This window comes from Carettochelys insculpta, chromosome 8, assembly GCF_033958435.1.
Source record: "Carettochelys insculpta isolate YL-2023 chromosome 8, ASM3395843v1, whole genome shotgun sequence".
Classification (NCBI taxonomy): domain Eukaryota; kingdom Metazoa; phylum Chordata; order Testudines; family Carettochelyidae; genus Carettochelys; species Carettochelys insculpta.
The window spans coordinates 68,332,593-68,476,771 of NC_134144.1; the positions used below are offsets into that span (position 1 = coordinate 68,332,593).

Here is a 144,179-nt window from a genome sequence, read left to right on the forward strand (position 1 = left end):
GCCAGCCCAGGCTCAATCCACCCGCCAAGTGGCCCCGGTTCAACCCCCCAGCCCCACTCACCACCTGCGCATGACTCTGGCTCACCACCCACCCGTGCCCCCCCGCCCAGCTTCAGGTCAACCTCCCCAGCTCCAGTTCACCCCACCGCACCGCCCCAGTTCAACCTCCCCCGATGGCCCAGCTCATCTCCTGAGCACGGCTGCAGCTCACCACCCCCACATGCAGCTATAGCTCAAGCCCCCCTGGCCTCAGTTCAACAGTCCTCCCCAGCATGCAGCTCTGGCTCAACTCCACCCCCTCCCCCTCTGCAACCCTAACCCACCACAGGCTTAACTCCCCCGACCCCCTCCTATGGCCCCAGCCCACTTCCAGGCTTAACCCTCCCCAACTGCCCCCCCACCCCTACCCCAGGACTTACCTTTCAAAAGGAGCTCCGGGTGCTCCTACTGCTTCCCCAGCTGCAGAACGTGCGTTCCATGGGGAAAAAAGCCGCCCCTTGACTTACGCGGAATTTGGGTTATGTGAGGGTATGTGGGAATGCAACCCTCGCGTAAATTGAGGCACTGCTGCATTTGGTTTTCTTTAATAATTATAATCTCTAGCTCATCTACACTGCCACGCTCCCTCAGCTTTTCTTACCAGCCTCCCGCTCATTACACTTCACAGGCATAGCTACATAATGAAAAATGACGATTTCCCACTAAGATACCAACAAACTTAAAACAAAGAAGTAAAAACCACCTTGCTTTTCCCATGCAATCTAATGGACAGAGCGTTTGTTCCCTGTCTTAATTTATCTACAGGCAGCAAGATGGCCGTTTCCAAGTTCTGAGTGAGCTGAACATGGAAGAGTTAACAGCACTCTTGACTTTTAGTCATAGCCTTGAACTGGGGATAACCAGACACAGCCTCACACCAGCTGGAATACCTGGAGACACTGTGCCTTACAGAGTAAGTGGAAAAGAAATCAAGCAGTCCTGTAGCACCTTGCAGACGAACAATTTTATTTGCGAGGTAATGGGTAAGACCCACTGTTCTTACCCTCAAAAGCCCATTACTTAATAAATACAATTGTTCGCCTGCAAGGTGCTACAGGACTGCTTGCTTTGTTTTGCAAAGATACACACTAATACACCTACGCCTCTGAGACTATCTGGCAAAGAATTGTAATTCATGAGCAGAACATGAGCAACTTACATTGTGTTGTCTAGGCTATTTTAAATGCCTCTGGATATGACAAAGCTCCCATCATTCCTTTGGGATGTACCATATGAGGAGTGGAATATAGGAAAAATATTCACCCCTCTTGAAATTAATGCCACGAAAATTCTCTGTGGGGTACTTCAACTCTTGCATTCTTTAGAAATTGTCTCAAAAGTACAGGCAAGTAAAGTACCAGCATTTCCAGAGCAGTGTCTGAAAAGTAACAACCCCGCAGTGGTCTTTAGGGCTTAAGACGCATATAGGCCACAGAACGCTTGAAATAGGTTTTTAATTTTTTAAGATACACGCATCCAGTGAATGAAAAATTAAACACTGTTTCCAGACTATATGCCAAAATAAAAAACAGAGCACGAAAGAAGTGGTGAGGGCGGCGGGGCCGCGGGGAGGGAGGAAGGCATCATAGTGGCATTGCATGTGAATACGTAAGTTTTACATCCGATCCCTCCCCTCCTGTGCCTGGGGCACTCTTAAAATTTTAATGATTGAGTCTCTCCTGGAGGTGTATGGAGTGTGTTTTAATCTGAACCCATACCTAGGCAAAAGATTACCGCTAGGGGCATAAATTTTCTCTCCTTGTTTGCCCAAAAGAGCACGGAGAGTCTGGTTGCGGGAGAGTATTTTGTTGTAGAATTCCACTCCACCTGTGGCGTAGTCTTTGGAAATGGTGGCTGCTTTTCTGTCCGACCTGTAGTCTAGTGCATGGCTCACAGCATCATAAGCGAGAAAGTAGCCAACCACTCCAACCACTGCAATGGTCATGTTATAAATGCCTCGAAACAACATGGGACCAGAATACAAACCCAGAAGCTGTTTTATAGCTACCCCAGACAGACAGGTGCCAGCTAAGCAAGCAGGTGGCACAGCTGCATAAACCACAGGGATGTTGCTTTGCAAGTACACAATCTCTCTGGCAATGGCGAACTTCTGAGCCTCTGGTGAAAACATCAGAGCTTCCTTCAAAGTTAATCCTTCTTTACTCTCCCAGTCCACTTCTCTGCCATTTATCACGATGACACGGTTAACAATTCCTTGTCTGTCCTCAGCTGTGCTATTGAAATTGGCAGGGATGCCCACCAGACAACCGGCAGGCAGCCATGGGATCCCAGCGCTCACAGGGTGGAAGCCAAAAGCTGCAAAGGGCTGGTAACAGTTCACAGAGTTCACGCCGACATCTTTGAGAACATCATGGAAGAGGCTGTGTAGCTTCTCTGAGAGTTCAGCTGGCTGCCCCTTAGTCCAGCACTGATAACACAGTCTGAATGTCTGCTCGGGAAACACATGGTAGGAAAGGTTAACCCCAAACAGTCCGGCACAGGAACCTACCAACAAACCAGTCCTGTGCTTCTGTACCCACGCAGCTGCCTTCCATAGGAACGGAACTGCCATAGCCAACTTCCAACCTATTCACAACATAGAAACAGTGAATTAAAAGATGCACGATGGAGTTACTTTTGTGTTTTAAGACAATTTTAAAGAAGCAGAGCTCAATATCTAAGAAATCACTGCACTGTATTTACACACACAGACAGAAATACAAGAACAAGTACAGTAAAACTACAAAGAAAATGCTGAATATATTTGTTGTACAAAGATTTAAAAGCTCTCATGCTTCACAATGCAAACTGGTTACTTCAAAGGTCCACCTTTCTCCTCCATTAAACCAGTTTATGTATTGTATACAGAAACGCAATAGTAACATCCTACCTCCATCTACTTGTATATGCCAAATGTAGTAGCCAATGTTCTTTATGCAATGTCCCTTATATGCTCCTCGCCAGAGCAGATTTCTGTGGCTCGAATAACTTCTGTTCCATCACAGTCACCTAGTTTAGCTATTAACCGCAGAAGGCATCTTTGTGGTCATCTTCTCTGACCGTCTTGTATAACACAGGCTGGTAAATTTCACACAAATATCCCATAGCAAGTGCCATAAATTGTGTTTGGCTTAAGCTTATCTTCCAGAAAGGCATCTAGTCTTGATCTGCATATATTAAGCACTGGAATCCATCTGTTCCCTCTGTCTTCTGTTCCAACTGTTTAAATTACCACCACAATTAAAAATGTTCACTTTATTTCTAATTTATGTTTGTTTGGCTTCAGTTTCCGGTCACCAGCCTTTCGCAGCTGGATCAGAGTGCCTTTAATATCTGGTATTTTCGTCCTATGAAGCTATTTAAATGCTGTTATCAAGTCACCTTTCAATCTTCTTTTTGATGCACTGAGCAGATTGAACTCTTTAAGACTCTCACTTCAACACATTTTCTCCAGTCCTCAAATCACTTTTGTAGTTCTTCTTTGCAGCCCTTCCAACTGTTCAACAACCATTGAAAACTGTAACAGCAGAAATGTAGCACTTAAAAGACTAACAAAATGATTTATTCGGTGATGAGCTTTTGTGGGACAGACCCACTTCATCTGAGTCTGTCCCATGAAAGCTCATCACCAACTAAATCATTTTGTTGGTCTTTAAAGTGCTAAGTTTCTGGCAGTTTGTTTTGTTGGAGTACAGACTAACACGGCTGCCTCCCTGTTACCATTCAAAAATGTAGACACCAGAACCATATGCAATAGTGAGATGGATACCAGATCAGTGCCATGCACACAGGAGTAAAATTACCTCCTTATTTCTACCAACAGCTCTCCCATATATACCTCAATGGATGGCATTCGCCCCTTTCCCCCAAAGAATCACATCAAAAGCTCATGTTGACTCACTTGCCCATTATGACCCCTAAATCTTTTTTGGAGTTCCTGCTTTCCAGGATTATATCTTCTATTCCGTAGGCATGGCCTGCATGCATTGTTCCTACATTTTTAACTTCATTTTATTTGGATGTACTGTATCAATAATCAGAATACTGTGCAATACTAGGTCAAATACCTCACTAAAGTTGAAGTATGTCAATATGCACAGTTGCTTTTATCAACCAATGGGTAATGTCCTCAAAGAATGCAATCAAGTTTTTTCAACAATACCTATTTTCCATAAAAGTACATTGATGGGCTCTAATTGTCAGAATAGGCTTTATGCTATATATTGCTTTCCACCAAAGAAAAGAGGGTTAAGATTTCATCAAGACTTGCCAACAAAGCAGATATAATTTCAAGCCAGAGTTCCAGTTTCAAAATTTGACTGGAAATAACTGGTTTCAATAAATGAAAACCAATGCATTTTGTTTTTCCGAACAGTCCCTGAAAATTTCAAAAATTAAAGTTTATTTGAAGATAAAAAACCACATTTTCAATAGTTCTGCCTCTGATGAGTCCAAAAGTGTCATGTCTAACAACAATTAAATCTAACAACCCAGGAAAGGATTACTAGCCACTCTTCTGCAGACAGAGGAAATGAAGACCAAGACAAGGGGAGTTATTTGCCTAAACACCTAAGGGAGATTAGTCACCACTAGGGAGCACAAATTGCCCATGTGAGTAGATTTCAGGAAAGCCACACCAGCTGCAGCTTCACGGTCCGTGGTTTCACTTATCCACAGTTCGCTGCGCCACGATTTGTCGCGCCACACTGTGCCACCCCATCCTGAGCACATGATTCCGTGTGTTCATGCTTCCTCACAACCACATTAAGGCACTAAAGGGACACCCAGCCTTAATGATGGCACCAAAAAGAAAAGTGAGTAATGCAGACAATGGTCAAATGGCTCTGAAGGGGAAAAAAGGTGAGGACAGTAAACCAGAAAAGCAATTTACCAGATGAGCAGGCAAGTGGTCACACAGCAGCCTCAGTAGCCAGACTCTATGGCATTAAGATGTCCGCTGTGTGATATATTTGAAGAAAAAAAAAAACAGGGTGTGGGGGGAGGGAACAAAACATAAGGGACAGTGTGGCTGCAATGCTATCACACCAGGGTATTTTAAAGGACTTAATGTTCCTTTGTGAATTCCTGTTAACTCTCCTTTCCCAGAGGAGCCATAAGATTCCCAGGCAGTGAGTTCAGTGAACAGTTTTGGGTGATTAAGGTTGAAGCTGAAGTTGATTGCATTATCTTTGCGTTCCAGTTTGGCTGTTAATTCACTGCTTTTAAGTTAAACTTACTTGGCGACTGTAAACAGCAGGCAATAAAACATTCTTTGCAGATGTGCTATTTCTGAGTCGCAACCCCCGCCCCCCATCGCCTGGTATATTCATGGCTATTGCCATTCGCAGCTTTCTCTGAAACATAACCCTTGTGAATGGCAAGGCCTTCCCCCACAATAGCACTGCGGAGAACTCTGGTGACTTGGAGTGTTTTGCTTCGGCGACAGCATCTCTCCCTTTATTCTCTCAGGAAGAACACCAAACCAAAAAAGAATATTTTCTTTTGGAAAGAATTAACTGGCCCAGTGAAGAGCTCCTGTGGAAAGAGTTGCTTTGTTAAAGAAGAGCAAAAATGGTAAACTAGTTATGGCCAGGGTAGGACCTGGAACAGAACAAGTTTCCACACAGGGAAACACTCCTCTGACTAAAGAGAAAGATGGAGGGATGGAAAAGCTTTTTAACTGGCCAAATCCTTTTGCTCAGGATTTTCTGCTTCTCTAAACATACGTGGTGGTATTAGTGATACCTGTGACTCCATGTCAGGCAGTTCATAGGCAAAGCAGAGCCCCATGCTCATGTGGAAGCCTGCGGCATCTGCCCACATGGACCCTAAAATCACACCACTTTAGTTGGAGACATAGAGGTGTTCGGTGCGGTAATTTTAGGGGGTGCACGAGGCAAGTGTCTCTGTCCTGCCTCCTCCCTATCCCTTTTCTGTCCATGCCCCTCCCCTTCCAACTCTGCTCCACCCATAGCCCACCACTGCCCTGCCCTCACCCTGCCCATCTCTTTCCATGGAAGTCCTTTGGAGCGGCACTGCCTAGGAGTGGCACTTTTACACATCAGAAGCAGTGAAGTGCTCATACTGAGGGTGTAGGGGGCAATGACGGGGGTACATGTGACCCCCTGTACGCCCTCATGTGTCGCCTGAAGGGGACACAAAGGTATAGAGGGGGAAATCAATACGCAAGTCTCATTTATGGTCAATTAGTAACCTAGCTCCTCTTTCTGCCTTTGAAAATCTCCAAGTGCCCAGTAGCTACAATGAGTATTAAATCAAAAAACTTAAAAGCAATCAAGTTAATTGGCTCTCTTTATTGGCTGATATTTCTTTTTCCTTCTCTTAGGATGGTTTTTCAGACTGTAAATTCTCTGATGCAAAGACTGTCTCGCTGCATGCCTTGTACACCACTGAGGACGGAATCGGTGCTAAATAAATAACATGCTTGTCTTCGCAACATAAATTAGGACAGAACACTGTCGAGAGAGGCGTTATACCTGAACAGGGAGAGGTAAAACACTGCCTGCGGATGCGCCGGGTTTTGCTGACAAACTGGATTTTGTGTGATGACGCTCCATGGTTTTGCCCAACAAAAGCCCAGTTTTGCTAGGAAAAGCCTCTCATGTAGACATAGCCCATGTGAGAAATAAGCAGAAGAACTAGGGGAATTTGGAAGAAATACTCATCCTGTTTTGACCATAACAGCCTATAGTAATAAAAACAAGGGACTGATTCTCAACAGCTTTTTCAAATTTTACCCAGTCTTTACACCAGACCTGCACCTGCTGAGAACACGATCCTCTAAGTGTACGATTATGAACAAAAAATACCCCTTAAACAACATGCTGATGAAGAAGGCAAAAGAAAACTAAGACTAAAGGGTGGTTTGTATGGCACAAGTGCTGCATTTTCTCACTTGTTTGATTAGTCCTCCCTGAAGTCACACAAGGCTTTACAACACTGGACCCTAATGAAAGTTGCAATGCTATGCTTCTATCACCCGGACTCAGCCTGCAGTTCTTAACTCAAGCAAGCAGACCTATGGAAACATATAAGGACTAGCGGAAGAGAATTGCAAGATCACAGCCCTTTATTTCTATAGGATTATTTTCCAGCTAAAATGATTTCTTAATGGAGGCCAGGCCAGGCCAAAGCTGTATTAGCAAACTTTTGCCCTTCAATTTTTCACAGCATTAACAATTTTTATACTGCAAATTGTTCTCCCAAATTAGTGTTGCCCTTGCTGTGCCCAGAGTCTAGTTTCACTGAGTGAACTCAATAAGGCTACATCTACACTACAGAGATCTTTCGAAAGAAACTCTTCTGGAAGATCTCTTCTGAAAGAACTTCTTTCAAAAGAGCGCGTCCACACACGAAAAAACGGGTCAAAAGAGGGATCTGCTCTTTCCAATGAGAGTGTCCACACAGACCCCACTCTTTTGAAAGAGCAGGCCAGGGATTGGAAAATCAGGCTGCATGAGGACTGCTCTTTCGAAAAAAAGGGCCTGCAGAGAGTCTGGACACGTTTTCTTTCGAAAGAAGCTTTTGAAAGGGGACACTCTTTCTGAAGCTGGAAAGGAAGAGCAATTTCGAAAGGAGCACAACATTCCTTTGATTTACTTTCAGAAGAACACTTTTTGGGTGTAGATGCTCTGTGGCATCTTTCGAAAGAGCCTCCTTCTTTTGAAAAATTTTTTGAAAGAACATGCTACTGTAGATGTAGCCTAAGAGATGTTATTTTACTTAACATTAAGTGTACCCAGTTCTTTTCTTCCCTCCACTTTATAGAGTCACACCCGAACAACATGGGCATTACACATTGCCAATATTCTAATCTAGTGAGACTTCCGTTCCTTTACCCAGGCAGCATGCTAATCCCAAACATTGGTGGTTTAAGTTTATGAGCCAGGGTCATATTTTTACAAGACCTTGTTTAAAAGTTATGAAGTTTTAATAAAAGCTTTTTCCTTACCTTCCTTTTCCTAATTTAAAGAGTTAATGATTTCAATCTCTTCTCCATAATCTTGAGTTTTAAACACAAGCACAGAAATTCTGACCTAATTCTATAACTCTAAGACCTGACCGTTAAGCAAAACAACAAATACCGTACCACATCACAACGTACTTGACAATATAGTGGAAGTCAGCTGAGACTCAGGCCCTTAAAAATCTTTTTCTACCCTTTCAGTGAAACTACCTGATTTCAATGGAAAGACACTAGCCTAAATAACTGCTATAATCATTCAGAATCAGGTTTTAATCTTCGTCTCATTGAAGGTCCTGGGAAGTTTATTGGTCACTTCGGTGGAAGCAGGATTGGGCCTAAAGGCAGAAGAAAGAGGATCTTTCTAATTGCTGTGAAAATTAAAATAAAGCCAAGGGAGTTCACAAGACTTGTGACAAAAGCTGGTGGGACAGAGCCCAACTCTTCTCTCCCTTCCCTGCATGCAGATCAGGGGTAAGCCCATGCAGCCAAAGGAAACGCCTGTAAACCACCGGCAGAAGAAAATCAAGGCCCCCACGCTTAAAACCTCAGCACAACGCAAGGTGCTCCCTCTGCCCTGCCTGCAAACTGCAGCCGCTCCAACTCCCCTTCGCAACGCAGGGCTGTTCTCTCTCGTGCAAAAGGCTCACCGAGGCTGTAGGCAGAGTCGGCGGCTGCACGCTTCGCCGTAGCCCGCCTGGAGCCTCACCTGCCTCCCCCGTCTGCAGCCGCTGGTGCAAGGGGAACTGTGAAGCTGATCGCTGGGGGAAAGCGCTTGCCGTAAAGCAGAGGGCGGTAGTGAAAAGAAACCGGAGGCTTGCTGCAAGGCACAGCGTAACCCGCACTCCCTGGGCCGTACTGCCGGGACTGGGGGCACTGAGGCTACTTGCAGAGAGAATAAGGCACCAGCTCTGCAGCCAGACTTTTAACCCATGTAAGTAGAGGGTCATGTGCTAAAACTCCAGGGGTCCCAGGTTTGATTCTGCCTGCAGACGGCTGGAGCCTGCTGGTGCAGCGCACCCCTTAAGGTTGTCTGGCTTCTTTTAGTGCATTTGTGCTGTATTTAAACTGCAAAAATCAACTTCGCTGGCTGGCAAGGACGGCAGCACACGTTAGATATCTGCAGGACAGCATGCAATTTACTCTGTGTTAACCCTTTAGTGTGTTCCCACAGAAACCAGTGCTATAGAAGTTGTATCCAGGCCTGGCTATCAAACAATCCCAATGATAGTAACAGAGAGGAAGCCGTGCCAGTCTATACACTAGCAAAACAAAAAGCAGTCAAGTAGCACTTTAAAGACTAGCAAAATAGTTTATTAGTTGAGCTTTCGTGGGACAGACCCACTTCTTCAGACCACATAGCCTACCAGAACAGACTCAATATTTAAGGCACAGAGAACCAAAAACAGTAAGCAAGGAGGACAAATAAAAAAAAAAATGATCAAGGTGAGCAAACTCTGATTTTCATCATACAAAACTTCCCCAAACATGCTGGCATCACAAGTCTTCTGTTAAAACATGTATGGTGTGTTGATAGTACCATACCTCTGGGGGAAGAAAAATCAGAAGCAGCTGCTGAATTGCTCATTGATGCCAATTGGAAACGTTGCCTGTCCACAAATGCTGTATATGGCTGTTCAAACTGTATCCAGGAGAGATGAAAAGACCAGGCAGTTATTTAAGGGGGGGGTGTGTGTGTGTCTGTTTGTCTCTGAAACAAATGCATTCTGGGAAGAAGAAACTCTGCGAACAGCTTGTCTCTCCTGTGTCACAAAGGAGAGCAAACAAGCTTGTTGGGAGAAGCTTAAATGTAAGAAAAGGGAAAAAAAAAGCTACTGTCACCACAAAATAACAACAAAATGTTATGAGAATAGCATACCACAATCAGGAGTGCGATCCCACAGTGTTTGCAGGAATTAATGTCTCCTGACCATTGAAATCAGGGTCTGTCAGACTGCAGCCTGAGGTTGAGCCTGAGTTTGCTGCAAGGAGCAATACAAAAACACTGCAGAGATGTGCATGATTGTTAAAAGAAAAGTTTGTGTACCGAGGAGCTAACAACTGAAGAGCCAGATCCTTTAACCTTTATTCATGTGATTATGGCCTTAAATGCATAGAAATCACATTGAAGCCAATGGGATCCTGCAGGTGGAGCCACTAGTGTGGCCTCACTTCCTTGGGGCTGTGCCTGCCACCAGGTAGCCTCAACTTTACAAGATGTGTAATGAAAAGAGTTCTTGCATCTTGGGAACGCTCTAGGGCTACGTCTACACTAGCCCCAAACTTCGAAATGGCCACGCAATTGGCCATTTCGAAGTTTACTAATGAAGCGCTGAAATGCATATTCAGCGCTTCATTAGCATGCGGGTGGCCGCGGCACTTCAAAATTGACGCGCCTCGCCACCGCGCGGCTCGTCCCGACAGGGCTCCTTTTCGAAAGGACCCAGCCTACTTCGAAGTCCCTCATGGGAATAAGGGGACTTCGAAGTAGGCGGGGTCCTTTCGAAAAGGAGGCCCGTCGGGACGAGCCGCGCGGCGGCGAGGCGCGTCAATTTCGAAGTGCTGCGGCCGTCCGCATGCTAATGAAGTGCTGAATATGCATTTCAGCGCTTCATTAGTAAACTTCGAAATGGCCAATTGTGTGGCCATTTTGAAGTTTGGGGCTAGTGTAGACACGGCCCAGGTATTTTGTCTTCAGGATGTGTGACATAAGTGTAACTCAAACTCCAGGAGACTACAAATTGGTTATGGTGTTTTTGGCTCAGAAAAAAAATGTATCTGTTATTCCAACTTCAATTAGTTCATGCCCCCCACCTGTGCTCCAATGCTTTCCAAATGCTTTCATGCAGAAGGTTCTGTGTGGGGTTTTATATACCCTTCATCACCTTAATATCTTACTAGCAATGCATTAAAATATGAGACTAACATCTACCATGTGTGGTCTTTTTCTTTGCCATCCTTCTCCCAGGCCCAGAGGGAGAACAGCATGTGCAGTGTGCAGAAGAGTAACAGAAAGATAGCTGTGCTAGTCTATATACTATCAAAACCAAAAAGCAGTCCAGTATGATGGCTATGATCAGAAGAAGTGGGTCTGTCCCACAAGAGCTCATCACCTAATAAATTATTTTGTTCGCCTTTAAAGTGCTACTGGACTGCTTTTGTGTTTTGATAGTGTGTAGAAGGTTATTTTACTTTGTTTTTGAAATAGTGGCTAACTGGAAAGGAAGGTGGTGAGGTTTGCAACGGCTCCTAGGTCCTGTGTGAACTCCTTTCACTCTCCCTCCAAAGAATCTGCCCTCCAAGAAACTTGGTGTCTTACACAGATAAGCTTTAGTCTTGCAGTAGTAGCAAGTTCCTTTATTCTAGTGGAGGAAAGTTGCCAATCACAATCTCCATCAGAAAGTTTTACGTAATCTTTTGGGTCCAGGCCATTGAGTATCTTAAAGATAAAGACCAAGACCTTGGAACTGACCTATGATTCTAGATGAAGCCATTGTATAACAAGGACAAGACTGATATACTTGTAGTGATCCACATTGCTATGGGGATACTCTGCCACTTTGTGTGCCAGCTGCAGTTTTCTAAGGCTAATGGCTTCCTATCCAAAGCCTCATGGGAATTAGTATAACCACCATGGTAGACATGAACCTGGGACCTCTGGAGCATAGTGCAGCAGCTGCTAGAGCTAGAGGCCAACTGGCTCTCAGCTAAGGCTGGAGGGGAGACTCATTTTTTCTCTGTGAGAGTGGTCTAAGTGCCACTACATGGGACAGGGACTCTCACCCAGTAGGTGTGTGGGTTACATTGACAGTCGTGTCACAGATTTTTCTTGACAATTTTGTAATAAATAGGATTTATTTGGAAGAAGTGGGGACCCAAACCTGAATGAGTTCCTTGTCTCCTACGCCACATTTCAATGTCTAATCCAAAACCTGACTGGATTCTGGTTTCAAGAGGCAATTAGTGATATGAAAGGACTGAACTATGCTGTTACTCTACTACATACACATAGAGATAAAACAAGAAACCCTGTGGCACCTTATAGACTAACAGATATTTTGGAGCATCAGCTGAATCAGATGACAAAGTGGATCTTTGCCCGCGAAAGCTTATGCAGGACTTCTTGTTTTTTTTGAAGATACAGACTAACCTGGCTACCTCTTTGATACATAGAGATAAGGCTCATAGATCACTTTTTAAATTAGCCTGCTAGGTGGTGCTGTAGGCCATGCTGTAAGCTATTCATTCCACAAGAAATTACATTTTCTCTTTCCTGTGTTACAGGAAAATAAATAGATTTCTATGTAACGTTCCCCCATCCTCAAATCTATAATTTTCTGGATACATCCTCACTCTCTCATACTACATCTCAGTAAAGTGTTGGTTCCTGTTACAGAATGAACTCTGAAAGTGTTTGACCATTTGCTCATTGACTTCAGTTTCTGGTGAAGCGTTTGTTGCCTTTTGCTTCTCTGACTGCGTGATCATGTAGGTAAGTATAGTTAGTTCAGGGATTCTTTATGGCTATGGTCACACTGCAAGTTTTGCCGACAAGACTGGTGGAACATCCACATACAAATTGTGTTTTATTGACAGTTTGTGGACAAAACTCAGTACTTTCCCGACAGCGCTCTCCTGATTTGCTTTTGTGTGCGGCTGCACTCTGTCAACAGAAGTTTTGTCGGGAAATCTCTTCCAACAGTGACTTCTGTCAACAGAGTGCTGTAGTGTTGTATGAGTTTGAAGTTGAGCCATGAAATTATCCAAAAAAGTTCCAAGCCTGATTCTCTGCTCTGTTATACGAGATGCATCCTTGGAGCTGGCCTGAACCAGAGCCTCAGAGCCATCCCTGTCCATAGAATGAACTGGGGCAGCCGGTCCCACTCTTCTGGAGGCCCCGTGGCAGCTGCCCCAACAGTCCTATGGATGGGAGGGACAGGGCATTACCTGGGGTGGAGGGCCAGGTATGGCAGAGGCAGCAGGGGTTGCCTCTCCTTCCTCCCACCACAAGCACTCACCACATGCTGCCTCCTGGCCCACTGCACCTTGCTTCTCTACAGCAGTGCAGCGGGCTGGGAGTGCAGCATGGTGCAGCAAGGTGTAGCAGGCTGCCATTCCCGCTGCCCGAGTGGGGAAGGGATGGGAGGCGACTTCTCCTGGCTCTTGGTCCCAGATAACCCCCATGCCCTGTTGCTTGGGGAGAGAAGGACTAAGGAAGCAGACAGTGCATAGAGACCTGCTGCCCCTTCCTGGCAAGGAGTGGGCAGAGACAGGCCAGTAGCAGAGCAGCAGCAAAATTAGAGGTGATAATAGAGGTTGAACCTCTCTAGTCCGGCACCCTCCTGACCTGACCGGTGTCGAATGAGAGAATTTGCCAAATCATGGGAGGTCAATATTGTCTAGCAGCATCACCAACACTTCCACAGCTCCCTGGGCACTTAGAAGACAACTGGAGTAAATCACAGCTAAATAACAGCACAGAACACTCAGAGCCAGGACTGGTTGTTGTAAACAAACTTGATGGGACAGTGAGAAACTTGGCCACACCCATGATAAATAACAGAGAGGTTGCCTTGTTAGTCTGTACTCCAACAAAACAAAGCAGCAGAAATGCAGCACTTTAATTAAAGAGTAACAAAATGATTTATTCAGTGATGGGCTTTTGTGGGACAGACCCACTTCTACAGATCAAGTTCATGTCCAGTACAGACTGAAGTTTATAAGTACAGAGGACCGAAAAGAAAGAAAATTGCAGTAAAAAGTGACAAATCAAATAGGGTTGAAGGAAGGGGGTGAGATAAGTGGTCATCCAGCTGCCTAAATCATGCCAGATTATGCATGTTGCCAGATGAGAGAGTTCCGGATTAGAGAGGTTCATCCTGTAGCTGTACCGTTCAAACGTATCAACTAAGGTGTTGTACCCCCCCTACCCTGCTTTAACCCAACCCACCACTGCTCCCACAGAGCCAGGCACCCACCTTCCCCTGCGCTATAACTCAGTGCCTGCCACTCACCAGATACATCGCCGCCGTCGTGTGTGTCTCCCACCAAGCAGTGGGGCATGTGTACAGAGCAGCAGATGGCACCCCCAGTGCCCGGCTCCGAGGCACACTAAGCTCCGCTTTGTGGCACAACAGTTGAGGAGTGCTGACCTAAACCACGGTGCTGGCCCCCTCACTCCCATGAACCCTCAGAGCTGTGCTAGCTGGTGCTCCGGTGGCAGTTCAAAGGAACCTGGGGCTCCAGCCATGGCTGCTGCCACAGTAGCCCCAACAACGTCCAGGAGCTCCAGGCCGCTTTGAATCACTGGGCCCCAGGACAGCTGTGTTGGAGCTGAAAGTTTTATTCTCTTTATATTCGTATTTTAGATTCAGTAGTGTAGCAATGTCAGGTAACATATGAACACATTTATCAATTTATTACTTTTATTAATTAAGTTCTTTGTTTGAATATACGCCTCTTTGATTTTAAAGTTTAGTAAGTAAAGAGACAGTTTTAATATTGTATCTACGTTAATGAGATTAGAGGAATGTTGGAGGCTGAAGTCTTAATTGCTTGGTTTACAATGCGCTTTGCTTTGCCCACTATGAGATACTGTGGTACAATGTTTTTCTTTGAAAGTCCTTGTAATGCTTTGCGTTCACATGGGAAAGTGGTAGGTCTGTGTCCAAATGAAGTTTGTGAAGGTTATCCTCAGAGCCAGCTGGCCGAGAAAGGAGGGGCGAAGCATGGGTGAAGACAGACTTAACAGTGTCAGGGAAGAATCGTCAGTACAAGAAGTGACCAGATGGGCAGATTGTCGACTCTAAACCATGGAACGGGCACCCCTAAAGGGGATTGATTACAGGATGAGCCTTTCGGAGATGTTTTGAGAACGACTGAGATCAAAAATACAACACACCGGTCGTGGACTGACACAGCAAAATCTGTAGACTTCTACAGAGAAAAAGGATTATAAAAGCAGCGTGCTTTGCCGTGGGACTTTGGGTTCGTCTTGCCACCAGCTCCAGGGAAGCATCAGATCGCGACTGACAAGGCCCTGCTCCCCCTCTGTGATCGATCTTGCTGGCCGCTAGATTGATCCAGACTCTGTCTTGGTAACTATAATATCGTCGGGTGGGACTGTATGTATGGTGTCTGTGTGTGTGAGCGACTGAAAAGCGTATGCTACTACTGTGTTCTCAATCAATGCGGCATACTGCCTTTTCCCCTATAAAAGATCTCGTGTGCTTCATTTAAGCATAATGTTTTTGGTGGAGAATGCGAAGGGGGAGAAGTGCTTTGTAATTATTGATAAATATTGCAGGGAAAAGGTGTGCACGCCCTGCTCAGCAGATACCGATCAATAAGAAGGAACTAGTTGTGATATTTATTGTTTGTATATGCACCCTCAGTTGTAGCAGGGCTGAATAACAGGAGAGAGGTTTAGTATGCCTCTCTCCACCCCAGAGTCCTGGAGGGGAAATTTGACTGCAGGGGGTGCCTGCCTATGGAAATATCCTGAGTTAGGTGTATATATCCCAGTCGTAGCATGGTCAGGCAGTAGGAAGAGGACTTAGTGATCCTAGCTGCAAATTGGAAAATATTAGGTGCATACACCTCGGTCGTAGTAAGGCTGAGCACAAGAGGAGAAGTTAGCGCTTATCTCTCTGACCCTGGAAGGGGTTTATATTGGACTGACTACGTGGGGATGTCTGCCTGGGGAAATACCCCGAGTCTACCTTTGGCGTGTGAACCCTCGGTGGTAGTAGTGCCGAGCAATACAGAGAAGACTTAGCCTCTCTCCCTCTGGCCCAGGGAGCGGGTTAAGTTCAGGAGCATGAGTGAGAAAAGGAGTTGTCCCCCTTTGCCTCCCTGCCCCCATCGGCAGGCATGTGAGGCCATAACTGGGTGTGTTGGATCAGGAGCCGGCTCCGCACCCCATCGCTCAAATCCCCACCAGTGTACATAACATTGGGACCTGACTGGCATAGGGGCCAATTAACTGAGCAGGGACACAGCAGAAGGGCTAACTGTGTGGACATAATGCCTACCCTTCACTGGGACTACGTAAGTAGACAAATGGGCAGTGCTAAGGAACTAGGGAAACTGAAAGAAGGTAGGACTAGTCAGGCCCAGCAGCTGCTCCTAATACTTTACCCTTCCCTAGAAACAAGTAGTGGAAGCTGACTATTGGCCACAAATATTACAGAAATAGCACTCCAGGCATGGTCAGCTGAAGGCGTAAATCAAGCACCATGATAGCTAAGAACACCAGGAGTTGAGGTCAGTCATGGAGGTTAGAAAAGACTTCAATAGACCCCACCCCACGACAAACTTGTAGAAAATGCAGATTAGGCTGCTGTAGTTTCAACCCATGTTAGCGGGTTGAGGTGAACCCTAATGTTCCCTTTACGTTGGGATTTTATTCTGGTTAGTTAATGAACAGGTTTAAAATACTCCTTACCTTCTTGAATATTAATTCTCTGCAATCCCATAATGTTACTTCAGCCCCGGTTTCCAGATGTAAGATCCTATGGAGATGAGATTCCTGTTCCTTAAATGAGCATTTCCCCCATGAGGGAAAGGATGTTTGTCATGTTTTCAGAGTGCTTGCAGCTTTACAGCTTTCTAAGGCGGCAGCTGCCTTGTTTGAAGAGTTTAGACAAATATCATAAAGGATGACAGTAAACAAAAGGGATGTGGAAGTGGGCCTGGGCTTACATTTCATCTCATGCAAATCTTCAAATGCCCGATCTCCAAAAGTTGATCAAAATGAAGTCTCTCATCTCTAATGTGTCATTACAATTTAGTTATCCAGGATAAATTAAATCAAACCTCAGCTTCAGGCTCTAAATTAATTGTGCAGATGGGCCTGTTGTGAAAGCTGGGCTTACAAATTTACTCTAATTTATAAACTCAACTGATGAAAAGTGAGTAAAGGGTCATGAATTGTCACAGTGACCTTTTAGGAGAACTGTTTAAGAAAAGATGTGGGGAAACAGAAAAACTGAATGAATTTAAGCAAAAAGGGGTTTCTGATACCACTCAGGGACAGAGTCAAGATAAAACCAGTAAAAAAGCAGCAGAAAAATGGAAAGCAAGGAACCCAAACCGGTGTGTTGGAAATGAGGCTGAAGAGGGGGACAGAATAATGAGAATGGTCTAGTTTGCTCATCATAGCTCATCTTGTCCTTAGAAAGAGACTTTGGGGGAGATCAGCAGTGGGACTGCAGTGGAATGAGTGTTCCCATGACACTAGACCTTGATATTCCAGCAGAGACATTTGACCTTCATCATTGCCCCAGCATGGATCCCAAGCTAATCCTGCTCTCTTTTCCCCTACTTCATGTACTCCTGTCTGCCCACTATCTTCTCCCTTTCTCTTGGCTTTTCACGGAAGCCTGAAATCAACTATGCTGCACAACACCAGCATGGTGAGATGTGATGGTCCATCCAACTCACTGAGAAGAATCAGCAAAGGAGTGGGACCTGACCCTACCAATCACATCACATGAGCACAGAGAGGCGAGCCAGCGTCCAGAGCAAGACTCATCATGGTGGCTCTGCATCTGTCCATGCAGCCCTGTATCCTGAGAACGTCAGCAAAAGCTGTATTCCCTTATCTTTACTATCCCCTCTCCTGTCTCTTTTCTGCATTTGTCCATTTTGTCTAAGGCAGGAAAGTGATGATCATTTCTGCATTCAAAATGAAATCCGCCTTCCCCCTCTCCCAGACCTTTTGACTGAATAAGAGACTTCAAATGTTCACTGTCTCCAGAAAGGACTTGGATAGGTTTTGATTAAGTTTGTTTTGCAAAAACAACCAATTACCTTTCTAATGTTGTTTACCTTGTTTTTTGTGTTTTCCTTTTGAGTGTTTCAGTTAATAAATTTCTAACCTTTTTCTGAGTTTTGTAATGTGTTTGCCCGGGTATTAAGCAGGCTCATGTCTCTGTGTCTCAAATCCCAAACCTTGTCTAACACTGTTTAATAATGGACAATTACTGGATTACGTTAACACCTTTAGCCCATATATTACATGTAAATTAATACAACAGGCTTGGAGGAGATTTTTCTCACCTCAACTGTAGTGACCAATAGGGAATAAGAAGAACATGAAGATGGTTAAATTCTTATCATTCCACTTTAGCTAGTACATCTTCAAATTCCGAGCCCAGTTCCACAAGTTGCTAAGCTTTCTTAATATTTACCAGCTTTCTGAGAGTTCAAAGTCCTCAGCTGGCTACAGAATCTGGCCTTCTCTAGAAATAATTAAAATTACCAATGGTTACATTGTTTTTCTTATACAGGATTATTGAATTAAAAAAATACTCACCACTAACTCGTCTTGGAATTTTAAACCAGATTAGGCGTGTACATATGACATAGAGCAACATCCTGCCACTAGGACAAATATGGCCATCAAAAAAGAGTCAGTATCTTTTCTGTGCCTTCTTAGCCAGTGCGTATTGGGCAGATTTACTTTACCATGGAAATAAGGACAACAGCATATTGTTTGCTACGAATACAGCCTTTATTTCGAGAGCTGCAGCTCCACAATTAAATAGCTCTTGTGAAAGGAAGCTAGCTATAATAAATTTAAATGCCATGCTTCCCCTTCAGAGTGAATTTGTACCATTTCCCTTCAGGATTAGAGACAGTCCAGTTTGAGAAAAGCTGGTCTTGATTAGAGGGAGTGCTATAATAAGTAGCAGATTTAATCTAAAAAAAATTGATAGCAGGGACCACAGGGTTTGCAATGTGGGAGGAAGCTCAGAGCTGGAGGTTGTGGTGGGGATGCAGGGTCTGGGTGTGAGTTAGAGTTTTGGAGCGTGGTTATGGCTGGGCCAGGGGCAAGAGTGCCTGCCCTGGGAGGGAGCTAGAGTGCAGAAGAGGGCTCAGGCTTACTCTGGAAGGTCCTTCCTCATCTTCTTCCCTTTAATTTTTCTCACCTTCTGTGAAATCACTCCTCGAAACACATACTGAAGGGAGCTCAAGTTAACCATTCTGTAATCCATACTCCGCTGAGGTAGGATGCAGCCCATCTTACGGCTGAAGTGAGGTGCTGTAATGAGTAGATTTTACCCAGTTAGGATGTGTGCAAAGACCAGATTCTGCCCTGTATTATGTGAGTGAGTTCTAAAGCTTTGGGCAGCTTCACTGGTAAGGTCAGTGCGGGGGGGGGTAAGACAGCAAAAGCAGCCCTGTGCCACATCTGACCTCTGTCATCTATGACCGGGGTGTGCAAAATGGGGGGCACGATATTTTGTAAGGGCAGGGAGCAGCACGATTGGCCTCCCCTCCTGCACAGTCTCTGCTACCTCTGCCTCCATCCCTCGCAGTCTCCGGCGCCACTGTCACTGAGGGAGTGCGGGTCGTCACTTCCAGGAAACCATCTCTTGCTTCCAGGGTTTGGATTACATTCGGCAGGTTGGGGGGCCCTGCTAATTGCAGAGATGAAAAGTGGGGCCCAATGTAAAAAGTTTGCTGGCCCCGAGCCATGGCATGTGAATGAAGCAACTTATCAGCCAGAGAAGTTTTCACTTCACTTCCCATTCGGGGCTTTGCCAGAAGAGCAGAAAGAAATGTCAGATGAAGCATTTGGCTGGAAAGCTCAGGACCTATTACATCTCTAAGGTGCCACAGGACTGCGTGTTGCTTTTGAAGTTACAGGCTACCACGGCTGCTCCTCTGAGACTTTTTCTCTCCAAAACTGACAATTAGTGGTCAGCAAGTTTCTCCCTTAAGGAACAATCATTTAGCTTTGGAAGCCCACACAGCTCCATCTCCTGGTCTTTTCCCCCATGTACTTGGTATGTGGTAAGAATCATTTCTACAGGGTGACTCCGCATCAGCTGTTTGATGTTCTTACAGTAAGAAAAATCCAATAACTGCTCTAATGCCCTCCCCAGCAATAACCACAGGGGGGCAGCACAGCCCTGAAGCGTGCCTCCTACCAACACAGAACATGCCTAAAAGGCTAACCCTAGCCCTTTAATTTCCATTTGTCCTGTGCTCTTAGCTGATGTTTTCCTCGAATTATATGATTTCACAGTGCTAGGCTGTCTGAGGTGAAGTGTTCATGACTGACTCCCCCCAAGCAGACCCACACGCAGCTCCCCTTGCCTTTGCTTTATCTATTTATGCCTCAAAAACACTCAGACAGAGGCTTTTAAAAATCCAGCAGCAGTCCTCCTCAGGGCCTCGATGATTAAGTTAAAATTAAAATTAAAAAAAAAATATAACAGACACCTTTCCTTGAGCCTTCAGCTGGGCACAGACCTAAGCTGCCATGGCGGCTATGTCTACACTGTAGGCTTTTTTTGGACAATACTTATTTCAATGTTCTAATGTCTAAATAAGTAATGTTGGAAAATCACATTCACACAGCCACAGCATTGGGAAATGGAGCATTCTCATTTACAGCCACAGTTCACAGCCACAGCACTGGACATAATCGCGGTTTTCAGGTATGTAAGAGGGTGGTCATAAGGAGGAGAGAGAAAACTTGTTCTCCTTGGCCTCTGAGGATAGAGCAAGAAGCAATGGGCTTAAACTGCAGCAAGGGAGGTTTAGGTTGTACATTAGGAAAAAGTTCTTAACTGTCAGGGTGGTCAAACACTGGAATAAATTGCCTAGGGAGGCTGTGGAATCTCCATCTCTGGAGATATTTAAGAACAGGGTAGATAAATGTGTATCAGGGATGGTCTAGACAGTATTTGGTCCTGCCATGAGGGCAGGGGGCTGGACTCAATGACCTCTTGAGGTCCCTTCCAGTCCTAGTCTTCTATGATTTTATGATGGCCAAAGGAGCCTTCTTCACAGGAGCTAACAGCTGTGCTTTGTTCACACACATTCCTTTTCCACCTCGAAAGCAGGGAAAGGGGTTGGGCAAAAGTCATTTGCAGAGCTGGAGTAATTATTGAGGGATAAGCCATCTTATCTCAAATTATCCCGCTTGGCTGCCTGAGTGCTTTGGGGTTTTTTTTGAAACAAAGGGGGTTTCCACACACCCCCTCCCCAACACTGTAGACAAGCCCAGAGTCTCCAGATCTTCCCTGTTTTGGTTTAAAAAGAAAAACCAACCAACACCAAAGCAGCAGAAATGTAGCACTTTAAAGACTAACTCCCACCCCTTCCTGGCTGCAGCAACTGCTTCCTAGCTTTGACAAACCCTTTCTCACTCTCCCCACAGTTTTCTGAGGTTTCCTGCTCCCTCTCCAGCTTCCTGCTGACTGCTTTCAGACAGTCAACACCTCCACCCCCAGCTGGTTCCAGTGAAGCCACACACCTTATCTCAGAAGGGCCAGGCAGGACTAACTGTGTAAGCCGGTTGTGAAGGAATGCATCCCTTGCAGCAAGGGTCAGCAACCTTTCCGCGGCAGAGTGCCGAAATTTGACCTTCTGACCTCTATGTACCGTCCAGGGGTCAGTGATACTCTATCAAGTCACTAAGGCTACGTCTACACGTGCACCCAACTTCGAAATAGCTTATTTCGATGTTGCGACATCGAAATAGGCTATTTCGATGAATAACGTCTACACGTCCTCCAGGGCTGGCAACGTCGATGTTCAACTTCGACGTTGCTCAGCCCAACATCGAAATAGGCACAACGAGGGAACGTCTACACGGCAAAGTAGCACACATCGAAATAAGGGAGCCAGGCACAGCTGCAGACAGGGTCACGGGGCGGACTCAACAGCAAGCCGCTCCCTTAAAGGGCCCCTCCCAGACACACTTTCATTAAACAGTGCAAGATACACAGAGCCAACAACTAGTTGCAGACCCTGTATATGAAGCACGGACCCCCAGCTGCAGCAGCAGCAGCCAGAAGCCCTGGGCTAAGGGCTGCTGCCCACGGTGACCACAGAGCCCCGCAAGGGCTGAAGAGAGAGTATCTCTCAACCCCCCAGCTGATGGCCGCCATGGAGGACCCCGCTATTTCGATGTTGCGGGACGCGGATCGTCTACACGTCCCTACTTCGATGTTGAACGTCGAAGTAGGGCGCTATTCCCATCCGCTCATGGGGTTAGCGACTTCGACGTCTCGCCGCCTAACGTCGATTTCAACTTCGAAATAGCGCCCAACACGTGTAGACGTGACGGGCGCTATTTCGAAGTTAGTGCCGCTACTTCGAAGTAGCGTGCACGTGTAGACGCAGCCTAACAGTCCTACTTATAACAGCCTCATTAAACAAATACAGATGCAGAGCTTTACCGTTTCGTGCAGGGGTCAGCAACCCCTGGCATGGGTGCTACATGCCAGGCAGGAACTCAGCTCCGCCCCTCCTCCCCCAGGCAGTAGGCAGCTTGTGCCACAGTTACTCCATTTCATGCTCACTCAGCCACACCACAGCCTGTCCCCAGGCCCACCCCGCCTCCTCATACTGCCCCAACAACCCCTCCAGGAGAGATGCCCCCCAGCTGCTACTCCATCAGCCTCACCTCCACAGCTACACTCCCCTCAGCCCGCCGCGGGTGAGAGAAACGGACCAGGCCACCACACTCAGAGAAAGCTCCTCACACATGCGCCTCAGCCGTCCGCGGCCCCCGCAGTGGCTTGTGCACAAAGAGTATCAGTCCGGTCATGTGGGCATGTGCGTGCGGCCTGAGGCTGCAGGCGGGGGTGGAGTGAGGGGGGAAAAGTTGGGGGAAGACGCCACAGTGTAGCACTGAGTTTTGCAGCTTTCAAAAAGGAGAGTCAGGCTCTGCTCACCTTCAAAACACGTAAAGGGGGAGCAGCCCCTCCTGGAGGTATTGTGAGGAGGGTTGGGGGGCAGCTCCTGCTGGAATGTTGAGGGAGGGGCTGGGGAGTGCATGCCAGCCCCAGATGTGCAGTAGCAGGCCCCCCCCAAGATTCTGTGGGAAGGGCAGGGGCTCCTCCAGGCTGGTCCCCAGGCTGCGCATCCCTAGGCTGGTCCCCATAACTCCCCTTCTGTCAGGCCCCCTCCCTGCCATAGGCAGCTCAGTCCCCCAGGCTCTCCCTCCCAGGATGCTCTCTCCTCCCGCACTAGGCTGTTCCACCTAGTTCCCCTGCCCCAGGCTGGTGCGTCCTCTCACTCCTGGGCCAGACCAACCCCCTTCCACTTCTCCCGGCCAGGCCTGCTGCCCCTGCCTCCTGTTCCTGTTGTGATGGGTACAACAGAAATCCAGCTGGCATAAGCATAGCATTTGGGCTCTTCAGGTGGCAGTGGGAAGGTGTTGCTTGACCCCTCTCTGCCCCAGGTCCTGGCCTTACTCCGTCCCTTCCCCAAGCTCCTGCCCCACCCCCACCCAAATCAATCACACCTGCTCCTGTGAGGTGCCATGCCCTCCTCTCCCTCTCCTCCAGCACTTCCTGCATGCTGCTAAGTACCCACTTTTTTTTTTTACATGGGTGCTCCAGCCCTGTTGTCAGAGCCTGTGCTGGCTGGGATTGAACGATTACAGGTGAAGAGATTAAGCCAAAGTCCAGTGAAATCTGTGGAGTCTTTCTATTGACTTCTGTGGGTTTTGGAGAATAGAGCTGTAACTATTAGAATTCACATGCCATTGTATTTCACCCTGCATAGTCAGAGGCAGCTGTCGTAATTATTTAGCTGTTAGAATGCTGTCAGTGATCTTACAAGATAAGGTAAAGAACAGCCCCTGTAAAACGTCAGAGAAAATCTGCATTGGCCTTAATGAATTTAATATCGGACACTTATTAAAGGATCAGTGCTGGACAAACGATGGGCAAACCTAGTCTCATACCAGAGTGTTCACTGAGAGTTCAGTGGCAGTCCAAGTGTGGCTCAGCTGCAGACAAAATGAGCAAGGTGGAGACAACAAGAAGTCCTGTGGCAGCTTATACACTAACAGATCAAGGTCAAGACAGGGATTCTGCTGTCTCTTCAACCCCACCGGGAATTTCACAATCTCAGAGTTAACATCAGAGGAATGGCATATTCAGCTTTCACTATTGGTCATGTAAATGACTTCCCCCTCCTTTTAAGAGAAGTTGGGCCTTAGTTCCCCTATCACAATGTTCATGATTTGTTCCATAGTATACTAGGTACCTTACACAACACACAGACACACTCCTAGCCCTGCAGAGTTTACAGTCTAATGATGGACGTGAGACATTGAGAGAGAGCTACAAACTGTACGTGCAAACATAAACAATTGAGAATTGGAGGGTTAGTACCTTGATTTGAGGAATCTTTGAGACTTATAGTTTTTTTTGGCTTGAGCTTTTGTGGATAAAATCCAGTTTATTGGATGCATTGGAGTGGAAATACAGAGGCAGGGACACACACATATCAAAAGAAAGAGATAACTGACCAAGTGTAGGCCCAGTGTTAAGGAGGCCAGTTTAGTCAGGGTGGATGTGGATTTCTCCCATCAGCTGATGGGGAGATGTAAATACCAAGAAAGGGGAAGGAGACTACAAAGAGAAACAGCTGAGCTGCAATTCATTTACAGATTTAACACAATTATATTAGAGGGGGAAAAAACCCCCAAGCAGTCCTGTAGCATCTTAAAGACTAACAATTTTATTTATTAAGTAATGAGTTTTTGCAGGTAAGACCCACTGCTCTTATCCATGCAAGCTCATTACCTAATAAATAAATGTGTTAGCCTTTCAGTTTCCACAGGACTGCTTGCTGTGGTTTTTTTTTAAATTTTTGTTTTGTTTTTTTGTGAAGCTGCACACTAATAGCGCTAGCCTTCTGAGAGGATTTACAATTACATTAGGATTAGGTAAAGAGTTAGAATGGTTATCTCACTACACAGGCAATTTCCTCTCTCATGGCAGTCACACCTCCCCATCAGCTGCTGGGAATAATCCACATCCACCCTCACTGAATTGGCCTCATTAACACTAGTTCTATGCTTGACTCCCTTCACGCGTGTATGTGTGTGCTCTCATCCCTGTCTGTGTCTGTCTGCCCCTTCCTCTGTGTTTCCACTGCAATGTACCTGAGGAAGTGGGTTTATCTACGAAAGCTTATGCCCAAACAAATTTGTCAGTGTTTAAGGTGCCACAGAATCCCTGTTGTTTTTGCAGACTAACAAGGCTACACCTCTGAGACTCTTTACCTTAATCTGAGTTACCCAGTGTCTGCTCATACAGCTTACTGGCATCCCCCATACCACGTTTTTTCACTAGCCCCCTCTCAGAAAATATTACTGTGAAAAGAGATGTCCCCCATTCCCTCCTTCCCTGAAAGACTGAGGTGTGCAAGCTCAAACTGGTTTAAATTCAATCCATTCTTGTCAATGTGATGTCCAAAGAATTGTTTATCTTAACAAGAACAACAAAAAAAAAGAAAATCCTGTGCCAAGGAAACTGAGAAGAAAGAGCAAACGGTTAGAACATATGGGGTTTGCCTTCTTGCCAGTGAAATAACACACACATTTTCATAATTAAAGGGTTTCATCATGTTTGGGGAGGGAAATGGAAGTGTATTGATTTTGACAGCTCCATAAAGTAGAGACACAGCTAGAGTTACTGGAGACTGTAGCAGAGAAAGAAAACAGACTGATGGTGTCATAAAAGCAAAAAGCAACAACTCTTGAGGAGCTTACATAATAGTTACAGTTTTTCAGTGCTGGGCTGGCGAAGAAAGGAGTGAGACAGGGTATGAGGCCTCCTTGTGTAAATAAACACTCGGGAATGTGAGTCACTTTTGTAAAGACAGGCATTTCAGAGGGGAGTCTCACAGCATGCTTCATGTAAGGAGAGAATGGGCCACCCAGACTCACATTGTAGAGCAGCAGTTCCCAAACTTTTTGCTCACATGACTCCACTTTTGGACTTTCTGCTTCCCATGATCCTCGGCAGCATGGAGGAGGCCATTTTGTAGAGCCAAGTGGCATCTTCCACCGGGGTGAAAGTGAATTCAAATGTCTTACTGGTACTGTCCTATTGCAAGCCAGGTCTCTGCCAGCTCCTTCAATAGCTCCTCTGTTGCAGAAGCTGGGCACCAGGGTGCACCCGCTTACTTTTACCTCTGTGGGACCTCTGCACAATGTGACCTGGCATGTGCCATACGTGTGCATTCGTGCTTCACAGAGGATGACCTACTGTAGAACGAAATGGTGTTGTCTGCCTCCTCAGGATCATGACCCCCATCCACTGACCGTGCAACCCGGAAGGGCTGTCTGCAGGACTGCACGGGGCAGCTGCCTGGGGCCCAGTGATTTAAAGGGGATTGAGGCTTGCCTGGCAGCAGCTGGAGCCCCAGGCCCTTTAAATCACTGGCTGGAACCCCAAAAGGTGTGCTCTGGGTGGTGCTGAAGGGCAGGTGGCGGGAAGCTAGTTCCAGCCCTGCCCCATGTGGGATCACGTAGCAGGCCTCCCCCACACCTTGTCCAGGGGCTCAGAAAATCAGTTGGCCACCCTGGGTGTCTTAGCGTTTGATCCTGTTCCTTTTAAGGCAGAAGGGTTGGTTCCATTGACTTGAATGGCAGCAGGATCAAGCTTTTATTCTGAAGTTAGTCCCATTGAAGAAGGTGGGATGAGGAGTGGATTAAGCAGCAGATCCCATGGTTTCTCGACATGGGCAACTGACCAGAACAGAGATCACAGAGCAGCTCCTCTTAGCTATGTCTACACGTGTATGCTACATCGAAATAGCTTAGTTTGATGTAGCGAAATCGAAATAAGCTATTTCGATGAATAGCATCTTAACGTCCTCCAGGGCTGGTGCCGTCGATGTTCAACGTCGACGTTGGGCAGCACCACATCAAAGTAGGTGCTGCAGGGGAGCGTCTACACGCCAAAGCGGCCCACATCGAAATAAGGGTGCCAGGAACAGCTGCAGACAGGGTCACAGGGTGGACTAGCACTTCCTGGGCAACAGCTAGCCACTGCCTTAAAGGGCCTCTCCCAGACACACTTGCACTAAAGAGCACAAGATCCACAGAGCCGACAACTGGTTGCAGACCCTGTGCATGCAGCATGGATCCCCAGCTGCAGCAGTGGCAGCCAGAAGCCCTGGGCTAAGGGCTGCTGCACACAGTGACCTTAGAGCCCCACAGGGGCTGGAGAGAGTGTCTCTCAACCCCTCAGCTGATGGCCGCCATGGCGGACCCCACTATTTCGATGTTGTGGGACGCGGCTCGCCTACACGTGCCCTACTTCGACGTTCAAAGTCGAAGTAGGGCGCTATTCCTATCTCCTGATGGGGATAGCGACTTCGATGTTTCGCCGCCTTACGTCGATTTCAACTTCGAAATAGCGCTCGCCACGTGTAGACGTGGCGGGCGCTATTTCGAAGTTGGCGCGGCTACTTTGAAGTAGCCGGCACGTGTAGATGCGGCTCTTGTGGACAGGCTAAAAATCTCCTTAGTCCAGAAGAATTAGTACATTTATATGGTATCGGACAAGCCCCAACTTGGACTGAAGCCAGATCAGCCATGCTGTGACCTGCAACTATCAAATTAAGAGCAATATATCACAGCATTTTAAAAATGTAGTTTAGGTTTCATTGTCTTTAATAACATTTCACAGTATATTAATAGAAGTGGTGTGGCATGTTTAAGCAACAATAATGAAACTGTAGCAATAAGTGGTCACTGTGACCTCAGACTGGTGTGAAGTTTTTGCTGAGAAATAGAGTAAGGTGAAGACGTTGCACTGAAAGTTACAGTGTTTGCTACGTAGAGGCGGTATGTGAAATTCTGCTTTGATCGTGCTACCAGATGCTAATGCAAAGGCAAATTACCATCTGAGATAAGTCATACATCAAGCATCAGATTTTGATATGTGTGGATCTCAAGCATGTCTTTTAAAATGCACATGCACTCCCAGTCCCTGCAACGTGCACATTAGTCCATAAAGAGTGGCTGTTTAAGTGGTTATTTGCATATGTACCTACCTGATGAGAATGTGTCATTGTGGCTTATTCTTGTGCGGGGATGTGCATACCATTTAGAGGCAATTTTTAGACACATTGTTCAAAGCACAGATCTAAGCACAGCCTGAAGATCGTTTTTATTGCTTTCTGCTATGCTAGTGATCTAACACATTGGGGTGAGGGTGGCAAGGGGTGTATTCTATAGCTTGGGAACTTATAAGGGTCTCTAATACCGGGGTATCCAAGCACCTCAGAAGCAATATGTTCACAACCCCCCTCTCCCTTCCCCCCCGCCATACAGGACAGTGCTATTATACCTATTGTACAGATGGGAAACTGAGGGACAGCGAGACTAATCAGATCTTCAAAGGTATTTGGGCTACTGGGTTCCAAGAAAAATCCAGGCAAATCCATTGCCTGGGGTCCATCACCCACAAAGCCTGTGACAACAGCAAATTGAATCTGGGTTTCTCAAGCACCAAGCTTGCACCTGAAGTGCTGCACCACCCGTCCACTATATAGACTAGGAGTGAGGATGGCTAGGAGTAGGAAAAGGACTAGTTTACATTTTATGTCAATGACCTACTGTTGAGCTGCTACTAAGTGCCCAGAAGGCAAAAATAAACCCTGCTTGCAGTGAATGTGATAAGCTGTTATCAGCATACCAGCAGGTGAACCAAGTGGCTTACATATTGTTTCAAGAGTTCCTGCAAAGACTTCATAGGAGCCACCCCCATCAAAAATTCTGCAGAGTCCCTCTCCCTGTCTCTCCCATCACCCCCTGTGTTTAGCTAGTTACTTACACTATGGCTCCCAGTACTCCGGTAACCAAGTTCTTTTCTGGAAAGGCTAGTGGAAAAATGTGTGAGAGCACGGCAGGTATTGTTTAATAATATCTTTTGGTGTCTTTGTGCCTGGTACTTTATTTACCTGGGCTAACTTCTACCCTCTTTTACATTAATTAAAGTGCCCCTGAAATCAGTGGAGGTGTGCTGGAGTTAAAATAGAATAACAATGGACTGAACCGTGTGGGAGAGAAATGTAACTGCAGGTTGAACCTCTCTAATCTGGCACCCTTGGGACCTGACTGATGCCAGATGAGAGAATTTGCCAAACCATGGGCAGTCAGTATTTTCTAGCAGCATTAGCAACACTACCACAGCTTACTGGGCTCTGAGAAGGGGTATATTACAGCTAAATAACAGCACAGAATACTGAGAGCTAATCTGGTGGCTGTCGTCAAACTGTGGGACCATGATCACATCATGAAAAGTGGTCATCCAGCTGACTGAAATCATACCCAATTACGGATGTTGTTGGACGAAAGAATGCTGGACTAGACAGGTTCAACCTGTAATATTTTTACCAACTGCAAAGAGTTGAGTGACCTCGCTTTTCTGTATGTGACACAGCAGAACAGGAGGCAGTGGGTTCAGCCTACGGCAGAGCAGATTCAGATGGAATCTCAAGAACAGCTGCAAGAAGAGTGGGACAATGGAGCAAACAGCCTGGATTGATTGTGGAAGCTCCTGCCTGGAGGTTTTCAAAAGGAGGCTCCTTCGCCATCTGTTTTGGCTGGGTTAGCGGCAACAAATCCTACAGCTTGGCAGGGGGTTGGATTAGCTGACCCTGGCAGTTCTTTCTAACCCTATGATTCTGTGACAGTATTGTAACTCTAAAGGCCTAATATCGGACCCACTGATGTGCAGCCCATCAGAAGCTGGGACTCTCTGGGCTGTGTAGTCCCCATTTTTAACCCTCAGGTACTGCAGGATGTAAGAACTGAATACAGGGCAGGTCTCCACTATGTCGATATAAGTTATGTCACTCGGGGATGTGAAAAACCCACCCCATTGAGTGCTACAATTACACTGACCCAGTGGGGCCCACAGCTACCATGGGCCCTGGGGCAAGGTGGGAGAGGGAGCCCTGCTCCACAGAGCAGTCAGCCCTCAGCTCTACTCGAATCACAATGCCGGGCCCCCCTCTTTTCCTCAGAGCAAGGCTGCGCTGCTGTGGCACGTCACAGGAGCATGGAGATCTGGCTGCTGCCCCTGTGAAACACTGGGTTCCGGGACAATCGCCTCCTTTACCACTGACCCACCTGGTGGTTTGGACAGTACGATGGTGGCAGGAGGGGCTCTCCTGCCAGCATAGCCCCTGCCTCTTGCAGCGGTGGAATAACTGTGCTGGTGGGAGAGCTCACTCCAGTTGGCAGAAAGCACCTTCACCAGCTGTGCTACCGCAGAGCGAAGTAGCTCTTCCAATCTACCGAGCCCCTCATCACTGCTGGAGAACTGACTTGGGAAGCTTCAGAGACGAGGTAAGTGAAGTCAGAGGTGCTGGACCCTCTAACCTTTCCAATCCATGTGCAGATTTTTTCCATCCATGTGGGGAATACTTTTTTATGTGCAGTGAGGCATGTGCATGTATAGAAACAAAACCTAGCAGTGGGCGCTCTGCGAATGATCTGGTGGCGTTTGAATCACTCCTGAATGGCTGCACAAGCACCCACCTGACAGGGACTACTGGGTCATATATGAAGTACTACCCCCATGGCATTTGTTTGGCCAACAGTCTAGGAGACTCTGGCATTTGATGGGTTAAAGTGATTGAGGCTGGCCCCGCCTGCATTAATAAAGGGCAGCAGCTCAGCAAGTAGGAGCAGGGGTGAGATTTGCTGTAAGCATTACTGTCTGGTCACCTCTGGTCAGTATAATCCTGCCCTGGAAATTGAAGAGGTAAATAAAAAATACTGGAAAGTGAAATCAAGGAGAAGACAAAAAGCTGCAGCAACCAAAACCTGCTAAGAAGCTGGCCATGTGGGTACTTGTTAAGCAGCTTATGCTGAGCCTTAATTAATAACAACATTATTCTACAGAACAAGAGCCTAGCAGCCCTGCGAGATGTTGGTTGCATTCACACCAGCCTGCACGGGAGTAGCTTTTGCTTTTCCAAAAGTGTCTCCTGCAACAGCTATTTCTGTGGTCACATGCAAACCGTAGATGTCCTTCCAGTCTAGCTTAGCAATGGAGCAAGTGCCTATCCATTAGGTAGCATCCAAAATGTGCAAGGCACTTTACAAGTAGGGTGAGATTCCCCACACTGTTGCACCTCCTACAGTAATTTACATCTTTGCAAACTCGGGGCATGTGAAATAGCTAAGATCAAGTGCAGTACCAGGATAGTCTGGGATTGTCTTGTGGCACACTTGCTTTGCTGCCATGGAAGTGGCAGCAGAGCGGGAGAAGGCAATGGAGGCTCAGTGACAGAGTCCCTGCTCTAGAGAATTTGCGTGCTGTTCCTTTAATTACAAACAGTATCAATTTGACCTAGAGCCACCCCCCAAAGCCTTGGGCTCTGTGTGTGCATTATGTCACAACTGGACTCTCTTCAGCCTCCTAGGGGATTTTGGCTAAGCACCCAGTCCAGCTGTCTGGCTCAGAAAAAAGGCTGTGGGACCCTCTGCGGAGGGCACTGAATGACCTCCACCTCGTTACAGAATTCTCATGAGCACAGATGCTGAGTAACCTTGGCAAAGGGACTAGAGCAATGGCATGGAAGCAGAGCTGGGTCTAATGGATCAGGTCTCTGTACCAGGAGCTAGCTAGCTTATCTTGGGCAGGAGCTAGAGAGCACATGAAAATGCAGTCCAGGACAGGAGCTAGACATAGTGGGATTATCAGTGAGTGTTGTAGAAATGAGTGTATGTTGAAGAGTCTGAAAAGGGTGAGTAAGATTAAATGACATTGCTATTATCTTAATGGCACTGAAGGACAAAACCTGCCCATGGGATTTCAGCATTAGCTGGTCCTCTTCTCATGAGAGCAAGGTTGTATCCCTCTGCCTCCACAGTATTTTCTTGTTATAATGGTTTCAAGAAACAGGCCCTCTCAGAGGTCCAGAGAGACCAGGGTTGCATCCAGCTTCCGAGCCCATCACTATCATAAAAATAATGACACGTAAATACAAAATAAGCCACCAAAAATTGAGACATAATGTAAATATTTTTCATGTAAACATTGTCAAGCTTTTTCCATGCAAACACACTGATTATGGAGGGATGTGCATAAAAACAAGTTGCAAAATTTATCAAACATCAAAAAATTAACCCATGTCTAAAGTGAGGCCCCCTTTGAGTTTGAGACCAAAGGCAAATGGCCCTCCTGCCCCCCACTGGCCCTGTCAAAAATGTTTTTAGGCTAAAACATTGCTCAGTAAAGGGATCTTTACATCTCAGCCAGGCTTGTGGTGAAGGCCCAGGTCCTCAAAGGTGTTTCAGCTTCTGTCTGCCCTAAAAATCAGTGGAAGTCAGGAGCTGAAATAACTGAGGCTCAGAGCCAGGAGTTTCATTCACCATTGCAAGGAGGGATTTACATGTCTCCAATTTTGTTTTTCTCTCTCTGGTTGTAGTAAATGACAGGCTTTTTTGCCTAGCAGAAACATATTGAGTTCCAAGCATTGAATGTTAGTGTGACCTATGCTTAGAATAGGCTGGGATCTGTATGTGTTTATATTGCCAGAGTGCCGGTCATGGGACTTGGACATCGAGGGCTGAGCAACTGGACATGGAGTTCATGAGTGGGCAACACTAAACACAACGCCCAAGACAGGATCAGCAGATGACTTTCTGTCTCTGCTTGGAGGCAAGCCAAATCTTCCTGACAGTCTGAGCCTAACTGAAGTGACCTGGAGGCAACCTCAGCTGGGACTCTGCAACTTCCTGGTGGGATTTGGCTAACCACCCAGTCCAGCTGTCTGGCTCAGAAGACGGCTGTGAGACCCTTTGCAGAGGGCACTGAATGACCTCCACCCCTGTTCCAGAATTCTTATGAGCACAGACGCTGAGTAACCTTAGAGAGTGAACAGAGCAATGGCATGGAAGCAGAGCTGGGGCTAATGGGTCAAGTGAATGTCTCAGGAGCTGGCTAGCTTATCATGGGCAGAAACTAGAGGGCACATATTTCTCAGAGGAAGCTTTGGAAACTGTGCAGTATTGTAACCAAGGGCCCCACAGTCTTTGCTAGCTTACTGTGTTCAGATTGAATTCTGAACCATATAGAATTTGGACCCCTCTTAGCTTAAGCATTACTATAAACTATTAATAACATACACTTCCATCTCCCGATCGCATACTGAACACCGTATTATTCCCATTTTACAGATGGAGAAATTGAGGCATTGAGCTATGTAACCACTCACTTGAGTTCCCACAGGGAGGTTTTGTTAAATTCAAATATAGAACTCCCAACTCCCAGTCCCCTCTCTTTAACTACTATACCATGCTGCTGTCTTGCTGGCAATTGTTAGGTGAAGAAAATCAATGTAATAGCTCCACTTTCAACTGTGCATCCGTTTTCAGTGATGTGGCCCACAGAAAGGCTTCTCTGCTTTGCCTCTTTCATTGGAGCTGCTCCACCTTTCAGTGAGAGTGATGACTTGGGCCATTTCGGACAGAAAATGGGACTGCAAATTAAGGATGAGCTCATCCAAACTTTGCACTGGGGGTTTCCAGGGCTGCTTTTGCTTGGTCTTGTTCCTCTCTTTGCATTCCCTTGGTGTGCATTAGCTAGCCACACTCCACTTTACCAGTGCAGGCATCAAAAAAAAAAAAATAGATTACACTGGCTGTGGCTTCGCAGGGGTTTGGAAGTCGTACAAACCAACCATCTGCCAGTGCCCATCCGGCCGCAGAACTGCTCTGAAATCTCACATACACCACATTGTCAAGCAGCATTGTGGCTGTGAATGCAGAAAGCAAAATGTGCAAGGATCAAGAGCAAAGCTACCTTCCCCCTCATGCAGAGGTGTGAGGCGGTGTAGACGTGCTTGCTGAAGTGAGAAACCACACCATACAGCCTGGTGCATGCAGAGAGATAGTCCACGCTCCACACAGCTACCCAAGAGTAGTGAGATTTACTTTAGCTTATTGTTCCCTGAGAACAAAAGGAACATGCTCCAGTTTATGCAAGGGTACCGTCCTGGCTGGGGCTGTAATAGCCTAGCATGCTGTAGGAAAGAGAATTGGTGTTACCAAAGATGTAACGTTCTCCTGGAGTCAGTTCTGAGTCAGTGCCCAGTGGGGTAACCATGGACAGGCATTGTGTTATACAGGAGCACGAGCTTTTTTGGGGTAAGACTTGAGCTGCAATTGTATCCATGAAGCCACCCGTCTCCCCAGTCACCCACCAAACCACCATTTCCACATGGAATTGGAACCACCATTTTCAGTGCTTAAATGGAATTCATTCACATGTGCTTCTGGTGTTCACTTGCCACAGGCTCTTTTGCTGGCTTGTATGTTCACTGCTAGCATATTGCAGGTAGCATATGGGTATTTGCAGTAACCAAGGGTGGGACTCACACATGTGAATACTTGTATTGGAAGGGTTGGTGTACTCTCCCAATTCAGAAACCGAACAAAATACCACGTGACTTCTCACCAATCAGAACCAACCAACACAGCTCAAATATCAGCTACCTGAAAAGCAATACACCCACGGTGTAAAGCAACAACGTGGAAATAGTTATTTACAAGACAAAGCCAAATCTGGGCGATATTTTTTAGACCTTTTTTCAGTAAGCTTTACCCAGTACCAACATCCTGTTCTCTGGTGCTCATCGAAGATTTCATCAGCTGTACTCAAGAGAGGATGATTTTTACCCACACATTTTGGTCAAATGCCAGCTTCAGTTCTTACATTCCATCCACAGTACCGACAGTTTTGGCTGCAATATTTTCTGCTTCCTGCCCTATATTCAGCACACAGTATCTTGTTTGCCACGTTACATTCCAGTGGCGAAGTAATACAAAAACCAGGACGGTGCCTGATCCTTGAGAGTTGCCCAAATCTCTCATCCAGGCCTAGCAGAATTTTGGTGAGACACCCAATTTACAAAGATCTCCTGTAGCAATTCAAATAGGGTAGACTCTTGAGAGAATTATGGCTGTTTTGTTGAGAGTCTCTCGCATTCATGAGTTTGGGAGAGGGTGGGGAGTGGTGGGCTTGGGCCTTCAGAAAGGGGCAGAGATGGGTGGAACAGATGGAGCAGGGAGTCGGGGAGACATGGAGAAGGGGCTGCGTGGGGATGGGGCATCAGGCCAGACCACCCCCAAGGAAAAGGGTCTCAGCGCTGTTGCCTACTTTTGCTGCCACTGGTCTTTAAGCCCTTTCAAGCAGACCTGACCTACGGCTTGACCTCTGAAAATATTGTTTGTACTTTCACACACTATCTGGCAGTCTCCCTCCAGTGTCTGGCTGCCTTAAGAAACAACAACTTCCTTTAATTAATTCACAAGCTACATTACTGAAGAATCCAGACAGCAGCTCTTGCTGTTTGCAGGAACAAGAGTTTCCATCAGTAGCTTATTATTAGTACGTTGCAGAGCCAAGCACCTTGGTGCAAAGCACGAGGGGTGTAGAAAGGGGGATATGCCTGTGATTCAGAGCTGAGGACAACTCTGTCAAGAGATTTAGATCCTCCCATAGATTCTTCTTAAGTGGGAAAGGGAAGAGGTTGCCTCTTTAGTCATCCTCTCCAGCCTGCCTAAGCCACCCTGAGCCCCGGTGTGCATTTACTTTTCTTAGTGGTAGCTTCTCCAGGCAGCCCGGTGGACAGTTCCTCTTTTCTGTTCTCGTATCAGGCCGTTAACCCCTTCCTGGCCTATCACACTGCCAAGCTACAGCACATTCCACTGTGAGATCCCTGGGTGCCCCTCTGAGGGACCCAGAAAATGACCTTATCAGTGACCCCTGTGCACACTCACTAACATCAGTGAGTTGGGGTGCCACTCCCATTTAATGTCTCGGTACTTAGGCTTTGCTGATGATGGCATCTGCCCAATATCAGAACAGCTGAGCACGTTGGTCTCTCCTAACATTTCTGTGACCAGAGGTCTCCCGTTTTCAGAGGGGGAACCCAAGGTGCAGGGTGATAAAGGGACAGCTCTAAGCTCAAACCAAGAGCCCATACCAGAGATTCTAATGGCTGGCTCTAGTTCTGTGCTTGCTTTAAATAGCTCCCTGTCTCTCTGGAGAGTTTTTTAAAAGTCCCTCCTGCCACTAGTGCCTTGCCCCCATTTCTTCCCTCTCCAACACTGCAGATGGATTCCTGAACCTTAGCCCATGATTTGCAACAGCTGTAAATTTGGGACATGTACAGTATCCACGGTGCAGGACTCATTGATAAGTCTAGATTTATGGCTTCGCTCAGCTCTGCAAATAGGTTTTAGTGTGATTAATGCCCTAATGGCTGGAGACCATATGTAAAAATTACCTGCGGTTGCAGAAGCACCCACACTTCTGGGGCCTTATTTCTCTTCTGAAAGCAGAGACCACTTAATCACAGTACTTACACATACAGTGTAATTGCGCTCTGATTTACCTGTATCCCTATTTTCAGCTTTATCAGGCTTCTGTGATGGGAAGACTAACCCTAAGAAAGACCTACTGTATCAACTGAATCACACCTGCATAGTAAAAATGGTTCTTCAGGGTCTCCATAGGTAATTTTTTTTTCTCTGTAAATATTTTCAAGTAACCTAGAGATAGAACAGTTCTGTTGTGTCCTCTGTGCCCAGATTTTTAAGGGTATTCATGGTTCCAGCAATATCCCTGGGAGACTAATTCAGTATCTCATAGACACTGGATAATATTTTCAAAAGTACCTCTGTGACTTAGGATCCTATGTCCCATTTTCAAAAGGGATTTAGGGCCATATTCTTAAAGATGCTGATAGGCACTTAGTGGGATTTTCATAAGATACTATCCAGACTTGCATCTGACGAAGCGGGTCTTTGCCCACGAAAGCTTATGCTCCACAATATCTGTTAGTCTATAATGTGCCACAGGACTTCTTGTTGTTTTTGAAGATACATACTAACTTGGCTACCTCTCTGGTACATAAGAGACTAGTACATAACTCACTTTGATTTCAAAGGACTTGGGTGCCTAAATACCTTTAAAAATCTGGCCTAAGCTTTTGGGCCTAAGACACATAATTCAGTTAGCTGCCATTACAATTTTTGCCCCTCCTCGTCAGGAAATGTTTCAGTGCTTGGGCAGATACATGAACTGCAACAACATTCTTAGGAATATCTTTTTATGAACTCTGCTAAGAGGTTCCTTTATTTGTTACATGGAGAAAACCATATAAGTGCAATGGTAAGGTTGCACAGTTGAATGTCTGGAAAGCTGAAAGTTAAGGTTGCACATATAACCTTAACTGTGCCCCAAGGCAGATGAAGTCAATGGATGAAGTCACCTGTGACAAATGGGTATACCATGAATTGGTCCCTCTTCATTCATTTCATCTTTATTTAGGCAACCTGTCACCAGGGTCCTTTCCCAGAATACCTGTTGAGGCCTTGAATAGGCCTCTGCTGTGCCATGTCTGGACATTTCACCATCCTAGTCCTGCTGTAAGAGGTGAAGCATGCCAGCTAAGCCCCACTCTGCCCCTTCCAGGGCTGTCAACCAGCAAGAAAAGAAATTGAGACAAACTAATTGTCCCACAGGTGGGCTAAAGCTCTCTTCTTTCCAAGGGCTTCTGTTAAGCTGTGACTCTAACTAAGCTCACAACCTGGTATGGAGACATAGACCCTAGCTCAGCATCAGGCATCCTTTCCTGCAGGGAAGGTTGTCAGGCACCAGTTATCTGAGGCCTTTTTGCCTTCTGTCAGGCCTCACTCTAGGAGCCCAGGGTGCTCCTCTATGGTCTTCTACCTATGGCGTTGCATTTCCTCTTTAACCTCCTCGCTCCAGTTGTGATGTCTCTGATGGGTGAGGCTGGACAGGGACAACTGAGCCCACAATAGCTCATTAACCCTGTGATCATAGGCATTGACTTCTTGAGTGCTCCAGAAAATGATCGGTGCTGAGCACCCACCAGCAGCTCCCCCCGCCCAGCACCTCCTGCTCATCAGCATGGTGAGTGCCATTGATCAGTGCCTCTCATTCCTTCCCTGTGCCTCCTGCCACCACCATCAGCTCTTTTGTGGCACATGGGAGGCTGGTGGGGAGTGGAGAAGAACAAGGACGGAGCACTCAGGGCAGAACAGGGGGTGGAAGAGGCGGGGCAGGAGTGGAGGGGGGTTGGGAAGTGGCAGGGTGGGGGTGGGGCATGGGAAAAGCGGGGGGGGGTCAGTTGTGGGGCCTGGACAGAGCCAGGGTTTGGCTTACTCCCCTCTGTCCCAGGGCACATTGCAACATTGGCACCTATGCTGTAGTGTTTTACTCCCATCACACAAGCTCACACTGAAGCCAGTGGAAGGAAGCTGGATACAACGGGCTTGTGCAGAGGTGTGTGCCAGGCAGAGGTGGGGCAGGCTGCAACACCTCTCCAGTGTCTAGGAGCCACCTGGTTATGAGCCACAGCAGCCTCTGTGGGGCCCAGTTCCCCTGTGACCAGGCTGCAGGCAGGCAGTAATACACCCAGGCCCTGGGGCAGAAATCAGTTCAGGGCTTGGCTCCCTGTAGCAAGGCTGAGCACACAAACCGCAGTCTACAAAGCCTGGCCCTGGGGCAGGGCGGGACAGCAGTCAATAGAAGGCTTGGCTCCCCGCAGGGAAGCTGAGCAAATAACCAGCGTGTACATGGTTTGCCCTGGAACAGGATAGAACGGCAGCCACACCAACAAGGCAGGGTGGGTTTGCAGAGGTGAGGGGCTATCTCTCCAAGGGGAAGGGCCGCAGGCTGCAGAGATTACTGTGGTATCACAGGCTGTGACTTTAAGGCCTGAGTGTCCCTGACACAAGAGGCTGCCGAACTCTCTTTTATATTCAAATTAGACACATTAACACGTGGTTTGAACCGGGATGGGAATTTTCTAGCGCATTATAGAGGCTCTTTTGCATACCTGGCTTTAGCTAAATCTTGACTTCCCAGTCCTGCAGCCCTTCAGCCCCTCTGCTCTCTGGTTTGCTCACCTTGATCATATTTTTCTGCTTTGTTGACCTTGATTACTATTTTTGGTTCTCTGTGCCTTAAATATTGTGTCTGTTTGGGTACGGCTATGAGCTGAAGAAGTGGGTCTGTCCCACGAAAGCTCACCACCTAATAAACTATTTTGTTAGTCTTTAAAGTGCTACTGGACTGCTTCTTGGTTTTGACAGAATGTGGTGAGACTCTTGCTCTGATCAGCCAGGTGGAACCAGACACAGACTAAAGCAGTTCTTTAGGAAGCACTGTGTGAGCTGTGAGCTTATTTGTGTTTACACCCTGATCTTCAATTAGCACCCACAGGTGGACAGACCCACTACCCACAGTGCTTTCAACAGCACTGGGTCTGTGCATTTTATAACATGAGAGAGCGGCAACAGATCATCCTGACCTAGATTCTGAGCAGCATTGTCTGGGCAAAGCAGGACTTTTTAAATACAGTAGAAGGGCTGGTCTCAAATGAGGCCAAGTTTCAGTAACCAGCTGTTCTCGCTCTAACCCTGTTCAGCAAAGAGCGGAAAGAAGCTTTTTTAAGTTTGAAAAGCGAGTTTCTCCTCCTTGTCTTGGTGCTCAAAAAGCAACCGAGGGAGATTATAAAAAAGATCCACATTAAAAAAATCTATAATCTCCCATCGCAACAAGGATGTGGCACCTGAGTCTTTCACATGACATGATATAAAAGCACAAATGCAGGTGTCAAAGATGAACATTTTCTCGTGTGTGTGTGTGTGTGTGTGTGTGTGTGTGTGTGTGTGTGTGAGGGACAGAGATAGAGACCAAGACATTCTAATCAATGTTCCCTCCATTTTTTTCCATCCATGGGCAGAATAAATTTTGCTCTGTGCACCAAGGCATGTGTGGTGGTGCACCACCAATGGAAACACATGCTGCCAACTGGGATGACTGTGGGGGGGTGCTGCTAACCACCTGGCAGCACCAGGTGGCAGCACCTGGGCGGACATCCAAGTGCTCAGCTTACAGGGAATGCTGGTTCCAATGCAGCATGTTTTGTAGCCCTTTAGGGAGGCCCAGAAGCACGTATGGCCCTACCTAATCACCTTATATTTGTTTAATTGGAAAAGCCTGCATGCTCAAGCTGGTGAGATCTGCTGGAGGACAATAGCTACCTTGGAGTACAGGCGGGTGTGCATGTTTAACGGGGATAGACTGCAGGTCTGTAGGAGATGCGAAGCAAAGAAGTAAACACCCTAAATGTATAGCAACTGATTTGCGGGTACTTGGTCATTGTGCCTGACTCTGGGACAGAGTGGTGGCTTGGTGAGCTCTGTAGTCTAGGGCTGGGCGGGGGCCTGTCTGGTCATCACTGTCCTCTAATGGACTCTGGAAGACAGAGAACAGCTGGAGAACTGTGCACACGCACCACACCTATGACACACCTCAGTCCTTCCCCTACACCAGCTGCCAGGGTAGCATCCTTATGCAATAGCTGTGCCAGGTAGGGCCTCTCCCCCCAGGGCATTCTGCAGGGGACTTTTTTCACTTATTTTAAGGCCCTGTTATGAAGCCTTGAAAGGCTCTTATTGTAACTGAGCTTGACTAAATTGAGAATAAACATACATAGCAAAGGGTTCATATTCTTTTGGTTAAGCTTATACGTAGTGGAAAAAAGATAGAACTAACAAGAGCTTTGAATAAAACTACAAGCAGTCCTGTAGCACCTTAAAGACTAACATTTATTTGCAAAGTAATGAGCATTTGTGGGTAAGACCCACTTCTGAAAAATCTGAAGAAGTGAAACTTACCCATGAAATCTCATTACCCAGTAAAAAAAATTGTTATTCTTTAAGGTTCTTCATGCTTGCTTGTTTTTGTCACGTTACAGACTAACATGGCTACCCTTCTCAGAACTTTGTGTGCTGCTGATCGGTCCCTTCATTCAAGTGAACACATAATTCTCCACAAGCTTGTCTACTTGAAGGGTTGCACCAGTTTCCCTTTAAGGTGATTTTTAAACTACTTTCGTTAAGTTAGTGCAAAAAGATGCGTGTGCCTACAACGATGTCAGCTGAAAACAGGCTTATGCCAGTTTAGTTCAACCTGATTTAGACAAGATATAAGTTAAACCTAAAATAAGGCTCTCTTAAACCAAAATAAAAATGTGAACACGGAGGGTTGTGCTGGTTTAATGAAACTTGTGCAGGTCCCTGGGGAGAAAATGTACAAGTCTCCTTTTATACCAGGGCCACATTTTAATAATGTAAATCTACACACATTTGACTCACATATGCCTTTCCCAATGTGCACCTGCAACTCGTAATCTGCACGCATAAAGTGAGGACTGTGTGTGACAGTCCAGATCTGTTCCCATGACTCAAAGAGTTTTGTACACATGGGCTGGGCCTATGCTTCAGAACATGCTGGTGTCTCACTTATGTGGCTAGTCCACAAGAAGGCTAAGGTCCAGACCTTCAAAGGTATCTAGGTGAAATCAGTGGGAATTAAGTACCTAAAAAACCTTTGAGAAGTTGTCCCTCAAGGCTCTCTGGTGCTAACATGTAATGGAATTGTGCCTCACTTCAAGCGGTGTGGATGTTGGCTTTGTGCAAAATTCCAGCCTTGTGTCAGTAAGCCGTGGAAAAGAATTGTGGTAGTATTATGCAAAGCTACACTGTTCAAATTCTACCTTCACATTTGGCTTCTTGCTAGAACATAGCAGTCAAATGGCAGCTTTCTCTGAGGGAGACTTACACACCGTACCTCAGTTATGAGAGTAGTGAAACAGCGGTCGGCATTTCTAAAGGAGATGTTTTGAAATGTGTTTGTTGTTTGAATATATCTGAGGCAGTAAGGTACTAAGTAAATAGGTACAGATTCATCAAGTACCTTTAATCTTCACCTCTGTGAAAGACTCCATCCATTTTACAGGTGCTCCCTCACTATTAAAATGGGAAGTCCTATTAGAACTGGCAGATCTGTTCCTGCCATTTTATCTTTTTTAAGGGCGTCCACTCTTTTCTTTCTTTGTCTAGTATGTGCTACGAGGAGGCAGCTAAACCTCGCCCATTTCACTTAAAGGCACGGTCACAAGTGGTGATTCATTAGAAATCTCTGGGGAATTACACTTGAGTTTTTATTTTAAACGCTCCATGCTAAAGGACATGCACAATGTTCTCTTGCAACCAGGATTACTGACGTCTGGCTGCTATAAAGCAGCCGTACTCTATTGTAAGTCATCTTTGAGACAATGTGATTATAATTAACAAATTTTTCAAGTGACACTTTAGCTGATTGGAGCAGGATAGTAGATGAATGAGTTAACTTATGGTTAAGGAACCACAGATCACACTGGCTGCTCTCTCCTTTGCTGTACAAAGCAAATACCTCATGTGAATCATTGGTATGGTAAAGTCACAAAGTTGATAGCTGTCCAGGTTTAAGTATTTGCTGCAGTCCACTATAAAGACAGCAGCCGCTTGCAAAAGTCAACTCAAAGAGCAGTTCAGATTTTGGTTGTTAGAGTGGAGGTTTTGATTTGGGTGCATCAGTAAAAATCTCTTTTATACTTCTCTATTCCATGTGGCACACAGGGCCTTTGTCTTCCGTCTTTGCTAGTTTCCTGCAGTCTTAGAGCAGATCTTAGCTAGAGGAAAAAAATCCATCAAAGCTGTGCAGTTTGAGTTACTTTAATAATGTAACTCAAGGCAAAATAACGTAGATCTACTTATTGTGGGATCTACACGTTGCTGGATCAACAGGAGATAATCTTCTGATGCCTCCCCTTCCTCATCTCATTTCGGTGGAGTTAATAACTGAAAGATAGGCAGTCAGTTTAGAGGGTCGTCATGAGACCTGCTAAATCAACCCACAGTGGATAGATTGCTGCAGTGCTGATCTCAGCTGTAGCCAACACAAGCCCTTAGCTTCTTCCCATGGCATTGTGATAGCTTTTGACTTCCCATGAGTATTTCCATGTTATCCTTGCTCTACTTTGTCAACTCTCAGTCTAGGGGCTCCAGTGCAATGTCTGCGTCACATTATTGGGGCATTTCTTCCCTGTATGCCCTAGTGATCTTCATTTTTTCCCCCTGTAATTCCTTGTTCTATCCATTTCGGTTTCCTCCTCTTCAGGAGGCCTCAGTTAGTGTTTTGTTTTGTTTTTTTTTTCTCGCCATCTGATATTGAGAATTTGTTTAAGGCAGCAGAGCTCCCATGGGGGCTGGGCAGCTTGATTTGGAGAGAGGAGGAGACCCAGCACCCCTGGAAATTGACAAGGCATCCAATGGCCAATCTAAGGAATTCATAGTCTGCACAGACACTGCATTGCTTTTAGTATGATGACATCAGCCTGTGGTGTGTACACTAACATACTTCTGTTGATTTAAGCAGCCTTACCTCAGCCTAACAGTGTTGGTTAGACTAGGCCCTAGTGTAGTTTCACTTTAATTTTGCATCTTCCCTCTATTTTTGGCCACCTGTCCTCAAATAGCCATTTCAACTAGAATCATAGAACACTAGAACTGGAAGAGACCTCAGGAGGTTGTTGAGTCCAGTCCCCTGCCCTCTTAGCAGGAACAAGCACCATCCCTGGCAGTTTTTTTTTTTCCCCTTCCCCCAAAATCTTTTTGCCCATAAACAGCCTCCTCAAGCCTTGAGCTTACAACCCTAGATATAGCAGGGCAATACACAAACCACTGAGCTATCCCTCTTGTTCTAATAACCCTTGTTGAATCGCAGCACCTCTTTGCAAAGTTCAGTGTAAGAATTTAGATGTATGCAGTGGCAACAAGGAAATTGTGGTCATAGGTCGTACACTGGTGGGCAGCTAAATAGTGAATAAAAATAAGCACAAAGAAGAGATATGGACAACAGGGATGCCCAAGTCATAACATCACCAAGCTAAAAACATGATAAGACAACAGGAGTGTAGAATTGTGCTAGCAAATTGAAACCAAGTGCTTGAAGATGAAGGTGATAGAACTGTAGAAGGCAAATAGAAATGAATCAAAGAGAAGCACAGTCTAGCCATTAATAAATGCCTCATGAGTATCCTAAAAGGAGAGAGAGGTAATTGTTTTTGATGCCCTTGACATATGACGTTTTATCATGTCAAATGAAGTACTTCAGGTTCTCATTCCCATGAAAAATGGCCTCTTGCATAAAGCAGTTGCATGCTCGTCACAGTGGGGTTTTCAGTTAGATAGATATGCCTAACTCTAACACTGCTGTCTCAGCTGACAGGTGGGGAAACAATTGCTGCATTGTTAAACTTTTGTCTACTTGTCCCCCAGTGCGGGTGTGTAAATTCCCCTCAGTCACCAATCTTGCAGAGCCCTTAAGTCAGGTCTGTGCCTTAAAAACATGTATATAAAATAAGGGTGGATCTATACTAGGCAGGAAAGTTGATTGCAGATATGTAACTCTAGCCATGGCAATTGCATAGCTAGAATCAACTTATCTGCAATGGAATTAGCTGGCCACCCACACAGAAGGAGGTTCTCACGTCGACCTCCCGTGCTCCTTGCAATATCAAGGAGTACAGGGGTCAACTGCTGATCCCAGGTACTGTGATTTCGTACATCTCTACCAGCTGTGCAAAACTGAACTCAGGAAAATTGACCCTGAATGGCTTGATATTCCCCCAAGTATAGACAAGCCCACATAGTATAGACTGGAACAAAACCTGTGGAAGTCAACGGAAACACTCCTTTTGATTCCCAGGCCTAAGGCACCAGCAGGACTAGCGTTGCGAGCTGGGAGGGCACTCAGGACACTGAGGTGCACCGCTTTGAATTCCTCAGCATGATTGCGGAATTCAGTCATGACTTCTGTGGTGCAAAGGCTGTATATTAAAACCCTCTATGTCCGGTGCTGGCCTGAGAGAAGCAGGCTTTGACTGGAGTGGGTTTGCTGAGGCTGTATTTGCAGAAGTGGTGGACCAAAACCAGAACCACTTTGGAGGTTTGGAGAGAGAAGGGCCCAAACCAGCTTTGTGTGACTAAACCCCAACTAACTGAAAGTCTCCTCCTGCTTTTGTGCACCAGTCCTCATTGAAATGTACCAAGCAAGACCAGAAGAGTTTTATCTGACCCCTTCCCTCATCCTTTGCCCCAGGCATGGGGGTTCTGACAGAGAATTCAGCCCAGGTAGCGCCTACCCTGCTTTTCAGTGGGCTATGCAGAAGGTAAGGGCAGGATCAGAAGGCCTTCAACCCAGAGAAAGCAGGGAGACTTGAGTCAAATCAGTTCCTCTATAGCTTGCTTAGACCAGCAAGCGTTTGCAAAAAGCAAACCAACCCTGGCGTCACATCTCAATTTTGGACACGTGCCACCACCTACTGCCTCATCAGCCTAGTGTAATGCCATGGGATGCTGTGAACAAAGAGATCACAACTGTGTCAAAGGTCAAAGCTGTGTGAGGTCACAGCTGTTTCACAGCAGTGTTGGTGTGTGAGTATAACTCACAGGTGGGCATGTTACAGGTCTCTCCCTATGGCTGGGCCGGGCAGGAGAGGAGTCAGGTACACACCAATGGGTCTCTTTAGCTCAAGCCCCACCAGTTCAAGAAGTCCCCAGCTCAGTTCCTGGTGCATTGGCATTGAGGATGGCTGTCACATCAGTTCTGCGGCTGCAGGGCCCAGATGTGCATGTGCGCCTGCTGCATTCTTTGGCTGCGTCTACACGTGCACGCTACTTCGAAGTAGCGGCAGTAACTTCGAAATAGCGCCCGTCACGTCTACACGTGTTGGGCGCTATTTCGAAGTTGAAATCGACGTTAGGCGGCGAGACGTCGAAGTCGCTAACCCCATGAGGGGATGGGAATAGCGCCCTACTTCGACGTTCAACATCGAAGTAGGGACGTGTAGACGATCCGCGTCCCGCAACATCGAAATAGCGGGGTCCTCCATGGCGGCCATCAGCTGGGGGGTTGAGAGATACTCTCTCTCCAGCCCTTGCGGGGCTCTGTGGTCACCGTGTGCAGCAGCCCTTAGCCCAGGGCTTCTGGCTGCTGCTGCTGCAGCTGGGGGTCCGTGCTGCATATACAGGGTCTGCAACTAGTTGTTGGCTCTGTGTATCTTGCACTGTTTAATGAAAGTGTGTCTGGGAGGGGCCCTTTAAGGGAGCGACTTGCTGTTGAGTCCGCCCCGTGACCCTGTCTGCAGCTGTGCCTGGCTCCCTTATTTCGATGTGTGCTACTTTGGCGTGTAGACGTTCCCTCGCTGCACCTATTTCGATGTTGGGCTGCGCAACGTCGAAGTTGAACATCGACGTTGCCGGCCCTGGAGGACGTGTAGACGTTATTCATCGAAATAGCCTATTTCGATGTCGCAACATCGAAATAAGCTACTTCGATGTAGGGTGCACGTGTAGACGTAGCCTTTGTGAGCTGGGGTGGCTCTCGATTCAATGGGTGTGCTGTTAGGGATAGGCAGCAGGAGGGCTCAACAAGGGCTGGACAGGGCCCAGGCCGGTGGGGTTACTTGCTCCCTGAGGGAAATGGGAGAGGCTCAGCCCTGGATGCAGCTGGGAGCGGGGAATCCTGGTTCCTCTGCCCCTCATCCTCCTGGCTCTGATCTTCACATTCCTCAACCCTACTCCTGTCTCGGGGCTCTTGGCCTGGCAGGTCAGCTCCAGTTAGCAGTGCTGCAGGGATTCTGGGCCTTGAGACAAAGCACTCTCTCCACACTTGATAGCGGGTGCCCAAAGCGAGTGGCCCGGTGATGCTACATGCCTGTGGTATCCCGACCTACTGCAGGGCATGGGCGGAGGGGCAGCGCGCGACCAGTAGGGGCACGTCAACCTATGCCAAAGCTGCTGCTCTGCAACACTCTCCTTGGGCTCCACCTCACTCCACCTCCCCACCCAGAATATGCGTATGCGCTGTGACCAGCGAAACCTTCCCTAAGCTGTAGCCAGGGAAGTCCAACAAGCTTTGAGCAAGCCTAGAACCAGCCCTGCCTGCCTAGGTGAACGCTTGCTTAGCCATGCGCTGCGGAGATCTGTCTCCAAGACACTCAGCATGGCCCTAAAAGCCACCCATGCTTGAGGTCAGTAGCATTGCACAGGGTGCAAGGGGAGGAAAGCCCAGACCAACAGCTGTGCAGTGTTCACAAAGAGAAAATGATTAAACCCAGAGCACACACCACACAATATTCGCTTTGGATATTGCCTCCCCCTCTAAGAGGCTAGTCCCATTATGTGTGTCTAAAACCCACGATGCCTATGCCTGAATAAGGCAAGTACAGCTGTAGGATTAATTATCCAGCCAGAACTGATTATACCAGATTAAAGAACAGCGAACATACTGCAGTGGGCTCAGATTATATAAAACCACGTGCTCCAGACCAGCTAGCCTTAATTACCCAGCCGTCTTTCTGGTTATCTTTCCCATTGTCACTCACACACTCCCTTTAAAGCATGAACACTGGCTAGTGTTCCTCTGTGGTCATGTTTGCAATGAAAAGTGGTTTGTAATTGAGTCACCTTCTGCAACATCCCACCCGCCTGTGTTTCCTCAGTCTGCAGCCACAACTCTGGGGATGCTGACTGAGGGGTTACTGTAAAGCTGTGGCTTACAGGAAAAGAGGAAACAAAGCCACATCAGCTAGAGAACAGCTGTCGTATTAGAGATGAGGAAAGAAAAGAGCTCTTCCTCCCCTCACTTGTCTTCTCCTTCCCTTCCTCAAACACAGGTGGGACAGAAACAAATAATCTCTAGTTCTTATCCAGCACTTTTCATCTGATGCTCTAAAAAGTGCTGTGCAGAGATGTTCACAACCATTATCCACGTTTACAGAGAGAGAAACGGAGGCACAGAAGGCGGCGACGACTAGCGCCCTGCAAACGTGTAGCTCTCGCTTCACGTGCACAACCCATGACTCTGGGTTGCGGATTAGATTCAGATACAAATTTTGCAGCCAAGAGAGCTTCCAGAAACGACTTTCTGACGGGCACCCAGAGAATAACCAAGGTGCTAACTGCACCCCTGCCTCCAGGGCACGCTGACTCCATGTCGCCATCCGCCACCCAGCTCTGAGTTCATTGGTACTTACTGACAGGGCTTGGTGGGGGTGGGGGTGGGGGTTGTTTTTGCTGGAATTTTTGGGAGGGGTGAAGGTGGTCAGCCATTAGCCAGTGTCACATGCTGCCCTGCCCCCAGCAAAATCTCTGAGCTCCCATTGGCTGGTTGCCAGGGCAGCGCAGCGCAATTTCTCAGCTCCCATTGGTTGATTTTGTTGGGGGCAGGGGCAGCACGGGAAGCCCTCCTCCCCAGTGCAGAGACCCACATGGGACAGCCTGTGGGCTGGTGTGGCTAGCCAGGAGCTGCTTAGGTAAAGCACCTCCCTGCCAGAGCTTGCTTTTAGCACCGCACCCCCAGCTCCCTTCCGGACGCTGCACCCTCTCCTACACCTCTTCCTCAGGTCAGAATCCTCCCCTGCCTCTACCCCCTTCTCAGACCCTGCACCCCAATATCCCCCCAGTTACAACCCCCTCCTTCAACTAAACTTCCTCTCAGACCCCATACCCTATCCTTCACCCTAGTCCCTACCCCAACCTCCCTCCAGCACCCAACCTCCAGCCCACTCTTTGCACCTCCTCCATAGACCAGTGCAGCCCTTGACCACTTGCCAAAATCTTGGCATGCTCCCCCCATCAAAAATTATTGCTCACCCCTGTCACCAGCGGTTAAGGAGAATAATTTTTCTCCCCACTCCTTGTAACACATTTTAGATACTTGAAAGCTGCTATCAAATTGCCTCTCATTCTTCTCTTGTTTGAAGTAAACAGACCCAATTCTTTCAGGCTTCCCTCTGAGGTCATGTTTTTTCAGACCTTTAATCATTTTTGCTGCTCTTCTTTCCAGTATCTCCACATCTTTCTTGAAATGTGGTGCCCAGCACTGGAGACAGTACTCCAACTGAGGCCTAATCAGGGCAGAATAGAGTGGAAGAATTAATTCTTGTGCCTTTCTCACAACACTCTTGTTAATGCATCCCAGAATCATGCTTGGTTTTTTGTATCATGATCATGGACCATGGACTGGATTAATTGCAGATTAATAGATACCATGCCATTCATTTCCCTAGGACAATGACAGGCAACGTATACATTTCAAGAGAAAAATTCAAGTCCCATTGAAGCGAAAGGCAAAACTTGTTAATAGCAGTAGGATCAGGATTTTCTCCTCAGGCTGCCAGACCACCACAGCTCAGCCAATGAAAAACCCATGCAACAGAAGTAAGATAATGTTAGGGCAGATTCTCAGCTGGAATGTACTGTTATTGCTCTGCTCAAGTCATGGGGTGCCACTTCATGATTTCAGAAATAGGTATTTTTCATGACAAAGCAACAAAGAAAAACTGACATCTGCAACCCTGGAGGAAGAAAAGAGACGACTGAGATAGCATCCATTTAGCCTGACCTAAAAGCTTTGGGAAGTTACTAGGCAAAGAGCAAAACCTACGAGCACAATGCAGAAGAGTACACCCTGGTTAGGATTTTTAATTAGGTTTACTTACTTGCCCAAAAAGTTACCTTGCTCAGGACAAGGATGTGCTATTGTAACCCACACACCTGGGTGTGGTCACCATCCCAGATAGTGGCACCTAGACTGCTTACAGAGAGACAGAATGCGTCTCCTTTCCAGCCTTAGTTAATAGCTAACTGGTTTTTACCTCAAGCTGTAAAGGCTCATACACTAGGCTCCAGCAGTTCCAGGTTAAGTTGTGTCTGTCAACATTGCACTATGAAACGACATGCCTGCAAATCAAGAAATAAAACAACACAGGGACAAACGCAAACTGAAGGCAGGTTTGCGGAGCCCCATCATGGGCCCATCTCTGATGTTTCATACCAACACTCGCAGCTTGCAGATACCCAGGGTTTCTGGCTTTTGTGCATTGGTAACTTATAGTTGGTCATACCAAATAAAGCGTAATGGAATAGAAGGGAATCCAGCCCAGGCTGGTGACAAGGGAACACTGTTACTCTTACAGGTGCTTGTCGAATGAATTGGTGGTCGGAGTCTGCTATATTAAAAACACCACCCTAATTAACGGTGGGAAAAGTCAAAGACAGAAAGGATATTCCATTCCCCCCTCAGCCTGCAATGGGAGGTCTCAAGACGGAACTCAGTGCTGCTGTCAGGGGGGCAGGGAGCAACTTGCATTTCTGCACCCGCTTGGAGGGACAAGCATCTTTCTTCTCCAGGCTGCCAATGGCTCACTGAAGTCAAGAAAGGCCAAATCCCACTTGAGTCAACAACAGAACGCCAAAATGATGTCAAAGGCAGCAGGATCCAACTGAAAGCAGGGGAAGGAAAAGAGTAAGCAAATGGAGCCAATCTTGGTGAACTGAGAACTTGGATGGGGGAGAACAAACCAATCTGCCATATCAGTGTTGCACAGTTACTCCTAAACATCTGCCAGGGATGACCTCGGCCAGTGTTTCTGTAAAATACTCACAGGTGTGCTGCAGTGGCGTAGAGACAATGTGCAGTGCATGTACACATATTCTGTTATTAAAAGCAGATACAGTGCTACTCCTTCACTGCTAGGTTACCTGATGGAACTACTCCATTGTATTTTCCTGTGTATGTTCCTGGGGTGTTTCTGAAGAAAAGTTTCGTGCGTGTTCTGCATAAAAAAATATTATTGTTTGGTGTTGCGCGGTCTCAAAGAGTTTTAGAAACACTGATCTAGATGGTGCCTGATCATGCTGTGGGGGCAGGGGATTGTGCTTCATGACCACGTGACGTCCCTTCCAGTTGCGGTATTCTATGATTGGTTTTACTGGGAAAGGCAAGAGGCTCAGAAGGAGCTACTTGGAATTCAAGTGCATATGCCTGGATGGAGGAATACAGTATCTCAGGTCAGTTCCACTTAATATATCACTACAGGTTTGTCATAAAAAGAAAAACCAAGTGCATTCCTTCCAGTTGTAAATTACTTTAATTTAAATACTCTGAGGTTAACAAAATGCCTTTTGAATCAGACATGCCCTCGAAATACAAAACAGAAACAGAACCTCCTCACAGAGGGCAACCCTACCCTTCCACCCCACCCCCTGCCCTTTCTTTTCTACACTGGTGTTTATGGATTGTGAGCTGGCTGCCCTCCAGGGTCTGACACAATGTCTGGAGTGCTGAGAGCAGCTGGAATTCATTTTCTTCCTTCAAATCCATGCACTCTCATAGGAAGCTGCATTTTGGCACCTCTGCCCCAAGAGAGAATTCAGTGCAAAAGAAACCAACCCCAGCCGGGTTTCTTTCCAACCCAGTGCTTGCTGAGCAAAAGTAAAAAAAAAGCCCTCCCTTGCCCCCACACATACACACAGAACTGACTGTACCAAACAAAGGGCCATTCACGGTGGCTAGACACGGGTCATGTGGAGAAATGTTTGCAGAAAACCAACATTTTAACCCCCTCCCCCACTTTTAAAATAAACACCAAGGAGCTGAGGGTTGTGGACCTTCAAGAGTCATGGCTATTTCCTCCTCCTTGCCAGGCCCTCTGCACCGTGCACAAATCAGGCCGGCATTCTGGCAGCAAGTCAAACTCCCGCCTCCCCCCTCAAGTTCCTTGGTGCAAGGTCCACTGTTAGAAGCACGATGGTGCCGTTAGGTGGTATAGTGCGTCTCGCTAGGGCTTGTTTAGTTCACATTAGGCCAGGTGGGGGTGCCCAGAGCGCCCGTGTCACAAAATCACACACTGCAGTTTGTGGGAGCCGGTCGCTCTGTCTCCTCGCCATTTGGTCTTTTTCTTCTTCTTCTGGCTTTTCTCTGGGATCTGTTGCCTGTTTGGAGGCAAGAAACAAGCAAACCCACTGAATCAGTCATGCTGCTTAGGCTGGGGGTAGACAGACAGGTACTTCTAGAGCCATAGGAACCAACCAGAAGAGAGACCTAGGACAAGGGTGTGCATCAAAAGATCTACAGATTGAAGCTCTCTAGTCCAGCACCCTCAGGACCTGACCAGTTCCAACTGAGAGAATTTGATGGACTGCAGGAGTCAATATTGCTTAGCAGCATTACCAACTCTTCCACCACTTAATGGGCTCTTAGAAGACATGTAGGGGTAAATAAAAGCTACACAACAGCACAGAACACCGAGAGCCAGGACTGGTGGCTGCTAACAAACTTTATGGGACCGCAGGAAACTTGGTCACACCCTTGGTAAGTGGACAGCTCCCTAACTAACATCATGCTGGACCACAGACGTTGCCAGACTGAAGTGTGCCAGACTAGAGAGGTTCAACCTGTACCGTAAGTGACTAGGCAGCTTCATAGCCCAGTTTTTAAGGGGTTAAGGAGAGGTGTGTGCATAATGTATCAATCCTGAAGTTAGAAAGTGACAGTCCTGCATCCTGGTTAAAATTCAACCCTTGTCTCTGGCAAGCAGGGCCACATCATATGGTAAATATGGTTATCCTAATATTCTGACATGCTGTGTTACAGCCCACTCAACCACTGGGGAAAAATACTGAGTACAGAGCAAGTGTCTGCAGAGAAACAGAAATCAGGGGAGAACTAAAGCCTGCTGCAGAGTTCTCAGGCTGGAATTTTCCCCAGGTTAAATGCACTGAATTGCAATCAATTAACAGTTTGGTTTTTTTTCAACCTGCTGTTCAAATGGGTTTCACTCTGTGCTGATACGTAAAACATTTTCCAAGCCAGGTAAAGTGCTCTGGGTCCTCCCCAGACAGCAGCTCCTCTGAAGACACTCCAGGCAGCAGGAAATCAAAGCAATCAGAAATGCACAGCTGGGATTCCCTCACTACTGGATGCCTCTTCCACCCTCAATCAATCACTCCACTCAGCTCCTTCACCCAGTGATGGAGGAGCAATTTTTAATGTCACTACAGTTCCATGCGATTGCATCTCCCTGTCACCGAGGCTCTCTCAAATTCTGTAGATTACAAGCTGTCCAGGGTCACGTCTTTTAGAAAAGAGGACTGGCTGCTACACATGGGGTCAGATCATCAGCTGGTGTAAATGGTAATAGCTCCAGATAGCGTCACTCGTTAGTGTTCCGGGAAAAGCTAACTTCAGTAGAGCTGTGTTAGTCTGTACTCCAAGAAAACATAGCAGCAGAAATGTAGCACTTTAAAAGACTAACAAAATGATTTATTCTGCATTGAGCTTTCATGGGACAGACCCACTTCATCAGATCAATTTCGTTTCCAATACAGACTGACATTTATGAGTACAGAGGACCAAAAAAAAATTGCAATAAAAACTGACAAATCAAATAGGATTGAAGGAGGGGGGTGAGGGGCAGGGGGATGTTAATTGTCCTGTCTGAGATAATTACAAGCATCAATTAACAACCCCTCACCCCCCCTCCTTCAATCCTATTTGATTTGTCAGTTTTTATTGCATTTTTTTTTTGGTCCTCTGTACTTCTAAATGTCAGTCTGTACTGGAAATGAAATTGATCTGATGAAGTGGGTCTGTCCCACAGAAGCTCATCACCAAATAATTCTTCTTTAAAGTGCGACATCTCTGCTGTTTTGTTTTGTTTCAGTGGAGCTAACCATTGACACCATGGAGATCTGGCCCAGAGCTGCAGAATAAACAGCAACAAGGAAAACTGGAGTTAAAAGCAAGACTGGCAGTCAGAAGACATGGCTTTGGTTCTATAGATTTACTGTGTGGCCTTGACAACCCACAAAGGTCCAAACTGAGTCTCTGGAGCTGCGTCTACACGTGCACGCTACTTCGAAGTAGCGGTAGTAACTTCGAAATAGCGCCCGTCACGTCTACACGTGTTGGGCGCTATTTCGAAGTTGAAATCGACGTTAGGCGGCGAGACGTCGAAGTCGCTAACCCCATGAGGGGATGGGAATAGCGCCCTACTTCGACGTTCAACATCGAAGTAGGGACGTGTAGACGATCCGCGTCCCGCAACATCGAAATAGCAGGGTCCTCCATGGCGGCCATCAGCTGGGGGGTTGAGAGATACTCTCTCTCCAGCCCTTGCGGGGATCTGTGGTCACCGTGGGCAGCAGCCCTTAGCCCAGGGCTTCTGGCTGCTGCTGCTGCAGCTGGGGGTCCGTGCTGCATATACAGGGTCTCCAACTAGTTGTTGGCTCTGTGTATCTTGCACTGTTTAATGAAAGTGTGTCTGGGAGGGGCCCTTTAAGGGAGCGACTTGCTGTTGAGTCCGCCCCGTGACCCTGTCTGCAGCTGTGCCTGGCTCCCTTATTTCGATGTGTGCTACTTTGGCGTGTAGACGTTCCCTCGCTGTGCCTATTTCGATGTTGGGCTGAGCAACGTCGAAGTTGAACATCGACGTTGCCAGCCCTGGAGGACGTGTAGACGTTATTCATCGAAATAGTCTATTTCGATGTCGCAACATCGAAATAAGCGATTTCGAAGTTGGGTGCACGTGTAGACGTAGCCTGGAACAATTAATTGGTGTGTTGTGGATCTCCCTATATCACCACCTAAGCTTATGTTAAGTGCTAGGCACTGAACAAAAAGAACAAGTTAGCCACACTCGATACAGATGCAGGCTTTACCAGTTCTCGCAATTTGATTGTGAGCATTGCAATATTTGGTGTTCTTCTTAAAGCTGCAGACCATGGAATCTTATTACTTATATGAGAACCCCAGCTTTGATTCTTTTTAAAATGCTACTACAGGTTGAACTTCTGTAGCCTGGCACCCTCGGGACCTGACCAGTACCAAATAAGAGAATTTGCTGGACCATGGGAGGTCAATATTGTCTGGCTGCATTACCACTCCTTACTGGGCTCTTGGAAGACATTTAGGGGTAAATTACAGCTAAATAACAACACAGAAGACTGAGAGCCAGGACCGGTGGCTGAAAACAAAACTTTATGGGACCACAGGAAACTTGGCCACACCCACAAGTAGTTGTGTGGCTAACTAAAATCATAACAGAATATGGATGTTGACGGATGAGGAAGTGTCGGACTAGAGAGGATCAACCTGTAGCTCTTATGTTTGCAGAGAAAAGCATACAAATTTGACTCTTACTGACTCACAGGTGAAAAAGCAGAAAAAAAAACACTCAAAGAAAAATTTAAGACAGTCTTACGATATATGGAGCCTGAGTCATGACTTTGGAATGCTTCTGATTGCCAATACTACCTAGCTAAAGATAAGTGGTTGGTCATTGACTTCTTCCCCTCCCTGCAACCACATTCTACTGAGATAAAAGTCTGAAAGACATGTTTAGTGAGTTCTTTCCAGAAAGTTAAAGCTTATTTCTGTAAGACAGAGAATTCTGTGAGACAGAGAATTACCCCTGCCGTGTATTACAGTAGGAAAATTACTAGTGCAGTTCAATGGTGAATGGTGGAGCATAAGTCACCAAGAAACAACAAGTAGGGAACCCTGCCACAGTGATTATTTTGTAGTGATTTCTCAGAATAATGCTGGATAGTGATAAGAGCTCAGTGTAATAAACACTGACTTCCACCCTACTAATTGCAAGGTACAGAATAGACCAGGAACATTCTGGGTCCTTGCCAACTTGTATCACTCCAATAGTTTTTCACCCACACCCTCCTTCTGCCAGCTTGAGATGATTTCAGGAGAGTGGGCAGCACCATCTGCTTTCGGTGGATGCTGACTCAAAGTGGTAAGAGAAATACTAAGAGAGAGGCACTGTGTATAAATGCCTAACAAGTTTCATTGCTGGGGAAGCCACATTTTCCACCTCCACCTCATATGGAAAAGCTATAGCTTCACCTGACAGCAGTAGTTAGTAACCCAATAGCTTTCTTTGACAGGGCAACAAGCCTTGACTGGTGACAACTAATTTAGACCCCATCATTTTATATATATAGTTGGGATTATGTTTTCCAAAGGGCATTACCTTGCATTTATCAACACTGAATTTCATCTGCCATTTTGTTGCCCAGCCTCTCCATTTTGTGAGATCTTCTTGCAGCATTTTGCGGTCTTTGTGAGATTTAGCTTTCTCAAGTACAGATTGAACCTCTATAATCCGGCACCCATAGGACCTGACCAGTGCCAAGAGAATTTGCTGAACCATGGGACGTCAATATTGTCTAGGTGCATTACCAACACTTCCACTGCTTACTGGATTCTTAGAAGACATTTAGGGGTAAATTACAGCTAAATAACAGCACAGAACACTGTGAGCCAAGACTGGTGGCTGTAATCAACCCTTATGGGACCACAGGAAACTTGGCCACACCCCAGATAAGTAGGCAGCCAGCTAACTAAAATAACGCCAGATTACGGATGCTGCCAGATGAGAGTGTGCCGGATTAGAGAGGTTCAACCTGTAGTTTTGTATCATCCACAGATTGTGCTCCCTGACTGTTTACCCCATGTTCCAGATCACTTATGAATATGTTCAACAAGACTGGTCTTAGTACAGACTCCAGTGGAGCCGGGAGTTCACCTAGTGAGTGCAACTGATTTGCCAAAGGTCATGAAGGAAGTTTGTGTCAAGAATGTAAAAAGCTGAGCTGAGCTGAGCTCTCCAAGGTGGAAGACCCATGATTTATCCGGTAGGTCAGTGTTTTTCCACACAAATTGGTTACATTTCTTTACTGAATGGGAAGAAAAACTGAAATATCACCATCCAGTTAGAAAACAGCTAACTCCTCTAAGGTTTGGCAACAAGAACGCACCCAGACACTACAACCCAAAAGAGAATGTAATGTAAATCCAAACAATTTCATCTCATTTCCAAATAGGCTATGTCTATACTACACCACGAAAGTCAACCACAGATATGCAAGTCTCGCTATGCCAATTGAGTAGCTAAAAATTGATGTATCGGCACTCAGCTAACTTTTCTGTCTAGACAGGGAAAGGCTGACGGGAGAGTTTCTCCCTTCTACCTCCCTTATTCCTTGTATCTCACGAGGAGTATAGGTCTCGACTGTGACCCCTGAGAGCTTGATTTCACATGTCCAGACTAGACGTGTGAAATGGAACCCCTGAGCAGGTTGATCTTCCGGGGAAGTGTAGATACGTCTACCATTGAATCAGAGAGTCAGCGAGCAAAAGGCAGGTGGAAATAGCCTTAAGATTCTTCTGCACCATACCATAGTTTAACTACCTCTCCAGTAATTTTGCTCAGCAAGTGCCAGATGGACTGTAAGTGAAACTGGAGCTTTGCCACACATGACAATTCAAGATCCCACTGCACTTAGGACAGGTGTATTCTTACCCAAACCCCAGTGGTTTTGTCCTTTTGTGATGAAATTCTGCCTAAGGAAAATTTTCCCTGGAATTTCCGTCTGAATACTCACCCCCCACTTGCTTAAAAAGCTGCTGTGTGACATTCATGTACATAGCTAAACAGAAAGGAATCCACCTCCATGAACCCTCATGCTTTTTGCCCCCAAAAAGTGGCTGCATTTCAGTGATGGTGTTTCATATACAGTAGACCCCGGTTTACATGATTTCAATTTATGTGTTTCTTGCAATAAGGTGAGTTGAAATTGTGAGCGGCAGGGAGCTGGGAACCAGGTAGCAGCCTGGCTCCTGGCTCCGCTCTGCTTGCAGAAACTGGGAAACTGACCAGGCTGCTGCACCTGGCTCCCAGCTGCCCACCTCTCCCAGGAGCCAGGAAAATGACCAGCATAGCAGTTCTGGTCAGTTTCCCAGCTTCCACAAGCAGAGGGGAGCTGGGAACTAGGCTGTGGCCTGGTTCCTGGCTCCCTGCCACTCTTGGGAGCCAGGAAACTGACCAGTGCTGCTGCTCCTGGCTCTGAGCTCCCCACCACTCACAGGAGCAGAGAGCCAGACACAGCCAGGACCAGGGGACCCAAAGGGGGACCTGCTCCAAACTTACGGGAAATTTGACTTACACATGGTTGCCCAAGAAAGCATCCTACGCGTAAGTCAGGGGTCTATTGTACACAGACTACTCCTGTATTTTTATATCACAGCCCTCTCAAGGTCAACTGAAACCAATGATACACACAAGTAAGGACTTCTGGTTTGAAATTCTAGTGGATTAGGTCATATGCAGGATTAAATGCTACTTGCAGACCATCAGCCCGCGATGTTGGTATTTGTGCTTTTGAGGTTCTTCTGTAATACTACTCAGTCCACTGTCTAAAGTATTTTGGAGTATACGTTGAACCTCTCTCGTATGGCACCCTCAGAACTTTACCGATCCCAGACGAGAGAATTTGCCAGACCATGGGAGATCAATATTGTCTAGCAGCATTACCAACCCTTCCCCTGCTCACTGGGCTCTTAGAACACATTTAGGGCTAAATTACAGCTACGTAACAGCACATGAGAAGAGATCATCTGGCTAACTAAAATCATGGAGGATTACAGATGTTGCCATACAAGAGAGTTCTGGATTAGAGGTTCAGCCTGTACTGCCCTATAAGAAATGATGTGTATGAAATGCAATGGGAACTCAATTATCCAATATAATTGGAATTGGGGCCAGATCAGATAAAAAATTCCAGATAAACTGGAGAATGGATGGCAGGGTGTTGGGTGTCAAACCTGGAAGGCTGGGACTACTGCTCTCAGCATGACACTTGGGGCTGACCATGTGAACCACACCCACCATCAAGCCTGGATGGCTGATGTTAATGCAGAGAGTCAGGTAATGAAGGCTCGGTTAAATGGGGTTCTGCTCTATATTTCTTCCAACACAGAGGAAGACTTAGTTATATTTTTAAAGTCCACATCTGAAACTGGGTGAAACATGCAGTGGAATTATAGAAATCCAAAGTTTCCAAGCTTTAAAACAAGGACTCCTCGGAAAGTCACGAGCCAATTTTAAAAGACAGGTGCAAGACACATGCAAAAGTACTGGCATCAAAACAGAGGTCAGAATTAAGGATGTCTGGATGTGTCCCCAGATATACATGGAAGACTGGGTAGTGGAAATGAACAGTACATTTGTGTGCCTCTGCAGGAGAAGGTTATATATATGGATATACTGATTGAATCATAAAAATCAGAAAATTAAAACTATAGATTTTTCTCTATACATTTTGAGATCTAGCGATGCATATACAAATCATTTCAAATATAGTGGATTCACCTACAATACATTCAGACGCTACTTTAGTGATCAGCAATAAAGTGCAATCTTGACATACAAAAACCACGGGCCAGGTAATATAAATCATCATGCCTCCACTGAAGTCAATGGAATTATACCAATTTATGCTAACTATGCATCTAGCATTGCATTATATTCCTGAAAACCAGATTTTACACCTCAAAGGACAAATATATGTTGATAGCTGGGTGCAAGTGTTCAACAAACAGCCCTAATAAAGAACCAAAGAGAAAATTCTTGGTTGCATGTGTTACAATGACTAAGAAGGCTCCTGCCAGTGGAGATTAACAGATGGCTGAGTGAAGTGGTTTATGGCTCACCTGATTACTCTAACAAGATCATGGAAAGCTTTGTCAACATTCAAAGGTGGGTCCTTGGCACTAGTTTCTATGTACGGGATCTGAAAGACAAAAGCCCAGCATAACAAATGTGACATCTTACACATGGACAATGAACCTATCTCAAGTGATAAGCCAAGACACTACAAAAAAAATTGGAGGCAAATCAGGGTAGTTTTACAATGATTAACACAGAAGAACTGTACTGAATAGATCTGAAGACAATTTAAGGTTGTCTCTTGGTGCAACAGAGTGTTTAATAAGGGTGTTCTCAATCATCTAACTCATAGCACAGCATTGTTCTTCTTGAGATACCTCAAAGCCCTTTTGCTAACAAGTGGTCTAAACCATTATGGGGGAAATCCTGAGCCCACAGAAGTAAATGGGAGATTTGTCAATTGTATCAATGGAGCCAAGAATTCAGCTTATGTATAGAGGTCACTTCAGACTCCATTGAAATGAGCAGTAGGTAGAAAGTAGCCTCTGTGGAACATGTAATTGTGGGAGCTTAGGGCAGGTAAGGAAAGTTATATCCAAATGAACCTGCCTGGAGAAAGGCAGGTAAGTGAAATATTGCCATGAGATCAAAGTGAATTTGCAGAAATGACAGAGATCACACCAACCGATAAAATGTGCAACATAAAAAAATAACAGACAACCCCTCACCCCCCCACACCAGCTGGAAGCCCAAAGCTCCAGACTGCGGGAGCAGGGGAGTAATTGCAGAGTTTGTAAGGAGAGATGTTCTTTTTCCCTGAGTGGTACTTGAGGGCTTGAAGACAACGTTTGCTGAGATGGCTGGAAAACTAACACCTGCCGAACATTCCTTTCTTGCTACGCTGCATTTTAAGTCCCTTGAATGCTGATTTCTACAATTACTTTTCAGATTTGGAAAATCTTCTGTTCACGTAAGAGAAAAGGACATTTTCTATTGGTAGCCTAAAGGACTCTTTGGTCATGTCCAGCGTACACACCCTGTGAAGAGCTATACTTGTAAACCTGACTTCCGAGAGCACGTGAAAATTCTGCAATCGCACATGCAGTGCCTTCCCATACTACTGAAACTGAGCACAACACAGGAGCTGTGTTGTGTTGTTGAGGTTGACTGGCTCTCTGCTCTTCCACAAAAGCTTCTTTACATGGCTGGGAGTAAATATACCCTGAATAATTCACATCACACTATCTTTAAAGGTCCATTGGGATGCAGCAAGTTCCATTAAGTTGTTTCTTTGACTGTGGGCATTTAGAGGTGATTAACCTAGTGCAATAGTGATTATAATGTTACTTGGGAGCCATTTCTGGAGCCAGACTACTGTATGAATAGTAGAGAACTGACATATGAGTTCTGCTTTATATGGGTTTTACATTGGTGTCATTCTGTTATTGTTCATGGACTTCCTCCAGATTGACAAGAGTCTGAGATTGGAATCAGGCCCTGTGGAGCTACTAACGACCTCTTCCGCTTTTCATTTGAAGAGGGCATTCTGTCCATCTTCCATGCACATTTCACCTGCAAATAACTTGCTTTGCAAGACTTTATGGTAGTGTGTGGTGAAATGGTTGCCCTGGGGTCCCAAGATATTACAGAGGTCGGGTGTGTGTGTGTGTGAGGTAATATTTCTGTTGGATCAATTTCTGTCAGGGAAAGAGACACGTTTTGAGAAGCTGAGGGGTTCCTTTCCCAGACCTGAAGAAGAGCTTGTCTCTCTCATCAACAGAAATTGCTTCAATAAAAGTCATCACCTCAGCAACATTATCTCTTTAATGTCTTTATGATTATCCTAGTTGTGCTTTTGTATGGAATACAGAACTGGTATTGCTTCAGCAATGTATTGGCCCCATTGGAAGTACTCTATCTATTTATCTGTCTATTTATATATACACACATAGGTTGAACCTCTCTAGTCCAGCACCCTCAGGATCCGACCAATGCCGAACCAGAGAATTTGCCGAACGATGGGAGATCAATATTGTCTATCAGCATTACTAACACTTCCACTGCTTACTGGGCTTTTAGAAGACATTTAGGGATACATTACAGCTAAGTAACAACACAACACAGAGAGCCAGGACTGGTGGCTGTAAACAAACTTCATGTGACCACAGGAAACTTGGCCACACCCATGATAAGTGGTTGTCTGGCTAACTAAAATCATGCTGGATTACAGATGTTGCCGGGGAAAATTTTGGATTAGAGAGGTTCAACCTATCCTAGTTTATTTGTCTTTTATTTGAAAATGTAATTGCTAATGTTTTATTATAAAATAAGTGATCCAATTAAACTCCAAATGCAGAATGAATCCCATTCTGAAGGTCTGTAACAGTAATTAATAGCAGCGCAATTGCCAGAACAGCATGCAAACAAAGAAACACTCGCAAACTTACATTATGTTTAGTTGCCATTTCCCTTCCCTGTTCCCTAGTGATTTTCCGCAAATGCATTAGATCCACTTTGTTGGCCACCAATATCATTGGAAAAGACTCTCTGGAAGAAAGCGGCATTAGGAGACTTTCAGTGTTATGTTTCAGTGTGAGCTTCCTTTTCAAACACTGTCGCCATCTAACATTTTCAGACAGAAAGATGCAGCATGTACGCATTTAGCAGGTTATAATTAGGCTTGGAAGGATTAGATTTTTTTATTGGTAAATGTTGGTAAATACTGATTTCACAGTATACACAAAACTGATGAGGCATTTACTTTTATCTACATATATTGATTATTATGAATGAAGAATGCTGCCTGAGAATTTATTAGTGTTAAAATCCCATAAAGGTATAGGTTTGTCATAGCCATGGCTTCTATGACAAAAGCTGGGCTAAATCCTGACCTGGAGTAAATCAGCATAGCTCCATTGGAGTCACACCAGCTGGGGATCTGGCCATTTCCCTTTTTGATTCCCCCCACCCCTCAAATGATCATGATCTGCCATTAATGCTAGTATTCTGCTGAGCTAGAATCTCCTGTGAATTTTTACCCATATGTCCAAACAAGTGGAGTATTGAATAGGGTTTAACTCGTTTTGAAACTGTTAAATAAATGAAATGTTTTTTACTATTTTATTGTAAAATAATTGATTTTTCACTAACTATTTCTTCAGGAAAAACAGAATAAAATATTAAATGTCATCATTTTTCCTTTATTTTCTAAAATTATGATTTCTATATTATATTATATCAATGAGAGGGACATAATGTTTGTCATGACAAGTTGCCAGCCTTTCTAATTTCTATAAAACTTTTGTCTGGAGTTACTTTAAGTTCACATGAATTTTCAGACTCTACTTCCATGGTTTTTTCCTATGAGACAAAGGAGGACTCAGTCTTTTTTCTGGCATGCTCCTCCATAATTGTGGCTGGAGATACAATGTACACAGCTTTCTGAATTTTCATTTACTTTTAAAGATAATTAAGATAATATGGATTTAACTGAACATCTGAGCAATAATGCATCTTGATTCTACGACTATTCAGGAACAAATGCTTTGCTCTTTTCAGTGATCCATTTTTTTTCTGGTTTGTAGCACAGTGGTAGAAATAGTACATTTTAACAGTATGTAATTTGCGTTGTTTATGCCAGAAATAAAACTCTGTATATCGTTCCCTTTAGTGAGTTGAAGAAGGCTAATACATTTAACTGTTATAAAGTAAGCAGCTGTAACAAAAAAAAACGCTTTGTCTTTTAACAACTTGAGAGGGAAACCACAGCTAATTTGGAATTAAAATATCTAAATAAATGCTTAGGGGGACATGTGAGGGTTAAGATGAAAACACTGCCAAATTCTGTTCTCAGTTACACTGATGTGTAAGTGGAGTGATGAATATAATGCAGAACTCAGTACCATGTAGTACGAAAAACTCCGCACGCTGCTAGTTGAGCCTTGGTTTCTAAAATGATTCAAGTTTTTAAGATAAGTTATTTTTTCTCTTCATCATTTGGACTCTGTTTTCTTTACACACTTTGCTCAGATTGGGATGAGAAGGGAGAACACTATTCTTTCTTGTCAATTTCACTTCCCAGTTCTCACATACAAGTTGTGTTTGGATTTATTGATGGGGCGGCGGGGGGGAGTGGGAAGAAAGTTTCATATCAGATCCAAAAGGATGACCCATTTTCATTGAATATAATTAGATAAAACTCTTGTCCACTCAAAACAGGTTATAGATGAACATTTCATTGCTGACCTAGCTTTGGCCCAGAATTTAAGAGAATGTTGCAGACCTGGAGAAAAGCCCATATCTGTATTCAGGAGGCAAATGAAATGATTGCTATTTATGTTCATCTAGATTTAGTAAAATTACAAATTTTCCTTCATTTCCCACTCTTGGGGACTTCACTGGACACTTGAGAGGAAAAGCATTCAGCAGTAACCCTCCTATTACGAGTCCACCCCTTCTTTGGGGAGTTACTCAGAACCGAAAAGGAGCCAGCAACAAGGACTGGATCCTCTGAAAGCTTGTCTTGAGTTCTCCCTTGTTTAAAAAAAAAAACCATTATGAATGGAAATCAAGCGCTTTAAAGCAGCAGGGATGCATGAACTAGATTCACATGATACCCAATGAAAATTAAAACTTGTGTGGTAGGATGGAGAAGAGTGAATTATTAACAAGACAAAAAGACCATCTGAGCTTCCTCATTGATTTTTCTGAAAACTTGGTCTCCCCCGGTTTAGAATTTGAATATTAATTTCCTTATCTTTTTTATTCACAGATGCTAGACAAATGGACTATCCATCCCATGGCAATCATCATCAACCATTCATTCCCAGACACCTGAATGCAAGTACACAGAAATGTTGTTCAATGCAGAAGACAACTACCACCTAGATCTCAGAGCTTTCCAGCTATCAAGCTCAAAGCACATGACAAAAATTACTATAGCCCATTTTACAGATCTGAAAACTGAGGCACAGCAAGGAGAAGTGACTTGCCCAAGCTCACCCAGCAGCAAAGGCAGGACGAGAACCCATCTTGTGAAGCCTAGTGCAGCGCTCTACTCACTGGATCATACTGTCTCCAAAGCAGCAGGGGGTCATGCTTACAATTGTGCTCCCCTCCAGTGCACTCACCTGTCTTTGACTCGGAGGATTAATTGGTGGAACCTGTCCACGTGTTCAAAGCTGGCTTTGTCCGTGACGGAATAGACTATAAGGAACCCATCCCCAGTCCGCATGTATTGCTCTCGCATAGCGCTGAATTCCTCTTGCCCAGCAGTGTCTAGAACTGGTAAAGGAGAGCAGGGAGAAGACTGTTAGTCATTCTGCAGGCATGGCCATCACGTCATCACGTCTTTCTTCACGCTTCCACCTTCACTGAGACCAGGGGGGATTAAGAACAGGTGGGGCTCTGGAACAACACAGTCACAAAGGGGCCCTCCAACACATTAAAGTAACATTATTTATCCCTTAAAATCCATGCACGCTTACTACTCGTGGTGCATAATAAAATTATACAAATGAATTTTAAAATAAGAATGCCACGACATTTCTTTTGTTCCATTCAAGCAAATCGCTTAAATAAAATGGAATTATGGAGCCTGGGGGCTCCAGGGCAACTGCCTCCTTTGACCTTATGTTAATCCATCACTGGCTGAGAGGACTGTCTATCTCTGATAGGTGCCATTCAAGGTTACCAGTTTGCTTCCTGGCTCAGAACAGGAGACGAGGCTGGTTTGTGGTCACTGAACATTCCTACCTACACAAGAGAACTGCTCTCCAACCTTCACTGTACCATCTCCTCGCTATATCTCCCACACCCAGCACAGGATTAGCTGGCCTCCCTCTTCCTCCAATGCATCCATCACTGCCACAGTGACGCTGCCACTGAATTAGGTGCATCAAAACTCCAGCTGGTCACGGCTAACATTTTAAATCTTCAACCTTTCTGCCTTGCAGCCCCGGCAGTTCCCCACACAGGTAAGCCCATGTCTAGGAGCGTAGGCAGGCACCCATTCAGACGACACTGCTACTCCATAAGCCCCTGGGGTGTGAGGGGAATGAAGGGTGTGTCTCTTTGTGCTTCTCAGTCAGGGAGACGCACGCCATTGAGGGTTTTTTTTTTTTTTTAAATAACTTCTCACCTGTGTGGTTCCGACTGATTTTTCTGTGGGTCAGTGACCTCCAACCTGGAAAACGTCCCATCTAGTCCATCCCTCTGTGCTGAGGCAGGATTAAGTATACCTAGATTATCCCTGCCCAGTGTTAGTTTTACCTATTCTTAAAACCCCGCAATGACAGGGATTCCACCATCCCCCTGGTTAACCTGTTCCAGAGCTTAACCATACTTACAATTAGAAAGTTCTTCCTACTATCCAATGTAAATCTCCCTCACTGTAAAGGATGCCCTTTCCTCTGGCCCTCCCCCTTGTGAGCAACCCAAATTGCTGGAGGAATGGAGCCATGAGAGGGGATCTCAGTCTTGTTCACCTTCGGTCATTCAGTGCTGATGGGGAAATATTGGAGATCCTCCATGTTTTATTACCCGTGCCGGAGTCTTGGTTTGCCAATCACACACATGCAATGCGGGGGAACAAGGTGGAAGGCAGGCAAGGGAAGGAGCACAGAAAGTCATGGAGGTTCAAGGGCCTAGTAGGGTTCTAAAAAGACTGTTAAGTTCTTCAGACTGGTGTGAGTGACAAATGACAACAAGCATTGCAGAAGGGATATTAAAATTTCAGGGCTTGGGCCCTGAAATACACACTATGAAAGATCAGGATGAGGCAGGCAGGTTCTCTCAAGCTGGCCTAGTGCCGGATTCTTACACTGTCCTCTGGGGTATCTGGTGCTGGCTAGTCACACAGGCAGCCTGCTGGATCACAAGTCAGAGCCAGCCTGGCAGCTGATGCATTCCTACGGATTCAACACACCAAACCCACACTTGCGGGTTCACTTCTGAAGGCAGCAGGAATGCCCCCCCCCAGGGATGACCTTTCAAGTCACAGAGCACGTGAGAAAGCAGAGGGGTAGCAGCTCACATGGGATCCCCCAGGCGGCAACAAGAACACACTAGGGAGTGGGGCACTGGCTATTCCAACGAGCAGGGCAGGTACTGGGTTAGGAAAGTAAAGCAGAGAGCTGGAGACTGTACCTCTCAGTGTTTGCTGCTCACACCTGGAGGTGTAGAGACTGAAGCAAACTACTGAGTAGGCTGAGGGTGCTTGGGGCAGGGTTCTTTTCTTGTGAGGTCTGTGGCCTTACCAAGGTGCTCCTAGTTTGTGTACGATGTCCAAGCTGCCTTGGTTGCTGGTGAATAAGCACCTTGAAAATGCTTGAGTCCTGGGGCTACCTACAGCATCAGCACCAGCTGCCAGCCATATCCCATGTGGACATGGACGCTGCTAGCTGCCCCTGGTCGTTAGGCTTTCATTGTCACGAAAAGTGACTGGGCCTAGTACAAGCACTTTGAGACCGTGTGTTTTATGCGGAGAGAATGTCTAAAACCTCCTATCACGGGGCCTAGCTGCTTCGACCTCCAGCTCGCAGGCCTGATGCTGCTCCCAAATTATCTGCCCACTACAGCTTGAAAGTGAAGGACTCCTTCTGATCCCCATAAGGAATGCAAACCTGGAACTAATATATGGGCAGCAAATGCTTGTAGCACTGAATGCAGAATCACTATAAAGGGAACCTCAGCAGCAGGTCCTGTGCAGGCTTGTCCATTGGTACAAGTTACAGTACGACAGAACCCGGGCTGCTGGACGCCTGGTCAATTTCTGTCTCTTAGGCTGAAGTGCCCCTGTGTGATGGAGCTAAGGAAACAGGGCCAGGGAGGAAGAGGGTGTGAGGAACTTCATCCCGCCCCATGTTCCTTGTGCTCATGAACTGATGACCAGCTACAGCTGGATGGAGTGGGAGGGCAGATTCTGCCACCAGAATGTAATATCACAATCTCAGTCCCCACAGGGTAGAAACAAGCTGTGGCCTGGAGTTCCCCCTGGCCCCCCATGCACTCCCTGGCCTAGAGTCATTGAGAGAACTCTGGCTGAATGAGCAGGAATCCCACCCCAGGCGTCTCATGGCAGCATGGCTCTTTACCCAAAATGGGCCAGGGCTTCAATCTGTCTCTTAGATTTCTGGCTTGTATCCTCCTAGGGTTTTGCCTGCAGAATCCCTCAGCCTTCTGGTGGCTGCTGTGTTGTCAGTCATCTGTCTTGTTCCTGACTTCCAGCATACTCCCGTCAGGAAGGGATGCCTGGGGTCTCGCTTGCTACTACATATTAACACTTTGCTGCAGCCACCCCAAGACATACCCCTAAGCTCATCCCTAGAGCAGTTCAGAGGCTTCTGTGGAATTACATTGGGGATGAATTTAGCTCAGTGACTCTAGGCTCAGAATGGAGAGAAACATATTGAATCCATCATTTGGTCCAGTAACCAGAGAATATGGCCCTGGTTGAGCTCTCTGGAGTACAGACCCCTGTGTGTAACTCCCATTAATGTATGTACAGGAAGACATGGTAAACATATGCAGAGTTCACTGTAACCTTTATTAGTGTTCATTGCTCTTTTTTTGTTGTAAGCGAACATTGGATCTGACACAGACAACCAGATCTGAGCCCCCTGGAGACAGAGGTGCGTGTGGAAGGCAGGAGTTCAGATCTGGATCTGATCTCCATGGCTTTAGTGAAAACCAGCACCCAGTTTTCACAAGGAATTTGCCTTTGACCTAGTCAGTTTGCTGCTACTCCCATCATGTGATAGTCTTCTGCAGGGGAAAGCCATGCAATGAGGAAACACTTCAGCATTTATGAGCCCCTGCATTGTCCTCTGCCTAAACACATAGATGTTATAACATGGAAAACCACAAGTACTCGAATTCTTGCCTTTTCTTAAAGGGAAAGAAAAGGGTCTTTACCAAGAGGGAGAAATCTCGAAAGAACAGCTTCCATTTCAACCAACGGAGTAAAGAGCCAATTAGTGACAAAGGGCCTTTTCTCTGACAAACAGGCAAGAATTCAAAGCCTTGAGTTCCCCATGTTGCAACACAGACATTTTCCTGGCAAAAAGACAAACATAAAATAAGCCTCTTAGAAGGTCAGAGCCCCCAAGTCATAAAGCAGCAGCTTAAGCTGATATTTAGTTCATTCAGCAAAACCACTTGATTAAAAGAAACCCACCAGTCCCTGGCCAGACTGACGGAGCCTGAAGACACCTCCCCTTCTGGTTAGAGAATTCCCAAGCTTCCTTAGTGGAAAAACAGACAGGCATTCAAATACAAGTGGTCTTGGACCCGCAACATCCTGTCTCGCAGTGAGAAATGCAGAGCAGGACAGAGATTCAGAGCAAGCCTGCACATGTGTGGGGGTCAGGATAATCACCTGCAGTTACAGTAAAGGCTTTCACATCCAGCATTCTATTACCTGGAACTCTCAAATAAACTGTCATTTTAACCATAAGTAACTTTTCATTACATTTTCCATATGTACAGTATAGTGAAAATAAATACAAATATATACAGCAAATACAAGTTTATGGTGTACAGTACTACTGTTGTTGGTAAATAAAGTGCTCTGCATACATTTGTGTTTGTTTCTTAATATCTAATCCTGTTTTTCTTTAGTGGTATGCACTGCTAGGTGTGCCTCTCTGTTATCCAGAGTATTTGAATATCCAGCAACCTCCTGGGCCCGGGGCTGCCTAGTATGAAAGAGGTTACAGTATTCCAAGTGTGTAAACACACAGGATGGAGAGGGATTAGGCAGGCCTGCCCAACATCTATTGGAGACTTTCCATTGGCTCGATGGGTTTGGCTCAGGCTCCTGGTGTGGAGCGCATGAGGATATACGAATTAGGAGCAAAGGCATGAGAGCTAAAACAGAAAAACTGATATCAGGAAAATCTTCCCTCCAGTAAGCACTGCAAGGGAGAGTGGAACAATCTCATAACTTGGATATCTCCACAAGTGAGGCACTTAAGAGTAGACTGAACAAACCCCTGGAGAATGGAGGGATCTCCAAGTGCTGGCTGCTAGCACTTTTAGCGATGAGGAGACTGAGCCCAGAGTGGGTTTTTAGAAACACACACGTGTGCAGCAGTAATGTGTGTGCAAAGATGTATACTGCAGCTTCTGTCCCTGGTGCGGCCAGCTGCCCCTCCCAACCCCAGTCTGGGATTTTACAGAGGGTCAGATCCTCAGCTGGTAGACTTCAGTGTGGATCCAAAGTCAGTGGTTACACTGCTTTACACCAGCTGGGAATCTGACCTAGGGAGCATACAAAGGATTCAAACAAGTAAATAGTGGCAAGTGTGGCAGGGCCAGCATCAGACCTAGGCCCCAGACCTCTGCCCAATCCACAGTCCTGTGGAGTGAGGACCACTTGTGCATGCTGGGGCTCGGGCTTCAGTCCTTGGGCTCAAAGCACAGCAGGTAGGAGTCCCCAAGTTAAACTGGGCTGAGTACCCAGTATCTCCCAGCCTGTAGCTGAGCCCTGAGGTTACCAGGGGTTGGAAGCCCCAAACACTCCCTGTGGGAGCTGCTCACCTCCCCAGCTGTCTCTGATGTTGCTGTACTTCACCTTCACCACTCTCTTCTGGTTGTTCAAATCTCCACTCCTCTCCAACCTCCCGCTCCCACTCTCTTCCCCCTCCCTACTGGGGGAAGGCTTTTAAAAGGACAGTGACAGCCTTAAGTGGGACCAGCTGGCCCTATGTGATTTATGGCAGCCTCTCCCCAGCTCTGCCTGATTGCCAGGGCTGTTTTTGCTTTCTCCTAAGTTAGTCCCCTGGCCTCATCCTCACACAAGGTGAGGTCCAACAGCCTGCCAACCATGCCTCCACCTTGTCAGCAAAACCTATTTTGCAGGTGTTTTGGAGTCCCCCATTTCCTTATGAGCTCCTAGGAGTTTTAGCCTTGTGAAAGCATTTGATAATAGCTCCATGTTGATGACAATAATTCCAGACGGCACTGAACAGTCACATAAAAAATAAATCCTTTGCACGTTACTAAATCAGCCCATGTATGGAAGGAGCTGGGGAAAAAAAAAAGATTCTTGAAACTCACATACAGCTGAGCAAATTAGATTGACTCTGGGAACTAATTCTTACCTACTACTACTACTACTACTACGTGTGTGCATGCATGTCTAACCCAGCACGATACAGCCACTTTGACCTCACTGAGGACAGCAAGAAATAATGGAAATAGCTAAGTGCAGAGACAACAGAGTCTGCTTTCATGAAATATCCCCAAGGAGATAGCCTCCTGTAATTCACAGTTAGCACTTGCTTCTAGATGCACTTCCCTTTTTAAATAAATCACTTAATACTATTTACCAGCAACAGGCCTCACGCACTGCAGGGACAGTCCTGCAAGCAGGATTGGTCAGGACCATTAATAGTTACCACTGCACTTCTGTAGTACAAGTTGAACCTCTAGTCCAGCACTCTCTGGTCTGGCATGATTTAATTAGCTGGATGCCCACTTATCGGAGTTGTGGTCAATTTTCCTGTGTCTCATATAGTTTGCTTCCAGCCACCAATCTTGGCTCTCACTGTTCTGTGCTGTTATTTAGCTGTAATTTACCCCTAAATGTCTTCTAAGAGCCCAGTAAGCAGGAGAGGTGTTGGTAATATGCTAGACAATATAGACTTCCTGTGGTCCAGCAAATTCTCTGTTTCCATACAGGTCAAGGCCTGAGGGTGGAGCGCTAGAGGTTCAACCTGTAGTACTGATTACAACCTTGTTAAGCTGCTTCTTCGTCAGGAAGTCTCGGGTCTCTATGAAGCAGGGCAGCATTCTGTGTCTGCTTCCTTAAATATAAAGAAGGGGCAATAGAAAGTGACCTGAAAAAGCTCAGAGAACAAATCACGTGTACATGGGTTAGAACCCCAGTTTGACTTCCTGCTTCTCCAGATTTGCTACAGGACTGCTTTTTTGTTTAATGAGGGGGACCGTAGCTCTGGTTTTAGGAAAGGAAAACGCTTAGACTGGTGAGCACAATACGATACAGGGAAATGTTGGGAGATTACCACACCTCATGGACAGCATAGGGAGTTGGAGGGGAACTCCAAAGGTGGACTATGATTTTTGGCAGAAAATTGTCCAATGCCCACCCGTTCTGGCTTGGGTTAGATTTACTTCTGCATCACTCGATGTTTATAAAGCCCCCTCACTCTATGTTTTCACTTGGCTATTGTCTTCTCCACAGCTGGTCCTAACCATTTTACAAGCACCAGATTTTGGGGTTGGGGGGGGAAGGGGCGTAAATCATCCAGTGAAGGATTTAAGTCAGCAGTGGGCAACCTGTGGGCACGTGTCACAGTAGGGCTTCACCTGCAGCCCACGGATCCTGGGCCGTCCCTCACTCCCATGCGCCTCTTGTGCATGGAGACACTGGAGCCCTGCACTTCCTTGCTCCCGTCCCTGCCTCCCAGCACTTTTGGAGTGTGCAAATCACCTCATTTGCACTCCTTCTCCGCTTCTCCCCTTGGCTTCCAGCACTGGAATGCCCCGAATCAGCTGTTCACAGCATTCCAGCTCTGGGAGGGTAGGGAAGGAGCAGCGAGAGAGAATAGAACAGGTGATTTGCCTGCTCTGAAAGGTGCTGGGAGGAAGGGGGAAGAGCAGGTGAGTGCAGGACCCCTGTGCCCAGGTGTGGGAGAGGCACGTGGAGGAAGAGGGACTGAGATGGGGTGGGGGGCACAAGTAGAACCTCTGTGGGCTGTAAGCTGCTGCAGGCCCCTGAGGTGAAGGAGGGCTGCTCATGCAGCCCAGCCATCATTAGTGGTTGCCCATTCCTGATTTAACTGCAAAGTGCAGTTAAAGGAAGACAGACAAGTCCGATGGTTAGCATGATGCATTTTTACACTTCCACCCCACTTCTCCCGGACTGTATTGCTGATGGTCCTGCCCGGAGGGCAGGGGCCTGGACTCCATGACCTCCCAAGGTCCCTTCCAGCTCTGTGAGATGTGTGTGTATTATTCATGCTAAAGTACATACAGTAAGGTCCCAGAGTACATGAGGGTTCCACTCCACGCAGCTTCGCGTAACCTGGATTTTGCCTAAGTTGGGGTCTGGCTTTTTCCCAGGCAGAACACGTGTTCTGCAGCCAGGGAAGCAGCAGAAAGGTAAGTCCTGGGCTGGCAGGGGGCAGTGGGGGAGGGTTAAGCCCGGCAGTGGGTTGGGGCTACGGGAAGTGGGTGAGGGGTGGGTTAGGGCTGCAGGTGGGCGAGGGGTGGAGTTCAGCGTGGGGGGTGAGCCGGGCTGCAGGGAGTTGAGCCAGAACCAGAGCCGTGTGTGGGTGGTGAGCTGCTGGGGGGGGTGGGGCGGGGCCCTGCATCGTTGGCGCACGGGGTGGCGGGTGGGGGACTTGAATCAGAGCCACGTGTGGGCAGTTTAAACTGGGCCGGGGGGCGGGAGCTGGAGCCATGTGAGAGTGGTGGTAAGCCAGAGCCAGGCATGGGCGTGCAAGGTGAGCTGGAATTGTGTGCTGGTGGTGAGTGGAGCTGTGGGGGAGCTGCTCTGGGGCCATGCGGAGCTGAGGAAGGTTGAGCCAGGGCAGGGGGGTGACTTAAGCAGAACGGGAAATCACGGTACACGATTTACAATAGGAATCGGGGTCGGATGCGTAAGAGCAAGGTCGCGCCCTCTGAGACTTTACTGTACCTTGCACGTGAGCTGCTGTGTAAGGGTTTTGGTGTCCTGTGATACTAAAACCTGATCAAAGCCCAGATAAGATCAAACAGGTGTTCTTCCATTGAACTGAAGGGGTTCGCAGCAGGTACTTAAAGGAATAGTATCAAAGGAAACAGCAAAGAGGTACATCCTTTGGTCTCTCAAGGGGGATGACAAAGGCCACATAACTTTCAAACAAGAATGTCCTTTCCTTCCCCACCAGCTGGTCTCTGGGGCGGGGGGAATAGTGAGTTTTCTTTTGCTCACTGAATAAAGACAAAGACATTAAGGGTCCTGCAGTTTTACCTTGAAGGCACGAGGACACCAGTGCCTAAAGGGTCCTTAAACCAAGCAGGATTGTAGAAAGTGATTCAAGTGAACATATTTTGAGATACATGGAAAGGAGATATGCAAAATTGTTTATTCAGAGCCTTTTTTGCGGGTGGAAAAAAGTGACTTTTTGATTAAACAGAATGTTCTGTGAGGAAAAAAAATTCCGTTTGTGGACAAGAGGAATAAAACCCAACTTTTGGACCGTTCTGGTGGTTTTGATGAAAGGCCCCAAAGCTGAATGAAAGTGTTTAAAAGATTGTTTCTTAGAATTTAATTTTTTTTTTTGCCTGAGAACAAACTATGCTTTACCAGCCTTAGTGTGGAGCAGATGTGATGTGAGACAGTATGATGTGGCTGCAGAGAGCAAAGGGCATTTGTCAGGGAAGAAAGCAGGGTCCTGAACGGACGAAGCCAATCAGATGGCGTCAGGCTACAATTCACCACAAGACCCATTTTTTTATCTTGTGTAACACTGGAGCAAAAATAATTGTTCAATAACCGCTGACATTGCTTTATTGCAAAGAACACCACAATACATGCTTATGCCTCAACCTGCACACAGTCATGCGTGCTTAAAGCTAAGCATTGTTGAGACACTGCTAATTTGCTTAAAGTCAGACATGTAGGTGTTTTCAGCACTGAACCCTTAAAGAAAGATTTAGAGCAGGGGTGACTGGTGCCCGGGCCCACCATTTCCTGCGGATTTCAGTGGGTGAGGGGGAAGCACCCTCCCCCCCCCGCAGAGTGGCGTTGCGTAGGATTTATGGCCTTCCTTTTTAAACACTTTTGGCACAGCTTTTCTTCATTAAAAGGTAACCATAACTCCTTAGCATGCAACTGAATTCTTAGTACCATAAGTTTAATCCAAAAAATTAAGAACTTGTAAAGATTTAAAATGAGTTCCTTTTAAAGACACTGGTGGCTTCCCCTACCCTTCATGAGTCTGGGTGACTGTACTTAAAAATGACAGTTGACACAAATGTCAAACTCTACATACCCAGCACCCCAGAACAATCTTGAGCACTACCATAAAAACAGCGTCTTAGGCGAACATTCAAGTTTGGGTTTGATTATGTGGGAGATTCATGATATTGGAACTCAGGAGCTTACAAGGGTGTTTATACATGTGATGTGTGGTTGGTCTGGATGTTTATGACTTAATGGTTCACAGCATCTCAGAAGGGACCATTGTGGTGATCTAGTCTGATGTTCTGTATATCACAGTACAGAAAACTACTCTAAAATAAATCCTAGAGTAGATCTTTAGGAAAAAGATTCAACCTCGGTTTAAAAATTGCTAGTGATGGAGAAGCCCAAGGATTCTTGGTGAAGTGTTCCAGTGGTTAATTAGCTCTACTCTTAAAATGTATATCTTATTGCCAAACTCTTTGTCTACTTTCCACTTTCAACCATTCCATCATTTAATACCTTTTCCTGACAGCCTGGAGTCCATTATTGAAATATTTGTCTCCCATGTTGGTACCTGTAAGTCACCTCTCGTTAAAATCTAATACAATAGTGCTCCTTGAGCCTATCTCTATATGGTAGATTTTTCTAATCCTTTAATCATGTTTGTAACTCTTCTTTGAGCTCTCTGCACATTTATCAACAAACCTCTAGGGCCATGGACAGCAAAGTATTCCAGCAGAGGGCTAGAAGTCAAATAATCTCTCTATACCCGCTCAAAACTTTTTTATTTATCTGCCCCAGGACTGTATTACCCACTTTGGCTACACTGTTGCACTTGGACCACATGTTTTAGATGATCCTCACTTTTTCTTTTTCTCAGAGTCACTGGTGCTCAGGATAGAGTCCTCCGCTTTGGTAGTATGTCCTGCAGTTGTTTCTAGGCATGTGCTCTTATGGTTAGCAATATTAAAACATAGACTGATTACTCCCACCCAGCTAACCAAGAGATTCAGATTGCTCAGTATCAGTTATCGGTTCACTTCATTATTCACCATCCCATCATTTTTGTGATAACAAAATCACTCATCGCATTAGCAGTTTTCATCTATTCATTGATAAATATGATCACTAGTGTAGGAGCAACAATTAATCCCTATAGAATTCCACGAGCACCATATCTGCTCATTGATTATTTCCCCTTTTTAGCATTGCATTTTGAGATCTTTTAGTTTGCCAACTTTTAATCCATTTAGTGTGCACCATGTTTAGTTTTAGGTCACCCTAGGGCTTTTGATTTAAAAAAAAAATGTCATGCAATACCAAGTAAAATGCTTTATACAGCAACACTATTATTTTTATCAACCCAATTTATAATCTCATTAAGCAAGAGAGACATCAAGTTAGACAGGATCTGTTTTTCATAACACATGTAGATGGGCATTAATCACTCTCCTTTAATTCTTCATTAATCAAGTTCCTTAATCAGTCATATGACTATCTTGCCTGGAGGACCAATGTTGGACTGACATGCCCATCATTATCCGAGTCATCTCATTAATGCTTTTTTAAAATTTGCACAGTGGTAGCTTTCTTCCAGTCTGGGGAGGGGTGCGGGGGGACACAACAACATAAATGATGTCATGAGGTTGTCGTCCAGCTCTTTTCAAACTCTTGGTTACCTATTGATTTTAAAATGTCTGTCTTTGCCACTGTTGAATATCACTGAAAGATATTAGTGCCCCAGAAAGAATGGTATCTTCCCCAATGAAATGGCTGCAGCAACATCTGCTTTTCTATAAATACACATGCAGAAATATTTATTGAATACTTCTGATTTTCTGCATTACTACTGACAATTCTACCATTTCCATCAAGGTGCATCAGGTAGATTTTGTTGCTTTTTACTAATGACACAAATTCTGGGAGTGGGGGAGTGAGTGAATTTCTTTAACTTATACAAACCATAGTGAAGCACAATTTATATTATTATCCAGGTACATGTATCACACTATTTACTTTATGAAGTATACACAGCTACATATAGATTGGGGCTGTTAAGTGATGTGTTTTTAAAAAAAATCAAATAGAATACCCTTTATTTAAAACATTTTTGGATGTTTTCTTCATTTTCAAATATATTGCTTTCAATTACAAACAGAATACAGTGTACAGTCTCATTTTTATACCCTGTAAAAACAAAAGATAAAAGTAGTTTTTCAAAATGTAGAATTGTTAAATTAGCCACATTCAAAAATAAAACAAAAACTTATGACTTTAGAGCCTACAAGGTCACTCAGTCACTTCTTGTTCAGCTCAGACAAACAAGTGTTTTAATTTGCAGAAGATAATGCTGCCTACTTCTTATTTACAATGTCACCTGAAAGTGAGAACAAGCATTCACATAGCACTGTTGTAGCCAATACCGCAAGATATTTACATGCTGGATGTGCTGAAGTTTCATCTGTCTCTTTACGCTTCCGCCACCATTCCAGAAGACATGCAGCAACGCTGGTAACGGATGCTGTTCAACAACGACCCAAAGCAATGTAGAGGACATCTTCATTTTCATTATTTGAGTCAGAGGTCACCAGTGGAAGACTGATTTTCTTTTTTGGTGGTTTGGGTTCTGTAGTTTCTGTATCAGAGTACTGTTCTTTTCAGACTTCTGAAAGTATGGTCCAAACCTTGTCCCTCAAATTTTGGCAGGTACTTCAGAGTCTTAATCTTAGGGTCAAGAGCTGTAGTCATCTTTAGAAATCTTTTAGATACCTACTTTGCATTTTGTCCAATCTATAGTGACAGTATTTTCAAAGCAAACAAGTCATTATAGACCACTATAACATATAATTATATACGGTAGAATGGGAGTATAAGCAGGAGACATACAATTCTCCTTCAAGGAGTTCAGTCACAAATTAATTAGCCTTATTTTTAAATGAGCATGAGCAGTTTGAAAGCATGGCTTGTGGAATGGTGGCAGAAGCATGAATGCTTAGCCTACCTGGGACGTAAATACCTTACTACACCGGCTATGAAAGTTTTATGCAAACACCTGTTCTCGCTTTCAGGTGACATTGTAAATAAGACTCAGGCAGCGTTAGCTCTCATAAATGCAAATAAATGACTTCGTGATCGGCTGAACAAGAAGTAGGACTGAATGGATTTGTAGGGTCTAAAGTTTTCCATGTTTTAAGTGAAGTTATGTAACAAAAAAAAAAAAACCACCACCCTATATTTATAGCTCAGTGGTTTGAGCATTAGCCCACTAAACACAGCGTTGTGAGTTCAATCCTTGTGGAGGCCATTTAGGGATTGGGGAAAATAGATGCCAAAGATGGTGCTTGGTCGTGACAAGAGGGCAGGGGACTGGACAAGATGACCTCCTGAGGTCCCTTCCAGTTCTAGGAGGTGTGTGTGTGTGTGTATTTGTAAGTTGCATTTTCATGATAAAGAGATTGCACTGCAGTACTTGTATAAGGTGAACTGAAAAGTATTATTCCTTTTATCACTTTTCAGGTGCATATATTTGTAATAAAAATATGAAGCGAGTACTGTATTATTTGTATTCTATGTTATAATTGAAACCAATATCTTTGAAAGTGTAGAAAAACTTCCAAAATATTGAATAAAATTCCACTGGTATTTTAATACGTACACAATTAAAACTTATTTTTTAAGTCACAGTTAAGGTTGTTGAGAAGTAAACGGAGATTAAATCAACAGCCCTGACATTAATAGCTTGACATTGTAACTAAAACTATCCAGAGAGTTTGATTTTTGGCAGTGAACACTTTCCCTTAGAGCTTCTAGTCAGTCTGTTTCCCTTATCAGCAAACCACTATGTTGCAAGTTTAACTGGTTCAGTTTATTTTTCTTGCATTTAAAAAACAAAAAAACAAAAATGAAGCACAAGTGCTCTCTTTTCAGTTACAAACACCACCACGCAGCAGTCAGGCCTCTTACTGGTTTGTTATAAAGCTGGGCTTAAAATATTACCCCTCCCAGAAAGCACTCCCTCAGACTTGGATGCATCTGGTACCCTAGTACTTTAATTAATCATAGGATAAAGTCTTCTGCAGTGCATATTATTTTAATTTCAATCTTCATTCAGGTCTCCATTTATTACTGTTATAGCATACTCGACTTAGGCAATACTTCACCCAGGGTACTGACTGAACCTCAAATGATACTTAACAACAACTGCTTAACAATGGGCACTATCACAGCTTTGATGTATCTCATTCTATGTTCATACTTCTGGTCCCCTAATATGTCAGGGTAAGCCCCGCCCCCATATCCCTGAGGCAAGAGGCTCTTCCAAGCACAGATATTAACAGATAGTCAGGAATTTTTGGAGGTCATGACTAGAGAAAAATGGACCATCAGTGCATTGCAAGGAAGAGACTTTACTATATGCAAAATGATTTGTACAGCAACTGATGCGGCACATAAATCAGGCCGTTAAACACAGCACATTCCCTATACAATCCTCCCCGGTAATGCACAGGTTTTTATGAACCATCATTTTATGGCACAGCAGAATACTGAAGTGTTACAAGAGGTCAGTTGCCTGCCTTGAACAAACAGCCCACAAAAGGGTTTGCACTAGAATTGCAAAGAGCCTACATTGGAGTAGAAGATGCACTTAAACCCAGGAACATGCAGAAGAGGACAGGATTCAGATAGGTTTGGCTACTGTCAAAATGGAAGTCAGTTACTCACCATCAAGAATTGCCCACTGGCCATCTATTTCTGTGTGTTTGAGGTAGGAATCCTCAATGGTTGGGTCATAGTCTGGCACAAAAATCTTCTGGAAGAACTGTATGGTGAGAGCACTCTTTCCCACACCACCGTCCCCAACCACCACCAGTTTATACGTGGGCAGGTTTTCACTTGGAACAGCACTCGTAGCCATGTTTCCAGCGTGTCAGACCTGGAGGAGAAAGAGATGGACTCAGACTGGGTACCCAGACACTGGTTTCCAGGAGGAGTCACAGCTGGGATTCCTTCTATTAGAAGTGCATTAACCTCATTCTGAACCGGGGGTCGTGACATGCATCCTGCCTATTCCCTGTCCAGCATCCTGGAAAAGAAGAGCTGGAGGGAGCATTTTCTGTGCTCCACGGGGACTGCTATTGCAAGGGGCTGGGGAAACTACAAGGGGGATGCTTGTTCGTCTCCATTCATTGCCAAGAAACCACTCACAATCCAGGCTGTTTGGATTTCAGTGCTGTCTTGACAGGACTAAAGGACAAAAGTTCTTTCAGTGACAGGACAGGCAGAGCATAGTAATGATGTAAACTCTTTCCCATACCAGCACGTCTCGCCCTTGATCTAGAAGGACCACTGCCATGGGAGGGAAGCTGGCTGTGTTTCCATGGCCTTTTTTGGTCTTTTCCCCTTCTAGGCTACGTCTACACTAGCCCCAAACTTCGAAATGGCCATTTGCACGGCCATTTCGAAGTTTGGGGCTAGTGTAGACACGGCCCTACAGAGTCTGCCACTTTGTGCTGAATCTGGGTAGGAGCTTTGTGGTGCAGCTCAGTCTCTCCCTCTCTCTCTCTCTCTCTCTCTCTCTGCTAGGAACAGTAAAATCCTCTGCACCCGGGGCCAAACAGCTGTCAAAATTACAACTGATTCTTCAACCACTAACAACTTTTGCACTTGAACCAGTGACCATAATCCATTAGGAATCCTGGGCCATGACATAATATTTTTATATACATGAATAATTTTAGAGAATGCATCTGTTGTTGGATGGATGGATGGATGGACTCACAGACAGACTAACTCCTCAACAGGAAGAGCTAGGACCATGAAATTTGGTATGCAGCTTCCTTGTATCTTAGCTTACAGCAAAGCCATGGTTTGGGTGTTCCAGGGACATGGGATGTGCCTGGAATGGGACTGTTTTCCATAACACAGAAAGGGAGAGGGCTGATAGGAGGGATGGCTCTACTGCAGAGTGACCGCTAAGGGCAGTGAGCACAGGGAACAACTCTACTGCAGAGTAACTACAGGGATGCACCTGCACCAAGAAGAGAGTGGCCAGCTGGGACCAGGGCTTTCCACATTGCCCATCAGCCATCCAACCACCTGCCTTAAACCCCTCCCCACAACCCTTGGCCATAGCACCAGTTGGTGAGAGGAACCAGTCAGCAGCCACCCCAGAGGAGACACTACCCCTGAAAGAGCCCCATAGCCCCAATTGACCCCCAAGGGGTTCCTGGCAGGTACAGCACCATCCTTGCCACCATGGGTGCCCCGGTGAATCCCCCAGCCCTGCCAGCCTCCTTCCCTGAGACATGTACCCATAAAATTTCCCTGCCCTGATTCCTGCACTCCCCACGCCACCAGCTCCTTGCTCTGAAGGGCCTGAGCAGTGCTGGATAAGTCTAAAATACACATCAAACGTCAGAGATGGTTCTATGTTGGGCTTTGCCTGATAAATGCCAGGCAAACCCTCATAATAGGGCGGGATGGAGGATACAGCACAATCGAGTTCAAATCCTGGTTCACCTCACATATGAAAAGGCACTTAGAAATCTTGTCTTTTCTCACTATCAAGTTTAGAATAGCTTGCCCAGAAGAATCCAGGGCAGCAATCCTCACAGGACTGGAAGTTCCCTGTCCAGAAAGCTGTCACCCTATATTCAGAAGGATTTCTCAGGCCTTTTGGTGGGCTAGGGTGTCTCTGATGTGAAGGGCCTCATCATTCTATTAGCATAAGAGCCAATCTGGTGCAACATGGGTTAGGGTGTGCCACTTTTCGGCAGCAGCCTGCTACGTGCATCTCTGTATTTTGGGTGTGTTTGATTTCTTCCAGATTCTAAGAAATAAAGCAGCATTTTGTTGCAACCTTCCAGGAAGAGTACTTATGGTTTGTTGTTAACCCTGGGTGTATGCAGAAGGTAGCACAGGAGCGTTGCTACCACCATGCAAGGTGGTAGCAGGCCAGTAGGAAAACAAAACAAAAACCACAGCAGCTTCCTAGAGATCTTACACTTCTAGCACTAGCTAGAAGCTGTCTTGCTGTTCTAGCAGGGTGGTTTGCAAGTAGGCGAGAGCACGTGTTCCCTGGTGGAACAGCTGCTGCATTCCCCTGGGGTCCAGGAGACACCACTCATTAGGTGTTGTACTGCAGTGGGGTCCTGGTTTCCACAGAGTCCTCCACTGGAAGGAGAGATTCTGCGCCGCTCGTGACTCAGGCATGTGCTTTTGTGACACATTCCAGCTTTTAGTTACTTTAGGGCCAAATCCAGAGACTCGACTTAGTTTTCATTTCCCCCCCCCCCCCGGCACTTATGCACAGCTCCCACCCCCTTCCTTTGGGAGATTTAGCTGAGCGAGTTAACACTGAGCAAGGACCACAGGGACTGACGGGCATCACATATTTGATTGAAGCGAGGGGAAATGTTTTGCCTGGCACATCAGTGAGCATGAGGCAGCCCCAGAACCCTTTGCTGATGGCAGGCAAGGAAAGCAGGTGCCAATGGCAGGCATGTCAGAAAGCACTGCAGGTGCAGGGAAACGACAGAAAGCCTCTGGTTTCACTGCTTCCTATGAAATCCCGATGGTGTCTTCTACCAGAGCCAGCTTCTGTCAGGTGAATCAGAGGCACAGCAGGGAATGAAGAAACACAGGAGTTCTTGCTACCCTATCCAGTGCTCGATGCACGAGCTTCTATTCTTTTCCAATCACTCACCCTCTTCCACTCCCAGCTAAAGAGACTGTCTAATTTTCATTGCACATTCCCCTGCTCCTTGTACTGTGTTCTACCAGGCCTGCCAATGGGGAGAGGGAGAAATGAGGTGGCAAGAGAGCAGCTGCCTCAGCCATTCAAAGGGACCTCGGGCTCCTGGCCACAACCCTTCCTACTATTATGGTAGCAACAGCAGGTATAGCCCCGAAGCCCTTTAATTTGTTATTGCATTGCTGAGCTACACGCACATGCTCCAGGCAGCTCTGATGGCTGGGGGGAGGGGCACGACATGGTCCAGGTGGCGCTGAGGGCTGCCCCAGCCCCGCCCCTTCAACTCAAGACCCCGCTCCTTTCAAGAACATGGAACCACCCCCCTCACACACACGTTGCCCGGGCCCATGGAGGCTGTGAGCTCCCCTACATTTTACAATGTAGGATACAGATCTGAGAGAGACATATATCACAGCACAGCAGCAATTACATGGCTAGGGAGCACAACGACAATGCGAGCAAAAAGATTTGCTGTGCTGCAACATCTTAGTTTTCTGTTGACTTGAGATAAGATCAATGCTTTCCAGAATCCCCTTCTCGTTACTCTCCGCTGATCCCCACACTGGGGCTGGAAGGGTTGAGAAGCGGCACGTATATTTGAATGTTTCATTCCCAGTTACAGTCGGGGACAGATGCCAAGATGGGGTTTTCTTTTCAGATACCTAAACCACAGAGAAGCACTTGAACCTGTAGCACTTGCACAAACAAGGAATATACTGAGACTCCACCATTTCAGACCTAGGTCTGGTAAGGAGCTAAATTTCCTGAATTCCCATTGGAATCACACACTGGAAATCTCAACTCATACTCCTAGAACTGGATTCACTCAAATGTTCATTTATGCTTTCTTCCAAGAAACAAAACTGTGATATATGAAGGGGGAGAAATATTACAGCGTTGATGCCACAGGAATGGGACATCGAGACTACATGAACTGTAGAGTAAAAACGCAAATGATTTGATCTCACCTGAGGTGAGAGGAGTGTTGGTTTTCTAACAAGAAAAGACAAATACTTGGGATACCTGCCATTACTCCTCAACAGTCAGCCAGAGGTCATTAAATATTTTCCATCTAGAGAAACATCCATACTTTTAGAGTGGAATTGAAGAAACTCCTCCATAACAACTAGGCAGCAACATCTGAACGGGGAAAAAGGGGCAATTTTTAAGGTGCCATCAGAAAAAGTTCTGAGCATGTCACATAAAACTTAGTGACTTTATCCTCAAAACATTCCTGCATGGTCAGGCAGTGTTACCCTCCATTTTCAGATGGGAACCTGAGGTATAAAAAGATTAATTGATTTGCCTGGGCACATGCACCCAGTCTTTGTCAGAGCTAGCAAATGAAGCCTTATCTCAAGAGTCTCGGTCCAGTGCCTTAATCACAGCCCAACATACACACGAGTGACGTGCTTGGCAGACAGTTTCGAGGCAACTAAGCAGGTTAGTGTAATATGCAAAAGGTAGTCTTTGTAATGGGTCAAATTCTCTTTTCCTTTGTACCAGTGCAGCCCTATAAAAGTCAGCTAAACCCTTTCCCTGTACACGCCAAAGGGCAAAGAGCTTGAATAAAAACCCAGCCTTAACAAAGTAAATGGAAAAACTTGCAGTGACATCAACAGAACCAGGATTTTCTCTCTTTTCCAGGTGCTTCACAGCACATCTAGATATTATTCCTCTTAAACATTTCTGGAAAAAAGCTGCTCAAAAGCCAAGCAGTCACTAATCTGGTAGCAGACAGGCCACAAATGTGAAAGAACATATGCAACTGGCTGACCTCACCATAAACCACAAGCAACTTTTTGGTTGACCTAATGCTATAGTTTCAAAGGGTATTCAACACTAACCCCTTCAATGTTTTTTTTTCCCCCCCATAGAAAACCCAACCTTAACCCTCACAAAACATTTACCAAACCATCAGGATAACAATTCGCCCACAGAGTAGATTTCAGTGATAGCTCTTGTGCACCCTTGAAGTGCTAGCTGCAACTGGCAACATGGACAACCCCACAACTGGAACTGGCCAACTCTTGGAACTGTAGACTAAGCCTCAAAGGAGTCCAACCCAAGGGACTACAGCAGTAACTGCTACCACAGTCCTCAGGCACTATTTCCCAGCATGCCTACAGAGCCAGTGGTGAGCCCAAAATAGACTAGATGAGGTCAACAGGGAGGTGTCTTCACGGGGTGAGCCAGGCAAGGGTTGCTGGGACAATGGTGAGCCAGGCTGACCAGCTGCTCAGTGGCAGGGCTGGCCTGACCCAGAAAGAGAGGCTAGTTTGGGGAGCTCAGAGAGAAGCAGAAAAATTCAGGGAAGCTCTGATTAACTCAGCCTCCCAACAAAGGGAGTCTTAATGCTGCTATGGGATTCTGTACAAGTGTCATGCTGTTCCAGCCCTGCAAAGAGTGTCAAAGATAGTCAGAGCCAGCTGAGACATCTACAGGACTCTGACAAGAGCCAGCAGTGTCCCCTGTCCCACCCAGGGATGAAAATACTGTAAGGAGAAAATGTTTAGTTTACTTTGGCCAATGTTCACAGCACTTATCACCACACTCATCCCTAGTACGCCCTTTGCTAGGGAAAAGGGCCAGGAGAGAGCTGGGTTGGGAAGAATGAAGTGGGAGGTAGAAAAATTCTGAACAACAAGTTACCTTTAACCCTTCCTCTGTCCAAATCCTTTGCTCCTGCTTCCAGTAAAGTCCCTCTCTTGTTACACTGGAGTGCGATGTTTCTTTTGTGGAGGTTTGTACTGTGTACTTTATTGTTTTGTATGCCCTGGGTTTTATCCTCCTTGCCAGTTAGTATCATTATTCACTTTCCCCAAGAGAAAAACACTCCTTGTGAGAGGCAGCGTGAGGCATCCTCTTGAGTGGAGGCAGCCGGCAACACAAAAATCCCCTCAACAACCCAAGATCCCACTCATGGGAGAAGAGGAGAGATGCCACTATAAGCAGTGGGTAAGAGGGAAGCGGTCTGAACCACACGTGGGGGAAAAAAGCAGCAGAAAAATGGAACTGCAATGTTACACCTTATTTTGTTTGCAGCACATGGTAAAAGAAATCTTAAGTCATATTAATATCAACTCCATGTGAATGAAATAGACCTGAGAGGCAGATTACTTAAATCCTTCTAATGATTTTCCCCATGGTGTAAATGTAGAAACTGAATAGGAAAGGCCAGCTTCTAAACAAGCACACCTCCCATGAGTTAAAAGTCTTACATGCCCCTTGGACAGAATGTTCCTCACTGAAAATCCCTTTTATTGAACTCACAACCATAATGTCTAACAAAACTCTGTGGACCATTTCAGAGCCAATGCCTCCATGCGATCACTTAAACAAGGGCTTTGCAGATGTCACTGCTGCAGCGAAACAGGTGAACTTCTTGCTCAGCTGCAGAATGAGCTGCAGCTGTGGTGCTTAAAACTGCCCCCGACTCCCAGGCTGTCTTCCTGAGAATTAAATATTCACTCTGTACTTAACGAGGCTGAAATCTTGATCTCTTCGGATTAATTTTGTTAATGGCAATCAGCAACGTTCAAGACTATTATTATGATTTGTATGAGGTTAGTAGCTATGTCCCTCAAGAAAGGATCAGGGCTAATTGTGCTAAGCAAGTGGACAAATACCACAGAAATTGCAGTGCCTGTCTTGACGAGTTTATCATCCAAATAGGTGAAACCCTAAAAGCAGAAAGTTTGATGCCTATGGAAAGCTCACCAGGGTGTGCAGAAGGTGAGCATTATCTGATCATGTTGTTATAATCAAATATACCCCTCTCAGGCCAACTTACTCACTTGTGCATGGTAAACTGGGAAGTGAGACGGGAGACATAAGACACATGGGTTTGCGAGGAAGAAAGAATCTGCAACTGAGGTGACAGAGAAGTATGAAGCACGGACGTATGTCCCCCTTTCATGATGCTTTGAATTCATAAGAACGGCCATACTGAGTCAGAACAAAGGTCCATCTAGCTCAGTATCCTGTCTTCCAACAGTAGCCAATGCCAGATGCCCCATAGGGAATCATCAGAATAGGTAACTATCAAGAGATCCCTACTGCCATTTCCCAGCCTCTGGCAAACAGAGGTGAGGGACCCCAGCCCTGCCTACCTTCGTTAATAACGTTAATGGACCAATCCTCCATGGACTCCATTACTTTTTTTTTTTTTTGAACCCTTTTATAATCTTGGCCTTCCAACATCCTCTGGCATGGAAAACACACACACACCCCCCCCCCCTTCATTTTAAGCCTGCTGCCTGTTAATTTAATTTGATGACTATTAGGTGGTGTTAATATTATAATATGTAGACAGTCATTTATCCCAAAGGATCCAAAAGGGCTTCACAAATGAGGAGCCAGATCTTTACCTGATGTAACATACCCTACCTCCATTTCTGTCAATGGAGGAATGTTGATCTATATAGTCGCTTATGAACAGGCCACTTCAGAAATGCAGCCACTTTCAGCATGAAGAACAGAAAGAACTAGCTTACAGAGCAGTGCCATAGCATCTTTGAGATCAACATAACACAAGAATCTCAGTTTAAATCTCAGATATTTGTACAAAGGAAATTCAATTTATCTACCTGGGGGCGATGGGTAGATGAAATGTTGAAATGTCCCTTGAAGCTAAGTGCAGGTCTACACTACAGATCTATACAGGTAAAACTGCATTGCTTATCTGTGTTGAACCCCTGAACTACTTTGTTATACCGACTACTACCCATTTGTGTGGGCAGTGCTAGGACAATGGGAGAACTTATCCCATCAACATCTCTTCTGCCTCTTGGCAGGAGATGGTAAGTTCTCCCATTGGTGTACAGGTTGAACCTCTGCTGTCTAGCACCCTTGGGACACGACTGGTGCCAAATGAGAGAATTTGCTGGACCACGGGAGGTCAACGTTGTGTAGCACATTACCAAACACTGCCACTGCTGACGGGGCTCTTACAAGACTTTTGGGGTAAATTACAGTTAAATAACTGCACAGAACACTGACAGCCAGGACTGGTGGCTGGAAACAAACTTTATGGGACCATGGGAATCTCGGCCACACCCATGTTAAGTGGTCGCTCAGCTAACTAAAATCATGCTGATTACAGATGTGGTTGGACAAGAGAGAGTTCCAGCCTGTAGTAGCATCTTTACTAAAACTGCGGTGCTTTTTGCTGTACATGAAAAACAGCCTTAAGCACAGGAAAACAAAAAAAAAAAAAAATGTATGCACACTGGGGGGCGTGGGGGGAAAGGAAGGTGAGAGACAATCAAATAGGCTCACACTCTGACAGCTTGTCACTAAACCCCAAAGGGACAATGCTACAAGACAGATATATACTCTACAAAGCCTATGATTACTGTGAAACTTGCCTGAGGAACCAGTGGCTCAGATCCTCAGCTGGTTTAAATGTATAAATAGTGACTAGAATGGTGAAAGCAAAAGTGAGTTTGAAGGCAATGGGTACCATCTGGAAAAGCAAAGTGATTAGCGTAGGAATAAAGCTAAGCGTCTTGAAAATATGTATGCAGCAGCATGTTGTTCAGACGTGAAACATGGGTGATAATGAAAGAGTCAAAAAATAGAAGGATATTGGCATTTGAGAGGAGTTGTTATAGAAAGATCCTGATAAAGAGGATGGATGCACAAAGTTACCAGTGAGGAATTATATAGGAAGATACAGCCAAAAGAGAACCTACTGCATAAGGTTATACAACAGAAGTTACAGCTATTCAGGCATACCTGCAGAATGAACGAACGGAAAAATCAAGACCCTGATATTCAGCATAATGGACAGTTTGAACAGGAGAGGCAAACCCCATGGAGAATGGGTAGATGATATAGTAGATTGGCGCAGAGCCAGTCTACAGAAACTAAACCACTCCACACTGGACAGGGAAAGACGGAAGGAAATAGTGAGGGAGGCATCGGACACCAAGGGCCGCTGAGCCCATGGTTGTTAATGATGATGCTGCCGCCCTTGGATTCAACAGAGCTCGTGCCTCTTTCAATAAACTGACAATTCAGCCCAGATACATGATGTGTAAATGTCAACACCACTTGTATACCTGAGCTCTGATTCTGGTCTCACAGGGGGTGGAATCATATCCAAGTCCCTCACCTTATTGTAAAAGATACTGCAATTACAGATCCAGATTTCTTGATGAAAAGCCTTGCGTGACAATGAATTTACAGTATCCATGGCAACATGGTCTGTTGGAATTGCTCAATCCAGTTATGAAACCTTGAGAAAACTGCAGCTGGTCTCCATGGTGTCCAGCCAGCTCACTCACTTCCTTCAGATTTTCGCTGAAAATACGCCCACTGTAGGGAAGTCATTGCTTGAGTAGTGCAGTGGCAGCAGGGTGCTTGAGTTGGGTTTATTTACAGCTGCAAATTAGATGTAAATCTTCATTTTTTTAATAGGAATTGAGATTGTACATAAATTCCTTGGCTCTAGGCAGCTCAGTTGACTGGTTTTGATTGGTAGATAGCTGCTGTCACATGCTCCTAGCGCACAAACAATTTCCATGGAGACACTCCCAGCTCCACGTTGGACCGGTCTCAGTGCCAGCTCCTTCAGCCATCATGACAACTAACTCTCTCTGCCTGCAGCTCATGTGTACCTGTTCCCTAACTCAATCCCTCCTCAGAGCCCTGACTGGCAGGCATTGTAGCTTGTTCCAATTAACTGCTGGTGTCAAAAACTGGGTTTCTTTAGTACTTTCGGTCTGCGGCTCAATAAATGCTTTGGGCCACATACCCTAACAAGTAGTAGCAGACAGATATATACCAAAAGGTGGGACTTTTTATATTAACTGCTTGAAAGTGAGGTGTTGGAGGTGACTACTGGTGCAGGCAGCTGATACCAAAACTCTTTTTGAGGCAGAGCTGCTACAGGCCTTCACCAGAGGCTGCGTCTACACTACGAGATAACTGCCTTAAATTCGAATCTCGATATTAAAACGTCACTGTCTTCACTGTAAAGACCATTAGCTTGATTGAGGGTGCACGAATACTGACATAATAATATCGTCAGAACCGAGCGGGTGTACTATCAAGTTCAAATTTCAAATAAAGGACAGCGTGGAAGCGCCATGTCTTCAGATCATATTTATTAGCCTCCAGAAGTGTCCTGTATGCATCCTACAAAGCTACACACCTACGGCTGCTTCTTTCTCTGCTGCTCTCCTTCCAGGTGCGCAGGAAGAAGGCAACAGGAAACCCGCAAATTTTATATTATATTTGAATTCGAATTCATCAGCACCCAGGCATGCAAATATAAAGGGCTCCCACAATGAAAGAATGCGTTTACCCATCAAATCGCACTGCATTGGTAGCCATTGCACTGCATTGATAGAAATTGTATCATTAGCCATCTCCAGCAATCATGAGCACTCAGGGTAGTCATCTGTCTAGTAGTTCTCAGGCTCGCAAGAGAGCTCCAGCATGGACCCATCAGGAGATTCTAGATCTTCTTGCAGTTTGAGGAGACGAATCAGTGGTGAGGAGACTTCAGGTGGCCAAGAGAAATGCAGTAATCTATAATCACCTGTTGCACAAGATGACCACCAGAGGTTACGCCTGGGACTCTGCACAATGCCAGGTGAAGCTGAAAGATCTTTGGCAGGTTTATCAGAGTCCTGGAAACCAGCCAGCAGTCAGGATCGTCTCCACAGACCTGCTGCTATTATGAACAGCTGCACGTGCTTATTGGGGGCAACCCTACCATGGAGCCTGATATTAATTGTGACACTTGTGGAGGTCCTGGTCTGGAGTCCGGGGTGATCCAAGAGAAGCTGGGGGCCCAGGAGGAAGAGGCCAATGGAGAGGAAAAAGGGGGCAATGAACAGCGGCCTGAGGAAGTTCTTCCTGACAGTCCAGATCTCTTCATTCTAGAGCTGGAACAGGCCCCCTCTATACCAGTCCCCAAGCTACCAGGACCAAGGTGTTCTGGTGAGTAATTTTTTCTGAATGCTAGAAGTGGGTTGCGAGCAGGTATGGGTGTAGGGTACAGGTTTTCTATGGATCTGTGCCCCTCAGAACAACATGTTAATATTTCTGGGGATGGAGCGCTTCTTTTTGGCAATCTCCCAGAAGGCCTCATCCAGGCACTCTTGTATTTTCTGCACAAGGTTTTTGGGCATGCCTGACTTATTGCAGCTTCCACAGTAGCACACCTTGCCACTCCAGGCAACCAACAAGCAATCTGTTGTCATGGAGCCACACAGCATTTGGGCAAATTTTCCAGGCTTGTGGACACACAGGATGAGCAGCTATTCTTTGTTGATATCTCTTAATTTTAGGAGAGTGATGTCTTCTTTGACAATTTAAAGAAGCATGGGAATTTGGATTGGATTTTCTTCATCACGCTTCCTGCCCTTTTAGATTTCCCTGGAGTGCATTGCCGCACTACATGGCTAGCAGGCACTTTGTTTCCTCTTCCCCTCCTCCCGTGACAGTTGCAGGCTCTCTGGGCTTTCTTCCCTCCCATTTCCCTTTCCCCCGCAGGGTTTTTTTTAATTTTATTTTACAGGGATCCCTCCCCACCTAGCCACACATGCAGCTGGAATTGAACCCTTCCTCCTCACCATGTGGCTGCCAGGCTCCAAGGACCCTGTTACCACAAACTGGCATGTGTGGCATAGGTGGGTTTGCCCTCCTTTGCATAGCCTTTTTTCACTGATGAGGGCTGCTCCACTTACCACTGAGAAACATCTTTTCCCCCACCCAGAAGATGGCAGGGAAACCCTCCCCCCCGGCATTTCCTTTTACTTTACAGGGATTTCCTGCCCCCCAAACCAGCCATCCATGTGGCTAGAATGGAACCTTTCCCCACCATCCCCTCTTGCCATGCAACTGCCAGGCTCTGTATGCCTTGCTCATTGTGGAGGATTGCTCAAGAACCATCTGAAAAAATTTTTCCCCTGGCCCAGGACACTGGACAGCTTCCTCTGCTTTGCAGTCCTCCCCCTTCCGCAAGAAGTGGACAATAGCTTACCATGTCCACAACAAAATGTTCTGGATAAATAATGTATTGTGCAATGCATGCTTTGAATCCCATCCTTAATAAGTCTTAAAACAGCCCTGCACAATGAAATGGTCCCTAATAGGACACCCTTAACAATGCTTCTTTTCCCTGCTGCTTAAAACTTCTCCTTCTCCCAAAATAAACCTACACTTTTGAGCTTGGTGTGATTTTTTGGCAAGCACGAGTGGTGGGGTATACAAATCATTGTGGGGAACTGGGGGGGTGGGTAGACAGGGCTGAAAGCACAGGTGTCCACCGCTACATCAAGGTCCACAGAGGACTTGTGACAGATGGAATGGGGCAGGGTGTATAGGGCTGAAAACACGTGCGATTTTTTTTTAAACCCTTCCTCCACATCCATTCTACCTCCTACAACTTATCCCCCTTCCACCAAGTAAAAGCATTCTTCAGTAGGACACTGTCTGGTGTATTGGTTCACATTTGGTGGGGAGCAGACATCAATCAGTTTGCAGGGTGGGCTTGGTTGGTATTACGACAGAGAAATACATCATTACCATGTGCGGGACAGATCATTCATGAAGCTGTGTTTTAAAGTGTCCCTTATTGCTGCTGTCTCTGCATGGTTATTGGCAATTGGCTGTGTAGATGGCTGCAAGTAAGTCCTGTTTGTGGCCTCAGCCTTGGAATTCTAGGCAGATGGGAAATTCTCCTGCCTGGATTCACAAATGTTATGCAAAATAACACACTCTAATCGTGGTGGGAACAGTTTGAGAAAGGTCCAGATGGGTCAGTAAGCATCTGAACCTCGCTTTTAAATGGCCAAAGGCACATACCACCAGCATTCTGTACTTGCTGAGTCTGTGACTGAAGCTTCCCTTGTTGCAGTTCAGGGCTCCCGTGTAGAGCTTCATAAGGCAAGGGAGCAGGGGGTCAACAGGGCTGCCCACTATTACAGTAGGCATATCTACATTGCCAAACTGGATCTTCCTGTTTGGGGAAAAGAATTCCATATAGAAGCTTTCTGTACAGACCAGAATTTCTGAAGATGCAGGTGTCATGAACCCTCCCCGACCATCCCACGTTGTCAGTGAAATGACATTTGTGATCTACCAATCCATGAAAAACCATGGAGATGTATATCTTGTAGTTTATGTACTGAGGGACCAGGTGGTCTGGGCCATGATGGGGACGTACATGCCATCCTTTGCCCCATCACATTTAGGAAATCCCATGGCAGCAAAGCCATCCACTATGGCCTGTACATCTCCCAGGGTCATGGTCTTCCTGATGAGATACCGACAAATTGCATGGGCCACCTGCATCACCACAGACCCCACTGTAGATCTGTCCACCCCAAAGTGATTTGCCACTGACCAGTTACTATTGAGTGTTGCAAAACTTCCACAGACCAATAGCCACTCATTACTGAGCTGTTAAAGCCACTCAAGTTCTTGTGTCGCTGCCCTTCAGGGTGGGAGGCCAGCAAATCAAGGCTTCATAAAAATGGACTTGCACATGTGAAAGTACTGCACCCACTGCTGGTCATCCCAGGACTCAAACGATGAGGTCCCACCAGCGTGTGTTGGTCTCAAGTCCAAAACTGCCACTACACTTTCAATGGATTCAGGGCAGCCAGCATTTGTGAGTTCTTGGACCGCAGTTGAAAGATTTCCTCTTCAAAATCATCATCACCATCATCATCCTGAATCATCTTCGTGCTTTGTAACAGAAAGCAAAATTGTGCAACAGTCTGGGAAGTTGTCATAGTGGTGTGTGCAATGACAAAGCATTTGGGGATCCATGCTTATGCTAGCACTGTGCTGGAGAAAATGCCACAGCAAATAGCACAAATCTCCAGTTTGTTTTCATGCACCTACTGGGTGCTCTGAATTCTGGGATTCTGACATGAAACATCCACAAGCAACCAGAGCTAAGGCATTGGAGGATAGCTGCCCACACCCCATTGCGCACACAGTCAAACTAAGACAAGGCAATGAGGATGTGGAAACTCGACATGGAAGGTCAAATTTCCAAAAGGTTTGTGGACACATATTGGAATTCATGAGAACAAGTTTAAAAAAAAAAAAATGGAATTTCTCTCTTAGTATAGACACAGCCAGAGTGAAGATTAATGCCCATAGGTTTCTTATTGAAAATAGCCTGTCAGGCACTGAATGCCCTTTGTTGACTTCCATTGGTTTTGAGGGAGCTTAGTGACTTGCAAGATCAGGCAGGCGAACTGCAGGCACTTCCTTTTGGTCCTTCTCCAAAGCAGAATTGGGATGTGCCTCTCATGGCTTCTGTTCATTTAAAGGACTCCTCACCATGTACCAAATCAGGATTTAAAAACAAAATTACCAATAAAAATCATTATCATAGAATCATAGAACAATAGAACTGGAAGAGACCTTAAAAAAGCCATCGAGTCCACTCCCCTGCTCTAAGCATGACCAAACGCAACAGATCAGCCCCGCCAGGGATTTGAAAGTGATTAGTCCCCTTTGACACTGGTGAGGCCACATCTGGAATTCTGGGGCCCCCATTGCAAAGAGGATGTGGACACATTGGAGAAAGTCCAGAGGAGGGCAACAAAAAATTAAGGGCCCAAAGCACAGGACTTGTGAGGAGAGGTTGAGCTGTTTAGGTTTAGTCAGTCTATAGAAAAGAGTGAGGTGGGATTTGATAGCAGCCTTCCAACTACCTGAAAAGGGATTACAAAGAGGATGGAGAGAGGCTGTTCTCAGTGGTGACAGATGAGAGACCAAAGAGCAATAGTCTCAAGTTGCAGTGGGGGAGGTCTAGGCTGGATAGTAGGAAAAAATATTTCATCAGGCGGGTGGTGAAGCACTGAAATAAGTTCCCTAGGTAGTGGAACCTCCATCCCTAGGAGGTTTTTAAGTCCTGTCTTCATAAAGCCCTGACAGATGATTTAGTTGGGATTGAGCCTGCTTTGGGGATCAAAGTGGGGAAGGGACTTGATGACCTCTTGAGGTCTCTTCCAACCCTATGATTCTATTTAAAACCTTGAGCTTGGTTAAAACACAATCTTTGGGATGGAACTACAGCTCCCTGGCCTATTGCTCCCTGAGGAAATGGCCTGTCCTTTCATGTCCTCATCCAGGACTGGGAGTTTTATACCCTTGCTCTGGGGACAGAGCCTCATTCTCTTTTTGCGCCAGCTAGACCTTCTACCTCAGGTTGAGCAAAAGATCGCAACCCTGCCCAGATTTACTGTAAGAAAAGACGCACTGGGGGTGTCATGCACTTGAGAGACACAAAAGGCAGCTGATGCCTGATGAGCACTTAGTAGTTATTTCAGGAAATGCAAAAGTATAGCCTGAACAAATAACCATCTTCACCCATACCACAGAAAATTACTCAAGTAGGTGTTTCTCTGTCAACCTCCCTTCCTTCCACTGCAAATTCTGAATTGATAACCAGAAGCCAGAGCCCCTACAGTAGCTCTCTTGGCCAAACTGTCCCTGAATCTCCTATGTAAATCTCTGAGCAGTGTGCCCAGTCAGTCTTTTGACCTATGTCCAATGCAGGGCAGTAAGTGTCTTTCATCCTACTGACAAGTGCCAACCAGTAACAACTTTCTCCAAGCACAGTCTTTAAATGAGCAGCTCTTTTTTTTCCCCTTTGAGCTTTAATCCTTCTGAAAATAATTTCTTATGTACTTTGAGGAGTCTTGACAGACATTTCCAGATACTGGGAATAAACAGGCCAATGTTTTATATGTGGGTGCTCACATTTTTAGGCAACAAAGTCACAGCTTTGGCTCATCACCATAACTGGGACAGGTGTGTGCGCGCGCGTGTGTGTGTGCACGCGTGCGTGTGGGGGGGGTGGGGTGTGAACCAAAAAATAAACCACAGCAGCCTTTTAGGAATGTAGCTGGTAACAAACTTAAAACACCATTTCAGCATAAAACTTAGTCTTTTATAACCAAATTACTTATTTGGGATGGTTTCTACTGAAAATTGTTCTGAACTCTGCATCAGCGATGGAAGGAAAAACTCCCTGCACATTTCAGGAGACAAGGGTTGGAGGAAAATGGCTCTCTAATTCTTAATCCCCTCGCTCTCCTAGTGCATTTAGATACAACATGGGAAATCCCTTCCCTCACTAAATTATTTCTTACCAAAAGCCCTATCAGAGAGATAAAGGGATGACAGAAAGGCCAGTTTTGCTCTTAAATTCTTTAGCACAGAAACTACAGATGCTTGCATTATGTTATGGAAATACTGAAACTAAACTAAAACACACTGTAGAAAGAAATCCAGGAGCTGAGATTTTTGCCTGCCCTGCCCATACAGAGATAAACAGAAGAAACAAATTTGCATGGGAGGAAATGGCTTGGAATTCCAATGACTGCCCTTCCTGTAAGTACAATCCCTGGAAATGGGCAGTTTCCCTCTTAGGAGTCACAGCTTGCTAACACATCAACATCCCCTCCCCGCCCCCACTATCCACCGCTGTTGGCTACTTCATCTACTCTTCTAAATAAATCCAGGTGACTCTAAAGCAATAGCTAGTGCTGGCTGTAGCATAACTGACCCCTGTGCAAAGATAGATGTGGAAGATGTCAGGCAGACCTCAATAACCTGCACACCTGGAAGATGAGGTAGAAGGGAGAAAGTATCTCGGAGACTGAGATTATGGGGAGATTAGAATATTCCTTGTGAGACCTCCTCAACACTGGTATTTTAAAATTTCCCATGGAAGGGGAGGAGAGGAAGGCACTTGTGTTTCAGATGGATCCCAGGGACACACTCTGCCTACATGGATCTGACAAGTGTTGCTTTGTAAATATCCTTTTTCCTGCCAGAGGTGCAGATGGTATGCGGAGCCCCAGATCTCAGGCCTCCACTTCAGCTCTTCCTCCCCCACCTTAGGTGTACATGATGGGACAAGAGTTCATTCACCATATAAGACAGCAGGCACTGACAACATACAGAGAGATTTGCTCCTTTAGCAACTGAGCCAAAACTACTTTTAAGTCAATGGGAATCTTCCCATTGGGCTTCAGATCAGGCCCTCCAATGGAGGGAGAGCCACCACCATGGCTTGGAAAAGAAGCATATTTCTTCCTAGAACTTGAATTAATCAAAGCAGATCTCAAAACACTGAGCAAAACCTCAACCCCCAATCATTTTGGTGTGTAAGTGCTAATAAAAGCCTTTGAAGGCCACAAGTGGCAGGTCAGTCCTGAAAAGGGCACATGTGCCATTATGTGCAATGGTGGCTAGCAACTGTGCAGGGTCATCCATTCTCCTGGACCAGACCCCCTTGTGGGTCCAGTGCATCTGCCTCCAGTCTTGAATCCAGGCCAGTGATCTGATCTTAGGAGTCCCTTGTGAGTTTGCTCCCTGATCAGCTTGCTCTCTTGTCAGCGTAGTACTCTGGGGCTATCAGTACACCACCCATCCTGGGGAGAGGCCCAGCTTCTCCTGCCTCCCCAGTCAGCCAAGACTATCTCCTGCAGAGTGGTGATGGCAAGAACAGCTTTGCACCCATCTTTTCATACGGCTCAGTCCACAGCTCTTGTCCTGTCCCACAGCCCCCAGGTGCTTTAAGACCACGAGCCAACAGCAAATGGGACTCTGCTCTTCTCTTGATGGGGCCTCCTTCTCTTTCTTGGGTGGGTTCTTTTACAGGGCTCAACCCCTATTATTCTCTGGCCATCATTGTGCTGTTTGTGTAACTGCCCACAGCCAGACTCAAACCTAGGACCTCTGGAGCTCAGTGCAGGCACCTCTACAGCCTGAGCTAAAGGCCAGCTGGCTCTCAGCTTAGGCTGTAGAGGACACATTCTTTCTCTGTGAAGTGGTCAAGGTACCACAACGTGGGACAGTGAGCCACACAGAGGTGCGTGGGTTACACTTGCAGCTGGTCATCTGGACAGGCTGGCTTCAGGGACTGATTCTATTACACACACATCCACAGTTTTCTCACTTGCACAAAGGACAGCTCATTTCAGAGGAAAAGCAATTTCTTTAACAAACAGCCAGGATTTCTTACAGACTTCTGGTCTCTACAAACCATTTCTTACTAACTTACAATACTTAATATAAACCTAGCAGCTGCTACAAAAACAAAGCTTACAGAAAATTACAGGACCTAAAAACCAATGAGAAGTCCTGTGGCACCTTATAGACTAACAGATACGTTTTGGCATAAGCTTTCGTTGGCAAAGACCCGCTTCATCAGATAAGCCACAAAAGCTTATGCTCCAAAATGTCGGTTAGTCTATAAGGTGCCACAGGACTTCTCATTGTTTTTGCAGATACTGACTAACACGGCTACCCCTTTGACACAGGACTTAAAATCAGGGATAACTGAAAGTCCCATAACTTACACCTGCATTGTCCGGGACTGAGCACAGGCTTTATACAAACATACACATCTGCAGAATCACACAATTGCTGCTCTATGGCATGGGGGAGTGAGGAGGACCCATCTTACATCAATTCTGCACTCGTTTGCAGCCACAAAGAGCTGAAGACAGTCACCCAGCACAGCGCTTACTTCCCCCTTTGGGCAAGGAGTTCATTCGAGAGGTGTGTGAACTGGGAGGAGTCTAAAATTTGGCAAGACCACTGGATTTTTTGGGGGATTGCAAAAATTAGTTCTTGAATGGTCATACTCTCCCTCCGCCCCCTCCACACATTTTCTCAAATGCTGTTTTGATGCCACAGACTTTCTGGCCACCGTGAAGGCTGCTTTCATCCAACCAACTTCTGTTGGTGAAAGAGACAAGCTTTGAGCTCCACAGAGCTTAAAAGCTTGTTTCACTAACAAAAGTTGATCCCTTAAAAGATATTACCTCTTCCAAGTTCTCTCTAATATCCCAGAGGCAAACATGGCTACAAACACCACCACGACTACTTCAAAAGTTAGGACACTGGGATGTCAAGGCATAAGACAACATAAATCCAGGCATGACTACATTTTAGACACACATCAGGACTGATTTGTAGAGGGGGGGGCAGTGTCAGTGAAAAAACTGCATTATGAAGGAAAAAAGCCCCAAGGAGAAGAAATCTTAAGTTACCACCATGCCACTTCTCCCAATGCTATCCAACCATGTGGCTTCAGCAGTCACTCAAATCATTTGCCACTCACTACTGTTAACACCTTCATTATACCTAGTGGCTTGGCAGGTATTTATAGTTTTAACCATCAGCGAGTGAGCTCAGAGCCTTCCACCCAATGAATGACTTTTACATTACTGTGAAACACAATACCCTCGCTTGTGCTCACCTAATGCACTGACATTCCTGATTCAACCCGGAACGTGTGGGAGTTGAGAAACAGCAAGAGCAGTTCCAAACAGCAGCACTTACATAACCACTTCACAGAGATTTTCTTAAAGCTGTAAGCAAAATAAATTCTCAGCTGAAAGATCCCCCCTGTTCCCATAGCCACAAAGCCTCTTTCACCCAGAACGTGCTAATTCTTCTGCTTTTGCCCCTTAAGAGAGACCAAATTGTTGTCTCTTTAGTTTAACGCAGTACAAACACCTCTTCTCTCACATCAGACACTTGCCTCACAGGTGCTCACTCTCACCCCAGATGTTGTATACCAGAAGGAGGCCTCAAGCCTAATAATCATGTTGGCGTGAGTCAGTTTCTCAAATGCACAAGTTCAATTCTGACCCCATTCTTTCTTCTGATAAAGCAAAAGAGTTTAGAGCTGCCTTGTGGTTAACTTCATCTCTTATGCATGAGCTGAAAAACCCCAACTTTGCGCCTTTTTGTGGAAAGTAAAGATGCCCTTACCACACAGGAAATAAAACAACCTAGACTTTATTAGCTGCGACAGGGACCTTTCTAAAAAGTTCCCAAGAATGCTAGTTAAAGCACCACTGTAAACATTTGCATTATACAGTCATCCTGATTTGGTCCTCCCCACATTTGTGTGCCTTAGAAGGCAGTGGCATCATTAAAGGATTCCTTGTACAGTACAGGGGGTCCTTTATACATGTCAGGGGCAGGGACTAGAGATTTGCAATGCAAAGCAAAGTGATGTATCATGAAGAATTTTCCCCATACGAAACAAAGACTGGGGAGGAAGGTCTAAAACATTTGTTGATTAAGTTGCACAACTTAATAAACCATCTGGTAACTTGCTTTTCTTTTACTGGGCTAGTGAGGTGAGGTTAAGAACTCCAGCAGTTTGATGTCAAACCCTGCTGTCTAAAGGCAGCCTTGACATGCAGTCAGCAGAATGTCAACAATGTGTTTGCAGAGTGGCTGTCCTGGCGTTAACCAGCACCGCAGCAGCCAGCCCTGGATGGTAAGCCAGCCCCGGATGGTAAGCCAGCCCCATGGTAGCTGGCCCCTGGCTGGTCAGCTTTCTAAATGAGGCAACAACGTAAGCGAAAGGAATTTTTCCATCGTGTTCCTCAAAGTTTCAATTGCGTAGGCGCAAAGCAACGCTTATCAGAGCTAAATATGTCGAGGACCCTCTGTATATGATCCATATACACAATCCACAACAATACTGCAAGGAATTCACCTTCGTTTCAAAGATATGAGACACTGCGTAAGCAACTGGCAGCATTACTACGATCAATGCACTGAACTGAAAAGTAACACTGGACAGAACAAAACCAGGAATTCCACATTTACAGTAAAAAACCTATTTATGCTATTTCAACTTGCATGTTACTTGGACTAACAAAAGTTGAAGTTGTGAGTGGCAGGGAGCAGGGAACCAAGGCTGGTCAGTTACCTGGCTCCCAGGAGTCAGGGGCAGCCTGGAACCAGGGGGCAGCCTAGCTCCAGGGGCCCCTCCATTCCTGGCTTCCCTCCGCTTGTGGGAGCCGGCAAACTGACCAGTACAGCAGCACTGGACAGTTTCCTGGTTCCTGCAAGGTGGGGAGCTGGGAGAGAGGGTGCTGCCTGTTTTGTGGGTCCTCACCAGTCCTGGGAGCTGGGAAACTGACCCCTGCAGCAGCACTGGTCAGTCTCCTAGCTCCTGTAAGGAGCAGGGGAGGTTGGGGGCAGGAACCAGCCTGCTGCCTGGCTCACAGCCATCCCAGGAGTCAGGAGACTGACCAGTGGAGCAATGCTGGTCAGTTTCCCAGCTCCCCCGACTTGTGCTAAATTCAAGTTATTCATGGTTGCCCGGGACGCAACCTATGCATAAGTCGGGGGTTTACTGTACAAACATACCCCACTGGCTTCCTCACCACATTCAGTTATCTTATCCAAGGAGTCAAAGATGGGTGCGTATCTTATCTTTCCTAAGTCACCCAGATCCTTGCCTTCTCCTGAGGCAACTCACATTTGCTGAGCAAGCATCACTGCTTTGATTCTCACAAGGTTTAAGTACTTGTGGTGAACTCCCCAGTGGAATGTTTCACTAAGGCATATTTGAACTTTGCCTTCACCACATACAAAATAAAGGCGTTTTTCCAAAGGAAAACTAACATAATGGAGACAAAGCACCTGGAGTTGTTATGAGGTAAATTAGGAGACAGGAACCGTGTGCCCATGCATAATGTGGGTCTCACCTAGTTAGCTCAATGAAAAAGAGTGTCTCTAGTTGTAATTAGAATTTTACAATAGGATAGTTTATGTGCATAAGTTATCCCTCTTGGAAAGAAAATCAAACACCTTTTGGGTGTAAATTGTCTTTGCTTCCATCATTCGGCCTGCAGTCTCTCCTCAGGTAAGGCTCCTGACTGCGCTTTGCATTCTTTCCAAGCTAAACCCAGAGATCAACAAGTGTTTTGATGTGGAATTCAATGGCGCTCAGAATCTGGTCCTTTTTTGAACTACACAATTCTCTCACACAAAGATTTCCACTCCACTTGCTGACTTGTGTGCGCGTACGTGTGCTTTGACACAGACTCAAGGACACCGCCAAGATCAGCCTCAGTCTAGACCTTATCACTTGAAAGAACTATAAACAGTGCTATATTTTACTTTGACCATGTGAGTTGTAACACAACCTGAGCGCATTTGACAATGTCTTGACACGTTTCTGGATACAAAATTCTCTTCATTAAAAAGCACAGAGGCATAGTAGGGATAGTTACAGATTCCAGCTGTGTTTCATAAACTTTAAAAAAATCAGGACTGCTAAGGGACAGGATTATTTCCTGCCACAGCATGTTTCAGTTTAACCACTGCCATCCTCAGCATTTTTGGGTCTACGTCCTTTTACCACATATAAACACAGCCTGAATTCAGTATACACCCAATCTCATGGAAGGGGAAAATGACAGTTCAGTCAGGTCACTGCCAATTCCCCATATTTAAAGCTACAAACAAATTTTTAGTTCATTGGCTTCTATTCAGTGCTTAAATGTACAGTAATCCAGGAATAATTTGCTGTTGTTCCTAATCATCTCATTAGCCAGTCTCTTATAGTCTCAGTAACAGCTATCAGAAAATATTTTATTTTTAAAATTGTGTCACAATAGACAGGCTATAAATTTATACGTGCTCTGGTCACAGATTATGCACAAGTCAGCCTTGCTGTGCCTCAGTTTCTCGATTTGTAGAGTGGACATAACAATCCTGACGTCCTTCATAAAAGCGCATTGAGAGCCACTGATAAAAAGCATTACTTAAGAGCTATGCATTATTATTTAACAATATAGTCACGCTTCATAGGCCCAAGCCTCAAACAACCTCCCCATTGGTTTCAAGGCTCTGCTCAACATTAGCAATTTTTTCCCCCTGAAGTGTTAGTATTTCATATTAATTGCCTACATACCATCCCCTCCCTTTCCAAGATTGCTTTCTGACTACCTCATCTTCTCTCTGCTCCCCACAGCTCATCTGGGCACTTCATTTCTCTTTGTGTCTCCCCAAGCTGATGTCATCAGGCCTAGTTATGCTTCATCTCTGCCTCATAGATTTTCAAGTCCAGAAGGGACCATTACGGTCATCCCATCTGACCTCCTGCATGACACATGCCAGAGAATTCCACCCAGGGACTTCTGCAATGGGAGGCATGATTCTTCCCAAGTCATAAAGGGACAGACCCTTCCAAGGCCGAGGACAGAAACGCTAGGCCCCTAGGAGAGTTGGCAAGGGGCCTTCCAGAAAGGTCACAATGGGGTCTAGTCTCCCTTGGCCAGCCCTTCTTCACTGCGTAGACGGTGCAGCCAGGAGCTTCAGCGGTGATTTAAAAGGGCCCGGAGCTTCAGCCGCTGCTGCAGCAGCAGCAGGCAGGGCACCCGGGCCTTTTCAAGTTGCTGAGCCATAGTGTAGCTGTCCTCTTTGTTCCCTCCTCCTCCTCCAATCGGCAGCCCTGGACCCCTCAACCAGCCTCAATCCAAAACATTCTCTTTTGCTTTTACATCCTAGTATTTCAATCTTTTTGCTATTTCCCTCCAAGCCTGCAGAGCATATTGCAATACACAAACACCCTCCGAAGTAAGTCTGTTTTGCTTTTCTCATGGAGGGTATGTCCACACAGCAGCTGGGAGTGGAATTCCCAGCTCAGACACACACACTAACATCCAGGTGGCTGCAAGGGCTCAGACTAGCTGCCTGAGTGTGTACCTAGGACCTCAGATGGGATTATGCTGTGGCTGCCACCCTTTGGTACAAGTGTGCCACTGTGGCTATGCTGCTATTCGGTTAACCTGCTAGCTTAGGGATACATCGGCCTGAGCTGGCAATTCCCACGCAATCTGCTGCATAGATTCAGCCTCAAGAGCTGAGTTTGTCCTGTGGTTCTCAGTTACCTTAGACTCTATATTGTGTCATACTAACTTATTTTACGTCCATGATTTGAAAGTTGGGAAAAATGGATTGGCAGGGACATTAACTCACGAGAGAATGGGCAGGAACTGGTTGATTATTTAACCATTCACATGCAAAGCAGGTAAGCAGTTTTGCTAGACTGCAAAAGGATAAGGAGCTATGCAGTCTCGTAGGCTTATAGACAGAACAGATCATCGTGATTGTGCAGTCTGACCTCCTACACATTGCAGGCCACAGGCCCTCCTCTGCTCTCAGAGCCTGGACATCTATGCAGCTGTTTTAGAGCCCTGCAACTTAAGCCAGCTGACCCAGCCCCAAAACTTGGTGCCACAGTTTTCTCTTTTTTTTTAAAACTGTAGCATAGACATACTCCTAGGGCCTCTGTTTCAGTTCCCCAAAGGTTGGCCGACAGACTTGCCAGATCCCAGGGCAAAATGTGGAGGTGGCTCCGCGTTCCTGAAAGGGCTGGCGTAGGACTGGGGGCAGCCAACCCTCGGGGCTTCCCAGAGCAGCCATGCCACTCTCCCCCCAATCCCTTCAGGCCCAGCCTTAGCTGTTAGGGCCCCATGCTCCAGTTGAAATCAGTATCCGCTATCACCATCTGGGGCCCTGCAGTCAGCGTACTGTCTTGGGCCCTGCCCACCAGCTGGGCTCCACTGAGCTGGCTCTGCCCCCCACCAGCCCTCAGAGCCATCTGGAGCGCTCCAGTGTCAATTTAAAGAGATCAGAGCTCTGGCCAGCTGCCCCTGCCCCCACTCCCACCGCCTCTCCCTCAGCAGGCCTGGTTCCTCAGCTATAAAAAGTGAGAGTAGTAGCACTTCCTGATCTTAAGAGACTATTGTAGGGCTAAATAAATTCAAGATTGTCAAGTGCTCAGATTCTTTGGTAGTGGAGGACATGAAAATCCCAGAGAGAGAGAGAGAGAGAGATCAATATTAATGAATTCAAACACTGTAAGACAATTAAAGTCTTACCTATGCAAATATGTTGTTTACTGAACAGTTTTGGACTGTTGTAACTATACGGTTGTCCACTTTGGACTGACAAGCTGAGCACTAATTACTACTAAAAACACAGAACTATATTTAAGCTATGGGAAGCCATCACTCTGGTTGTCTCTGGGGAAACACTTGATTTAGCTCCATTTGTGATGCTGGCTGAGATATCATCATGATAATCATCTTTTCTAAGTAGCTTGAGAATGTTCCATACATCTTTCAGTCATAGGTTACGGATAATTAACAATGAGCAAGGTCTATGGCAGCCATTCCAACAGGTTAAAGAGAGGGCATGACCTTCTTCTCAGACCTGCCTAGCAAGACTGTCTATGGCAGCTGCATTTTTTAAAAAGTTTGAAATTTTCAATCCTTTCAGCCAGCATCTGGAAAGAGGGGTACTCAGGTTTTTCTTGAGATAGAGAATTTAAAGAAACAAAGTGATAATCACTGTACAGTTTCTGATGAAAGTGTTCAGAAATATGTAAAGCCTAGCTCTTGAGGGATTTAAGTTGATGGCAAAGCAAAAATCAAATGATTTTGAATCCTGATTCCCCATTTCAGAAAATGAACTTAGGGTTTAGGGCTCAAATCCCACAGAAACATACCCATGTTTCTGAACATTTTATCTTCTAAAATAACTGGAAACTGTTTAAAGATAAGAGGTAGTCTATAAATCATACAAATAATTAAACAAAAATTATTGGCTTTTTTAAGTAAGGGACCTATTCTCTTCTTACTTCTATTGAAGTAAAAATCAGCAGTTAAACACCACTGATATTATAGTTACATTGGTGTAACAGAGATTAGAATTGGACCCAAGAAATTAAAAAGACAGTCAGACCCATACAATAGGTGAGATCTTCACTGAAAATCACTGTAGCTGAATTAATTTTCTTCCTTAGTGTTAATTAGTGCAATCCCTTTTACTTCAATGGGCCTACATCAGTTAACACCAGCTGAAGAGCTAAAACACACACATTGGACAAGACAGGTCCCAACTGCCAGCTAATCTGACAGCCACAGACACCCCAGTTGTGCTTGTCTAGTCTTAGAATCTAAGCGGTGTCTAGTCTGTATTTGGCAAGGAGAACATCAGTTTACATCTGCCTTCTGCAGGGAGAAAAAAAAACCCCACTATCCATGATCCAGCAGCAGACATTTTTATAGTTGTGAAACTCCTGGCTTGCCTCCACCTCAGGGATAAAAACCCAAACCAATAAGCTTTTCAGGTTCCCATTCCCCTGGTAACCTGACGTTCTAACATGAACATATTTGGAAGAGAGTTGCTGTATGATAGACACTTCATGCACAGAGTCTGCAGCAATAAAAAGGCTTGCGTGATGACAAAATCGTATTATAGTGTATTAAGTTACACCAACTATTTGGAAAGAATTTAAAACAGACCTTTCAGGGTTTCAGTGGTCACCAGCATTCTAACTTACCAGTGCAAATGCTGATCTTGCAGGCCAGGGAGTGTCAGACCATTTCTATCCCCAAAACTGAAGCGGTTTGGAGCTGGAGGGGCAGGGGAGACAGTATGCAGACATCTGACTACCTGGGAAGCCAGCAAAGTGCAGAGCTTCATCACAGGGAGTTACTTAGAAAACTTCCATTGAAAACCAACAAGCTGAGTGCTGTGGTTTGTAATCAAGCAACAGAGAAGACGACAGCAAGTAGAAGTTAACGATGACAGATTCTGACCATAACTTACCAGGGGATGAGTTTTCAGATGCAACTGAGCAGTTGCAACACAAGGGGAATTTCTCTCTGGGCCATTTATGGACATAGAGTGGAGAACCAGCCCTACGGGTCTTGCTGCTGCTGCTGCAGAGAGCACAGGCTGAAAATCATCTGGAAGGAGATGCTCTAGTAAAAGCTGTCCTTTAGGCACATATATGGCTCCATTTTCTGCAGTATCTGCGATCCACATGTATGTATCTTCGCCACACTCTGGGAGCTAGCGACATGCTGTTATGCCCATCATACAGAGGTTGAAATGAGGCACAGCAAGGCAAAAGCCCAGATATTTAAAAGGTATTTAGGGGTCACTGCACTCAGCGCTGTAAAATCTCAATGATTTAGAAGCCAGCATTTCACGTGTAAGAGGGATTGAGATTGAGTGCCTCAATCGTTTTTGAAAATGAGAACTGAGCATTGCCATACTGAGTGTGGGAACAGCTAAGTACCTCTCACAGTCTGGGCCTAGGTAAGTTGTCCTAGGGCACCAAAGAAATCTGTGATGCAGCCAGGGTTTGAGCATGCAATTCTTACCTCCCAGGCTAGTTCTTTATCTGGAAGGAGAGTCCAGTGGTTGAAATGCAGCCAGCTCAGTACATATGTTCTTGGCTCCCCACCACTTACTTAAAAAAAAGCTAAAAAGCTCACGCAGCCATTGGGTGAGCAGATTATCCATAAAGACATGAATCTACTAAAAAACAGCCAAGCTTTCCTCCAGCTCCCTCAGTGTTTCCTCGCACTGGATCTCTTCATCCCATCACAGTTATTATACCACCACCTGGCAGGGTACATTCACTCAGTCGTACCTCCGTGTAGATTTTTCCATCCACATTACTCCCTCACCAATATTACCTCCAATATCACGACCACTTCATTTGATTCTAGAACAGCTAATCAGAGAGCCAGAAACCTTGAAACCAAACAGGAATTATTCTGGAGAAGTTTCCTGGCCTGCTTTGTGCAGGAATCAGAACAGAGGATCACAACTGTCCCCTCTGGCCTTGCTATCTAAGGGCAGGTCTACACTAGATCTTAAAGTCGATGGTAGACACATAATTCCAGCTATAGCAGTTGTGTAGCTGGAATCAACTAGCCTGGCTGTCCTCACGGCGGGAGGCTGATGTGAGAGACTCTCCCTTCAGCCTCCCTCACTTCTTGTGAGAACAAGGAGTTACAGGGGTCGACTGTCAACCCCTGATAGTTCGATTTTGTGCATCCACACTTGGCACGCAAAATCAAACCCCGGAAGATTAACACTGACTGGATCAATCTTCTGGGTAGTGTAGATGTACCCTTAGATTCTATTGCTCCTTTCTGTTTGGAAGGATCTATAAGACCATGCTTATCGTAAAAGCTGCTAGAGACAATGGAGTTACTCTGTTGTACCCAAGCAGGATCGGGCCACTGAAATTTTGGCTGCTTCTTTCCCAGTTTCTCTTCTTAGGCTGCTGCTACACTACCATTCTCCCATCAGAAGGCCATGGTAATGAGGCAATTCAAAGCAGGCTAATGAGGCTCTAGCCTGCATATGCAGTGCCTCATTAACATAATCAATCGCCAGGCAAACAGACTTCATATTTCAGATTGCCAGTGAAGATGGGGGGCAGCTTTGAAATAAGTGCTCTACTTCGACATCATTCCCTTGCTCCCACAGAACTAGATCGGAGTGATGTCGAAGTGGGGCGCATATTTTGAAGCTGCCCCCATCTTCACTGGCAATCTGCAATTTGAAGTCTGTTCGTGTGGCTGTCACTATACTAATAAGGTGCTGAATATGCACGTTTGTGCCTCATTAGCCTGCTTCAAATTGCCTCATTACGATGGCACCTCCGACAGGTAGCAGCAGCCTTAGTCTGTGGTGGTGACACTTCAGGATGCAGTATGCTGTATTCTCTCCCCCCAAGGACCTTTGTTCTCAACTGCGGTAGCAGCAAGAAGGACCATTGCCTGCAAGCCAAGTGGCTTACATTCTTCCCATCTGCTGATTTCATAACGGTTCTGTTTTCAGTTAGTTTGAATTCTCCACATCCCCTGAGCTCAATATTTTATTAACTTTTCAGTGCCTTAGTCACGAAGAATAACAACGTTGATTTTTAAAAGGTCATTTTCGAGCTGTGGTTCCATAATTTAAGATTATTTCTGTCTCGCTCAGCCCTGTTTATGAGAGCCTCCTGGAAGCCTGAAAATGAATTCCTTATCAGATTCCCTCTCTCGTTGCCTTCCATATACTTTGCCATTAGGATGGCTCACAAAAGCACCTGTCTCATGTCACTGTTATTGTGGCCTCATTAATATTACTGTTGTGTCAAGAAGACCCACTTTAACAAGGGCAGCATGTATACAGACATAAGAGAGAATCTCTTTATCCTACAATCAAAATGCAAGACAGAGTAAAGAATGCACCATGTAAGTATAAGCTTGGGAAGTAGGCACAGAGAGATCAAGTGAGTTAGCCATGGTCACACTGGAAGTCTGTGGCAGAGGTAAGAAGTGGACCCAGGTCTCCTAAGCCATTATCCAGTGTTTTCATCAAAAACCTAGCCTCCTTCCTGAGATCCAGACTTCTTTCCTCAGGATGGCGAAGGTCTTTGGTTCAAAAAAGCAGGCTGACAGGAGAGAAGCCCTTGTCTCCCAATGGCAGGAACTGGTAGAGTTGACTACACACAAGCCGGCTAGACCAATTAGGTACAACACACAGAACATCTCATCCCGCGAAAAGGGCAGTCTCAGGAGGAAGGCAGGGTCAGTTGTTAACACACTAGATTATGACTCAGGAGATCCGCATCTACTCCCCGCCTTATTTATCATGAAATTCACCCCTATCCAGGGGACCAGTGTGGAGGCCCTGAGAGTTTAGGTGACGCCTAGGGCCTTGTGTTGATCCCCACTGGAGAAATGAATACAAGAAAGCAAAGCACAGACAGAGCAAACACCCCAAGTTCCCTCCCCCACCGTCAGAAAGACCTCCAAATGGATGGTGCAAAGTGAATTACCAGTATTACCGAGCAGAGGGTAGGCCTGGTTAGGCAGGAGAATGATTTCTCAGATCATATTACGTGGTTAGAAGTAGATATGCAAGCTGTCCCTGGTGCAGAAAAATTACCTCTGTATGTTGTGCCAGAAAGTGCAAGAGAATCGAGGGAAAGATGCCAGCTACACTGATTCATTGCACTCATTTACACAACGTTCATTTGGACATACATCAATTGCTTCAGTGACAGTTACAGCACTAGCACAGGTATGAAGCCGCAATCTTACCGGTTTGGAAGGGTAAAACATCTTCTTCGTCAGGTTTTATTTTAAAAACCTGACATCTCTTTCTCTCTCCTCCCTCCATCCCCAAAACATCAACGTATCTTTTTCAGTGCCAAGAGGGGGAAAAAAAAAGCGCCTCTGGTTGCACTGACAGATGATCTAATTTCCCACCCCTTTCCTTTTGCTAGGCTGTTTAAAAATGATGGAAAAAGGGAAAGCTTTGTTTCTTTAATTTCTTGCATAAAAGTCTTGCACTTGTGAAAACCCCCAGCAAATGCTTTGTTAAATATAAACTGCCTTTCACACCGTGCCAGAGAAGTGGGCACTGTTGACTGCACTGCTATCAGGCCAGAGAAGACTTTAGCCCACTTTGCAGAGTCAAGCTACATTTGGTATTTGGTGGGATTCACTGGAATGAAGGAAGAAGAATTCAAAATACTTAAAAAGAAGAGTTATGAAGAGTTGCTGGTGGAGAACGGGCCACATGTGCTCATGTTTGCACCAGTAATACAGATGGACACTGTCATCTTTCAGTTTTGGTAAGTGAGTAATAAAAAAAATAAAAAATAAAAATCTTCAGCTTTTTGTAGAGAGATCATTAAACAGCATGGGCTGGATTTTTTTTTTGAAGAAGTTCTATTATTTTAACTCCCTTTGTAAAGGCTCTTTTCCAAAGAGTCCTTCCATCACGGCACAAGTTGATGGAGCTTGCTTTTGCACTGGTATCAACCTGACAAAATGGGTGCCAGGTTCAAGGCAACACAGAGGGGGCAAGTGATTCCAAAACACACATAAAACAGAGAAAGCTTATTATTGCAGCGCCAGGCCCCAATCTCAAAAGCAGACTGGTGTGATTAGATCCTTGCTCCCACACAGGGTCCTGCTGACTTCAGTACTGCTCTGTGTAAACACAGGTTCAGCTACACTGAATTGACCACAAACTTGTGCCTTAGCAGTTCCTTGAAACTGTTGCATGAGCAATACTTTCTAGATCCGACAACTATGATTTTCCAGTTGATGGTACCCCTTAAAGACTGGAATAGGCCTGGCATTAAAACCAACCTTAAATGAAACCCTGGATAGCAAATGGCCAAAACTTCCATCTTTGATAAGGGGGTTACCTAACAAATATCTAAGATGGAAATTTTGGCCTACCGATTTCACACACAGCAATGGTCCACAGTGTTATTTATACTGAGGCAGTATCAGGACTCCTCAAACAGGCTTTCATTGTGAATGCACATAGAACAAAGACAGTCTCTGCCCCCAAAAGCTTACCGTCCAAAGTGTCTACCTTTCACCCTGGAATGGCTTGAAATTTATACATAAAAGTGCTTCGTGCATTACTGACAGTTAATAAATTAGACACTCTGCTGCACTGTGTGATCTGATGGTTAGAGCACAGAACGGGAGATCATCCAGCCTAGGTTTTAATCTCAGCACAACCCTTTCTTCCATCATCTGGAGATGGTCAGATAACACCTCTGTGCCTCAGCTTCTCAATCTGTAAAATGGGGGTTTGCTAATTTTGCAAAGTGCTTTGAGATCTCTGGATGGAAATACAGAGTATCATTACTAAGTCACAGCTCCAGTAGTTGTAGATTCAGACTGAAATAGATGGGGAGTTTACAGATTCTTCTCGGGTTTCTGGTACTTTGTCACAAGGCAAATACGAGTTAGAGCCGATTAGCTGTGTTATTAAATATATTTGGCATTGTTTTTAACAGCAATTTTTCCCCATTAACTCTAAGAAAGGAACACCTGTGTCTACAAATCCCATTTAGATGCCTGGCAAATTACTCTGTGCTCTAGCACCATAATACAAAGTGAAAAGCCCCACTGCCCAGACAGTTTGCAAAAATATTCAATAGTCCAAAAATGCAAGACGACGAAGCAAGGAACGTCAGCGATCAAGACCCCTACAGCCCATGAAAGTTAATGATCAATAGGCAACTCTGAAAAATGCAACCCTGAACCTACTGCTTCACTCTGGTGTGAAAGAGAGAGAGTGTGTGTGCCAGGGAGTGAAGCTTTAAACCAATGTATTTAATTTACACATTTTCACTAAGAATCCGCCCCCCAACCTGCTATACTTTGGGAACTATCTTTGAATCAGACCCGGTAGGCGCATCGCTTTTTACTTAAAAAACATCAATGGGAAAAATAAGGTTGCAAATATTTCAGTGGTGTGGGAACATTTTTTTTTGTTGGGGGGGAGGTTTGTCTTGTAAACCATGGAACAAAACTGGACCCCTTATTTCAAACCAGGGGTGGCTGCCACACCCCAGCTCCATTGACCCTGAAATACCTTTTAAGACGGTGACCCTTGAAGCTGTTGCTTCCAAACACCCTATTTTCCTGACGCTGAACTATAAACAAAGAGAAAGTGATCTGGCCCCAGAACTGTCTCCATGGAGGAGCCTAGGAAACGTGGCTCACACCGAAGCCCGGCAGATACATCATTCGCAGCGTGCGGCGAGGCACAATACAGCGGGAGCTGGAAAGCGGCGGGCAGCTGAGCAAGAAAAGCCGCATCTTTAGACAGTTAAAGCAACAGCGCCCATTTAGGCTCCCCAGAGGGGGCTTGTTAGAGAGCCCAGCCGCCCAGCCTCGGCGCGCTTCCCTTGCAAAACAGAAAGCGCCTCCGCCCACCGAGCGCCCGGGGGAGCTTCGACTTGGGGCGAAGCAAGTTGCACCAGGACCCGTTTCAAACCCCCCGCCCCCCGCCGCCCCAGACTGGCGGGTCAGGCCGTGTCACACGACCTTATAGGGAGGAATCGCGCAAGAAAGCGACCCGCGCCAGCAGCCCCCGCCCCGCGCGCCTTGCAGCACGAGGTGCCGACGCAGCTGTCAGTTCCGAGCCCGCAGCCGCCCGGCTGACAACCCCAGGCTCAGCAAAGGGCTGGCCGGAGTCAGGACCCCATTGCGCGCCACTCACCGGGCAGAGCAGAGCCTGTCCCGCCCCGTCCTGGGGAACGTGCCCAGGTAGGATCCCGCTGCTCCCCCCTCTCTCACAGCATCCCCGGGGCGCAGCGGGTGGGCAATCGACTCCCCTCCAGCCGCCCTCACAGCCGAATTGCCCCGCTCCCCTTAAAGCGGCAGCAAACCTCTCCGCAGGCAGGGTCCCGCTCCAACCATTCTTTATATTGCAAGAGCTGCGGCTAAAAATAGCAGGGCGCCAAGGGGGGGGGGAATGGGGGTTAGCTGCTCACCAGGCCGGCGCAGGAGCAGCTGAGAAGCGTCTGTTGGAAACAGACCTCCTGCTTGCGCCCAGTCCCCTGCCCCGCTGGGGCTCGTCGAGTCCCGGGGGACCAGGCTGCTCTGTAGATCGGGGCCAGCACAGGCAACCATCCCTCCCTTTGGCGAATGGACTGCTCCGCCGAGCGGACTCCCAGGAGTTGCTTTTAAGGTGGACCGCGGGCTGGGAAATGTGGCTGCGCCACCTTAAGGCGTGTCCGGAGTGTGAGAGCCTTTCGTGAGTCATCGGCGCTGTTTACACACGGGCTTCTTCGCTGGCTTCGGCGGCCCTGGGACTCGGCTGCCGCGCCCGGCAGAAGAGACAGGGCTATTTATTGAGCGCCCCCCACCACACCGCCTCAATTCCCAGCAGGTGTCCCGCGGGGCCGGGAACAAGTCTTAAGCGCCCTCGGCACCAGCGTTCCTCCTTGGGAAGATGCCTGCAAAGGAGCGCAATGGAACATGCAAATGAGGTGCAGATTTACATATCTGGCCCCTCATTTGCCTGTTCTCCTTTCGAAAGAAGAAAAGCCGTGTGGACACAACTCTTTCGAAAACAAATCAACCTGTTGCATCACATCTTCCTTACACTCATTGGCTACATCTGCACTCGGGAGTTTTGTAGCACGTCCACATCACAAATGGGTTCTGTTGACAGAAGATCGACAGGATGTGGCACTTTTGTGGAGCGTGTTCTGCTGTCCGCTATGAGGAATAATGCCTCTCTCAATAGAATCTATGGACAGAAAGCAAATGTGGATACTCCCAGGGGCCCTCTGTTGACAGACAGGGCTTCTGGGACACTAGGGCTACGTCTACACGTGCAGCCAACACCGAAATAGCTTATTTCGATGTTGCGACATCGAAATAGTCTATTTCGATGAATAACGTCTACACGTCCTCCAGGGCCGGCAACGTTGATGTTCAACTTCGACGTTGCTCAGCCCAACATCGAAATAGGCGCAGCGAGGGAACGTCTACACGTCAAAGTAGCACACATCGAAATAGGGATGCCAGGCACAGCTGCAGACAGGGTCACAGGGCGGACTCAACAGCCAGCCGCTCCCTTAAAGGGCCCCTCCCAGACACAGTTGCACTAAACAACACAAGATCCACAGAGCTGACAACTGGTTGCAGACCCTGTGCCTGCAGCATAGATCCCCAGCTGCCGCAGAAGCAGCCAGAAGCCCTGGGCTAAGGGCTGCTGCCCACGGTGACCATAGAGCCCCGCAGGGGCTGGAGAGAGAGCATCTCTCAACCCCTCAGCTGATGGACGCCATGGAGGACCCAGCAATTTCGACGTTGCGGGACGCGGATCGTCTACACGGTCCCTACTTCGACGTTGAACGTCGAAGTAGGGCGCTATTCCTATCTCCTATTGAGGTTAGCGACTTCGACGTCTCGCCGCCTAACGTCGAAGTTGGTGCCGCTACTTCGAAGTAGCGTGCACGTGTAGACGCAGCTTAGGTGGCCCCATCTGCTGTGCTTCTGGTCGCTCGTTTTGTTGAGAGAGTGGCTGGGCTGTCCAGCTGCTCTCTGTCAACAGAGCAGATGGACAGAGCGATCCACTTTGTTGTCTGGCCACAATCTGTTGACAAAAGTTTTGGTGGAAGATCTCTTCCAATGGTAACTTCTGTCGACGGATCACTGTAGTGTAGACATAGCCGTAGTGCCAAATGCTTCTGAGGTCAGTTCCTATTGCCATGGTGTCCAACTGGTTCTGAAGCAGTAGCTCAAATAGCCGCATCATCCTCAAAACAAATAATTTTGTGAGGCTCCATCCAGCAGATGGGTTAAGTTAACAGGAAGTGGCTTTACAATTCAGAAGGATCTTTTGAACATTTTTTATATTCTCTGAAAATGTTGGGGTTTTTTATTTAAATTGTTTTAAGGCAATTATTTTTGAGTTTTCATTGTCAAGACAACTAGCCACTCATCCAGCCAAATAGCCATCTGTGGTTAGTATATTGGTTATCACAGTACTAGATTCCTGGGAAGTGGAGAGCTGAGTCCTGTGAACCCCAACTCAGCTGAATAGTCCGTTTCACTGGCCCTATTAAAGATGCTGAATGTGCTGCATCAGTGAAGAGGACTTGTGTGAATAAGGGTTTGCAGGATCAGGCTCTGATACTGCCCTTAACATGTTTGTCTCTTTGGCCATGATTTGGCAAGGTAATTTATCGTGTACATAAATGTACCTAACTTTAAGCAGCTGAGTAGTGTCCTTGGTTTGAGGTTCAGCACGTTTAAGTATTTTTAATTGAGCCAGGAACTGTCCCTGAGTTACAAGAGTCTGATCTATGCCCAGCCTTTAACCAGTCAGGGGGGAGTGATCCCTTTAAGGTGGTACATCCCAAGGACCCCCACCTCCACGGGGCAGGCTGGTGGTCTCCAGGGCTCTGAGACTGGGCCTTCCTTAAACTTCTTTGCACCATGAGCCCTTTCTGAGAGGAAAAAAATTACTGCACAATCCCCCATCCTGTGTTACCCGGAATGATTAGTATTTAAAATGAAAAATGCATGACAAATCTTCTCAGTGAAAAAGTAGCCACTGGATATTTTAATTCACAAGGCAATTTTTATATTGAGTAGCAAAAAATAAAAATAAATCTAATGAGGTCCAGCTTTCAGCTGTTGCAGCTGCCCATGAAGAGGTGGGCTAGCTGGGGCTTCTGCCTCTACCCTACAGCTGCTCTGGCTATGGCCTCAGTCCCCCACCCACGGCAGCTCATGGAGGAATGCTGGGGTGTTCCTGGCTGAGGTGTCGTCCTCTTTTTGCCCAGGGACCTTAGGGCTAGGATCTTCTGCCCTGTTGACCCCAACAAAATGGGCTCTTGACCCACTTTGTGATCACGACTGACATTTTGAGAACTTCTGCTGTAGCCCTTCAGGTGCAGTGCTGTCAGTATTCAGTGACACAGGCAGCCTTTCCCAAACTATTAGTCACCATAAAGGCAGAATCGGAAAGTCCTTCAGTCAGCCCAGTGAGGCAGAAGTCAAGCTATTGTCCACCCTGGCTAACCCAGTACTGTGAAGGACCATTCGCGCTTCTCTCTCCTGCTCCCAGACCTTCTCTGTTTCCTGCTCAGTTCCCAGGTCCCACCTGCTGGGGTTCAGTTTTGTGGGCTTATTGGAGCCTCTTGATCAGAGCTTGGTTTCAACCAGTTGTCTAATAGCCCTGTTCATTCCATGTAGACAGTTAGTTGACACGCAACGTCCTGCTACCAGACTGTAGTAGCAGGAGACTTAAAACATTTTTTACAATGCAAGGTGCAGAGAGAAACTGTGGCGTCCATGGGATTCATAAAATTATTTCAGAAAAATCTCACTTTGTCACAGGGTTGATCTGCCTGATGTTTTATTAAGCAGATGCCTAATTCGTGGTTTCTTACACAGAGTGACTTAGGAAAATTAAGACCCCAACATGTCATCCACACACAGATGATTTGTATGTAGAATCCTAGAAAATGTCCCCTACATGGGATTTCATCGGTGAGTGTGGCTCACTGTCCCATGGAATGACACTTAGAGCCTTCAGTCTGTCAGACCACCTATATGACATCAATACAACCTGCTGACTATCACCAGCTAAGCCTCACACCTTCAAGAAGAAGGTTGGCCTGAATCAAAACTTTGGAAACTTGAGTGAAGGTCTGCTCCAGATCTGAATTTTGTGGCTACCTCCTATTTTAACAGTGGACTAAAGTAAACTGTAAAGCTGAACCTTCTTGAAGACTGAGGCAGTTCAGGTCAAAACTTTGAAGAAAGAAGTTAAAAAACAAACAAAGAGATGGCCCCATCACTAAATGCTTACAATTTAGGCAGGCCAGGAGTCCGAGAAATTAAGTCTGGTTATTCCCATTTTACAGATGAGGAAAGATACAGTGAGCTTCACTGACTTGGCCAAAAAATCAACAAGTCATCCTGTGGCACCTTACAGACTAACAGACATATTGGAACATAAGCTTTTGTGGGCAAAGGCTCACTTCATCTTTGCCCACAAACGATTATGATCCAATATATCTGTTAGTCTATCAGATGCCACAGGACTTTCCGTTGTTTTTGCAGATACAGACTAACCTGGTTTCTCTGATACTTGACTTGCATCCAAAGGCACACAAGACGTCTGAGATAGAAGAAGGAGGTTAACCTAGATCTCCAGTATCCTAGCTTAGTGCTTTAACCACAAGATACAGAGCAGTTCAGGCCAACAGTTTTAAACCTGGGTGTTGAAATCCAAGAATCGAAATATACCTTTAGGTACCTAAAATGGTCTGATGGTCAGAGCTGCTGAGTACTCACTGCCAGGGTTCCCTGTAGGCTGTGTGCTTGTGTGGCCGCTCAGCAAAGATTCCAGTGCTGACCAGCTAATTAGCAGACTGCCCACTGCTATGTTTTCTCTTTCTACTGGTGGTTCACATTTGCACATAAAATTTATCCAACACATGGATTGAAAAGGTTAGAGGGAAAGTAATTCACTGCTGTCACTGATGTCAGCCACCATTCCTCTGAAAACCAGGCCGCATGCATTTAGTTGCCTAACCATAGGAAACCCAGACATGCAAATGTTGGCATAATTTGTCACACAACAAACTCGGGGGAGAACTCCTGAGCTTTAGCTGTGATTGTTCCAGCCAGGCTAGATGCCTCTTGATTCAAATCAGCCACATAAAATAAAAGAAAACATAGACAGGTAAGATGAGAAGTGACAATGCAGTTTTTATCTAGATGCTGGCTGCTCTCTGGGGCAGAGGCAGATTATCTTGGGGAGGTAGCTAAACAATGGAGCGACAAGCACATTTGTCATTAGCTCTAGAGTGTGATGGGGGGATGTGACAGAGCTGGGCAGGTTGCTTACATACAGTATGTGGTGTTGTCTTTCTATTAAGGCAGCACAGAAGGTGGGGGTTTCTGGCTGCAAATAACCTTATGGAGGGGTACTCCCTAAAAAGAATGGAAGAGGCTCCCATGCCAGTCTCCCCAGCATAGGATGCATTTTATGGGAGGGTGAGGGCATTTGGCTGTGCTGGCTTGCAGTGGCCTACTGTCCTGTGAGGCCAGGCAGAAACAATGATCTGCCTCTGATTTTGCCCAGGCCCCCATCTCTGCCCAAACACCCACTGCCTTGTCCTGATAGTAGCTATGCAACAGAGAGGAACCTATCCCGAAATTACTGATGTGTGTCCTATGTAAGTCTTGAGAGTAGCACCAGGAAGCCAAGCCCAAAAGACTGATCTGCTTTTCAGGAGTGATGGGTGTTTTGTAAATAGCCTTTTCAAATGGAGAGAGAGATCAGGAGACACTCAAATCAACTACACTTTGAGCGCCTGATTGCTTGGGATCCGAACCAAGCCAGCGTGAGGGCCTCGCTGCAATTATTAATGCTACCACTGTGAAAACAGGTCAACGCGCAGCTAACAACGGCCTCTTGTTCGCAGCACTGGAGGGCAGTCATTGTTTAGATGGCACGGGAACTGTGTAGAAAGGGTATGAAAATGACAGTTTAAACAGCCTGTGGCTTATCCTGATAAACTGGTGCTTAATGCCTGGTCCCGAGTGCTAATTAGTAACGGAGGCTGGCTAGGGGCCGTGAGATGCAGCTGCAGATGCCTATGGAGGTTTACATGGGACTGCTAAAGAAATTGGGCAGGATGTGTGCATTTTGATGGGGTGTGTGCTGATTGCAACACCTATAGGAGCTTTATGACAAGCTGATCAAGGGGAGCCTTTAAGCAGATCAAGATGAAGAGCAGAAACAACCCCTGGGGCTGATTTGGCTCCTATCTAACATGTCAGACATATGCAAACATCCTTTTGATCCATATTTTTTCAGGCGCTGCAAGGAGAGATTGACCATCCCAGTTTCCTGAAGTGAGATACTGGGGGGGAAGTGTAATCACCCACAGGGGGACTCAAACCTGGGACCCCTGGAGCTGAGCCTCTACAGCAGGGATGGGATACCCATGACTTGTCTGGATGCAGGCCATGATCAGTGCTTCCTGTCACAGCATCTAGCCAGGATGTGCTGGGGGTGGTGGGAGGGGGAAGGGATTTGGAGCCAGGGAATCAGTGCTGGATCGGGCAAGCTGTGGACTGGATGCAGCCCAAAGGCTCTGCCCAGGGGCCACTGCCAGTCACTCTGTTCCCCCAGCTGGGGGAAAAGAGGGGGAGCAACTGTGACCTCGCAGCCTGTGGGGCAGGGGGCTTCCTACCACTGCTCTGATTGGCCAGAATTCTGGAGGGTGGTGCCTGGGACCGGGGCGTGGTGGGTGGTGCACAGCCATTGTGTCCAGGGCTGCTGCAAAAGTAGGTGCACCCCCATCACCCAGATTCAGCACCCCAAGACAGCTCCTGCACTACCACCCATCCAGACACCCCAACCCTGCTCCTGCCCTCTCCCTCCCAGATCCATCACCCCTCCCTTCCAGACCCTGCACCCCCCCTTCCCACCCACACTCCCTCCTGCACTTGCCTCCTGTCCAGCCCCCACACCCACAGCCTGCTCCTGTACCCTCCCTCCCAGGCCCTCACCCCTACTCTGACTCTTCCCTTCCAGACTGCACACCCTTCTGCACCCTCCCTCTCACCTAGACCCACACCCCCAGCCTGTTCCTGCACCCCCTTATGCCCAGATCCCCTCTCCTCTCCTAAAACCCCCACTCATCCAGATCACCCTCTAATCCACGCCTGCCTCCTCACTCCCAGCCAGACCCATAGCCAGGCACCACATCAGCTGAGATGTAGCCACTCTGGTTACCTGGCACTAGAACTCAGGGGGATTGTGACAGGTATTGCAGACCTCCGGGGACTACTGTCTTACCCCTGTGCATGGTTTACGTATGGTCATGTTCTCCTCTGGGAGTAGGCTGAACACCTGAGTCCTCCACTTGGAAGCTTGCAATGGCATTTTGACAGGCACGGCTCTCTGAGTAGAATCCCACCTGGACCTGGAAGCTTTTAAGCAGTCTAGTGTAGGGGTGGGCAGCAATGCTGGCTGCTTTCTCCATCGGGGGGCGGGGGGCAGTTTCCTCGTGTGGATGCAGGAGGGGGTGCAGGAGTTAGGAGTCCAGGGGTTGAGCACAGGAGGGAGCTGCAGGCATTAGGAGCAAATGGAGCATTGTGAAGGGAGGGAGGTGCAGTTATTGGGGGAGCCTAGGAAGCCTATGGTGGGCCAGGACCAATGGGGCAATGCGGGGGGGTGCCATGACCATGGGAGCCAGGGACACCAAAATGCAAATTTTCTCCAGGTGCCATGCTGCCTAAGGCCAGTCCTGTGCACAACACTCACCCAAGAAGACCCCTTGGCCAGCAGACAGCTTGTCAGGTGCAAGGTCTACCCTCTTCTCTTACTCTTCAGGAAGTCTCTTCCCTGTCACTCCTGGGGACAGGTTGGAAGAGGGGGAGTTGCCAACCATGTCACATCCTCCTGCCCTCCTCTAGCACAGGTGGAGAAGCCAGGGATCATCTGCTGTGAGCCAGCTGCCTCAGGCACTTATAGTGGGCAGGTCCCTTGCAGCACTGCATGAAGCAGCTTTCAAACTCAGAGAGACCTGCGTCTCTGAGCATGGCTGGAGGTGAGCACCCATCCATGCATATTCATGGGGCTGTGGCCCCACCAGCCCATCTAACTCCCTGCCTATGTTAAGTGGACGAGAAATGGTGGCTGGTGTAGGTTGGTATGATGGTTTGAGCATTGGCCTGCTAAATCTAGGGTTGAGCTCCATCCCTGAGGGGACCATTTTGGGATCTGCAGCAAATAGATTAAAAAAACTCTCTTGTGGATGGTGATAGGTCCTGCTGTGAGGGCAGGGGACTGGAACTGATGACCTCTCAAGGTCCCTTCCAGCACTATGAGATATCTATCTATCTATCTATCTATCCATCTTTTAGCTGTAGCTGAAATTGACATGCCTTAGCAAAAGGGCAATTAGTTTTCCTCTCAGGAATTGAGAACCATTGCAATCAGTGAAGTGATACAGACTAACACGGGTGCATCTCTGATACTGATAATTTCACAGGTATTCCTGGATAAAAGCACCTGAAACTGCAAGGAGTTTTGTCCCGACAGAGTGAACTGGAGACTTGTAGGTGACCTATGCTCTATGGCAGGGGTTCCCAAACTTTTCAGCCTCACGCCCACCTTTTGATTTCTGAGAAACCCTCACCCCCCGCCCTTTTTTACAAGGGGCCAGCCACCCCAGCTGCCTGTGAGCTGCCTGCCTGAGTCCCTCCCCTCCCCCAAAGCCAGGCACCCCCAGCCCCTCATCTAATCCCATCCTGCTCCTTCTCCGCACCCCCCCATCCCACACTCACTCACCTTTGCAGGAGGCAGCTAGCTCCACATGGGCCTTTGCTGGCTGCCTGCTTTTAACAGCGTCTGCACCGGGTTGCCCACATGAAATGGCAGAGGCCGAGAGCTGGAAACAAGGGTCAACTTTTTCTTCAGGCGTGGAAAATGACTGGGCGGGGGCGCGGGGGGCCGGGGGGGGGCTGGGTTGCCTCACATCTCCTTCCCCAGAATTTCTTCAGGCCCCCCCAGTTTGGGAAACCTTGCTCTACACAGAGTACAAGGGTGGGTTAAGCAGTAGGAGTAGTAGCAGTACTTAACGAATTATAAACAGCAAGTGATGCGAACTAGTAAGGGCCGTGCTGGGCTCTTCCAGGTGCAGGGGTGGGGGGGCCGGTTGAGATAGGCAGATAATTGAGTTGGAGAAGGAGCTGCACTTTTCTTTACCACCATGAGGTCCTGCCCCCACTTCCTCCTCTGCCTCCATGAGGCTTTGCCTCTGGGCTGGGTCTGAGGCTTCAAGCCAGACCTGGGCAGCATGTGTCATTGGCTACAAGCATCCAGCAGGGGGACCTGGCACCAGGGTTGGCAGAGCCCGTGGGGAGCAGAAACCACGGGAGGCAGGGCCGAGGTGCCTAGGCTAGAGCATATCAGCTGGGCTGCCGTGGGGAGCTGCAGCCTCAGGCAGTATGCTCCACTGGGCATGGACATGAGCCAGGAGCTGCTCTCAGCCCCTCTGGCTGGGCTTATGTCTCCTCTGCTGCTGGAGCTGGCTGACCGGCCAGCAGCCACCCCTCCCTCTGCTTGGCCATCTGATCTGGGGAGCTGGACAGCAGCAGCTGCTATGGGGGGCCATGCAAGTTTTGGGGTGCTTATAGCCCCACAAGCCTCCGCCTCACCGCCAGCCTCACAGACCAGGCTAGTCACAGCATGGTGCACTCTGAGCAGACGCCAGTGTGTCTCAGGAGGATATCAGAGGGGTTATCATTACCCTGGGGTTGCCCACTTTCTAATTGCTCAGAAATTAACACCTTTGACATGACCCTGGCTTCTCCTCCCTCACAGCCCCTCCCCCCACTCACTGCATACTCTCCCCTCCCCATCCCTCATTTGTTACTCACTCACAGCTCCTCACCAGGATGGGGTAGGGAATTTGGTGGGGGGGTGGGGGGGAGGTGAGGGCCCCAGCTGGAAATGCAACCTCTGGGGTGGAGCAGGGGATGAAGGGTTTGGTGTGTGGGAGGGGCTGAGGGCTCTGACAAAGGGCTGAGGATGAGGGGTTTGGGGTGAAGAAAGGGAAGGGGACTCCATTCTGAGGCTGGAGATTGGGGTGCCAGAGGAGTCCGGGCTCCAGGGGAGGGCCAGAAATTAGGGGCTCAAGGTGTAGGAGGGACTCTGGGCTGGGGCTGTGAGTTGGGGTGCAGCAGAGGGTGAGAGCTCTGGCTGGAGGCGCAGGCGGTGGGACAGGGCCAGAAATGGGCAGTATGCAATGTGGGCAGGGCTCTGGGCTGGGCTGGAAGATTGGGGTACAGGAAAGGGTGAGGGCTGCAGGCTCCATGCAGCGCTTACCTCAGGTGGCTCCTGGGAAGCCATCAACCTGTCTCGCCATATACTAGGCAAAGGGGAAGCCACAGGGCTCTGCACACTGCCCCTGGCCACAGGTGCTGCCCCACAAGTCCCATTGGCCGTGGTTTCTGGCCAATGGGCGCTGCAGTGCCGGTGGTTGGCGCCTCTGAAGCTTACATAGGAAAAAGAAGAATCAGGACAAAGCAGAATGAAATGCAGAAAATAAAACAAACGTGGGTGGTAAATAGGCGATGGGATTTTTATTACAATCATTTCAGCCTCAACGAGCTAAAGAAATATATATGACAACGCTGCTTTGAAAAGGCCAATTAAAGTCACCTATTTCTAATGTAGATCCAAAGCACTAGAGGCGGAACAGTTTATTTTGCATAAAAATTCCAAAGGAAAAAGCATTTCAAACCAGATATCAAATGTGGAAAAAGTTATGCGCAGGAGAGTTATTAGAGCTGCTGTCAAAAGGGGTTTCCACTGCAGGCCAGGCGAACCATAATCTCTGCTTCTGCCTGAAATGATGCTGGGGCTCCGAGAGTCACTGTGTACCTTGGCAGCCAGGGGAACGATGAAGCACCTTAGAAGATGCAGTCTGTTCAGGAGTAGCGCACACAGGAGAGAAGAGATATGACAGACAGATCCCATGAGGCACTGTGTTGGCTCAAGCACAGAGGGAGTAGTGCTGGTGTGTCCCAGCAGGAAATATTTCACTGTTTTCAAACAACAATTTTTCAGAACATTTTGTTCCAAGAAAGGGGCTGACATTTCTCTCTGCTAGTCTGATAGCCAGCTGGCCTAGTGGTCAGGCAGTGGCACCACATTTCTGTCTAGCTTGACTGGTTCCAGAAGATGCTCCAGACAAGCTGTATACAGAGAGCCCTCATCCCTCCTGAATATCCTTCCCACTCCTTTCATGGGTCTGTCACCGCAGAGGTACAGGGACTCTGGAATCTGCTTGGCACTGTTTGCCTCCTGCAGTCTGCTCTGCCCACTAACAGGGCTATCCATAACCACAGTGGCTCGGTCTACACTTGCCCCAGCTTTGAAGGGGGCATGTTAATCAGGGCGATGGGAGATTACTAATGAAGTGCTGCGGTGAATACACAATACTTCATTAGGCTAATTCTCCCCTGCGGCAACTTCAAAGTTTCAAACTTCAAAATGCCAGCATGCACGTAGCCGTGGGCACTTCAAAGTGCCTGTGCTACTTCAAAGTCCCTTTACTCACGGCAGCATGTCGTTAGTAACCTCCTGTTGCCCTGATTCACATGACCCCTTCAAAGTTGGGGGCAAGTGTAAGCAAGTCTAGTATGAAATTTCATGGTCCATGTTAAGAAGGAAGTCAATGTAGGTGGCCATAATAGTTAAAACATACAGCTCTGTGCAATAGGCTATATGGAGATACACATCTCTTAGAGCTAGAAGAGACCTGGGGAGGTCATGGAGTCCAGTCCCCTACCCTCTTGGCAAGGCCTCTAAATGGCCCCTCTTAAGTGCTGAGCTCACAACCCTTAGTTTAACAGGCCAGTACTCAAACCACTGAGCTATCCCTCCCCTACACTTTTGAACCAACAGTTAAAAACAGCAAAGGCAGCTTAAAATCCAATCCCCTGAAAGTGCTAACTTCTGAAGTAGTACAGCTCTTGGAGAGCCCCCAGCTGAGAGAGGGCATTTATGCTGCCAGATTGTGCAGGGCACAGGCAGAGGTAAAAGCACAGAAGAGAAAGATCAGCCAGCTAGCCCCTGGCCAGACGTGATTCAGCAGAGCCTGTTGGATCCAGAGCCCAAAAATGCCTGGTAGAGAAGAGGAGTCAGGCATAATTAAGAGGCACATACATTTCCCTTCAAGGGCAGAGGCTGTCAAGTCGTATCTGCCAGCTCAGCTCTGCACGATGGTGTCAAGGTTGATTATTTCCTTATGAAATTCACTACCTGCACCCATGTCAAGCCAGCAGGCTGGATGGGAAAGAGAGGGGAACTCAACTCAAAATCCTGACCACTTTCCCCTCTATCTTTTTCCACCCATTGGGTGGAATAAATTTTGTTACACGCACAAAGGCATGTGAGGATGTGCACCACCAGGAAACACGTCCTGCTGGCTGCGTGTGCTCCACTAATTAGCTGGGCAGCAACTGCATCAGTCCTGGGTTGCCGCACAAGTGCTCAGCTTACAGGAACACTGCCCCCCATTAAGGGCTAACCTGCAGCTCCTGAGTTCCAATAAGGCCAACCCCGTACTCCAGAATTAAACCACTAGTGGGAATGCCATTGAGCAAGGTACTACTTGATGTGAGTAAAGGCAGCAGCGTCTGTCCATAGTAAGAGACAGTCCTGTCCTCAAGAAACAAGCAGTCCTATAGCACTTTAAAGACAAACACATTTAAATAAATAAATGTGTTAGTCTTTAAGGTGCTACAGGACTGCTTGTTTTTTGTGAAGCTACAGCCGAACATGGCCACCCCATCTGACAATATTTACCATGCAAGGCCTGTCCTCGAGTGTTTACAAGCTCAATAAACAAAGTGGAAGAGACAGCATGCACCATGGAGGGGAGGGACTGAGAAATGAGATGTGTACTGCTATATGGCCTACAACTGTTTTCAGCCTCTGACCCTAAAGCAACTTCCTCAAGGTCACAGGTCTGGAAACTGAACCCAGAGCTCCCAGTCACTGCAGTGCCTGAAAAGCAGGATCCTTCACCTTCTCTCAAGCCACTTGGGTACATCTAAACCAGTCAACCCAGCACAGAAGCATCTTCATTTTCTTGCCTCAACCCACCTCAAGGCTAGACCTCTTAGTTCTTCCAAAAATGGCTTCATTTCCTTCGATTTATAGTCAATTTTATAAGCATCTATCCTGTGAGGTTGAGGGCACAGAGCTTTCTGCAGCTGTGCACAGAGCATCACTTATCCTAGGTGTTTTCTTAGCTGGGAGTCTCTCAGTGGGTTCCCCACTTTTCCCAGAAGGGTAGGGCAGGGATTTACTTGCTCCCATAGCTGCTGAGGAGACAGGCTATGGATCCTCCAATGAACTTCTTCCCATCTCCCTGCTAGGCAGCCCCACACTGAGCCAGGCTCCTTGCTTTCCTCCTCCCTCCAGGCCTGGCATTGGTTGCAGGTAAAGTGGGGTGGGCTAGCTGGGGCCAGAGGCTTTCTTTAAGACCTGGCAGGCCCCCCTTTCCTTCACTCCCTCACAGTCAATGACAGGAATAGAAACAGGGAGTCCTGAACAACCATCTTATGCTCTCAAGACTAAACTACATAAGCTCTCAGGTGTCATTTGTATTCATAAAGCCCCAGTTGCTGTGTCAGCTGGGACATTGTGTTGGTGTTTCTCCCACAAGAAATGGAGTGACCAAATAAACTCAGCTAAAAGCTCCTTGTACCACTGGTCCAGATCTATATTCATCAGAGCAGGATCACTACGTTATCCACTATTGTCATTGAGGGACATTTAATAAAGCGGTGGGAAGATTTAATAAGGACCAACAGGGATCATGACGCAGCTGCTGCCGCTAAATCACATTTTAGTTTCAAAATAAAAGCTCAGGGAAGATGAAAATGAAAGGCTACGGAATGATGTTCTGGCGTCAGTGAAAAGGCGATCATTCCGAAAGAAAGAAAATTTAACGGGCTCTGACAAGGGGATAGTGGGGCTCACAGAATTAAGTATAGGACAGGAAACTTTTCATGTATGTAGTTACTGATTTAAATCTGGTCCTAGTGGCCTATGTGAAATGAGTTAATTATGGTCCCTGTAGCTGTGAAACACAATAGACAGATTGCCATTGGGTGCATATCAATACAGCGTCTTTGAAGTCAATGGATTCCTATCAGCTAAGAATCTGGCCTCCAATCCACTGATCTCGTAGTGCTCTACAAACATTTAACAAGCAGTAGGTCTGTTGTAAAGATTGGTCTTTCAGACTTATCTATGGGAAAACTGAGGCTAGTCTCTTCTGAGAGTACTAACAAAGAAGCTGATTACTGGAGTACAGCCTATGCCACCATGTTTGCATGGCTACTGTTCCCCATGGAAGATAGAGTAAAACTACCATAGTGTGTCTTTCTATGCTACAGTCATGTCTCCACTTGAAGGGCAGATGGACCTTTGAAATGGCCATGAAGATGGAACAACACTGTCACCCTAAAGGTAGCCACTGCAAAATGGGCTCAGGGCACAGCGTGTGGATTCTACGCTACTGCAGTGTGGGCTTTAACTGCTCTGCACAGTTTTGTCTTTTGCCAAGTTGTAGAAGATACCGAGGCTCTGTCAAGCAGTTTCCCATTGGAGGAGATATCAGTGACACAGGGTCTGGGACCCTGGGTATGTTCTTAGTGCCACTTGTTTATTTACACTATCTGCACCAGCTCTTGCACAGAAGTAGACACAAATATGTAAGCAGTCACAGTTCAGGGAAGGTCTACATTGCAGGGGATGGTCAAATTAAGGTACACTATTCCAGCCACCTTACGTATGTAGCTAGAGTTGATGTACCTTAATTTGGGCTTCCATGCCATCTCCACTAAGGGCAGCCAATGAGAGCCTGCTCTCCCGTCGACTTCCCTTACTCCTAACAGGAAGTAGGAGTACTGTGGTCAACAGCGGCACCCTAGAAGTTCGATTTAGCGTGTCTCTACCAGGGGCACTAAATCAAACTCCGGAAGATTGACTACGGCAGGGTTGATCTTCCCCATAGTGAAGACATGCCCTCAAACAACACCACCCAGTTGCCAGGAAGCAACTTGAACTCAAGAATTGGCCCTCACTAGAAAGAGTAAGGCAGAGGGTCAACTTTGTTGCTGTTGGCCACAGCATCCAAGAAATTTCTTCAGAGTGCACACTCCTCACACTTGAAGGAAGGGAACATGTAAAGCCATGTACAGTGCAACAGCAGCACCTGGTGACATGCCAGGCCAATAAAAGTCTGTGGTCCATAGCACTGTCCCTCTGGAAGCTTGCACCAGCTTATAATTTACTAACTAAAGAAACTCAAGGGCCAATCAATCAATCAATCAATGTGTATTTTAAAGAGACAATAGTTTTCTTTTTTAAGTACACGTTGAACCTCTCGAGTATGGCAACATTTGTAATCCAGCATGAGTTTAGTGAGCTGAATGTCCACTTATTGTGGGTTTGACCAAGTTTCACACAGTCCTGTAAAGTTTGTTTATATCCACCAGTGCTGGTTCTCAGTGTTCCATGCTATTATTTGGCTCTAATTTACCCCTAAATGTCTTCTAAAAGTGCAGTAAGCAGCTGAAGTGTTGGTAATACTACTAGACAAAATTGACCTCCTGTGGTTCGGCAAAACTCTGGTTCAGCTCTGGTCATATCCTGAGGATGCTGGACTAGAGAAGTTCAACCTGAGCTTTGCTGCTGAATTCTGGGTTTTTAAAAATTATTTTGAGTGTGAAAATGTTTTAAAATAAATAAGAAAAATAAAAAAGGTATAATAAGGTTGCTGTGTCTGGAGCAACAGAAAGGCCATCTGAGAGATGCTATATGTGTCTGGATGGAATGATGATGCATTGACCAAAAGAAGATGGAAGAATCAGGAACTCAAAAGACCAACAATCTGTCCTGGTGTGACAACCCCTGGCATTTAACATCATAATTATTGACTCCAAAGTGAACAAAAACAAAATTGGAAGGAAGGAGTGATGCAACTAACCAAAAATTAGCTTTGAAAAGTACAGTAATTCAAACATAGCATGAAGAAGAGGCTAAAGAAATTTAGATGCAGCACACCTCATTCTGTGATTGTAAAGAAGGCTCCATTTGACAATAAATGCCATCGTCTAACGGAGGTCAGGAATGAAACAGAAACTAAATTGGAAAAATGCTTAGAATCTCATTCTAGCAGTTATATGAAAAGAAAAACTGATTATGCTTCATCTCCAGAAATTAAACTAACAAGGGATTTGGATTTGAGGGCAAGACAGACAAGCTTCTTTGCTTTTTGATTAACTACCTAAAAACTCCTCTGCTGCATGGAGAAATCCAAGGAAGTGCTCATGCACACATAGTGTAAATCCACAGGAATCGTTACTCAAAGGCTGAAATTGAAAAGGCTTGGGCAAGGTAGCCCAAGAAAAGCACAGTGTCAAATCTCTTTCTCTGCTTTTCATGTAACACTCTGAAAAGCTTCACTTTCAGGGAAGGTCCTTGCAAATCCAGCAGCTGATTACTGGGAAAATCCTACATTCCAGATAAATAAATTTCCAAGGGGATTATATTTTTAGCATTTGTTTTTTTTTTGGAGCGTGTCTGCAGATGGTTCACAGATCCATTTGGACACCCATAAAAAGGGAAGGAAAATATAACCATATTAAAGGAGTCTTAAACAGAAATATAAAGCAAAGCATATTTTCCACACAAAGCCAGACTGTGAGCAGAGAAATTCCACACTTCACAGAAGTGTAAGGAGTCTGCAAGAACTACTGTTTCATTCCACGTCACTCAGACGTTGGATTCAGGCACAACAAGAGTCAGCAAGTGCTGCATATCCTGGAGAAGGTGAGTGGAGAGGGTTTACTGAAGGGAAGTTGCCTTCATCTTCCCTACTTGCTGGCCAGTGCAGGCACTGGATCTGAAACTGCTACTGGTATAAATCACCAGTAGCTTATTTCCACCCCCTGCACAGGCAGAACAAGGAGGAAGCAGGGGATGATTCTCCAGAGCAGTAGAAACTGAATGAGAGAGCTCTTCACAGTAGCAGAGAATGGTCTATCAAGATGCAATGGGAGGCAGTTGAAGCTTGATACTTTCCAAGTAGAAATAAGGTGCAGGTATTTTAGGTGGTCAGGCTAATGAAATATTGAAACAATTTATCAAGAGCAGTGTTGGATTCTCCACCACTGGGAAGTTTTAAGTGTCTTTCAGGAAAGTCCTGTTAGGTGGGAAGTCAGACTGAATGATCACAATGGTCCTTGCTGGGTTCACAGATCTAGAGGAGTAGTTATTCCTCTTTATTCGGCACTGGTGAGGCCACATCTGGAATACTGTGTCCATTTTTGGGCCCCCCAGTATAAAAAGGATGTGGATTTGCTGGAGCAGGTTCAGTGAAGGGCAACAAAAATGATTAAGGGTCTGGAGCACAAGACCTATGAGGATAGGCTGAGGGATTTAGGCTTGTTTAGTTTGCAGAAGAGAAGACTTAGAGGTGATTTAATAGCAGCCTTCAACTTCCTGAAGGGGAGATCTAAAAAGGAGGGTGAGAAACTGTTCTCAGTGGTTCAGATGGCAGAACAAGGAGTAATGGTCTGAAGTTGAAGAGGGAGAGGTGTAGGTTAGATATTAGGAAAAACTACTTCACCAAGCGGGTGAAGCATTGGAATGCGTTGCCTAGGGAGGTGGTGGATTCTCCATCCCTTGAGTTTTTTAAGTCCCAGCTGGACAAGGTCCTGGCTGGGATGACTCAGTGGGGGTTGATCCTGCTTGAAGCAGGGGGCTGGACTAGATGACCTCCTGAGGTCCCTTCCAGCCCTGTGATTCTGTAATCTATGGATTAATTTTTCCTTAGAGGAGTGCCTGCAACACAAGCAACATCCTTTGTTTCAGGGTTACCATTTTTCTTGATATTTCAAAATACTTTTAGCCCTTTCCATGAGAAGCCCGTTTCTTTTTCCTTGGACTACATCAACATTTTGTTCCAAAATACTCATTTTTCAAATGACTTCACAGGACAAAACTCTCACGGTTTTTTCCAAGGTGCACGACACACTGTTTTCTTGATTAAAATTTTTTTGCAATCAGCAGTGAAAGAGCAACATTTCATAAGTACAAAATTAAAATGTTCCCTGAAGTGAGTGCATTAGCTGTTACAAATCTTCCCTTGCTGGGTTTTCCCAATAATTACTACAACTGTGGCGTTATTTAGACTCACATTGTGTTCCACATCAAATCAAAGGCAATCACTGTTTATAAAATAGCAACATTCTTATAATGCAAACCACCCAAATAGAATCAGTTTTCTTGACAGATCTTTTCAGCTAGAGAAGAGTGTGGTGAGAGCTGTATAGTCACCTGACCTGTGCCAAACAAGAGAATTTGCTGACGCATGGGAGGTCAATATTGTTTAGTAGCATTACCAACACTTCTGATGCTTACTGGGTTCTTAGAAGACATTTAGGGCTAAATTAGAGCTAAATAACAGCACACAACACAGACAGCCAGAGATGGTGGCTGTAAACAAAATTTATGGGGCCACAGGAAATGTGGCCACAGTCACGATAAGTAACATTTGCAACAGGTTTTACTCCCCACAAGAGTACCTACTCCTAGCCAGGCCTGGCATAGTGGCTTCCAACCCCATAACTGATGGTCATTAGGTTGCTGGGCTGGCCTCTCTTTCTGTAATTTGGTGTGTTCACTTTTCATGTCTCAGCCCTCTGGCAAGATCACTACATGGTTGCCCTGCCATGGTATCAACATCTCATTGAATCAGCTGTCAAGTGTCTTCCAGCAGTCTTGCGCCACTTCCCACCAGTCGGTAAGAGAGCCCAATCCCTTTACATTGGGACCCTATTACCAGCAGCCAAAGTCCACATAATTCCTTCCTTGGCTGCTGTTTCCCTGGCTCTCTTTCTTCACAACTCATCTGGCCTTGACTCCTTTTCGAGGGCTTATGCCTATGCCCATCTGAACTTCTCTTCTTCTAGCAAGTGACTTACCCAACACAGCTACAAAATCTTCCTCTCTACTCTTTGTGATTCTTAACCTGCTGGGCTTCATCACCAATTAGTATTTATAAAGTCCTGGGCTTCCCTTCAGCTGCAGCTGTTGACCTCTTCTAGGCCACCACATCACAGTACCACATTACTAATATTCTGAAGTCTTGAATGTCCATAGGGTAGACAGAAAACTAAGAGCATATAACAAAGGATCAAGGTCACATGAAGCTGGTTTTAAATAGCATTAAAATGTTATTAAATACACATGTACAAGATAATGCTCTATTGGACAAAGGCTAGAAATAAATCAAAGGCCTTGATTTGTACAAGGAGTAAGGTGGAGAAAAAGGCATGGAGGAAGATAATACTCTGACTCCACTGCCAAAATCTGATTGGAATTCCGTGTTTTTAAAACCCTTGTATTCTGGGTGGAGCATAGGACATCTACAAGTTTCCTCCACTTCACTCTGTCTTGGGACAACACTTCTAGCTAACTCCAGGAGTACTCCAGTTGTTGTCCTTCAGTTTCAGTAGATCTTCTCCACATTGTGTGAAGTCTTCCTCTTTTGCATTTTCCTTGAAGATTTGATGGATTGTGCGGGATGAGAGTGTGGCCTAGCCATCCCCACTTTCCTCTCTTGATTTGAACATCAGTGGGTTCTTGTCCTGCTCTGTTCCAAAGCTCCTCCTTTGTGTCTAAGTCTTGCTGTTTGATGTGAAGGACGTACCTCCAGCATCTATTTATTAATGTCTGTAGCGTATGATTTCAAGACTCCTTCGGTATGCCAGGTTTCGTGTGCATACGAGAGCGCACACTCACATTTGTGCTGAAGACCCACGGTTTTGTCTTTGCAGACTTCTACTTTGCTGTTGAATTCTGGGTTTTTAAAAATTATTTTCAGCATGAAAATGTTTTAAAAATAACTTAGAAAAAATTTAAAAAATGGATACTGAGGATGCTGCACCTGGAGCAACAGAAAGGCCGTCTGACAGATGAACTAAGTACATGCTGAAGTGTTTTGCAGGACTAGGGCACACAGTCAGCATTCAATGTAGTTGGTCCAGCAAAATGTTGCATTACATATGAGCAGAAGCCTGTATGTTTAGATTATGAGGCTTGTAATATCTTGTTGTCTAAGGATTTGATCCAACACCCACTGAAATCTCTGGATTCCTTTGCATTGATTTTAATGGGCTTTGGGTCCAGGTCTGATTTTTTGACCAGGCACCTTGTTGAAGTAAGTTAAGGAAAGAGTTGACTTGAGCCTTTAGGCCTCAACGGTGCTGTTTACAAAACCAATATGCTCTTGCAAACCCCTACTAATTTCGGTGGCCCTCCTTGCACATTTCAGGCATTGATGACAGTGTAAATCGTACAGTCAGAGCCCAGGTGTAATCTGAAGATTCTGAAACACTTAGCCCTGCCTTTTCAATAGAGAGTTAAACTGATGTTATGGAATAATGCATATTTATATTCCTTAGGCCATATTTAGACTAGGGAAAGTAAGTTGATTGCAGATATGCAATTATAGTTATGGAAATCGCAGAGCTAGAATCAACTTATCTGTAGTCAACTTACTTGGCCATTCTCACTGAAGGTTGGCTCCCTTGCATCTTGGGAGAAGTGTAGGGGTTGATGCTGACTTCCGATAGGTTCATTTTGCATATCCCTGCCAGACATGTGAAATTGAACCCCAAAAGATCAACTGCACAGACATAGCCTTAGATAATGGAACAGAAGCTGAGATTAAACTTATGGGTGGCTGTTCAGGAGGTGCCTCTAACAAGCATTATACACATTTTTTTCAACCTGTTCAAAAGTAAGCAAAGAAGGACACTAAGTGGAGAGTCACGTAAATAACATCCTAGTGCTTGCCCAGATATTTCAGCTGCTATCTGGGATCACAGTGGATAAGAGTGTTTATCTTTTACCGTGAGGATTTGGTATCAAGAACAATGAATTGAGTTGTCTCTGGAGTGTAAGGGACAGAGTAGTGTACTGGGAGCCAGGGACCTTAGGTTGGATGCTGACTTCACCACTGCATATCAAATTGATCTTGGGTAGGTCATGTAACCTTTCTTTGCCCTAGTATTCTTGTCAAATGAGCATGTTTTTCCCTTGTATATGTGAGATTATAGGGGAAAAAAGATATTTTGAAGTTGTTTTCGTTTTGCAGACTTTTTGAAATGGATTCCTTTTTAATTAAAAAGTATTGATGTATTTTTTGTGATTTTTCATTTTTCTTTCATTTCCCCCATCTTGCATTCCCCATCCTCCTTGTTCTTTTCCTGCTTTTGGTTTAGAAAAAAATGATTTAGAAAAAAACTTACAACCAGTTCTCTCTCTCTCTCTCTAAAAAAACCATAACCACCATATGAACCTGTTTAGGTATATGAACCATATATTTATCTAAATCTATACCTATATGGTACATATGCCTAAACAGGCTAATCATAGGCTAATCATATTATATAGTTTATCATTAATTATTATTACAGGTTGAATCTCTTTAGTTTGGCACTCTGTGGTCCAGCAATATCTGTGGTCCAGCATGATTTTATTTAGCCGAATGTCCACTTATCATTGGCGTGATTAAGTTTTCTGCAGTCCCATAAAGTTTGTTTACAGCCACCAGTCCTAATTCTCAGAGTTCTGTGCTATTATTTAGCTGTAATTTACCCCTAAATGTCTTCTAAGACCCCAGTAAGCAGTGGAAGTGTTGGTAATGCTGCTAGACAATATTGGTCTCCTGGGGTTTGGCAAATTCTCTGGTTTGGCACCAGTCAGGTCCTGAGGCTGCCTGACTAGAGAGTTTCAACCAGTAGTAGTATTCTAGTAGCACCTAGGAGATACGGGCCCATTGTGGTAGGTGCTGTAAAACACAGAACAGAAAAGTCAGGCCCTGTGCTAAAGAAATTACAGTCTAAGGTATATATGGCATTATAATTAATTATAACAATAACTTTTCTGTTGCCTACAAGCATTGTGAGGCTTATTGAATACAGTAGGTAAATGCTCTTTTAGATGCATGGAGAAAAGAAGCTATAAGAGGTCCTGATCCAGTTCTCACTGAAGTCTCTGGAAAGTCTCCCATTGCCTTCAGTGTTAAGGGGCAGATTTCCCAAGAGCTGAGCATACTGGCTGCTGAAAACCTAGCTCTGGTTGCAGGTTTTACAACCTACACATCTCATGGAATGGGAAGGGACCTCAGGAGGTCATTGATTCCAGCCCCCAGCCCTCTTGGCAGGATCAAGCACCATCTCCTCCCCCTGCCTTTCCTTTTTTTAAAATCTGTTTACCTGCCACCCCCAAGGATTGGGCTCACAACCCTGAGTTTAAGCAGGCCAATGCTCAGACCACTGAGCTGACCCTCCTCCCACCCATAAAGTCTCAAGTCACACAGGTTCTGAAAGTTCAAGTCTATCTATATGAAAAAATTGGACCCTGTTCCCTTTTGAACCCCTAGCCCTAAGTCCACAGTATTCTAATAATCCTTACCACTGTCCATTTCAGTAGCCCCTTCCATTACAGAAGCATGACTAAGAAATAAACTGACTTTCATCTTCTTCACCCGAACAGTTTGCATAACCCACATAGCTGCTGGGTGTGGTTCACTAGTCCATACTGTGGCACCTAGACCACTTACCAAGAGAAAGAATGAGTCTCTTACCCCATCTTAGCTGAGAGCCCTGTGGTTTTTAGCTGCATCAAGCACTAGAGGTCCCAAGTTTGAGTCTGCTTGTGGGCAGTTCCATTTGCCCTGATTGGTGCCAGCTGTGTTGTAAGCCAGCAGAACAACAAGAGCATTTCCACTAACACCTCTTTTCTTCTGCTCTGCTACAGCTCCAAGGCTTCAGCTGAAAGGATGCTCTGTGTTTGATCTTTGTCCCATGTTACATTAAAGCACAGGCCCTTTGCCCCCATGTAAACCAAATCACCCATGTCCATTATCGTGTTTGCAAACTGTACTGAGTGACACTTTAGATCTGGATGGAGAACAAAGCACGGAGAACTCTCAGGAGTGATCACTGCTGCTCATAAAGTGAATGTGTTTGCAACGAAGCTACTGAAAATGACAGCCTGGCTCTATGGTACCTTAAATAATTCATGTGCTTACAACGATGGGATATCTCTAATCTATGGGCCGGTCTGAAGATCAGTCAGATCTGCCACTGGCTTTTTTAGTTAGTGTTACAAAAATGAAATTTACAAGGCAAATCATAGGCCTGGTCTATGCTAAATATGTAGGTCAACCCAGCTACGTTGCTTAAGGGTGTGAAAAAGCCACATCTCCTGAGCAATGTAGTTAAGCTGACCCACCCCCTGGTCTTCCAATTATCTAGCTACTTTCTCTTGGAGAGGCAGATTACTTATGTTGGTAGGGGAACCCCTCCCATTGCTTTAGCAACCATCTACCCTGCAGGCTGCAGCCGTGATGGGTTAGGATTTCCGGAGTAGACAAACCTGCCAGACAGGCGAGATTTGGAGATTCTGGTGCTATGAGTGAGCCAGAGGGAACAACTTGCATGATAATTCTTCTCCCAAGAGTCATACACTGATTTTTGCCTTCAGGGCAAGGTAGAGACAGGGGATCCAAGGGAAAGGAAAGCAGAATACTCTTGAAGGCTACCTCAGCTGTCAGGAAGATTCCGTGACTGATCTTCAAGGTACTTGAATCATCACTGCTACTCCAGCATATGCCTAGCAGGAATCAAGCCCATTGGGACCTAGCTCATGAAGCATTTACTCAGCATTAATGTCACACAGCAGGTATCTGCACTCCCAAAATAAAAAACATGCCATATCTTCCTTTGCTGTAAGCTAAAATGTATAGTTTCAGAGGGGTGGCCAGGTTAATCTGTTTCAGCAAAAACAACGAGAAGTCCTGTGGCACCTTAAAGACTAACAATTTTATTTGGGCATGAGCTTTTGTGGACTGGAGCCCACTTTATCAGATGCATCCGATGAAGTGGGCACCAGTGCACAAAAGCTTATACCCAAATAAAATCGTTAGTCTTGAAGGACTCCTGAGTGTTTGTGCTAAAATGTATAGTTTTGTATTCTGCTGGTTAACCCCTTCATCCCCCTTAGACTTCCACCAAGCTTAGATGGAGAGACAGAATGTCACGCTTGACTGAACCCAACGCAATCATTTGTCAGCAACAAATAATTGTTGAAGGTGACTTGGAGTAGCAGTGCTTCTCAGGCATGGTACACATACACCATAAGACACAGTATTAGTGACAGTGTTCCCTCTAATTTTTTCCATCCTTGGGTGGAGTACATTTTGCTATGTGCACCCAGGCAGGTGTGCGCCACCAATAGAACCACCTGGTGTCCACTGTGGATGGTTGTGGGTGCTTAGTTTATCAGCTGGGTGGCACCTGCATCTCTCCTGTGTGGCTGCCCAAGAGCTCAGCTTACAGGGAACACTGCTGGTGAACAGTTCTTCCAGCCATGCCGAAGGATATTAAAATGTGAGCACCATGTTGTGCCTGGCTTTGGGTCACACCAGCTGGGAAAGGTTGAGGGGTAGCAGGCAGAAGGCGTCTTCTCCTCTTGCACCCCTTTGTAAAATGACTGTTCCAGGACAGTTGGGTTAATGTTGTTAACCACACAGAGGAGTGGGTGCAGTGGGGAGCTGGGCTGGTGCTTGATGTGCATGCTGCACCCTTTCAAAGCCTAAATGAAAGTCTGGGGGAAGGATTTGAAGGAGGAGCTTGAAAGTGCAGGGAGGAGGGGTTGGTAATTAACAGACAGGTGCTTGGGAAGCATGGAACACAAAAGCCATTCTGTAACACTTTAAAGACTAACAATATAATTTATTAGGTGATGAGCTTTTGTGGGACAGACTCACTTCTTCAGATCTGGAGAATCCTGATGGATGATAACTGATAACTGAGACAAAGAGAATTTCATACACACAGAGAAAAATGAAATAAAAGACAAATCAGCTAACTAGGACAGGGGTGGGGTGTGTGTGGTAGCAGAGGGGGAAGAAAAATAGTTTCTCCAAGTATCTATTAAATTGGCTGCCCTTAAATACAACCGCCTCTGCTCCAATCCTACTGACACAGACCGAGATCTCTACCAGGGCCACGATTTCTACTCATTTCTGAGGTGCCAAAATTCAGACATTTTCAAAGGGCCCCAACATTGCGGCCCTTCCCTCACCCCGCAGTCACTTAATAACAGTTTGACCCAGGATGGTGCCTCATTTCACATTTTCAAGTTTGATAATGCTGGCCATAATTTTCAGAAAATAATTAGCTGGAAGATTTTTATCGTCTTAACATGTCGAGATTTATTTTACAGTGTGTTAAACACAGAGTGGCAACCCTCTGATTTGGCTAAGTGACCTTTAGCACGGGTGGTGTACTCCACAGGGACTCCTTCATTTCATTAAGATGAGCTGTCAGCACTGCCTAGTCAGGCAAAGCCTTCTGAGAAGCCAACGGGGTGAATCTCTCAGTTTGCATTTGTTGGTGTTTAGCACCACCTAACGTGGACCTGCCTCAACTTCAAGCACATTCTAGCTGCAGGCAGGATAGAAGCAGTCTGGTTTAAACGAGATGGAATGTGGATTTAGAAAAACCACCTCTCCCTTCAGGGACTCTGGGTATGTTTTCACAACCTGGAAGATCAACCCAGTTAGGGTTGATCTTCCGTGGTTTGATTTCATGCATCTAGTGGGGATGCATGAAATCGAACTATTGGGGTTGACAGGTGACCCTTGTACTACTCAATCTCACAAGGAGTAAGGGAGGTCGATAGAAGAGCATCTCTCATTGACCTCCCTCAGTGAAGACGGCCAGATAAGTCGAATGAAGAGTAGCTGATTTCAGCTACACAATTGCCATACCTAGAACTGCATATCTGACATCAACTTTAAGGTCTAGAGTAGACCTGGCCTCAGTCCTGAGCCCTCAAGGGAAACTTTAGCAGGGGGTAGCTATATTACAGAACAAGGATAAAGGGGGAGCAAAAGTATTGGGAGAACAACTGAGAGAGTCAGAGGACAAGTTAAAGGAAGCTAAGGGAGGAATAGTAGTCTGAGGCAGACCATGGACACAAATCATGCTATAGGTTGGGATGGTATTAATCCTTCTGCCAGAGGCTAGCTCACCATACAGGATGTCTTTTGGAATGCTTCCATCATTCATCCTGTGGACGTGGCCAAGCCAGCGGAGTCAACGCTGCCTGGGGAGGGTGTGCATGGTTGGGATTCCAGCTTGCTAGAGGACGGCGGTGTTGGTCACTCTGTCCTTCCATATTCCAAGGATGCGCCTGAGGCAGCGCAAGTGGAAGACGTTCAGCCTCTTTTCCTGATGGGCATACAGGGTCCAAGTCTCGCTGCCATAAAGGAGGGTGCTGAGGATGCAGGCTCTGTAGACTTGCATTTTGGTGTGAGTGTACAGCTTGGTGTTATTCCACACTCTCTCGCTGAGTCTGGACAGAGTTGTGGCTGCTTTTCCGATCCTCCTATTTAGCTCAGTGTCTTGACAGACACCCACTACATCTGCAAGAGATGCAGCAAGGACGGTCACTGTCGTGTGGGTCTTCACAGTCACAATAGACGCTGTAAATGAAGTCCTCAATTGAAACTTTAAAGGGCGATCCATAGTCTGTGCAGACTGAAGGATGCCTACTACTACTATTAATCCTTCAGGGACTGGCTAGCCTGCGTGCTAGCTCTCCATTTATCGAAGATCAGCACCTTCTGCAGGATTACATGCACACATGACATCCTCCTCAGCATTTTCGGTCTGAATATTGACAGCACTTGCTAGGGGAAGATGACCCAAATCTACTCCTGAGATAACTGGGCTATTAGCAGGTTAGGACCAGGAAAACTTTTCAAGACAGTTCTCAGTCTGGAATCGAAGCTGAATGCAAAGATTCATGAAACAAAGACAAACCCAAAACAAAAGAGTTGGTTGCAGTGCACGGCATTGAAATCTAACCCAGCTAGCTCAGGGCTGAGCCAAAGGGTTGGTGTGTAGGGGTGTGAGGGCTCTGCCTGGTGGGCAGGTTCTGGGGTTGGGCTGGGGATAAGGGGTCAGGGCTGGGACAATGGGTTGAGGTGCAAAGGCTCTGGCTGAGGATGTAGATTCTGGTGGGGCTGGGGATGAGGGGTTCAGTGTGCAGGCTGCTCTGGGGAGAGAGGACTACCTCAGCCCCACAGCAGCTAGGGGCCAGGTGAGAGGCACCTCTCCACTGCCTTCACAGCTCCAGCTGGCACAACAGGAGGAAGGGTTCCTGTCTCCCTACCGGGGCAGGGCCAGGTTAGGCTGGACGGTTACACTTCTAATTTTAGCAGATGAGCTCAGTCAAAGCTAGTGCGTGTCTGTTGACCTGAGGTGGAAATTACACCTTCAAGTTGCAGGGTGGATGCACTCTGAGAGAGCTAGGGGAAGGGGTAAATCAGCACACAGCAACTGAAGCCTGCCCTTATGCCTGCACGTCCTGCTGAATATCATCCCAAGGGTGGCGAAAAGCTAGCCACAGCACACGAGAGCACTTCAGATGCACCACCCCTAAACCAGATGAATGGCAAGTGGAGAGGAAGAGAGGAATGGGTATCCAATATGTCTCAGGTCTGGGATATTTGCACAAGAGTGAGCCCTGTAGCCAGATCCCTCATACCCCTGCACCCCAACCCTCTGATCCAGGACTGAGACCCTCAACTCCAGCCCTCCCAAGCCTGCACCCACCCCACAGAGCTCTCTCATGCCTGTACCCCACCCCTCTGCCCCAGATCTGAGCCCCCTCCCACACTCAGAACCCCTTGGCCCCACCCCAGCCACAAGAGTTTTGTTATATGCCCCAATATGATGGTGACATGTTACAAATCACTTCCACATTGGTGCACATAACAAAATTCTTTCACTCAGGGGTAGGAAAAAATTAAAGGAGACACCAGTGCAGACAGAGGGGCTTCAAAATACCCTTCTTGCTCATTTACCCATTTGTTCAGCCTCTCCACAGACTGGAGTGCCAATCATCTTTCAGCTTTTTCCTTCACCTTGGTGTGTACACAGCCAACTTCTTTACTGAAGCATCTGAGAGACAATGGGGCCAGAAATATTCTGTTCAGCCAAGAGAAGTACCCAGTGATGAAGTTATGATGTTCTTGGAGAACAAGGCATATGACAAGCATTTGAACGCTGCCCTGTTGCTGTGTTTAGCTTACAAACCCAAGGAAGAAACGGCTTAGGTTCCAACATTATTAAGAAGTTTTTGCAAATGTGGTCTTAACGCTCATTTCAAATGTCTAGGCTACTGAAGCTCAGAGTTTCAAAGGTGTTTGCCTTGGACAAGGCACCTTTGAAAACTGAATTAGCATCGTTAGCCAAGTAAATACCCTTAAAAATCTACCCCGTAGGAGCTTACACCTCACAAAAGGTCAATGGCTTCTAAGCGTCTAGCTCACTTTTGAAAAAAACAAGGGACTTAGGCACTATTGAAAATGTTATTCTTAATTAATAATCCGACTAGTTGATTACCAATTTACATCTTCTTTTTGTATGTGAGCACTGCAGAAGAGAAAGGGAAGAAAAAAAACCCCTAGGGCTCAAGTGATATTTAAATGGGTGCAAAGGCTTTGTAGCTGTCCTCTGCCCAGGGGTGAATTTCACCCCAGAGGTCCAGCGTAAGCTTGGATGTTTAGTCAATATATTGCTTTCCAAGGACATAAACAACAAGCTTGTTTCTCTGCTCCCTCCTTCCTCTCCTGCTGCAATATCCACTTGCTGAGGGTCCTCCAATCTTGGCATGTGAACAGGGTGTTATTTCACTAGGAGAGTGGTGAAACTCTGGAAGGGCTTACCTAGGGAGGTGGTAGAAGCTCCTTCCTCAGAGGTCTTTATGTCTTGGCTTGACAGAGTCCTGGCTGGGACGATTTGGTTGGGATTGATCCAACTTTGAGCAGGGAGTTGGACTTGATGACCTTCTGAGGTCTCTTCCAGCTCTATGAGTCTATTGTAACTACGGCAGCACTGAGAACCCTGACAAGGGAGAGTGAAATCTCTGCTCTACAGCCTTGCCTGAGTGCCAGCTGGCTTTTATTTTATGCAGTGGAGAACATGGCTTTCGCCCCTCAGGTCACAGGCTCATGACTCAGGTCCGTCGGCCTTTTCCAATGATTCTGTGATATCCTGAGGGAATGGGAAGTCATCAGGAGATTAGAAAGGGACAGACATACCAGTGCTGTGTCAGATTATGATGTTTATTTTAATAGGATCCCCTATTATTAATAATGATAATCAACAGTTAATAGCTTCTTACATTTTCATAGCACTTTCCATCCCCACTAGATCCCTATTAGTAGCCATTTTCAGGTTTCCAATCTTGCAAATGGCACTATATATAAAGTTGTGATCATGAATCCTTCACTGCGCTATGCTGGATTGCACACATTGTTCAACCTGCCGAGGATTTCGGCTCTTGAAACCAAGGAACTATGTAGGGGCTTTGGCAAAGCTCACCCAGAGCAGTAACATGTCTCTCACTGGGCTGCCCTCCGTCACTGGCAAATTAGGTCATGTATTCAGTCCCACCAGATTAAAGCATCAAAAGCCTGTTTCCAATGTTATAAACTTCATGACACAAATACATGAAGCTCAATTCCTTCTCAACAGGAATATGTTAAAACCCGGCTCTAAGAAAGAAGGTGAAATAATTTCGATCATAAGAGTCAAGCAATTTGATTGCTTAACGTTTAGGTGTTCATTCCCTATAACAAGTGAAACCTCCCCATGCGTAAGCCTGTATGTTCTCTCATTTTTTGGTTCTCATCTCAAAGATGAGCCTTCCCAAAGTAGTAGCTACAGTGGGAACCTCTCAGCAGTTGCTTATATACCAGTGCAGCTACTAGAAGTGCTTTCATTTCAGTGAGACAACCGATGTAGATGGCTAGAATTCAGTCATCCCAATTGGAAAAAAAATGTGTTCAAGAATGCTTTCCCAAACTGTGGGACAGATTCAGAAAACTGAAGGATCATTATGCGCCCCCCCACCACACACAGAGCACATTTTATTGCTGCATTATGACAAATATCTATCTATCTATCCATCTATCTATCCACACACACAAATACATATAGCACATTTTGTTGCTGACTTGGTTGGCCACCCAGATGCAATGACCAGTTGCACTTTCAAAGGTCAATCATAGTAAACAGAGTGCAGGATTTAGGCATGCAAATTCTCCTCGCTATCTTGGAAGCATGGTTCAGTACATATTATTGCAGAGTGTTATAATACAATGATGAACCATAAACTGTATCTATGAAAGAGAGGCATTGATGTACGGATGGCAGGGAAATGGGAGGTACAATATGTTACAGGTGGGAGGTGTGTGGCCTGGCCTAGGGATTAGCACTGGGCATGGGCTGAGGGTCCAGGAACCAAGTACTGCACCAGGAATCAGGCTAGGCTGGAACGCTAGGAGATGGGAATCAAGAGACCAACCAGAGGGCAGGGATCAACAGTCAGTTGCCAGGAGTCAGGATGTTGGAAGGTTAAAGTCAGAAGTCAGGAACAGGCAAACACCAGACCAGCTGCCCACAATAGCATGAAGCCCAGTTATACAGATAACTTCTTGTTGCCTCCTCTGTTTTAACTTTGAGCTGTAGCCCTATCAGGAGCCTTGGAACTGTCTCATCAGAGAAGAGAGGGTGGGGGCTTATGTCCTAGCTGGGCTTTATGTACGCTGGCCTCAGCTGCTGTTTGAGAGCTGCTCTGGGGAGGATTGGATCCCCACATAGGTGGGCTCAAGACCACAGATTAGATTTGGATGGAACAGAATAACACAATCAGTTCTTTAAGTGAATTGGGGTTTGATTGTGGGTCTCATCCTTGATATTCCATTGAGTCTTCATTTTTTGGACTGAGTATGTTTCTTCCTCACTCTTTGTTATTTTAGCATTGCAATTTTATTAGAACAATGCCATTCACAACTGGAGTTCAAGCTATTCTCTGCTTTATGTGCTTTTTTTAATTGAACCAATTGACAAGCAGCTCATTTAAATGGTTTTATAAATCTGTATTCAGTGCTGACTGACTGTCATGGATGTCTGGCAGATGTTAATTGTCTTTAGCACCCCTGCAGATGTAATTGTTCCATTGCAAGAGAAAATCTCCCCTCGTTGCTTAGGTAGGATTTTATTGTTTAACAAATTCAAATAGCAACCAACAAAAGGTAAATTGTGGTAGGAGTTCACGTTGCATAAAATAACTCGACTGAACACAGTTTTAGGCTGGGCTCACACATCCCAATGAGCAGAAAAAATAGGGGAGGGGGACCAGTTTAGCTTAACAGAGAAATCTCTGGTGAGTTTGAACACAAATAGGAAGCTTACAAGAAGTGGAAATTTGGACAGATGACTAGGGAGGTGTATAAAAGCATTGCTTGAGCATGCAGGAGTGTAATCAGGAAGGCTTAAGTGCAATTTGTGTTGCAGCTAGCAAGGGATGTGAAGGTTAACGAGAAAGGTTTCTACAGGTACGTTAGCAACAAGAAAATCCTGGAAAGTGTGGGCCCCTTACTGAATGGGCGCGGTAACCTAGTGACAGACGACGTGGAAAAAGATGAAGCGCATGGGCTTTTTTTAAACTTTGGTCTTCACAAACTAAATCAGGTCCCAGACTGCTACACTGGGCAGCACAATATGGGGAGGAGGTAGGCAGCCAGTTAGGGACTATTTAAACAAGCCCTCAGTGCTTCCCGGATAGTGGTACTGGGCCCCCATCCCCTTCTCTGTGCAGCTGGGAGGCTACACTGCCAAGGCAATTCAAAGGGGCCTGGGGGGCAGCTTCTCCCTTAGCCCTGATCTGTTGGGGGGCCTGAGGCCAGATCTAATGCATCCAAGTGAGCTGAGAGAGTTGACTGATGTGAGTGCAGAGCCAACGGTCACTGTCTTTGAAAACTCTTGGCAAGTGGGGGAGGTCTCAGATGATGGGAAAAAGACAAACATAGTGCCCGTCTTCAAAAAAGGGAAGAAGCAGGATCTGGGAAACTACAGGCCAGCCAGCCTCAGTTCAGTCCTTGAAAAAATTATGAAGCCTTATGTCTTCATTGTTACAAATTGTTCTCTGATCATAGCTTCTGCTCAATCACCAAAGTCACTGATTTAATTGAGTTTCCTTAATTGTCTGACATATTGCTTTATGGTGTCATTTATTTTTGAATGCGTGTAACAATGTCTCTCTCAAAATTTCCTACCTTTTTGGCATGCAATGTTCCTCTAATTTAGTCAGTATTTTACTTAACTTCGTGTTTTCACTTCTTTAAACTTCAAGTTGTTATAAATGTCCAATGCTTTCTCCCCAGCAACATGCAAAAAGATTGGTTTCACTTTATCATTTTTCTCCTCTGTTCCTGAGGCTGCCAAATACAATAAAAATCTACAAATTTTTCCAGTTCTCTGCAACATTGCCTGACACTTGCAGACTGGATGGAGGTTGCAATGCATCCATTTTTTGCTCTCCGCTTTTAAGCTAGTTAAGCTACTACTATGCTCACCAGATACATGCAACTGGCTCTACTTCTGGTTCTCTGGTGTTTCCCTTTGTTTCTGCTTTCAGTTGCAAACACAAGAGTTATTTTCAAAATGACCACAGTCTCCTTCTGATTTGGTACTTCTGACATCACGTAATTATCCTGGGGTTCATTAAATAACAAATCAGTGATGGAGGAAGGAATACAATATTCATAAAGCAAACTGGCACACATCTCTGGTGAAGCGTTGCATGCAGTCAGGCAGTCCAACCTCATCCTACAGGGTACATCTCCAAATTCCTCTGGTCAGAATAGGATTACAAGCTTCTACAAAGCTATCTGTCTACATGCAGTATCCAATGACTGGTGTGACCCTGGAAAAAAGCTAGAGCGAGCCTTTAGCTGTCATGGCTAAAGAGGTTGGGGGATATAGAGTCCTGCATTCAGTAAATTGCATTGAACTTTGTGCATT

General features: G+C 46.1%; 2 protein-coding genes across 7 annotated transcripts; both read right to left on the reverse strand.

Moving 5' to 3' along the window:
- Positions 1–1,483: 1,483 nt before the first annotated feature.
- TMEM177 (transmembrane protein 177) lies at positions 1,484–8,808 on the reverse strand. 4 transcript variants are annotated; one of them, XM_075001402.1, is made up of 2 exons: positions 8,674–8,808; positions 1,484–2,625 (listed from the first exon to the last, which is right to left on the reverse strand). In XM_075001402.1, the coding sequence occupies exon 2, from the start codon at positions 2,609–2,611 to the stop codon at positions 1,655–1,657; it is 957 nt and encodes a 318-aa protein (XP_074857503.1). In that variant the 5' UTR covers positions 2,612–2,625; positions 8,674–8,808; the 3' UTR covers positions 1,484–1,654. The 4 variants fall into 4 exon arrangements, with proteins under 4 accessions (XP_074857503.1, XP_074857504.1, XP_074857506.1 ...); XM_075001403.1 differs by having other exon boundaries at positions 8,605–8,737; XM_075001405.1 differs by lacking the exon at positions 8,674–8,808 and adding an exon at positions 6,537–7,536.
- Positions 8,809–50,665: 41,857 nt separating this feature from the next.
- On the reverse strand, positions 50,666–111,787 carry MRAS (muscle RAS oncogene homolog). Of its 3 annotated transcripts, none has more exons than XM_075001732.1 (6): positions 111,641–111,787; positions 78,687–78,897; positions 64,180–64,333; positions 61,498–61,597; positions 59,095–59,174; positions 50,666–51,521 (listed from the first exon to the last, which is right to left on the reverse strand). In XM_075001732.1, the coding sequence occupies exons 2-6, from the start codon at positions 78,877–78,879 to the stop codon at positions 51,422–51,424; spliced, it is 627 nt and encodes a 208-aa protein (XP_074857833.1). In that variant the 5' UTR covers positions 78,880–78,897; positions 111,641–111,787; the 3' UTR covers positions 50,666–51,421. The 3 variants fall into 3 exon arrangements, with proteins under 3 accessions (XP_074857833.1, XP_074857832.1, XP_074857834.1); XM_075001731.1 differs by lacking the exon at positions 111,641–111,787 and adding an exon at positions 111,367–111,550; XM_075001733.1 differs by lacking the exons at positions 78,687–78,897; positions 111,641–111,787 and adding an exon at positions 111,367–111,551.
- Between the last annotated feature and the right edge of the window lie 32,392 nt (positions 111,788–144,179).

What these genes read in the sequence shown, in the direction of transcription:
- TMEM177 (XM_075001402.1), bottom strand. Translation starts at nt 2,611, where the DNA reads ATGGCAGTTCCGTTCCTATGGAAGGCAGCTGCGTGGGTACAGAAGCAC.
- MRAS (XM_075001732.1), bottom strand. Translation starts at nt 78,879, where the DNA reads ATGGCTACGAGTGCTGTTCCAAGTGAAAACCTGCCCACGTATAAACTG. An exon ending in CCAGTGGGCAATTCTTGATG is followed by an intron (nt 64,334 to 78,686) that starts GTGAGTAACTGA and finishes CTCCTTTACCAG; the next exon opens with TTCTAGACACTGCTGGGCAA. An exon ending in AAATGGCAACTAAACATAAT is followed by an intron (nt 59,175 to 61,497) that starts GTAAGTTTGCGA and finishes TTTGTCTTTCAG; the next exon opens with ATCCCGTACATAGAAACTAG.